Source organism: Pungitius pungitius, chromosome 18, assembly GCF_949316345.1.
Source record: "Pungitius pungitius chromosome 18, fPunPun2.1, whole genome shotgun sequence".
Classification (NCBI taxonomy): domain Eukaryota; kingdom Metazoa; phylum Chordata; class Actinopteri; order Perciformes; family Gasterosteidae; genus Pungitius; species Pungitius pungitius.
Window position 1 is genome coordinate 12,201,837 of NC_084917.1, and position 110,752 is coordinate 12,312,588.

Genomic DNA, 110,752 nt, shown 5'->3' on the forward strand with positions numbered 1-110,752 from the left:
TGCTTTTCAAACCAAAGAAACCCAAATGGAGGAAGGAGGGGGTGCGATTGTTGCAAAGAAAAGATGGATTTACAGAGGATCGAGCAGTCGAAACGACAGGACTCAAACACAGATATATGTTGTACGCTTGAGTACGGTACACACAGCACCACGCCACCAACAACAGCACACCATCACGAGAGTCCACGTCCAGACCAGAGGCAGGGAGGAAGAGCAGCCCAAGACAAAACACCATTGGCAGACGGCCTGCTTTTGTCCCCTCCCCAAAAAAAAAAAAAAAAATCCCCCCGGGACGCCCCCTCGCCAAATCCAGAGGCGAGCTGCTGGCCTGACCTGAGTCCCTGCACTGATGATGCCCTTTCGGCCTGAAGAGGAGCTACAGATGCTAAATGGTGATGGCTGATCGATGGTGAACGGACAGACACGTGGCAGAGGCAGCGGAGCCGCGTGGAAATGGGTGGGTCGGTGGAACATGGGACTCCCTCGCGGATCGGATATGGAGATGTAGGCAGAGAGGACAGAGGAGGAGAAAGGAGAGGGGTGAAAGTAGAGACAGAGGAGGAGGAGGAGGAGGAGGAGGAGGAGAGCAGAGAGAGGAGAGGATAAACAGGGGAAGATGTCGCTTCTCCGTCTCCTTACCGTGTCTTTGGAGGACCTACGTCTCTTGATGCTGGAGGCCAGGGTGGTACTGATGGACCTAAAAGAGGCTTTCTTTTGGGGGTCGGGGTCTGCTCTACCACTTTTCCTATCCTAAAATGAATATATGTAGAAACATTATTCATGTCCTTTTGGCTGGGGTGATAACCGTGGTTTCAGTCTGACCCTTCCTCTCTTGCCACCACCACCTTCCGCCCCAGTGTATCACCTTATATGACAACGTCTAAATAGAGGGAGGGTCCTTGTGAGAAAGACTACAGCTTTTTTTCCAGGTTTTGGAAGTGTGAAAATACGCCAAGAGGGAGAAAGAAAGGGATACGGCCTGTTTGGTGTGAGAGTGGAGGCAGTGTGTTCAGTCTGACATGAGGGCTTTCGTCTACATTTTTATGGGAAAGTTTCACCCTGGGACTGCACAACATGGCACGGTAGTCCTCTCAGAATGTGCTGACACATTCACCCGGACCCTAGAAATGCATTGGAATGAGGGATGACTAGTAAAGATGTCAGTGGTGTGATACCTACTTTGCACTACCGAATATTCTGCCTGCATGGTCACTATGGCCTGAACACACAGTTGCAACTTCATCTTAACACACAAGTGGTCTTAAATTGTAATTTAAACAAAAAAAAAGGTCTTACAAAACTATCTGTAAACTAGTCTGTACTCAGTTGGGACCGAGGTCAGAGCTCTGGAAGATGTTTAGAAATGTTTATGATTAAAATAAAATGGCCGTACCATTTGATTTTAACCGTACCCTCACAAGATGGCAATGTGTTGCCCTCCCTCCATCATACCATCAATAACTGGGTGTTTGTGTGCAACAAAGAAATAATAAAAAACTCATATTAAGGTATTCTTACATCCTGAGTCTCTAGAGAGGAAGAGGGCTGCATAGGGGGAGAAAAGGAAAATAAAATAAATTTCCATCCTTGATCATTATTACTTTAAAGATGATCCTTAAGCAAAAGCCAAGGGAACCAAAAAGGGCGCATAGTTTAAAAAAGACTAGCAAAGCAAACGTCCACATCCAAAGCCAAGCAGGTATAAAAAGTCAAGAAGCTGCAGTATAGGAGGCCACTAAAATGCATATCAGAGGGAAAACAACAGCGACAAAAGTCAATAACTGAAGCCCATTAAAGACATTATACCTGAAAGTGGTATAATGGAAATTCACCCCACACACAAGGGAATGGGATGGAGAATGAGGAAAAAGTGCATTAGAAAAAAAAGTGCTTTCTAAGGAATGTCGACCTGTAGCTGCAAAATATATTCCTTAATCAGTCAAAGTGCAGGCGTTATTCTGTGTGCTTGATTTCAAGATGATTTGTGCAGATGGAGGCTAAAGGGTGACATTTCTAAAAAACAAACAAAATGAAAGCACTTTAAGGTGGATGTTGGTAAAGTATAAGTGAAGGGTGAGCGAGTAGTTGCAGGGAGGGAGGCCCTTTAGCCGGGCGGGGCAGTGTGGTGTGAATTTCAACATGCCAAAACGTTTCATGGATGAGAGAAGTTTTTTGAAGTTCAAAAAAGAGAGGGAGGGGGGAAACACAAAACAAATAACATGACAAATCAATCCTGGCCAGCAGGGGCCCCCCGCAGGACATCCTTTTTCATCAGGTCACATGACTAGGCACATTTTGAGCACATTTCTCTCTCAGACCCCTAATGACTCGAAATCAGGTGTGGAGCAGTCGTTAGCTGGCGTGGAGGACAGATGAGAGGTGGCAGAGGAATTATTGGTGCGCGGCATCACTCGATTTTATTGCAGGTGATGGCAAGTAAAATGCATTTCCTGTTGGAAGATGACATCTCATGTTAGTAAATGGAGGAAGTTAGACTGTGCGCCTCTGGCTGCAAGCGCCTCGCTTCAGCAGAACAAAATCAATGCCTCAGTGATGTCCCTTATGTTCTTTTAATCGTTACTTTACCCCCTATTTATCACACGTGGGCGGCTGCAGGAGTGGAGTCCGGCGCGCTCTGAGCCCTGATGAGGTGCTGCACGCGCACAGTCCCCGCAACACGCGCGGCATGCCGAACGTGGCGTGGCCCACGCACAGTGCACAGCTGCCACCGCAGTACATTGTCGGGATACATCATATTCGTCACCACGCAACGGAGGGTATCTGACAGTCGGATTTCTCCCCAAAACGACACAAACGCTGCACTCCTGAGTAACGCCTGATGAGGGAAAGCCGAAAGCCGGACGTGCGTAGCCTCTCAGTGATGCAGTGGTTATTAAAATGATCAACGTATAGCAACATACTGTAAGATGTCAATTTAGTATCAGTATTAAGAGCAAAGTTTGAAACATTAAATGTTTTATTGGAACATTACTGATCAGCAGCAATGTTGCAGTGAGTAAAAAATTCATTTTTTTTCAAGGAGACATGAGAATGTACTTTTATTTTAATTTTCAAGTTCTGTGTCAGTGATTTGTGAATTTATATGAACGGTTTGATTGTTTGTTTTTTATTGTATCATGCACGTTTCTTTTTCTTATTGGTATAGTCTCTGAAGTCGCTGTAGCGCGTTCATCCTTGTCATCCAACGTAGATAACTCCCACGGCTGAAAAAACGATGCCGTGAGAGCTATGCGAGTGGACATGAACAGTAACGTGACTGACATTCTTTTATCATCATTATTATTCATTATGCATCTGTCACAAAAGACAAAAACGGTATGTTCCGTTTGTGTGAAATTGGTTTAAGTGATCTTACCAAACAAATAATTAAGTAGGTCCACCACTACATCTCAGAATTTAGTTAGTAGCACATGTGGCGTTAGTCAGAAGTGCACGTTCTGTGCTCTGCATTGTGCATGAACCCAAGGCAGTGTAAGCACACAATTACACACACACACACGCACAATCAGTCAAAATGATGTTGACCACAGGTCTCAGTGCTTGCTGTACTAAGGAAGGAGGAGGCCACATAAACCGTCGAAGATCTTAGATCTTCCATGGTGATGAGCTCGTGTTGCACAGAGCTAAGCTGTCCTTTGCAATTTGGGAAAAAAATGAGATCACGCTGCGTAATCCGATCAGTGCACCCAAAAAGTATGAATAATATTCACGCCGAACAGAACAGATTGTTATGGCTCGACTGGATTTTGCCTGTGCACTCCTTTGCATTAGACCCCATTTCAGTGGTTCTATTTAGGGCAGCGAGGGGCCGCGTGCGTCCGTTGATTTAGCTGGAGGGGTCCACCGGGACGGTCCACGTAGCAAACATGAGCAAACATGAGCATGCATGAGCCGTCTTTGTTCAGTGCTGCAGAGAAATCAACGTGATCCTCGCTGACACGGAGCTGCCACGTGCCGCTCCACGGGCCGTTTAGTATGTCCGTCTCCTTTCTCAATAATGATAGCGAAGAGAGAACGCACTTCCATATGAGCACACTCACGAAGGTTACATACATCGGTCAGGTCAATGGCAGATGTTCTCGGTAGGACATTGATTGGCTGACAGGCCTGTGATTTCATACTCTGCCTTCCTCCCACCCTGCTTCTCTCTATTCAGCGCGGCCCAGCACTGAGCCTTGGTGCTTTACAGAGAGGCCGCAGCACATACTTCACACAGTGTGACATGGTCGTTAAACGGGCTGCAGCCTGCCAGCTATCCAATCAGGGAGTGAAACCTTCAAGAATGAAGGAAGGGAGGGGAGTGTGGCCGGTGGAGGTCGTCCCAGCCACGTTTGATTTGATTTTCCCCACATTCGAAAATGTGGGGAAAATCGTGTTGTTTGTCTGCGCAGTGGAGGAATTTACTGCCATATTGCAGTTTAAAATGGGTTGGTTCATTCTAACGAAAAAAGGTAAATAAACTCTGATGCATAAAATGATATTTGCCTTTAATTGTATTGGTTTTGAAGCAGGAGTGAGGCACATTAAATCAAGTGGGTCTGCATGGCTATACCACTTTGGCAAGTTAAATTAAACTAATTGACACCTGATTCCGCTTGCATCCGATTGCAGGAAGCCTCCCCGCCCCCAACAAAAAACATAGGTTTGACTCCATATGTTGTTTCTGCCTCATGGACACTCCAGTGGAGACAAAATGTGGACAGGAGCATTTACGGTTTTACTGACACACTCGGAGAGTCGCTGTGGTGTGATTGGGCCAGGGCATTGATTTGCATCTATTATGCTCTATTTGCATTGTTAGCTTCTGGCTACTGTTAGTATGTCATTCATGATGAAGCAATTATAGTGCATCAGCCGGACCGCAAATCACTGTTTTTATTTTTTTACACAAGGGCATTTGCTCCTCTTTGTAGTCTGGCTTCCATGTCCACGTCATCTGACCGTATGAAGTGTATAAGCACCACAGCAGCAGCTTAGAGAATACTAGGTCATGCATGGACGTGGGAGGTGAAGTTTTGATTTGCTGTCCGCCATGTCGGAGGGGCTAGTTGTCCTACTGTTAATCTAACAGCGAAAGCTGGCATGGGGGGGTGGATATGGCTCTGCTACATTGTTACATACTAATGAGGGGGTCCCAGCCACAGCTTGACTTCCAGAGGCCTCCGTAGTGTCCTGCAGGCACACACAAGAGACACGGGCACCGTTGGCCTCTGGGAACTGTGAGCATCTACACGGTGACACTGAGGATGCCTTAAACGGCACGAAGGCATCGGAGATCATGGTTTTCCCAAAAGTGATCTGTCAGACCTCACCACCACTAACGTGCAAAAACTCGCCAAGGAGGCCGTGAGAAAAGGAATCCCCCTCCAACTCCCCACCGTGAGGAGGGAGGCTCAGGCAGCTGTCTTGCCACCCCAAGCATCAGCACTTCCACCCTGGGTGTGAGCGAGCGGAGGGGATCAATCCTACCTGCAGGTTCTTCCTCCAAACATTGACCGCCGCAAAGGCGAGCTGCATCTGCTTCCTGCGGGCGTCTTTATGCCGCTTATAGGCGATTTCAATGAAGATTAGGAAGATCCCTGCGGCTATTCCTCCTGCCACAAGCATGAATACTCCTGTTGGCGAGGGACAGACAGACAGAGAGCAGAAGTGGAGATTTGTGAGTCGCTGGTCTACAACGCCACCGCGCCCGCCGAGCATGAATGCAACGTCTGCCCCTCATGCTCGGCGGGCGGCCCTCTTTTTTTTCCTAAGCAGCTCCCACTGGCGACGGCAGCACACTATCAACCGAAAACCACAACCGCACCACGCAACAGCACAAGATACTGTACGCCACACTTCCACAGAGCACCCACGGCGACACTAAAACAACGATTTTGTAAAGGTATTGGACAAAAAAGGGCTACAGTACCTTACCACTGCAGTTTTTGTCCAATCACTTTTAACGCTTTCTCTACGCCTTAAGGACCATACCTGCCATGTTTTCAAAGGTGAGTGTGGCTGGGGCATTGCTCCGCGAGTCACACTCCTGGTATCTCACCCAGGTTTTATCTAGGTCTTCCATGAAGCCGTTCTCATGAGAACTGCAAGGGGTTGGGGTGGGTGGGGGGAGAGATAACAAAGTTAATAAATGCCGCGTATACGGCGGAAAATCCGAGCTGCTCAATCCCAGAAAGCAACACAAATGAGAAAGGGACAGGACGACAGACGCGCAGACAGACACGGACTAGACAACCACAAACGTACAAGAGAGGGGCAAGTAACAAGAAACAGTAGATGTAACATAAGGCAATGTACCGGATGGCTAAAACTGGTCAGTACGTAACCTCGAAATCATATTGACAAGATACCAAAAAACAAAAGAAGACAGTCATACGAGTAATGCAGCTTCGGCTGGGACAGACCTGAGAATGGCCAGGGACACATTCTGTTTCCAGGGGCTGTCCTTGCGCATGCCAATGCCAAAGCCCGAGCGGAAAAACAGCTCTCCCGTGGTCACCAGGTCGCACTTCTGCGAGGCTTCAAACTCCAGCACCGCAGAGTCCCAGATGAAAGCATGCAGCTTGCTGTGGGGGAGGGGGAGGGAGGAGGGAAAGGGGGGGAGGAGGGAGGAGGGGAAGGAGGGGGTTACGGAGCAACAGTACAATGATTTACATACACATTTACGGCTCCCACCCCTCTCTCTCTCTCTCGCACACCAGATCGTGTGTGTCATTCAGCGTTTACCAGCAATCTCTACCGCTGCTTACGGCCCAAATGAAATCCAATGCCAGATGGGTGAGGGCACGTCCCCCCATTGGATTCCCCCCATCTCAAAGTTGTTCTTCTGGGTACAACCTGAAAAAGGGTTCTACTCCACTCAATGTTAGCTTAACCTCACACTGGCGCCAGGGCTGGTGACACGTCCACCCTCGCTCCTGTCCCTGCCGTCTGTCCAGGCTGGGCAATGGGCCCAGATCAGTTGGAAAGCTGCATTAAGTCCTGCAGCTTCCACCTGCTCCAGGGGCCCATGACCCTGGCCCCACTGAGCTTACTGCACTGGCCCTGGTCTGTGTGTCTGACAGGTCGAGCAGCCGGCCGACACGTGCTCTGGTCGGCCCGGCCTTGCCGAGACTCACTTGTCACGAACGGCCTGGATAGCCTCAGCGGCACTCTCATAGTTGTGCTTCTCCATGTGGCGGTACATGGTGCTAAGCTCCACCTGCCGCCGGAAGTAGATGTCCACGGAGCTCTGCTTCACCGTGGCGTAGATGAACTTGTCGGATGGGTTTCTCAGCTGGATGAAGAGACGACCAGATTCAGTTGAGTAACGACTACTTAATCTTCAAGGTATTTAGTCGAAATGCATGGGAATACAAATGTTTAGTACCATGGTCTAAAATGATCTGGAACTCACCCTTGGGTCGTTGATGCCGGTGATGCGCTCCTCAGGCCGGTCCAACACCAGGAAGGCAGCCAGGTTGGCAGTATAGGAAGCCACAATGATCATGGCAAACCCGGCCCACACCATACCCAGGATTCTCGCTGAGAAGCTGCGCGGCGCACCTGTGTGGTGGGTTGAAGGTTCAGTTCAGTCATTTCTAAATCCCAATTGGATTAGTCCTGCAAGGGTTATAATGCAATGTAAGTCGCTTTGGATAAAAGCGTCAGCTAAATGACATGTAATCAACCCTCAAAGACAAACAACGTATGCAGCCACAAACCTTTTGATTCTGGTTTTTACAATAACGCAGAATTTTCTAAAAACTGTATTGGCATCACAGTGTGGCAGGAGAAAGGTAATATTTTCTTGTGAATAAGGGACAATTTGGAGATTAACCAATTATAATAAGATTAGTGCTGCTTTTTATCTCACCTTCTCCTATTCCAGAATTCAGTAACACTCCCCAGGAGAACCACATAGCAGATGATAGGGTGAGGGCATCTTCTTCTTCCTCTTCACTGTTTACTTTAAATCTTCCAAACGGGCTAGAGGGAAAAAATTGTGTGGGTTGCAGAAGATAGAAATTGAGAAACTGCAGAGAACCTGTAGAGAGGAAAACCCTGGCGACCCTGGGTCAAGGGGAAGGGTGAGGGAACATGGGCGAGAAAAGCAAGAGGGGAGACAAACTCTGAAAGAAAAGGGATAAAGGAGCGGCGGCGGCACAGGGACAGAGCGGTGGAATGGTTGGAGCCAATCTTCACCTCCGTCTGCCTTCCTGTCCACACCGAGGGAAGATCTGCAGCGCTCGGGGTGGGGGGGGGAGGTGCATGTACACACGCACACGCGCATTCACCGAATCAGTCGTGAGTCATGACACACACGTGGGCACAAGCATACACACCCAGCTCCCCCTTGTACCTGAACCGGTCTAGTAGGTAAAGCATCACCGCCACCACATGTACCGAAAGACCCACCAGCAGCCACAGCGTGCTTTGGAACGGCTGCATGAACGAGTCCAGCGTGCTGCGGGGGATTTCCTGAAAACACACAACGCGGTCAGTGTTCGATCGATGGTCAACAGCGTCAGTGACCTCACGTTTGCATGTTCTATACTCTGAGTTTCCCTTTCAACGCTCATCTGAATTGTTAAACCCATGTGCATTGTTGGAGATTTGCTTTAACTGTGTAGTCAATCCCAACCAACTTCAAGGTGGCATTCACTTGTGTTAAAAGACACACAGTGACAGCTGACTTACTTGAAAAGTCAGCACTGCCTCATAATAATGAACAAGCACAAGTGACCTGAGAGATTATCATTATTTCAATAAAATGTATAAATGAATGAAAACTAATGGATACCTGGAAATAACACAGTGGATATTTAGTGCACTCATGATGTAAACAGAATTATTTATAGGATAATGATGGAACATTTGTTTACAGTGGATGCATAAACAATGCCGTGAGGTAGAGGAGTCCTGAACTGGACGATGCATGCGACTTTGCCGTGGTCTCAGAGCACCTAACGGGCTACAAGTAGACACTTACCTTTTTAACAAGGATGGTGAGGCCTTGATATTTAAAGGGTTTGGAGAACTCGATGTACTGGGCTCGTTCGTTGTTTATAGTCAGTGGTGCTACAATCATGTCAGCCAGGCCCCCCAGGAGCTCTCCCATCATGCCATTCCACTCTTTCTTGTTACTGTTGTTCACCTGAGGCCCCAAAAGGAAGGCGTTAACATGAGAATCAGCCATTGACCTGGTGTCGTCCATACTACAGAATATGCGTCCAGGTTTTAAGGATTTGGGATAAACCCAGGGGGGGTGGGGGGGGTGGGAGAGGTTCTCGCGTGCGTCCATCATAAAGCTGTATGTGTCTTATTTTCTGGAAATCATAGGATCGTGCATTCATGCCAAGACGACAGGCCTTTTCTGTGTTAAGGGTTAAAGTTTCCACAGAAACAAATCTTTTTGTAAATAAATTTACACTGTCACTTGTCATTGACGTGTCAGTGATAACTCAATTCTGATGATTTATTCATCTGCAAGGAACCTGATTGGACAAGCCCTAACCAATGGACAAACCCAGAATGGTTTATGTTATTCATCAAGTCCAAGCACCGCTTCAAGGTCTTAAAGCACATCATTTATAATATAACATACTTAATAGCCTACCAGTGTGCGATGAGTAGTCCATGATTTTACTCAACAAATTGTAGCCTGAACCTACTTACTTCACCTACACCTTCATCTACTGGAGATGCGTTATCTTTGGGTCTCTGCTTTATGAATTCTTATTGCTTCAGTGATATTGCTACTGTTAGTGGGGTAAAAGATTCAAAGTATTAAAGTTATGTAGGGTAGGGAATGTGAGGTAGTGCGTGCAACCTGTGCCTCATGCGAAAACTTCGCCAAACTTGGCCTTTGAATGCAAAACTAACCCGCTCCTGAGTTCCAAATTTCCCATCGGCCACCAGATGCACCTCATAGGTGAAGTTCATGGTCATAGCCAGCTTGATGAGGAGATCAATACAGAATCCGTAACAACATTGGGGAACAATTGGACGTCCTGTAACAAAACCAGCAACATTTGCAAGTTACAATCACTCTTGAGGAAAAACGTAGTGTTTTTGTTGTTTTTTTTTCATCCAAAGGCGGCGCACGTAGACTGAACGAAATGCGTGACTGCAGACGACCACACACACAGTCACCTCATACAAACCAAGCACCCCAACAACCACTCACTCTGAATGGCACACTCAGCTACATGCATACATATATAGATACCTACTGCATATATATGTATGCATCTCCAGTGGGTGTTTGGCGGGTGCAGTTAAAGCACAGTGATAGTAGAAACGTCCCTGATAGGTTACCTGGGATGGTCTCATTGGGCCCAGTGCAGATAACCTTTTTAATTAAGACTCCATTTAAAGTCATTTCCTCCTTGCATGTTCCATCCAGCTGAGTGGGTTTCACATACACAAATGGCTCCTGGTGTATCGTCACTATCTACAACAGACGGGACAGAAAGCTGTTTATCACACAGAAAGAGGCGTATCCGTTTGGATCCTGCTTCCAACGAGAGGGAGAGAGGGAGAGAGAGAGAGAGAGAGAGAGAGAGAAATTGGAAGAACCCAGCCAATACATGAAAAGACAACTCCCAGATTCCCATGGACTCACAAAGATAGGTGAATGTTAAGGTAACTGACAAGGATACGGATGAGACAGTCTGTGCAGGCCTATGAAAAATTTGAAAAGATAAAAGTAGCAAATACATCCCTGCTGCCTTTATATGCCCCTGCACGCCCCCCACCCCCACCTCCCCACCCCCCCACAGGAGCAGGCGTCAGCACCAGCGTCTCAGCTCGGGTCCGTACTCGATCTGTGTGGACAAGAATGTCACATTGCAGTGAAGCGAAGGCTCCCTACCTTTAATCGAGTGGACATCTGGAAGCCCTGCGGTTTCTCGGTCTCTCCTCCGGGCCAGATGATCTTCCGCTGATTGTTCATCACCACCTGCAGTGATGCCGCACACACATAGCCGGTATCACACGTGTGAGCTGAAAGAAGGCTTGATGAGGCTCCAGCACCGTGGGAGAGAAGCACTAATGAGTCAGCTCTATTCAAGCACAGCTCAGCGGCTCTTTCATCTACTTCCTCAACCTCTGACCTCCGTATATTACCTGAGGGTTCCAGGAACGTGTTATTATCAGCAGTAAACGGATGTGCTGATACTCGCAGTCCTCGCTATTTGCCGTGTTTGCATGGCTGGACCTTTTGCACAACCAGCATGAACTACAAATGAAAACGAATTTGTAATAGTAATAGCAACTTTCATCCCACAGGCTTCATCAGCAAAGGGAGGTTTGCTCAGTTGTCAAGGAGTGATGCAAATAATCAACTTCAAAGCTCTAACCATTTAAATTTTGTACGTGCACGTCTGTTTTCAGCGTATAGCGTTTTCCTAGATCCGATAGGAATTGAAATACCTCCATGAGATAATCCAATGCAGTGTACATGATGTCCTTGTTCTTGCTTTGTCAAAATTGCATCGCAATGAAAAATATGAAAATATATGTTTTAGCTTAATCCCCATTCTTGCTTAGGCTATTAAGTACACTGTTTCCTTGTCAATCACATCTATCTCCTTTTTGCCATTGGAAGTAGAATGTAGTTAAGAGTTGAAAATCCACTCTCTTCTCAGGTATGGTTACGTGATGCTAACGCTGGCTAGCCAAGGAAAATAAGTTAGTTTGCAGTTATTCTAATTACTTTAAACTCTGTGAAAAGCCTTTTTTTCCTGAACCTTTCCCTGGGATGCATCACTACGATCTGGCACCTGCTTGCTCCGATTTTATTGAGGTCTACGCCCAGAAAAAAAACAAAGATATGAAAAGAAAAAAGGGTTCTACAATTTCAGACACCACCTTACACTGCTCCTCGGCCAAAAGAGACAAATGAGGAAGAGGAAATGTTTTCAGTCCATAGCATTTTTGGGGAAAATTGTGCCTTTAACCTTAATTTACTATATAGTAAAAATTGGAGCATGTATATTTTTTAGTAATATATATTCAGTAGAATAACACGTGAACGGTGAGGATGGATCAAGATTTACGTTCCTATGAATGGGCTTATTCAGGTAAAACGGGTCCCAGCCGCCGCTGTCCGTCACTCTACCTGCGTTCCATTGTATATGCCGACTTGAATGAGTCGACTCTTCTGGTAGTTGAGTATACTGTAATGGGCGTACTTCCTGTCTCCGTCATCATTGAACTCCACACGTCCTGTGAGGCCCTCTGGGTATTTAGACGACATCAGCACCCTGCGGCAAGGCAACGAAAACGGTTCCTTTGTGTGAATGGGTTCACACGTGTGCGTGCATAGGTGTTGTTTGTTGTTGGTAGTGTCACAGTGCGTTGTACTGAAAAACTATGCATGAGATGTAAAATGGCTGATTCACCACACATAACCACAGGGCAGAGCTGTGGTCTTTTGCTGCGATCATATCTGCTGTTTCCTTTATACCATTTGTTTGGAGGCTTTTCTTATCTGCTGAGAAACCAAGTGGGACAGCAGAAAAGCAACTGCACAGGCTAATTATCTGTGGCTTTTAACACTACAAGCGCCTCCTCTTCACATAGTGCTTGTTGGAAATGATTAATCTATATATAATTTTAGTGCTGTTTTAATGAAAATTGAAAAAAGTGCACAATTCTGAGTCAACATAAGCTTTGATTTGATAGCCAAAGATTTGTTTAGTTAAAACCAGCCGTTCTTGAACAGCCTTGCTATGATTGTTTCTGGCTCAATTAAGTGGGACCATGAATCATTTTAAAAGACTAGTGTGTCAGATTTAGTGGCATCTACAGTCGTTGTGAGGAAAACTCGTCCAATCAGCCCAGCCAAGATTTTGGAGATCTACGGTGGTCTTCAGGTAAAGTAAAAACTAAAAGACTTGTTATGGTGATTGCTTGGTCTGTTCTCGGGTGAATGTGGTGTGTGGATTAGAGAGGTGCGCTGGGGACCACAAGAATGGTGGTTCGAATCCCAGCTGCTCCATGTGCCATGTCAAAATGTCCTTGAGCAAGACACCTAATCCATAATTGTTCCCCAGGCAAAAAAATGTAGACCATGGGTTAAAATACAATGTAAGTTGCTTTGGATGGCATGTGAGGAATGTAGAGATATGGCAGTGCAACATCTATGAAGACGAACTGGCAGGTATAAAGGCCTAAAAAGCTATCAGAGACACAATGTGTGATGATTGTACACAAACATTTGTCATAAATATTGTATTCCATCTCTTCCAATAGATCTACAAACTGGAACTTTGAGATATTCATTTTTTAGCAAGTTTCCAAAGATTATTCTCTCTCTGCCCTCATTGTTGGGAAATACTAATCTAAATGTTAGAATATGACGTCAAAACAAAAAACTTGGGCTCCAGCTATATCTAGAATCGGCTGGTAATAATAATTTCACATTGTTTAATAATAACATCTACAGATTATCAAAGCTTGAGCAGCTATAACAGGAAAGAAACAGAACTCAAACTTACCGTTTAAAGAGTGGCCCTGTTTTCCAGATGTTGGTGTTGCCCACACATCCTCTCGGGGGTTCTGTGATATTCTCCTTCTCAAACAGCTCCTGGATAGACTGAGCCACCACAGCCACCGCATCATTGATATGGGCTGACTCATTCTTCCCATTGATGAGCTGGAGGCCGATCAGACCTGGGACCAGGCCGACAACAAAAGAGAATCACTGACCTGGGCCACCTGCAGCCTCTCAGGGTCCTTTTTGCAATACACAACGTGTAAAAAACTTATAGGGGCTGCCATTTTAGACATCCTGAATAAAGGTCAGACATCAGCTGCATGATCCATCTCCGTTGGCCGTTCTCGGGGAAAGATATCCGAGAACTATTCCACATTTAGAAGATGAGCAGGAGAATAAAGGGATCGTTTTATTGATGCGACTGATGACCTTTTCACAGCATGTGTAAAGTGTCCCTTGAAGTTGGATCGTTATGTTCTCTGCCCTGCCAGCTAAGCTTTAGGATTCAGCAGAGGAAAAAGCATCGTTTGTCATAAGAACAAAACCACACAAAAAATAACCATCAGACCTAAAATTAAACCAAGCGACAATCCAACTTCAGCTAAGTTTTCTGATTGCAACCAGGTCCCTCAGCCTTGCAGACTCCTGGCAGAAGCTGCAGTGGAGGTGGAGGACACTGGACATGGATGGGACAACAAACGCTCTGCAGGGGGTCGGTTGTGTTAGGGTGCCCGGGAGAGACGGGGGTGGGAGACGCTTGACGTTTGTGACCACAAAGTGATAAAATATTGTAAGACACTTGTGTGAAAAAAAGAAAAGAATCCAGGAACAGAGACAAGAAAGGCTGTTGTAGCTTACCATTCTATCAGTTATGTGTTGTTAAACTCTTCCCTTTGTAATTCATTAGGAAATAGGGCATTAACATGGCAGCATGGCACAATGAATTTATCTTTGGATCATCCACGACATACACATTTAAACTTAAAGTGTACTGCAGATACACGGCCCCATTTAAACCTTTAAACACATAATGCTTAAACGTTTAAATGCTCAACACAGAGCAAGCAGTTATACAGCTGATCATGTAGTGCATCCAACGGTTAATCCCTCTAATCCCGTGTGTGTTATGATGGTCCCCTGAGCAAAGCCGGGCATTAACTGGCATATTCCCACCGATCTCCTCCGGATGAACGTACCGTCTGGCGCCTCGCTCAGGGCTTTACCGGACATCTCGCGCTCGCCCACCAGCCACACGTAGCCCGAGCCCGTCATGTTGAGGAAGCGGGCGGCCTTGTAGACTGCGGCGGCGTCCTCCTCACTGGAGTTTCACAAAAGAGTGTTTTTTTGTTTCTTTTTTACATCACCGCACGTTGAATGACAGTGAAAGGAGTGAAATGTTTGATTTGTGATTCATTTGTTCGGTGAGCTGTGTGTTGTCCAACTGATATCTGCAAAGTGCATGACTTTACTGGGACTTTTGTAACTTGGCTTTTTGTTGATTCTCTTGATGGAGACAGGAGACAGAGAGTGACCATGATGGAATTGAACCATAGAATATGTGGAATGTGCCTTAAAGGGGACCTATCGTGCTCATATTTAGGTTCACACTTGTATTGAAGATCTAGAATTGTGGATGGACCTGTATTGTGTGTCTGAATTGCTTTGTTTGGACATCTGTCTCTTTAAGACCACCACAACAGACATGGGGGGTTAGATGCATTATTGAAGAAAACCACAAAAAAATGACTGAGACTTATTTCACATTGAAGGGACTGGTAGACAGGTACACACATGTGCAGTAAGTACACAGGTATTGAAAAGGTAACGTTTCCATAGCATGTCCCTCTTAAACACAATGGCTTTTGAGACCTGCTTATACTTTCAAATGTTCCTGTAAAAAGGAATATTTAAATCCGCCGCCAGGGTTACACTATACGACATGACCCGTATGGAAGACTAAAAGTGCCACAATTAAATAAATAAACACATCATTAAATAATTACTTAAATGTGTCATTAATTAATTAAAAAGATAATTAAATACATAAATGTGTTATTAAATGTGTCATTAATTAATTCAAATACAGATTCATGTTATGTAAAATACATATATACTTATTTCACTATTTACATTTACATTTCATGATCCTGCGTTGCAGTGCTTCATGAATTACTTAAAACTGTCAAACTGACCCATCAAAAGTTGGTAGGCGGAACCTAACGCCTGATTGGTTACCCTGTGTATCAAGTCAAGACAAATCAATTCCGGATACTGGATTGATGCAGAGCTACTAAACGACTGAATCCATTCACCCCAACGTGGACAACAAATCTCCACCTGTTGCAAACACATGAATTGTAATGAAACATCTAGAAAGATGCATTGTTTATCTGCTAATATCACTGACCTGATGACCTTATGGTGGCCATCTATATGCCACAAAGAGTTTGGGCCAGGAATAAAATACTGCCGTGGCCAGGTACTCTACCAAAGCAATGGATCAGACTGGATTCGCGTTAGCCCCGCCCACTGACTTTGATGGGTCAGTTTGACAGTTTTAAGTAATTCATGAAGCACTGCAACGCAGGATCATGAAATGTAAATGTAAATAGTGAAATAAGTATATATGTATTTTACATAACATGAATCTGTATTTTAATTAATTAATGACACATTTAATTACACATTTATGTATTTAATTCTAATTTTAATTAATTAATGACACATTTAAGTAATTATTTAATTGTGTATTTATTTACTTAATTGTGGCACTTTTAGTCCTCCATAGACCCGGGCAACGGCCTGAGCAAATACACCTGGGGCATCAGAAAAAGACGCAGCGTAGAGCCTGATAAACACGTGTCTAGTCGGATGTTGTGCCTCATGGCAAAAATCAACCGTCGCAGCATCTGGGAGGCCACAAAATATTGAAAAAGACACGATTCTACTGGATCTATCAGCCCAGTCTCCACTGGTTTCTATGACACTGATTGACTCAATCGAAGATCTGAGCGCTCTTCCGCAGACAACTATGTGATGCTGGTAATGTCAACAGGTGCAACAGCCACTCCACACCCCCTCGCTGATCACTACTTGTGATGGACAGCTGGGATTGGTTGGGGCTCCAACATGTGGTCTGCAGTGTCTCTTAGCAAGTCGAAGGCAGAATAATCGGACAATCAAAAAAAGCCACATATGTTGTGCAGCAGCACCACCAGATTGGAGAATTATTTCACATTGATCTTGTGCAACATTTCAATAACATTTAAAACAATCTATCTCAAATTTGGTGGAACATAATTTAAAAGCCAACTGTCATTGAATATAAAGCTCCAGAGGTGGATCCAGCAGAGAGTTTGATTAAGTTTAAGTTGATTACTCAAATCATTTTGATAAACCATTAATTATAGCACAAACACAAAATATCTTAACATCTTTTTTTGTTCTTTGTTTTATGTTAATGTGTGACTTTTGTAGACATTCACTTGCAACAAACATTTACCATTACTTTTTAAATAGTCAGAAAAATGATCAGTGGATTAACTAATAATGAAAAGAACCACCTTTACGATCCAGAGGATGCTGTTGGCCTGCCTGGTCTTGGAGGGCGTTTTTAAGCAGGCTTAATCAATGCTCCCTTTAGTACTGTGGGTGAACATGTGTAATTTAGGACACAAATCTCACCTGGCAGACAGGATGATGACTCGGGCCTCCAGCTCTTTGGCCTCCAGCAGCAGGGCAGTTAAGTTAGTCTCCTGGCTGAACTGGAGGACTTTCTCTGCCTGTGATCGGGGCATAAGAAAGGTCAAGCCAGCTACTTTTCCCTACCTTAGACGCCATGCTGCCTCTTTACCTGTTTGGATCGAGCTTGGCCGGTTTTGTTTGAAATCGAGAGACAGAGATAAAAAGGAAAACTATCCAGGGGAACCGGCTAAACGGAAAAAAAAAAGAAAAAAAAAGAAAAAAGCTTGGAGGGAAAAAAAAAACTTTTGCATTTGTTTGCATGCAAACTGAGGGTTATCAAGGCTCCAAAGAAGGACGTGCATGTGTTAGGTAAGGGGAAGAAGAAGGTCAATGCAACCGGTAACTAAAAACAGGTGAAGGGGGAAGGGGGGGGGGGGTGGGGGGTGAGGGGACATTTTCCCCCGACAAAGAAACTTTTGAGAACTAGGGAGGTGCTACAGAACAGGAGGAAGTAGCATCTGGGAGACGGTCTTGTTCCACACTACCGATTCTCCACAAAGGAATGGACTTGCAAACTCTTTTTGTGTGTATGTGCGTTCTGAGTTCATGCAATCCTTTATTGAAGGAGAAAATGAAAATGATAAAAGCGAGGCGCCGTTCACTGACATCTTTTTTTTTTTTTTTTCTGTAATGACCGAAAATGATAGATTTTTCATACCAAAATCATTCTTCAATTAAATCATAGGGAAATGTCTCAAAGTAAAAAACTAAAGAAAACACGTGCTACCAAGAGAGGAACATTTCTGGGTCGGCTGGTGACTGGTTTGGGCTGGTTTCTAGTTGCTACGTTTGGAAAGTTGGTGGGCGGCGTGCATTGACCATGCAAATATACCTTTGGTCCTCGCTTGTTGTCATAGGACAGTTGGTCGAGGTTTTCATAGTTCCTTTTTTTATTCTGATGAGTAATGTGCACAGAGAAAATATGCAGACACAGAAAATATTATAAACAGTTGAAAATGGGGGGCAGTAAAGCATTCCAACAAATCTCCACTTTTCTGCTTCAAATTGGGATCTTTAACCGTAGGGCTTGCAAAACATCAGAGATGGCCGCATCCGAGTGATGCTGATAGTGTGGATGAATGTTAAAGAGCTCAAATAGCATTAAGGATGAGGGAAATATATTCATTATTTTCAAAGCGAAAATCACCCGTGACGCCCAATTGGCCTTCATCGATTAGCGTCCTGGTTTCCAGCAACAATCATTGTAAAATGCTTAAAAGCTCAGCCATCTGGTCCGTTTGGTCTTCAGCACACTGGAAAATCACATCACACAACTGCAAACTCAACGCGGGCGTTAGGGAGAGTCATCTGATATTCAACGCCTCGCCACCGCACACGTGGGATCATGTTGTGCGGTTTCCAAACTGTGTATCTAGGGAACTGCAAATCCATCAGTTTCATCCTTATGTTCTGAGCCAGTGTGATCAGACACTTGGTACCAGACATCCAAAGCCGAACAAATTGCACCACAGCTGTGATTACCAATTCAATCAGGATTGGATCAGGATTTGCAGGATCCAATCAAATCAAAGCAACAGCTGAACCTACAAACACAAGCCAATAATTCACATGTAAAATGGAGGCTGTAATTAGAGCTGCTAATTCATTAAATGGATTGAAAAACCGTTTCCTCCTTTTTTGTGAAACTGAGCTTAAAGAGTCCAAAATTGCAGTTTGGTGTTCGTTTTCTATCATTTCCTGTTGTTAGATGTTGAGGGCAAAGATGAAACAGTACATACAGGGTGGGGTTAGTGGGTGGTTTGGCATTTGGTCACAGCACAACTGACTCTGAGTCACGTTGAACTGGATTCGGGCAGCCGAGGCATCACCATTTTAGATTCCAGTCCGGTTTGCTATGAGGAGACTCTCTGGAGTCCTGCCCGACACTGGCAGCCATTTTGCAGGAAAGACACATCCATCTCAGCCTCACAGGGTTTATTTCTTCCACCGCTGGCTTCAAAGCTCACACCTCAGTGCACCGGCCCGTTTGCCTCCCTGCACAAAGACCACGGTGACCAAGTCCCGAAATAAAGCGGACAAGTGAAAAGTGAAAAGAAAATGCATGTAATAGAATAATCCTTTTGTCCAAACTATATGATATAATACCAACATTGGTTCTAAAAACGCTGTTACAAATTCTCAGTGGGATTATAGATGATTCCATTTATTCCACTTCCCTGATAAGATCATTTCAAAGACATTTAAAGTCAAATGTAACACTTTAACTTCCATGCAGTTACCGCGTAACATTTTCGGAGACAAGCCTTTAGAAATCCTCTCCACACATAGCAAACAGCAGCATTGCTGACAAAAAAAAATGTCTTTGGCTCCCCCCGTTTCCAAGCGCTCTATTTTTGTATCCGCTGTAAGGCGTTAATAATGCATTCTTCATGGATTGGTCACGTTTGCACACTGGCTAAATCCACTGTGTCCAGAGCCTCGATGCTGGTGGTGACAACGATCCCCCAGTGACCGTGTGACCTCACTAACTACTTGCCTGCTTAAAAACAACATGTAAAATGCATGAATCCATTGCAGCACACCAGGGTGATTAGTGGGAATAACAGCACTCGCTTATAGATTACAGCATAATCTGACAATGCCAACAGCCACTCACATCAGCTGACACAGTCGAAGCTGTCAATGGATCCACGGCTCCAGCGCCTAGCTGATGGCTTCGTCCAAACAATGGGGACCATGAAGGAGCTGCCCACGTATGTCTCAACATCATCGCCCCCCGCTGATGTTGAGACATACGTGGGAAGTCAGAGCAGAGGGGGGGGCACGCTGCTGCGGCGACACGTGTAGGAAGCAGACAAATCATAAATCAGAACTTCTTTTATTTTAATGTGAGAAACAAGACATCTGTAAAATGCATTGTGTGGTATTATTAGATCAAATAAAAGAGTATATGTTAAGGTTATTATGTGCTCCGTTATCTCATTTTTAAAATATGAATTTGTCAAAATAAAGGAACCAAACCAAATGGATAGTGTTGTATTCAATATTTTTTCATATAGATGTATGTTACAAACGGGCCACAAATATATGGTTATGGTTTCTTTCAAACAGCTTGACACTGCAGGGTTCAGGACGGACGTAGTGCATTTGTTGGAGACCATTTTCAGCGGTAGACTAATACAAGTGAATTCCTACACCAGGACGGTTGATGTTGGCTCGATAAAACAGTGAGACTTCATTGTAATAATGGAACATGTCAGGCAGTGCAACACTGCTAAATAGTCTTTGAAGCAACAATATAGAGCTCAATGGCAAAGAGGAAGAAGAAATGTCAGGCTTCGCTCTTTCAGTAAGGTTTGTTGACAGTTAATGAGAAATACGTGACATTGGCAACCTCATTCTTGGAGGTTGAGCAGGTTTTTTTGTTCACATTTAGTAGAAGTTCTCAAACGAAACCTGCTCAGGGGCCCAGAATTGCTCAAGCTGGCCCTGCAGTCCAGACTAAATACATGGGCCATTAACGCCTCCTACTAGAGAGATCTACAGCAACTTCCCTCAGTATTATGAGTTCCTGAATGGAGCACAGATGGGCTCATTTGGAGATCCAAAGCCATTATTATGCAAACTTAAAATGAACTTCCTCAGTTTTCATCAAAGGCTTTTAATACACAGATTTCTCTTCTGCAGTGCGGGATGTGAGTCACATCTGGATTATTTTTGAGCGTGTAGTTGTTTTAAATTCACAGATGTTTCTGCACAAAACTTGATTAACCAACATGTTTGAAATGTTTTTTTATGCCGGTGGCCTTTAATCAATGCCGATCCTAGTAACTTAATTCAAGCAGCTTTCACTTAAACCGCGGCCGCCTTCTGTAAATTACCTCGGATGTGTGTCATATCCAGCGTCTCCTCTGCTTCTGATTTAATTAAATCTCTGAATCAGGCTTCGGTTCGTCTACCACACAATTACAGCAAAGTGCCCCGGAGAGGGACAAGCATCACTAAAGTATAAAGAGGAAAGAAAAAAAATCCCACAGTAATTTCATCTTCTTTACATGGATGGAATAGATGGCAGTTCTCTCTCTCTCTCTTTCTCTCTCTTTCTCTCTCTCGCCCGCTTTCTCCCTGTTCCTAAAGGGCACAACATCATCGCAGTCTCAAGTCTGTTTTGGCTTAAAGAAGATCAGCATTTCACTGACCCACATAGACGGCTCGGAGCTACAGTCAGAATGGATGCATCAGCGCTATCTGACGAGGCAAAAAAAACATCTCCCCGTATCATGCGAAGATGACCTGGGATGGGGGCGATGAACACAAGGCAGAGGTCTGTGTCGGATAATGAAGCCGGCCATTCATCGGGCACCGGGAGGAACACCTGTCGTCCGCCTCGCCCCCCCCCCCCCGAAAAAAAAACACCTCAGTCTGTGATGGTTTGCAAAGCCCCAAGTTAAAGTCCACTATTTGGCTCCCAATGTGGATAGACACAGGATAATTTGGACTATGGCAAAAAGCAACGTGAAGATGAGCAAATAAACGTACAAACTTTGGTCAGATTACACCACATTAGACGCTGTTGATGTCACTAGGAATGTTAGCCAATGTTTACACAACGGTGAGAGAGAGAGATGTGGCCACATAACAGAAAGGAAAACAGTTACATAGAAGACCACTGAGGTTTCAAAAACCTTACACAGCTCGCGCGCTCTCATGCTCACACACTGTTGGTGGCGGTGGAGGTGTTGGGGGCTAGGAGGGGGCGGGGGGGGGGGGGGGGGGGCGGAGGGGGGCGGAAGACGGAGCATCTCACCTTTGTTTCTCTCTCCTCCAAGAGGGTCTCGAGCCTCTTCTGCGCGGCACGCCCCTCGTGGTCGTCGCTCACTATCAGGATGATGTGGTTCCAGTTGAACTCGCGCATCAGGTCGAACCACACGTGCGCCTGGTGGGAGTAGGGAGGCACCGTCCGCAGGAAGGACAGGTGGATGCTCTGTGGGAGGTGTGGAGATAAACAATGTCGAGTTGTTTGTAGAAAAGAAATCTTCTTTTTCCCGTTGCTCAGCACATTTAGAATTAAGTTGACAAAATCCTTCTGCAAGGGCAGATTATTGTCATTTGAGTAAAGGGACAAAGATAAGATATAAATATTTTTGTGATATACAGATATTAATTTATTTGTTATTTGAGTTATTTGATGCTCCATAACAGTTATAATTGTGAACTTGACGACGTGGGTCAAAAACATGTTTCTAACCTTAACCCTGCATACATCACATCACATAAATCATGAGTACTTCAAACTGAATTTCCACAGTATCTTTACACTATCTATGTCCATTTAATGCATTCTTCAAGGCCTTTTTCCCAAGTTCACCCTTTAATATTTTATGGTTAATACGCTACTGCTCATCCAATGCATAGATATTGATCGTGGTTCCAGACTCCTCAGCCTCTGCCATCTCATTTGGGCTCTTCTTTGGTTCTTTTTGAGAAACATGAAAGTCTTCAAATGCAGTTCACTCAGCTATTACGTTTTTGTTCTTTAAACAAATGGTTTAAAGTTCTTGTAACCATAGACATTTCTTTAAGGCATCTAACCAGACCAAAAATAACCAATGTCGAGTCTTTGCGACGCAGCCAACAGTAGTGCAGAAATGCTGACTCATTTCCGGTTTGGGGGGCAGTTTGGCAGCAATGTGGAGAAGAATAATCCTGACTTGGCCATGTAGCCGGTTTTCAGGTAATCTTAGATTTGAGTAGTTTTGGATGTATGTGTATATGTATAATGTATGATGAACTATATCAGAAAACGCTTTGATGTTTTATTTTGCCATTTAGAGCACTGTATAAATAAAGGACATTATAAACACGCATTATGGAGAACATGACTGGTCTGCACTTTGTACTCTGACAACAATGGCCGACCTTGCTAGCGATCACAAGGCTCAATGGGTGTCGTCAGAGGAGTGGAGTTCAATAACGACCTATTGGTGTAACATTTTGCATAGAGACATATTTTTGGTAGAACACTGTATTTTTTTCCATTTACTGCCATTAAACTTGCAAGATTAGCAGATGTGTTACTCAAATAGACTTCAATTTTAGTTATTAATTAAGTCCTGGCCATTTTATTTATGTGATTGCTTTTCAAGTTTTCCTCTCATCGGCTTGCGCTTCATAAAAACATAACTCAGGTCAGAGGCATTATTAATGACGTCCTTTCAATTTCCAGCTGGAAACCCGTTTAATCACAGCTCCTCTAATGGACAGTGATGGGACGTTTAATCGAGGGAGCGTTTTGAAGCCGCCCCGGGGGAGCTGCTCACTCCATCACTCTCCGTCCTCTCTCTTCCTGTTTCCTTCTCCCTGCGCGTCCCTCTCCTCCGTCACTCACCTTGTCTGAGTAGATGGACATGCGGGTGGTGAGCCCCACCACAGGGATGCGGTAGAAGCCTGCAGTGTATGAGACGGGCGTTGGAGTGAGGTGGTCATTGGACTGTGGAGGGTGACTCACCAGGATTGCGTAGACCTGCAGAGGCACAGAAGAACACCACTCAGTCATTCTTGCACTTGCAAAAACACTGCTACTAAATCTAAAAGGTGTCCATTTTAGACATGAATTCTCATCATTTTGTGGAGACAATAATCAAAAACACACACATACGGGAAGCTGCAAAATGAGACACTTAGTGTCGGATACAGACTCACAAGGCCCCCTCTAGAGTTTGAGTCGACTTCTATGTGCCTGGAATGTGGACCCATCATGATTGTCATTATTAGACGCTGAGTGAAAAATCCCCCAGAGTGTGATTAAAAAAAAACACAAACATGGGATGTTCAATGAGGAAACCATTGTTCCTCTCTCAAAGTTACAGCAGTGATGTTTGTGACCTAACATTACTTATTCTAAACCCAGACATTAGGTTTTTTTCAACTGAAGCTAATTGAATACATTACATGTACTAAGGTAAGGATATACACAGTTATTGTTTGAAAAGTTTGGTTGGGCTTCACAGTATGAGAACAACGTGAGAGGGGTTTGAGCTCCACACATTTACCATTTCATATTAGTGAAAATACAATAGTATTCAGAAATCGAACCCTAAGGTTAGGTGATTCATTTAATTCATGGCGTTAGCTCAAATGTTAAATTCATGAATTAAATTGTAAAAAATGAACACTAATCAATTGCAACATTGAGGGCCTTTGGGACCCCTGAGTCTGCTTTGCTTGGATTGAAAAAAATTGCTTAATTTATGTGCATTTAAATCTTCACATCCAGGTGTGAAACTGCTGCAGTAACCTGAAACCTCTCTGTCTTATCTCTCCCTCACATTCCAATACATTCTATGTAGAAACATTTGGCTTTATGCCTCAATGAGTGAATATAACACAGCATACATAGTTTGTCTTAATCTTATAACTAGTACACTTCAATTACAACACAACATATAAGATCACAGTTTATCTGGTGCAATACTTTGCATCCAATTGCTTATCTAATTCCTGCCAGGAGAAAAAAAACTCCCAACAAAAACCCTCTTTTGGGGAAAGATGGGAGGAATCCATAAAGGACGGCAACTAGCTTCCGTCCCCAGGTTTTAACGTTACATCATGACAGGATGTTTATGTGTACAGTATTTATATGATTTACATGACTATAAATTGTTATTGACTATAATGCATTCACTTCATTTAACATACAAATGTATTAACTACTATGTAACATCACATAAACTACAATTCTACGCTAAACGTTACTACATGTCTCACCGCTAGGGGTGCACTTCTTCTTAAATTCCTAACAATGACAGGTTATAAATAACATTTTTAAATCTGGATATCATCATAAAGTCAGCCACAACAAAGAAACAGAAAAGCAGAGTTCCTTTTATTTGAAATGCCTCCCTGATGTTTGCTGTCAGGCCAACATTCATATTGTGGGTGTTTAGTCCAATCCATTAAGCATTAAGAAAAGCTTGCCACGCACTTCAGCAAAGGGAACATTCTGTGAGTCTTGAGAAATGCGTCGCATGGCTCTGCAGGCATGGATTGCTGGATATGAGCAGTCCGTATGGCTGGGTCAAAAATGGGGTCATCCAAGGACCGCTTCTGGGCATTTCCTCCTCCATCTGCCACAGACTTCCCTTCTCAGTAACCGTCATCGCCTGCGAGCTCGGCTCGTTCTATTGAACCTTTCCACGGACCTTCTGTCTGAATGAAGTGCGATGTTCGTCGTGTTTCTAGGAGGGAGATGTTGGTTTTTCAGAGGGTCGGACTACTGTTGGAGCTTTTTGGACGGACTGCGCTCCTGCTGCGACGGTATCATTCTACAGGCCTGCATCAACTGGAGCCATTTTCTACTGAGGACATGAAAGTAGCACTGAAGCTGTGGGGGTGTTTTTGTTCGCATGAAGCTTTGTTATGTGTATGGGAGAGAGAGGAACGAGAGAGGGACTCAACATGCTGTGTGACATGATGTTGGCTTTATCTACATAACACAAAGGCCGCATCACATACACTCTGATCGCCCATTACTGAAAGAAACGTTGTGTTGGTTTGATATGCAGCACACGCATTGTAAATCTCGCCTCTGTCATACTTCCCCCAAAAATAAAAATAAATGCTTGTTTTACCAACAGCGCAGCTGAGCGATTGATCCACCCCTGAAGACCAGCACACAGTAGCCTCCACTGTGGCAGCGCCTCTGTCCTGCTAAACGTCCTCATGCGAGTTGCGAAGTTGTGTACGACATATTGCACATTTTCACTCCTCGCTGCATCGCTCACAGTTCAGTGGACGTGCAGCTGTGTGTCCTGGAACGCGCCCTCTCATCCGAGATAGATAAATCTTATTTCTGCATGTCTGTCAAAGCAGATGGGTCGAGTTTGCTGCATCAGAAATGATACAATGTGGACCTCGTGCAAATGCAGTGCAGGGTGCCAAATTGGACAAATGACATGGCCTGTAAGTATCACTTCAGTTGCCCCTTGAGTGAGAAAACACACCTGATTATGGCATGCAGGTCATGCTCCCTTAAAGAAGCAACTTTGTAGTGCAAGGCAAGGTGGTTTCATAGTTAGACCGTTAGTTAGACCGTGGACCATATGCGTTATGCGCAAAGGTTAAAAAGACTGCTGCTTCTAGCGCCCATGCAACGAATCCTACCTGACTGGAGATGAGGTCCTCGCAGACGGAGAGAGCCATCTGGATGGCGTTGTGTTTGTGCGTTACGGAGATGGCGGTCAGCTTGAATTTATCCCTGCCGTAGACCTGGTTGGCTTGGGTCACCGCATCTTTGAAGACTTGCTCGTATCTCTTCTGGCTCAGCACGGCCCCGATGTTGACGATTTTCGGCTCGCAGCCGGCCCGCGCGCAGGAGCACGAGAGGAGCACCGCCAGCAGTAGCAGACGCATCGTGTGGGCCACCAAACGGCACGGTGCAGCCCGGCCGCTCTTCCTCTCGGTGGCGGGTCGGCTCGACCCGCTTCTGGAATGCAGCGCGGCTCCGCCAGTTGAACGCTCGACTGCAGACGCGATCCAGGTGGGCGGCTTGGGGGAGGGAGGCCGAGGGAAAAAAAAGGTGGATCTATGTGCAATGCGGAGGAATGTGCATGCTCGTATTAGGGACAGGCTGCCAAACAGGGGCGTTCAAACCGCATTGCCCCCCTCCCACCCTCCTTTTTTTGCTCTCCTCTGCAGAATTTGTTCAAACCTCCCTACGGTTTTGATGAAGGAGTAACACCATGTTCTCGCCTTCCGAGCGCCTTCCTCTGCATGGGCTTGTGTGTCGCTTCCTCCAGCCGCTGCTTCGCGCGCGTCGGGGTGACTGATCAGCCCCGATGCGTCTCTGGCTGGTCAATCCGGGCTGAGCGGATGCTGTCCTTGGTCCTGACAGCTGTGCATGCGCGCCGCGGTGGTGATGCGCGGTCCCGCCGGTTTTGCGCGTCGGCGTGCTACTGCCGCTGCCGAGTGGGAGCCGATCGTATGAAAAATAAATGTACCTACGTGTTCAGACTCCGTTCGACCACCGTGTTATTCATAACGGGAAATTACAGGCAACACCGGGCGCGCGCATATGGTACGACAGTCCACTAAATGAATTCAGATGAATATGCGCGGGCTTTGTTAATGCGGGTGATTAGTAATGACTTCCAGCCGGCTGAGAGATGCTCTCCTTAAATAGCCCGATTGCACTGGGGCAGATAGGGGGGGTTATTCCAATCTAGTGGGCTTAAGGTTAAAGTTGAGCCATGGACACGGAGTTCTGTGTGACTCATTCCCCCTTAAACGAGAGAGAGGGAGAGAGAGAGAGAGAGAGAGAGAGAGAGACTATTGCCTGCAGCTCTCTGCTCATTAGGCAAGCCGCATGTCAGTGGAGCCCATCCACCCAGCCGTCACACTTCTCTCTGTCCGCGCGCTCGCGTGCGCGCGCGCGCGCGTGTGTGTGTGTGTGTGTACAGACGTGTGATTGTAAATGTTGTGTAGTCTCTGACCCCGCGCTTTGGAGCATTTTGATTTCTGTTGGGATCAGCGAGGAGCAGAATCAACCTCCTGGTTACCTAGGAAACTAGATTTACTTATTTATTTATTTTGCAACACACAAGCACGAAACGGATCTTTCCACGAAGGGAATTTTCTGACCGGTGAACATTAAGTGTATTCCTCTCAGCAGGAAACGTCGAAACAAATCACTCGAACAAAACGAACACGCACAAAAATATGAAACGATAAAATCACGTTTGGTCAGGAGGGACTCATTGTGTGAACACATCAAATGGCCGTTTATCGTTTCATCGCGATTAGAATAGTCAAACATTCCAATATGTTGCCTCGAGGGGCTTTGTGTTGTCAGTTGTGTCTGATAACAAAAACGATTAAAGGGGGTTTGAGAAATTAGGCCAGTGTGAAAACCATGGAACAGTGCTCTGAATAATAAATTGGACAACATTGGTGTCTCTCCGTGTTGCCGTGAGCTGATAAATGAATTAAATCAGCAGTAATCAGCTGCTGGCTGCTCGCTTTAATGAGCTTCCCTTAAATTTGATTTGTTGAAAAGGTCTTTCTGTTGTTAATACGAGGATGTATGTGCAAGATCAACTTTAGCTGCTAACATTATTTCAACATCTTCCTGCAAGAAACCAATTGTGCACAATAACAACTACATTTTGATGATTCTACATTAGTGATACAAGAGATACAAAAAAATGTAGTTTTCAAGAGATATACAAGTGATGCTAAAAGTGCTAAAGCAACATGAAATATGTGTGAACTCAGACTGGCTGTTCTGACGAACACACAGCGTCCCCCTGGAGATACATCCACTTTCAGAGACTCTTGTCCTCGTCCTCACATCCTCACATTGCCTCCAGAAGGCCAAATGGGAGGAGACAAGCCCCTCCGCCCCCCAAAGCCGCTCAAAATAAATGTTAAATGAACGCCGTTAAACAGGACACCTAATGATTCCCCTCCCAGGCACCGCACGCCTGCCACCGCCTGTTTGTTAGCTCGCCACTTATCGGATGGCCCTGGCGGCGTGCTAGCCTCTCATTAAGTGAGGTTATAGGCAGCCATCCTCAGCCTCCCTCCCCGCCCACCCCTCCGCCACTCACACATCAATAAAGCCACCAATCTGCTCTGCAGTCATTATGTAAGACGCGGCGCAGGAGTCCCACAAAGACGCCGCAGCTCGGTCTGTCTCTGGCACACAGAGATGGTCGCAGGCTTTACACTTCAGTAATCCGCAAGAACACGCTGGTGCGTTTGCTCTTTGAGCTGCCGCCCACGCGTTGTGATGCAGACTCGTACACCACCCACTTTGTCCTCTGCAGGGCTAGAAGAGGGACGTTTTCAATAGTGCGGCTCATTAAATCAAGAGAAATGAAATATGGATGGAGAAGAGTGGAGTGGCGCAAGAAAGGAGACTTGTCTTAATGGGTCAACACGGTTGAAAGCAAACAGGTCAAAGATGGAGCTGAATGAGATTCTATTCATCCTGCCTGCAATCAGCATGTCGAGCAGAGCCTTGTTGACCAAGAGAGTTTATGAAATCCAGTCAGAGCTCGGATTACTTGCTGCTCAGTTCACTTCAGGTGTGAAACCTCGCTGTTTTTTTAGGTGCCAAAATTTCCCGAAACTGAATTCAACATGAAAACATCTCCTGCTTCGACATGCACTGACTCCTCCACCACGCGGCTTTGGTTTGTGGATTTCCCTCTGCTCCCTGCACATAAGTGTGTCTCATTTATCTGCTCTTCCTGCCATTAAAAATGGCCCATTGAAAAAAAAGTTTGCAAAACCCTTTGCAAAAACTACACAATAACTACCCCAGCTGGTGCATCTTTATTAGCTTTGCAGCGCAAGCATCACACTACATTCAACATCATCAGAAAAGTAAAGTGATAATGTGGCTTCTCAACAAACAAAAAACATTGATGTCAATCATATTATTACATTTTTCAGAAATCCCCAGAATGCATTGAATTGCTGCACACGGCACTGAAAATAAAAGTGTGGTTTCCGCTAAGTTTGTTCTCGGCAAGGACAAAACCTCTTGTGTGTGCACTCCTTAGGGTGTACATAAGGAGTTGCCTTATTTTTCTGCAAGATTGAAATAAAAAAAAAATTGTGAAAATTTTGATTTGATTTGATTTCAGATTATGTTTTCCCTTCATGTTAAAAATATTGTATTTGTAAGAGCCATTTTGTTATTGTTTTGTTTGATAACCTCCCACCACTTGGGGCGTAGGGCAGTGTTTCAATTCACCGCACAGCCCATCTAATCAGGAGGATTATCTGTGACAGATGTTGATGTTTGGGAAGCAAACAGTTTTTCGACCATGTGAGGACAGTTTACTGGTGTATGGTAAAAGTATTATGCTAGATTAGAGAGTATTAGATGGATGAAGACAAAGGACAGGTCTTCTGTTTATGTTTGGAGAACAAATAAATTACCATCAAAGACCAACTGGACTTCTCAGGGTTTATTTCATGCAGCAAAAGAAACTACCAACCAACGAACACCAACCAAGGTGGCTTTATTGTTGATACGCAAATGGGTCACTATAGTATTAAAACATCAATGGACACAAAAACCGTCCATATTAAGAAAATTACTTAAGTATTAACATTTAAATGAAGTTTAACTATTGATATATAAGAGAACAGTATTAGTGATTTTCATGCATTTCATGAAATTCATTTTTTGTTGCCATGGTAACACCACTGTTTTTGCAGCAGAGCAAATCTCAAATTAAAAGATTCACCTTTTAAAATGTGTTCCAATCTTCATCTTAATCAACATGATGACTTGGCCTTTTGAAGAAAGATGAAACATTTCATTTCAATCCATTTTTAACTTCCTTTATTTTAAGTGGTCCAAAGAGCCTTTCATACAAGACTCACTGTCAGAAGCACAAAGTGGGAGCAGACAGAAATGTTCCAGCTGAACTGTGACATGCTTTAGCGCTTAGCACGACGCATCTGTCTGCAAACTGCGTGTCTTCAGCTCTTTGTGCTGCTCTTTCCGTCAGATGAGAGCGTTTTGCCCAAGACATTTACTCTGCTCTGAATGTGTCCCTAGTTGCATATAAAATAACATACATACACACACACACACACACACATATGTGGACCTCCAAAGGTAACACAATATATGCTGGGCGCTTTGGAGCTGATGCACATGGAGGTTGGACGCCCACGTTATCTGATCCAAGCCAGAAGCTAAATAGGTCACGCTGTGCCAGCGCGGTGACACAAACACAGTCTTGGCAACGGACCGCCTCAATGACTCATCTGCAGACGGATGCCTGCCTATCTGATGTGTTTCTTATGTAGCCCGGCATACATTATAGATGTGTAAGCCCCCTCAGTGCTCTCTTGCTTGCTTGTCCCGAGCTGAAGTATTCATGCTGCAGAGAACACAACTAATCTTCCCGATTTCAGAGTCCCAACTAACTTGCCGCAATGCCCAGTGGGAGGAGGGGGGAGGGGGGGGGGGTCGAGGGGGAGGGGCAGGCCTGACCCATTCAGATTCATTTTAGGGTCCACATTAGAGGCCTGTCGCCTCCAAACCTCTCGATTGAGTCGTTGAGACAGTCGACAGGGTCCAGAGACGATTACACCTCAGGAAAATGTGTTGTAATAAAAACACAACCTTGATTCAGTTATACATATAACATATACAGTATAGTCTGTGAAGTTATCACTGATTCCTAACTATTCCAATGGGCATTAGACTTTGCAGATAGTGTTCCAATGTAGTTCACAACACAAAAAGTTACATTTCCTTTTGTCGGATACAAGTTTAAAATCAATAATCATGAGGTTTATTATGGACATTTTCAAAAGTGTTAACACTTTCTGTGCATTCATGTGTAAATGCTGCACAAATGAATATTTGATGTATTTTTCTGGCCACTTCAGGGCACAAGGGTAGTCTGACAACAAGCTTTGACATATTAGCACTTTTAAAGTAACGACCTTGTCACATTTAGCAAATAGAGCAAAGTGTCATTCATTTGTGTTGCTTCCCAACTCCTGAATGTAAACCCAGAAAGCATCTGTTTGTCAGAGGCTTACTTGATCTCTGATGAGAGCAGACTCTCAGGGAAGTTGCACAGAAATCTAAACAATGTTCTAAAATGGAACAAAAAAGGCATTTTCTTTTATTCGTTTTTCACGAATGACTCCCTCCATGATATACTAATTACTTTACTCTATTGTTTTTATTAAACACTTTGATATGTTTTTGGAAGGCCAAACTTTTAAAATGCTCATTTAATGAGTATCTGTAGTAACAATCTATTTAATCGCACAGATACGTAGCGACACACATTAAAGGGCATAGGCAATAAAACAAAAAAAGGACAAAGAAATAAACTGGTTCTTTGATTCCAGCTCTCATCGTGGCCCTCTTTCATTCTCTCTTTGAACAAGTAAAATGTATATAAATTATTAAATTGACAGGCCAAGTTTCCCTCATGCGCAATATGAAAGGAGATCAAGCTAGGTTTTTCTGTTGCTTAGAATATGGAGCAGTCACAGCGGAGAGCTTCCAAGCTGTTCTGATGAGAAGTAGGTCAATACGAGACCCAGAAAGATATGAAGAGTTTTGATCCAAAGTCAAAACCTCCAGTTAAACGTGGCACCAAACCCTACGGGACAAACCAGAGGCACTCTTCAAAGAACACCAAAGTCACAGGTGGACTAGCTGATAACAGACTGGCCCTCGGTTTGAGACATATTACAAAAATGTTGTTCCTTAAACTTCATGATGCCAAATATGTTTTTTGTTCAACGGGATAACAATATTAAAATGAATTCCTCATGTGAACGTTTTCCTGTCGTTTCTGCTTTTTGCCATATCCAAATTGGACCATGTCCATAATGATATCTATATAGGGTCCAAAGGTTAGTCTGGAATAACCAGGGCATGTGAAACAAGGTCAATAAAACAATGGAACCACAAATTCACTTTGATAGCAGAGTAAAACATATTTCTCAATGTTCCCACAATAACTAGACAACCATGCAGATGCCTGCCTTTCCCAAAGTGTCACTTATTCGACAGGCAGCTCATACATAAAGCAGAAGTCAAACCACTGACGATGACCTCTGACCCCTGAGCTAGCTGTTTAGGAAAAGTACAGACAGCAGTATGAAAGGAACCACCATGTACAGGAAGACGCCCAGCACCAGCAGGAAGAGCAGCAGCAGGCCAGTGATGGAGAAGCAGAGCGAGCGCGACCTCCCAAGCAGGCAGGACGGGTAACGGCAGCGTCTGTCTGTGTGCGCGAGCACAGCGAAGCAGCACAGGGGGGGTCCTGGGACGGCCTGGGTTTTGGGGCCGGGGCTCAGGACGGCCGGCGGTCCGGGGTCGCAAAAAACGCCGCCCCCGTACGACTCCTCCTGCAGCCGCTGTATCTCCCAGCGCGGGAACGGGGTGGTCTGTCGGCAGAAGGGGCACTGCAGCCGGCTCTGGTCCTTGGCCCGCCTCATGATGCCCGCCGCGCAGTGGTGGCACAGCGCGTGGTTGCAGTGGAGCAAGGTGACCCGGCGGTCGCCGCGCGACTCGAACAGCTCGCTGCAGATGGGGCACTCGAGCCCGCTGCTGTCGCTGCGCGAGCTGCTGACACTTCGGCTGCGGCCCGGCTCATCCCCGGCGGCCAATTGCAGCAGCTCTGGGGGAACAGATGTCCGCCGGTCGGGCCCATCTGTCGACGTTTGCGATCCCGTTCTGTCACCGTCACCACAGACAGGACCCTGATGTCCGCGCCTCAGCGGAGGCTTAGTGGCCGCGTCGCTCTCGTCTCCAAGCTCGCCCCTCGCAGCGTAGAGAACTCTGACACCAGACTCCTCTGGGGCCTCCAGGGGTTTTTCCTCCAGCGTAACAAGGGCCTCTTGCTCGGCCATCCTTCGTAACACGAATGCTGTTCTGTTTTCCGTCTGGTCCATATGTTTAACATGGCCCTAACAGAAAGCTCAACATGTTCCCAGGCCCACTCTCTGTTCCGGACAAACGCTCGAGTGAGACAAATGTTGATGTAATGCTCCAGCTCAACAAAGGAAGCACAGTCCTGAACCACCATAAAACCAAGATAAGATAAGCACATTCACAGATAAGGAGTGCTAAGCAACGATGTGAGCCTCAAAGAAGTGCCACCGGCCGAGCAGCACGGGGCATGTTTCATGATTCCACTCGAGTGAACGCGCATTGGGTGCCACGGAGCGCTCTCTCACGATGACGCATGTTTGAGCGAACACTTTAGTGCGAGGGAGACGTTTTTAAATAAACGATACATCTGTAGATTAGCCTGGGACAAAAAATACATTTAAATATTGAGAAGGAGGAGAGCATCTGGTATTCACGGTGCTTTTGACCACGGCTAGTTTGCTCGCTATGAGCATCTGACAATCGTATGGAAATAAAAAACTTCGTCACCCAACCCCATCAGCTCCTTTACAGCCACGTGAGGTCTAATGCACACTGCTGTTTAGTAACGCCTCGCAGCATTAGTCATCAACGATTAAGTCGGTATAACGAGTAGACAATGTGAACTGCGAGGGAACAAAGAGAAGCGTTGACACTTCATATATGGGGCCTAAAATTTAGAGATGTTTTTTATTGTTTTTTTATTAAAATGTTACTTACTATGGTAAGTAAAATGTTATCACATATTTGCAAAAGCCCAGAATCATTTATTTATCTCAGTGTCTCAAGATATTGAAATGAAGAGGAACATGTTTAAGGTTATTTGCTTTGGGGTCATCTTTTTTTGTTTATCAGCATCACATCACATCAAGAAAGGTCATCGTTTATCATCTTGCTACATGACATGATCATGCATATCAATATTTGCATAAAGTCAATGGAAGTGGAATTTAAATATAAAGAGGGTAACTCAACAGAATGAAGCCAGCCTGCAGCTTCACTGTTTGGGTTCACCCTCGTGCTGTTTGTTCAGCAGCAGGCGGCTGATAAAAATGAACAAGAATGCCCACCACCTCCTCAGCAGCAAACAGCACGCAGGTCCAGTCAAGGGAAGCAGATCTGGCGAACATAGTGGAGCAGCTAGAGAGAAGTTTGGTGGAGAGAAAAACCGAGCTATGAGGATTCAGGGTGAATGTTACTCTTCCATCAGGTGGAAAGAAACAGAGCTCCAAAGAAATGAAAATGTGATCTGTTACTGTTTAACTACAGACACCTGGGCATAAAGGTGCGTTCCGCCTCTTTTGCTCCCGCTCCAACGTGGTTGGTCAATACTACTCGCACTACAAAGTTGGAGTGAAGTTTTCCTGGTGCCAAAGTTTCATGTTTTTTTCATGCAGTCCGCTAATTTTCAATGCGCATCGTTGTGTCTGAGAAGAATCGGCCAGTGTGATGACACGTTAAAAAGACTTAAACTTATAGTTTGGAATTTGGTATTTTCTAATTCATGTCAAAGTGAGACAGCAACTGATATCCAAGCATGGTGTCAGAAATCTCACTGAACTCTAACCAGAAGAAGGTGATTGCATATCAAACACACCGAGATACAAGGTGGCTGTGGCAGGTTACTGGTTATGCACATCACAGTAAGTGGAGATCATCTTACTTTTTGCAGATTTCTGAGAATCAAACGGTCTTGACAGGGATACAGCGAGGAGACAGTGGGGTTTGTACATTAGCACTGGCTCACCAGAATCTCACACATATGGGCTGAACCGCTCAGTCGGTTCTGTCCGTCCAACCAGGCGACGTGGCGGCTGTTGGCACTTGCGTGCATAAAGCTGCAGTCAGGTTCAGGCTTTCAAGTGGGCCTCACAAAGAGGCCATCAGGCCCACTTCCTTCCTTTCATGTATAATATCTGACCCATAAAAAAAATTCCAGCCTCCGTATTCGGGGTCCTCTGATTAATGTCAACCCTGACCTGACATCATCGCTTCAGTTGGGAGAGGTCAGAAGTCCAAAGTGTGACGCTGGTGCTGCAGCTGCGGGCTGTTCTCGCTGTAGAACTGACTGAACCAGCGCCTGTGTTTCTGGATGGCTGAGTCCTCCTTCACCAGAAGAGGCTTGGAGATGTACTTCTTGTTGTTCCAGATCATCACGTCGCGCTCAAACTGGACACAAAGAAGTAAACGGGAGAAGGTGACCACATAGAGATTTTAATTAAGATTTCAAATAGGCTAAACATGAGCATTAATTAACAAACGTTATTCACGTTTGACTTGTTTTAATACCATAAGTTACCACACTGACTAAAAGCAATCTGTATTTCTACTTGCCTGATGCATTTATATATTATAATTTATGTATGAGGTGTTGGTGAAATGTCACTGCACACTGTTAGAGAATCCGCTGCTGAGATTTGGCATTTCAATACTACACCTCTTCACATGTCCTGTGAAGTGGTAGCGATTTGTGTTGATACCACATGGAGACACAAAAGGACTAGATGATCAAACTATCTTCTGACTATGTGTTATTAATTACGGGTTATTCACAAAGCATCTAAGCACATAATAAAGCTTGAGATGTGTAAAACCGTTACGAGATTACTCTCTTTACTCCTGACTCAAAATGTTGCCTGTTTAAAATTTCGTGTCCAGTTGAAGTTCTGCTTTTGGTTTTTAGACAGAATTAAACATTTGAGAAATGCAGCTTCTTTTGTTAAATGAAAAAAAAAGAGAATGATTAGATGAAGTACTAAATAAACTCTTAATTTAGGCATTTTCTTACTTACTTATGTTCACGTACTACAATTATCATTAAGACATCTTTTTCTGTCTATTTCAAGCCAACTCATTAGTTTCGGTAAATGTTTTTTGCTTTGCCACTCAGCTAATTATCAAGTTTAATGAGGGCTATTCACACCTTCTTTGTGACTGTGTGGTGTGACTTCTGGAGGCAATGAGGAGGCAGAATTCATCCAAAGGCAGAGTGAGCTACAAACACACACAGTGATGCCCTCAGAGCAACGCGTCATCTTAAACTTACTGTTAATAAATAACCGTGAGCTACGAGTGACCACGTGGCAGTAGGAGGTGAGAGTGTACTGCACCTGAATGCACTCCGCTCTGAGGATGAACTTGGGCACCAGAGGTGGGATGTTTGACTGGTAGAAGATGGTGTGAGAGACACACTGCAGCAGAGGCTCCACCGGAGTCACACACTGCAAGATGACGCCTCGGCCCAAGAAGCTGTGGTCAAAGAGCAGAAACACCACTCCCGGACCCACCTGAAACAAATGTTTGGGGTTTTCATCATTTACAAACCCGTCATTCAGAATGTGTAACGATCAATAATCAGTTCAGTCCAGCAATGTCCTCCACAACCGCTTTGGGGACAACCCACCATTCCCGCCCTTTGGGCTGTGTACTCCCTCCAAAGACCCAGAGGCCATGGGGGTGCTCTTCACCGTACCTGTCTGGCCACGACGCGGACATCCAGCAGAGGCCAGTGGCACCCAAACACAGTCAGCGCGTGTTTCACCGTCATCTGGGAGCAATGCTTGTTGGGCTCCGGCTCTGGTTCCCAGTGAACCTCGAATAGGAAACACACACACACATGCGCGCGCACACGTCATAGAGCATTCAGTGGCATCCCACACACAGATGCTTTGTTCAAAAGGAATACATTTTGTACCATTCACAATTTACCTTCCAGTCATGGCGCAGGAATTCCCAGGCTTTGCTGTTGGTGTAACGCAGATCTACACCGCTGGCAATAGCCGGCGTGTGCAGGTGAGTCAGGTGAGCGATGTCCGCCGCATTTTCAGGAATCTCCTGCATGAGGCCAGAGGTCACCATCACAGGTTAGTCAATTGGGTTAAAGGTTTGGTAATAAATGATTTGATGTGAGTCATCTATAGTTTTCGAGATATCAGCCACTTAGATTTATTGTGAACACAATGGGACTAAATGGCGCTCGGCTTGTGTTGAGATATCGTTTGTCATCTTGAAACAAACGTCTTGATGCAGTGACATACACACTTACCTCTATGTGAGCGTTGATGAAATGTTCCGTTCTCCCCCGATAGACCCACTCGCCCTTTGTGATTTCCTGCTGCTCCGGGATGGTCCACTGAGGATCGTCTCCGTCACAGTGAAACCAAACCAGGATCTGGCCGTTGACCTCACAGCTGGGCCAGCAGCGCACTTTGGCAAACTCCGGCACTGAATGACAGATGAGACCACGCGGTGTCTTTAGGAAACACACTTTGGAGAATCCACTTCCTACAGTGGTAGATATCAGGATGCACCACTGTGTATCCATACATGTGGCAACTTTAGCTTTAGTTAAAAAATGAATCCAAATAACGGTTCGGAACTGTGAAATTTACAATTAAAATACATCCCATAACATCTAATACAGCTGCCAGTATTTCACCAAATTGTCAACAGATTTATTTTACATCTTCAATGCAGTGCGAGACATCAGATATCTGTCACAGGAGAACTTGTAGCACCACCCTGAGGACAGTTTGTGTTTGACTGACTCTATCTACATCTTGTTTGTTCCTCAAGCCATTAGCAAAGCTTTGGACTTTTAGTCTTTTTTAGAAACAGTAGCTATAAAACTCTGCAACCTTAGCCTTCTGCCTGAGGTTCTTAAATTAAATAAACATTGACCAGTATTGTCTATCCAGAAATAATAACGAATAAATAATGAAATTAATAAATGAAAATCATGGGAAAACACCCCCAGTTCATACCTTTTTCTGCATAAGGGATCTTCACGCATTTTCCATCGTTTCCCCGAAACTGCCATCCATGAAACGGACATTCTATGCAGCCACCCACGACTTGTCCTCCCACAGCCAAGTTGGCCCCGAGGTGGGGGCAGTAGGCATCCACCACGTAGGCCGGCCCATCCTGGCCCCGAAACACTGCCACCTGTTCACCTGTAGGACCATTAATCACAGCAGGGACGAAGAAGACTTTCATCAATGAGCTGATGTCTCCACGGACAAATCTATATGCAAAAAAAAACAAAAACATGTGAAGATAAGCGTGCAGCAACCCTGCATGCAGAATAGATTCCTCCAATTCTTTTTATGTGAGCACCACGAGCAGATAGTGTACACTTTGCAGCTGTAAGGAGGTTGACTTGCAAACAACTTGGAACTGCTGGTGTTAAATGATAAAGAAGACTGTCACAAAGAAGCTGGCGCTCATAAACATTAATTTTCAAAACATTTCATTCAGGGAACATCCCGACTCTGAATGAATTGCTGCTGCTGATGTTAGTCTCCTCCACATGTTGCCAATAAAACCCACGTAGGTAGGAATTGAATTTTGTTTTAATCACTGCTATCCACTGCTCTTTTGTTCCACTGCCTTTTGCAAAGGATGAGCAGCATTAAGTCAAGAAGTCCCCACCGGAACCCACTTTGTGTGGTACCTCCCAGGGCTAACCTGCAGTGTTCAGATTACTCCCAGATTAGAATAGCCTCGGTGACCTGCAGTAACCACTGAGCCATCTGATCTAACGAGGGGTGCACAGCACTGCACAGCACAGCTGCGTGCAGGGAAAAGGACAAACTCGGGGGAATTCAATATGTGGTGGAAATGGATGACAGCACAGAAAGGTTTGGAGTGAGACGTTGCAGTCGTCTGCAGCAGGATGCAGAGCCTGGGGGGAGTTTTTGTGATGGCTTCGACAGAATGTGGCGCTGCAAAAACCACTTGTGCTGAAAGGGACATGGTGGGTGTGTGGGTGGGTGGCTGTGTGTGTGTGTGTGGGTGGGTGGGTGGGGGGGGGGGGGGTGCTGCCTGTATATTAAGTGTCAGTGAGTGAATAGCATTCACGTCCTCTGTCAAATCTGATAATGAGAACAAGATGACTAACATTCCATCATTTCTTTGTTGCTCATCTGTATTTTTCTAATTCTTTTTTTTATAGATTCAAAACGGTCAAAACAAGCTGGGAATATCATCTAACTTGTATTTGCGGATTTTCTCTTAAGAGTCGGTTTCTCTTTTAACGTGTGGATGTCCTTTTCAGGTGGAAAACCTTTTATTCGTTTATGTCCGGTGATGGTGTGCCCTTAAAACATGAAAGCGCCACGCGCTCTTTGAAACCTTTTTGAACTCCAACTCAAAGAACTTCTCTGAGGAGATGAAACAGTCCTCTGCGTAACAACACAAGAATAAAAGATCTAAAACGGGACGCACGAATCTGTTTTAAATCACACGGAAATAAACAGCCATATAAAATGAATAGGAACCCTCCAACAGTGCTGCTACAAATCACAGTCCAGTGAAGCAGATACGTGAATGATGAGACCTCGTTCATGAGAGGTTGGATGAGAGTCCAATAGAGCAGCAGATTTTATGAAATGTATAATCAATAATAGGAGAATTCTATACACCTAAATGTATGTACGTTATATTTTTGCCTGCACAAGACATTTGAAAGCATCTAGAGCATTAGCTCCAGAAATGACTAATTTCATTATTTTACTAAATCTAATAGACATTTCATGAAAAATACTTATCAGGCGATTACATTATAATGCCAATAACCGTTAGCTGCAAGTTAAGAGAAATTATTTGCTAATTCACTTCTATCTCTATGATCAAGAGCAAAGTACTAAACACCCTGGTTGCTGATCTGCTCAAGTCAACATGCTGTTTTGTATCTGAAGTATACTTTAAAATGCTGAAACATTTGATATCAGCTCGTCCCTCCAGGCAACTCAGCTTCGTAACACTGTTACCCTGAGAGGTTTGTTAAATAGGTTGTAGTGGCAAGTCAAAAACTACAACACTTAAAAAGTGCTTTGTTTAAATAAATAATTTAAGAAGAATTACCAATTGTGCCTCCCACAGTTTAGGCACTGGATCACAATTCATCCATATCTAAGAAATAACAGCATGGATCCTCAGTGCATCTAAGAGCTACACTATGTGTTCTCTGGAAGCTTATTTGTGTGACATTTGAATTTCAGTTTACATGATATTTCATTAGTAAACTCATATTGCTTATTGTTATCCAGAGCAGTTATTACTGGGTAACTCTCGTGATTCTTCCTGTGCTGAAACATGCATGAAATCTCGGTGTGATCCTCCACTCTGAGCTTTTACAGCCAATTCAAATCCATCCGAAGGGTTACGTAGATGATGGGATGCCCCTCTCGGTATGATTTGGATTTCTGACTTTGTCTAGTGAGGTCACCTGGTTGTTACGGCAGTAAAGGAATGGAAACACAACAATAAAATGTAATATTGCACAATCCTTATGGTGACTGAACCACAGTAAAGAGAGGGGGCATTAGGAACAAAACCTCGAGGCTCTTTCTCTCCCTGTCTTCCTGGTGGTTCACTGAACTCACCTGTCTGCCTTTTTCATAGCTCACCTCCACTTCAGCTCAGGTAAACACTGATGCAGGGTGGACATCTTTTCGCAGGCCCACTAGAATATTGAGGCCTAAACAATATAACTATGATAGAATGGGTCCTTGTTTTCAAAACAAAATACAACTTGTCATTGCTACCTTGGTGTCTACTTTTAATACCATTTTAAAACACCCTATAATGCTGTGGCAGCTGGTACTACTCAAGTAGCGCCGTTAATGCATCCACCTGTAATTAAACATACCGAGAACAGAGACACTTTTGACCTCGCCAATCTGGAGCCTGCGCGAGTCCAGAACCCGGTACCAGCCGTTCGGAAAGACCGGAGGCAGCTCTCCGGTTTTCCTCCTTCGGCGCACCTCGTTGGCCGCCCGCGCTCTGGAGCGACCGTCCTCGGCGATGTACCCCACGTCGTCGGGCCCCCTCAGCACCTCCAGGGGACCGAAGAGCAGCCCGTGCAGCCAGCCCAAGGCGAGCAGGGAACATCCGGCGATGACGCAGACCACAGCCCGCTCAAGTAACCCCAAGTCGCTCCAAACCGAGCACCCGTTGCGCACGGAGTCCAGCGGGTCTCCGCTGCGCACCAGAAGCATCACAGCTACTCCCAGTCCAATAACGACGGCCACTTTCCTATTGGACATGCTCTTAGTGCCTAGCGAGTCTTTGCGCGGTCCCTTCCTCCTGCGGTCAGTTTATCGTGAGCAATCGGCATGACATTCAAATGTCGCCAGGAGACGAGAGGGGCCACTTTGTATTTTTGGATTGAGCAGCAACGGGCAGAAGTTTTATTTTGAGTGCCCCCCTCTGTTGTCTCTGATGGTATCAGTCAAGTTACCTGGATTTAGTTCACCTAATGAGATTACACTGGGATCGGATCAGATCATTTGAGCTGCACATATTTCAAAATAAAAGCACCAAGATGATATTTGATTCTAGTTTGTTCAATCATGCACAAGAGGTTATTTCAGACAGCGTAAGCATAGCACAGCGTAGACCACCACTGTCCGAGTCACTGAGCATCTGCCACACCACGTGACTGAAGGCTGGGGAGGGTGCTGGTCCAAAGATCAAACAAGTTCCATGTCCCGTCCGGTGGGGTTCGCGTTCATGTCCACAAACTGCGGCTCAGTGCTGGTGAATGCAGGCCAGGTCACAGCACCTCCAGGTTCCGTTTGTTGGGGTTTCTGTGAAAATAGAAAAGGAGAAAAACACGCAAAGGGGTCCATGAGTTGAAGACACGAATGTAATGTTTTGCACTGGTGAATTTTTTATTTAAAACAAAAACCAAAGAACGTGCACCAACGACGAGAGACATCAAACAATGACGCAACAAAGAACAACTGGCACACAGGGCTTAAATACACAAGGAAGGTGCAGGTGATTGGACACAGGTGGAAACACTCAAGCAATCACAAGACAAGGCAGGAAGTGAAGTTAACCCAGGACCATAAGGAACATGAAACTTCAAACTAAAACAGGAAGAGAGACCAAACCGTGACAGCTTCATATTTAAACATACACATTTGGAAAAGGTTGTATTACAGAAAAGAATTTTCTTATTGCAAGTTATCAACCAATAATTATCCATGGAGGTAATTATTAATTAAATGTGATTCAAATGTGGTATCTTCAAAATTAAATGTATATATATATATACACATAGGGCTGTCAACATTAATCTATGGCAGCAGCTCCCAAACTTTTATGGTCATGCACCCCCGTCTACATTAGTTTTCTAAATGTTGCTGAAAAAGCACAAACTAGGCTAATGTTAGCTAGTGTGTAAGTAAAACTTTTTTACTAAATTGTACATTTTGAATTTTAATCTTGTGAAGGGTAGTATAATTAATGTCTATTTTGTGTAAAAACCCTATTGATTTTTTACAAATTACATTTAATATGAATTGTTACTCCATTAGACCATCATTACAAGTATCCTATCCCTAACGATATATCGGAACTGATCGCATGCTTATGTTCACGCAGTAATGTTGAATAAATAATGTGTCTAGCAGACAATTAGATAAAACATATAGAAACATATACACTCACCGGCCACTTTATTAGGTACACCTGTCCAACTGCTCGTTAACACTTAATTTCTAAGCAGCCAATCACATGGCGGCAACTCAGTGCATTTAGGCATGTAGACATTGTCAAGACAATCTCTTGCAGTTCAAACCGAGCATCAGTCTGGGGAAGAAAGGTGATTTGAGTGACTTTGAACGTGGCATGATTGTTGGTGCCAGAAGGGCTGGTCTGAGTATTTCAGAAACTGCTAATCTACTGGGATTTTCACGCACAACCATCTCTAGGGTTTACAGAGAATGGTCCGAAAAAGAAAAAACATCCAGTGAGCGGCAGTTCTGTGGGCGGAAATGCCTTGTTGGTGCCAGAGGTCAGAGGAGAATGGCCAGACTGGTTCGAGCTGATAGAAGGGCAACAGTGACTCAAATAACCACCCGTTACAACCAAGGTGGGCATAAGAGCATCTCTGAACGCACAGTACGTCGAACTTTGAGGCAGATGGGCTACAGCAGCAGAAGACCACACCGGGTGCCACTCCTTTCAGCTAAGAACAGGAAACTGAGGCTACAATTTGCACAAGCTCATCGAAATTGTACAATAGAAGATTGGAAAAACGTTGCCTGGTCTGATGAGTCTCGATTTCTGCTGCGACATTCGGATGGTAGGGTCAGAATTTGGCGTCTACAACATGAAAGCATGGATCCATCCTGCCTTGTATCAACGGTTCAGGCTGGTGGTGGTGGTGTCATGGTGTGGGGAATATTTTCTTGGCACTCTTTGGGCCCCTTGGTACCAATTGAGCATCGTTGCAACGCCACAGCCTACCTGAGTATTGTTGCTGACCATGTCCATCCCTTTATGACCACAATGTACCCAACTTCTGATGGCTACTTTCAGCAGGATAATGCGCCATGTCATAAAGCTGGAATCATCTCAGACTGGTTTCTTGAACATGACAATGAGTTCGCTGTACTCAAATGGCCTCCACAATCACCAGATCTCAATCCAATAGAGCATCTTTGGGATGTGGTGGAACGGGAGATTCGCATCATGGATGTGCAGCCGACAAATCTGCGGCTGTGATGCCATCATGTCAATATGGACCAAACTCCCTGAGGAATGCTTCCAGCACCTTGTTGAATCTATGCCACGAAGAATTGAGGCAGTTCTGAAGGCAAAAGGGGGTCCAACCCGTTACTAGCACGGGGTACCTAATAAAGTGGCCGGTGAGTGTATGATTGGTCTGTACCTCTACAGTCTACTGAAAACCATTGAAAGAATGTTTCCATGTTGCCAATCCTGGCAACCCATAACATATTCAGGTGCAACATCCTCATATATTATTGGAAGAATACCAATGCTTCTCACCTGGAAGCTGACACTAGCTCCGCCTGCAGACTCTCCAGGCAATGGCGGCACGCTGGTACCACAGAGCATAGTTTCCTGTCGAGTGTCACATTTTGTGGGATGAGAAACACAGGGTCACTGAGGGTCACTGCTTCACAGAGATGCAAGGCGGATTTTGCAGTTGAAGTGAGATTTCCGAGCGGTTAACTATGCCCGCAACGGTTGAATTAAGCTGTTAAATGTTAAGCTCTGTTTGGTCAAAATGGGTTTGAACGCACACCTCCAGCCAGGGTAAGGTTTGGTTTTCGAGTGGGATATTTTGTCCCCCAACACTGTCTCCTTCTGTTTTCACCACGCCCAGCTAAAGAGAAACAACGGCTTTCACCTTCAATGACAGAGTGAAAAAGCTTGCATACTGTAAAATTAGACAGAAAAAGAAAAAGTGAGGCTATCATTCCCTTCGATGCACATCCAGTGGAATCAACTCTAAGGTTGATGTCCACAGAATGAGTTAAAGGTGATAGTTATCAGCGATCATGAGAAGCTGATGGGTGTGAACTCATTATAGGTGAACTAATTTTATTTTATTAGGCAATTAATTTCAAGAGCAGAAAGCTACTTCCCGCTAATCCTCTAAAAACTTGATTTGATGTCTAACAGACTTACGGAGGCTACAGAGGCCGTTCCCAAAGAAAGGACAACAGCAAACAGGATCTTCAGTTCCTCTATTTCACAATACCCCCCTCCCCGCTGCAAGATAATGAATACAGCTGTTCACACAACCTTTACACAGAACTATCATCTGGTGATTTGATCTCCAAACCTCCAACCTTGGATGAGCATAAAGCCGGATGTAAACCCTAAATCAAGGGATTGAACAATCAACATTGAACACGTGTTTTATTTTTGTATTCACAATAATTGACATAGAGCGGTCAAGTCTGATTCTGCACTGTTTTGAATCAAAAGGTGGTGGAAACTAAACTAAACTAGTCTCCACTTTGTTCAACCTTCTTTTTATAATGAGTACTGATATTGTAAAAATGAAAGTAATAGATTAAACTCAAAGACCACTCACAGAAGTACACATAATGAAGACACATTAATGAGAGTTCTTGGAAGTTGGTGATGAAGGAAACGTTGACTGTTACTGTTGGTTGATGGAAACCAGGTGGACAGAATTCTCAGATAACACGCAGCTTAGATTAGATAAAATCGCACAAATAGCCCCACACGTGTAAATTACATTTTTTGTTGGAAAAACGTATTTGATTTAACTATTTTTTAGTATCATGAGAGGCGAAAGTATCAGTTATTTTTTAAATCAATAATGTTTTGCACATTAATACTCACATAATCACATAAACGTGGACCTACACGTTTATGTTTTGCTGTGAAATCCAGAAAACCCATTAATTACCAATTTACAAGACCATGTAGGAGAGGAGATATTTTAAAATTACAGCTGAAATAGATTTGTCTGAAAGACTGTTTTCGCAAGTCAAATTCTCTCTTTTTTAACGGTAACAACCAGATGGAAAACAATTCCCCGCTTGTCTTTGTAAGCAGACTGTGGTGATGTGTCTTCATGTTGTGACACTCTGAAGCATTTTATGAAGACGATTTGCCTCAGAATTGCTCCGCTCAGCCTCGTCTTATTACAGCTCCTCACCTCAAACTGCCATATAATAGGCACAATGCCTTAAACAACAACTCTCATTATATATAAACTCACTTAATTAGGCTGCCCGTATGCCAGCCCTGTGATTCTATTAAGTTGGTGAAGGGCACTTTATCAAAATAATTTGCTATAAATATTAAAACTGTGCTGTATCGTTGATAACCTTGCATATCTATAATGGAGCCGCAATAAGATAAGAAAATCACTGGAGATCGACTGTTGTTGACAGTTTTTTAACATCAATTATTTAAAATTAAGTCTAAAAATATTCAGGTTGGGTTGAGTTTAAATGCAATTTTAATAACTCCTCTCACTCTTTGTGTTTCTGTTAATCACTGTAAAAAATGTCAGAAGAAATAAGATGGAAAGGTTTTTGGGTGCAAATAATTGCAATGAAATCCAAGTCCATGAATGTTAAACAGCGAAAGCATAAATGGTGTTATGATTAAGAACTTATTCCTACCCCTAAAAAGTTTGAAATCTCCTGCTCTGGCTGACGTAGATCAGCTGGTAATAAATCATCAGTACAGCCTGAATATTAATTAGACACGATTTTATTAGTCCCTGTTTATTGTCTATTTTGTTTATTTCCATTAGGAAGTAATAGAATGCCTGTGTACAAATAATAATTTGTACATTCAGATCAACACCAACATTATATTTCATTGAGCTAAAAGCATCTGTTGTGTTCCAGGACCCTTCAGATAAAAGAGCAAGAAAGCTTCCATACATGCAAAGTGCATAAGCAAAGTAAACACATAATAAAATAGGAAATAGAAATCGCATTTACCATCCATTTATTTTTTCATGCAGGTTTATCTGATACTTTATTCTGGGATGGCGTTGGCCAGGTTGGGCAGGACGCTTGTCCAGAAATGCACAAAGCGCAGTCTCATCCTCTGTCCCACATAGTTGCGGTCCATCTTAGAATTGATCTCCAGGTACTCATGTCCGTAGCTGGTGAATTTAGGCCATGCAACGGGCACTCCAGACTCTCCTATGTTGGGATCACTGCGGACATAACCAGAGGAAACACTTACTGAAATTAGACGGTTTCAGTTTCTTTATCCCAGTTTCTGGTTTGTTGGAAATCATGAAATCCCCATGTCACGTGTCTGCAGAACTGTACCCAGTGTGGGCAAAGTTGGTCCAGTAGGCGATCATATAGCCGGAGACGTCACGGTGGCGAGGCCAGTACCCCAGTGGGGAGCTGAAGGGCTTCCCGAACATGTACTGGAGGTCATCGGCGTGGTCGGCTCCCATCCAGCTGGGGTAAGGCTTGGCGATGCCTCCCATGCGGTTGGGCTCAGAGAATAGGTAAGAGTAGGTACGACCGGTTCTTTGGCGAGACAAGAAAGAAATAGGTATCTAAACGTGACTACGCCAAGAAGAGGGCATCAAATACAAAGACAACTTTTAGAACGTTTAGCTGAATTCGGCTGCAGGTTATCAGAAGTCTGCTTTTGATGACAGATGTCTAAAAAGGCAAAATATTCCATGCCTTGAACCTTCCCTATGCTTGATGCTACTTTGTGCAAAGGTATGAAATACTGCAGGGCGTGTATTCATCTATTTAATGGCTTGAGTGTGCATTAAGAACAACCATGGACCTTTCCCGTGGTAAGTGTATTAATTACTACTATTAGTATTTAACTTCATTTTTATTTAAATCGTGCAAAATGTAATAACTAAAATAAAATCATGACGTCCAGTGAGTAGGATTCAGTGGCGTCTAGGGTGGAAGCTATTGTAAACCTATGTATTGATATTGTAACCAGGTGAATATCGCTCTACTCGGCCCTACGCTTCAAAATATGATGCTCCTGGTATCTCTCTAGCAACAGTTTGCCGTATTTTCAGAATAAAATCATTTTAGTTTCAGGGGATTATTCACTTGTAAAAACATAGCTCTGAACACTGTATTTCATTTTGGATAATTAATTGTGCCAAATCCTACACACTGGACATTTAGTTATCGTATCAAACTGTCAAGTCTCTTTTACTTTTGGTTTCATATCATCAACGCTTAAAACATATTTCACCTTTTGATGAATCTTTTGTTCAAAGCCTCTTCAAATGGTTTTCCCTAGATTACAACACCCACAAGTTATTAAACAAACTCTGGATTGAACTAAAGGGCTTACAATGTGACAGTGACGTATGGGTTAGGGTTAGGGTATGTGTGACAAGATCCTTACGTGGCATTGGAAGCGTGCAGGTAGAGGGCGACCTGAGTTGGAACCAAGAAGATGTAGTCCGTTCCAATCGCAACAATCGTTTTCTTGATAGTTTCCCTGGTGGGGTTTGAGCCCCACTCTGAGGTGTATGTGGAGTAAGCAAAGTCCAAAGCAGCCTTGCCCTCCTTAGTGTACGCGGCCAGGAGCCTCTTCACGTCCTCACTGAGATCCGGAAGATTAGACCACGAAAATTACACCACGACACCCCAGCTTTAATAAAAGTATGGACCCGTTGTAGAGTTGTTTCACAATGTGAACAAATGTTTTGAACTCACACAGGGGTGTCCAACAGGGGGGAGTTGATTGAAGGTACGTCTAAACCGGTGAAGACGTGTCCGTCCATGTCGTTGACTCCAGCGATGTAGTCGATCTCAGCCGCGTTGTGGAACAAGTTGGAAGGCTCATCCGGCAAAAAGTCGCCGTCGATCACAGGAGACAGGAGCAGGTTGTCAAGAAGGGGATCTGACAGATGCAACGAGAACCAAGATGGTTCAGACCCAGAACAACAAGAAACTGATTTCTTCAAGAAAACCAAACTACAAAGTGTCACGTTAGAGGCCAATACAATTTCTGCTGTTGACTTAAATACTACTAGCATCAAACAACATCTCATCAATGCTTGGATGGGATCTAAGATATTAGTGGCGTTAGCCATTGGATGTGGTCTTTGCTGTGAGTGCACATTTTAGAAGAAAAAAAGATTATAGGATAAATATGTAGTGCGCAGTTTCTCCAGTGGAGTGCCATACAACTAAAGCAGAGGCTGACTTTTTAATCCCACTGTAGTAGCAGTCTCTGAAAGGTAAATGTGCAGTAGGCCGCATGGAGAGCAGTCCTTACGATCGGGTGAACTGGTCATATCGAGAGCGCCTGCCAATGTAAGCCGCGCAGGATCAGACATCTTCAGACAGGCAGCCATTTCGTGATTGGTGGGGCAGCCGACCTTCAGAGCAATCTGGGGGGAGGGTTTCAATTTGCTTGAATTGCCTGAAGTTTTACCGAGCAAACGATTGCACAAAAGTGTCGGAGCAGCTGCTTGTGTACCTCCTCGGCGAACCTGCGGGGGTTCTTGTTGATGGCCCAAGGGGTGGTGGCGACGCCACTCTGGGAGATGGCTCTCCTGATCATCCCTTTGTTGTGGGGAGTGAGAGTCTGTGGGCACATGTAATACATTATTATGCATTAGTACATTCAGGGACATTTACTGAAACAATTCTAGATTCTAGACATTTAGAAATAGTGGATTTTATTAGAATTTTTAAAAGCTTCCCACCTGGAAGCTGACACTAGCTCCACCTGCAGACTCTCCAAAGAGGGTGATGTTGTCGGGGTCTCCTCCAAACGAGCGGATGTTCCTGTGCACCCAGGCGATGGCGGCTTGCTGGTCCCACAGACCGTAGTTTCCTGTCGAGTGTCACATTTTTCACTCAATCAAGGGACTTGGATTATAAATGGTACAATTTATCAAATTGGCTTCTGAAGTTATATAATTCCATCACAGTGAAAAGAAAGAAAGTGGCTCCTACCAGGTAAGTCAGCATCTCCGGTGCTCAGGAAACCCAGCGTGCCGACACGGTATGCCAGCGTCACCACAACAACGTTTCCTCTGTCCGCCAACTCCTGCCCGCTGTACAGATAGTTGTCCAGGAAGTTAGCACCCATCGACCCTCCGGCCAGGAAGCCTCCCCCAAAGATCCAGATCATTGTGGGCAGCCCAGAGGACACTAGGAGAGAAAGGAAAAGGAGGCCGGTAGTGGTGTGGATCTTGTAGGGATGACACTCTGTGGACTTTGTGACAGACCTTTACCTTGTTTGCCATGAGGAACCCAGATGTTCAGGTAAAGACAGTCCTCACTGCCTCTGGTGTCGCTCATCATCATGTTCACCTGGGTGCATCTCTGCTTGTACTCCTTGGCCTTCATGACACCTGATAAGAAAAGCATGGTGTTTAAGACCAGACACACATCATAAAGTTTAGGCTTATTAACTCCGACAGTGAGGAGACAAAACCTTTTCTAGTTAGATTACATTTGTGCTAAGATAGGGGAAGCGGGCCCCATGGACTCTCAGGAGTTATGGCTATCATTGATACAGAAGCAGACATATCTTCACGGTGTGAGGTTGTCAGGTGGGTGATTGGTGTAAAATTAGTCTACCCACCGTCCCAGCCGGGGTGAGGTTTTGGCTTCTCGAACCGTCCGGGGACGTCAGCGAAGGGAATCCCCCTGAAGACGTCCATGCGACGGTTAAACCCCAGACGAATGTTCTCGCCCTCCACCATCCCTGCCTCGGTGTACACCACCCCGAGCTACAGGAGTGGAGCACAAGCATGAGCATTTACTTTCTCTCCATTAAGATTGGAATGATCCTTTTCCTTTTGACATTGGTAAAAAATGAAGAGATAATCCATCACGTAACACGGCTGCTATTACAAATAACAGGTCAGAAATTTTCTTCACCAGTGTCATATATCTATCAATGATAATGGAATGAAATATATACAAATATTCATACTTTCGTAAGGATCAAATCTGTATTTCAGGAACTACCTTGCAGACACCAACACTTATAATTTTGTCTTACTCACGGAGGCCGCAGAGACTGACTCGAGAAGCACAGCAAAGGCTACCAAGATCCCCAGCTTCTCCATCATGATCTGACTGTCACAACCAGGTTGATGGACTTATATTGAAGGAGAGACCCCCCCCCCCTCCCTGAACAACATCTGACCAGGGAGGAGTCGATGGGGCTGCTTTCCCCACTGTTACATAACATCACTTTATATCAATTCTTATCAATTCTTGGCAGTGGACCTCAAAGGGGGGGAAGAAAGGGGGCATCCTCTCCTAGTGCTTTGATCGAGCCTTTCGGCTTGGTTGAAAGTTTCCTCATGTAGAGAAGTAGGTCAGATTGTTGGACACAAGTTTTGAGTCAACATCTAGGGGACAGTCCTAGCGCACACGCTGTACATTTGGGTACAACACCGTGTGAAATGAGATTGCCCTGTGAACTGTGCTATTAGAAGATTTGGCTCATGATTGCGAATGATTTTTACTACGTACTTATTGTGCCTAAATTACAAAAATCTCCACTTTCGGCAGCCTGAGAAGGATGACCTTTTTAAAGTTTTTTTTAATAAACGTCTCAAAATAATGTAGTAGAATCCTCAAATAGGAGTACTATCCTGAATATCGGCGTGATACGTCCCCTATGAAACATGGTAATCGAGATTTCACTTTGAGGATTATGGCGAAATTTTAACAGAAGGGAAATGATGGCTTCTCCTGATCCCAAGTACTAGTGTTGGACTTTGTTTTTGCTTAAGATCGGACGCATTTTGTGGGGAACATTTCAGTGTAAAAAAACAAACCCTTTTCAAACATTGGATGGTGTGTATCAGGAAGGTAACCTCTGCTGAGTTGACACAGCTGTCCAGCTGGACTCAAAGTTCCACAGGTGGAGCCAACAGAAAGAGTAGTTGAAGTTGTTCCCAGATCAATGCCGGAGCCTTTTTCTCACGCAGCACTTCACATCTTCATCGTGTTCATTAAAGCAACCAGGAAGCTGAGCGGTTAGGAGTGTGTAGCACTATATAACTATATAACCATCCTGTATGGATTAACACACTTGTCAAGGCTACCGTAGTCCATCTAGAATAATCATTTCTTCTTGTGTGGAATAAATGATACAGTGTGCGCAGGATACGACTGCCAAATGACATTTCCAAGGTATTTCATTTAACAACGTTGTGCCTCTATTGCCATGATTTGAAGTGCTTTTGCTGGTTAGAAAATACAACCACATCTTGACTGGTATTCAAGATACCAAGTGTAGTGTATCTATCAAAATATTCTTACAAAGAATACACAGGTCTTACAAAAAATGATTTCAAAATATTTATTTACATTTAAAAACAATGTCATCAAAATGGCCGTGATTGTTTACAAGTAATCCAGAATTTCTGTCTCCATCTCGTTTTCACTGCCCTCCGACGGCTGGAACTCATCCCCCTCATATTCGTCTTCCTCATTGTCCTCGTCGTCCTGCTCCTCCTCCTCCTCTCTCCCTGAATTTAGGCAGAGGCGTCTATGTTTCTTGGGGAAGTCTGGCAAGGCTGGGGGAAGATGGACCGAAAACACCGGTGTGTTAAACATGCTGTAAGGTACGTGTACTGGTCTGGCGCCTATTGTAAGAGGAGACTGCTTCATCGGTGCAGTCGATTCTCCTCACGTGGCTTCTGGGCTCGGATGACCGTCTTGATCATGGATGAGATGATGTCCCTCAGCTTGTCCGTAGTGCCGAGAACGCACCAGCCGTCCCTCTCGTCGCACACTTGCTGTTCACCGTTGCCCGCCACCACCTGTTGGATGCTGGAGACACAGTGTTAAGTCAAACTTCATTGTACAATTTTTTACTTCAACATCATTATTTTCTTTTTTTTTAAACTTTAGTTTCTTGTTAGTCTCCAATGTATTGACCAAACAAATAATATTCTATTTCACCAGCTGCAGATTTTTGGTTATATGTTTAATTTCTCAAAACACTAATTAAATCAAAGGCGCTGACAAAGAACAGAATACAAAATCAGACATGTGCGGGTGTCATAATCCCGGTGGCCTGCCTGAACGTAAGCACAACTCTGAATGTAGGAGCTTCACCTGTGACAGGGTACTTCTACACTGTAGTATTACTCTTTGTATTCAAGGCGAAGACGTGAGAATTGACTTCCACCACTGAACCCCCAAACACAGCACGAGGACAAATGACTATTTTCTTCAAAGTTCTCTCAAATTACTTGATTCCCTTCACTTCCTGCTTCTTACAGTCAATAATGAGACACATAATAATTTGTAACTTATTTCCAAATTCTCAGGAGTTGTTTTCAGCATGTCCAGACTGACAAGTTTCATATCCCTCAAGTATCTAGTATAAAATGATCATAATTAAACAAAGAACCGTAACAAACCTTTCCACATCCAAATCACACAGCTGGTAAAACATCTGTCTGTGAGGAGGCAGCATGCCCTCTCTGAAAATGTAGGAGGACTCCTGCGGAGGGGAAACTAAGGTCAGTTGGGGACCGCGATTTTGAACGTTCACACAACCGCTTATGGCTAAAAACACAAGAGATGGCATTTTTGTTATTCAAATCATTCAGGCAAAACTTCAAATCTAAGCGTGAAATAAGATCCAGTAGTTGATCCTGAACCATCACCGACCTTCAGCTGGTGAGGTTTTGAAACTGGATCTCGACTGGAGCCTGCGCCCTCCTGACCAGGAAGGTCCATCACACTTGCTACATGGGGAACTGGAGAAAAAAAGACAATAAACATTTTCTAACAAGCATTCAGTTTACTTTGGCAACAGTGAAGACAAACTCGTTTCTAGTTTTAATCAGTTATTGCAGCAGGTTTGTAGTTTGCATGATTGATAAAGAAAATCATAACTAAACTATATGCGGTTGGGGCGGAGGGGGTAAACCTATTTCTGTAACCAGTGAACTAAAGATGGGGAATGCTGCTTCACCAGGAAACTGTTCATCCCGAAGCAACCAGGCCCGTAAGCATTTTTGAGGTCCTCTGTTCAGAATACACCATCATTTACTAAGTAAACATCATACTATATTGGAGACGAATTGATACTAGAGAATGAGACTATAAACAACATCAAGTCAGATGTTAAATATTTTGAATGACTTTCCTATCAGTGAGAGACCAGTGGGGGACATGCATGACTGGATTGTGCGTGGATCATGTGACCGTGAAAATGGTCGAATCTCTTGTGTTTGATGTGAATAAACGCACAGACTCACCCATTTTGTTGACTGTGATAGGCAGATTGTAGGTCAGGGCACTCCTCTTGGCTTTCACTGGTATGTCAGATAATGAATAGCCTAAAAAGACCAACAGTCAGTTTCACGCGAACAGGTCCTGAACTTTCATTAAGAAAAAAAGCAAACCACTGAAATAGCAGTTTTCTTTGATGCAAAACAATGAAAAAGGTAAATGATACATTCGAATAGTAGGTGAAGGCTCACCGTGCTTGGTGCTACAGCGGATCCTGAAGTCCAGCATTTGGTATTTCTTGGAGTCTGGGTTCTTGCGTGGGTCGAAGCCCATCCTCACCCACAGACTCCTCCAGGGCCCAGTCACCTTCAAGAGCAAATCTCAGGCTGAACTTACATTTCGGCAGAAAGGACGATGTTGATTCTACAAAGTGTGCGAACCAAGCCAAAACCAACTTCCAACAGGAATATATATGTATACTTATGGTTGAAATGCACTTATTGTAAGTCACTTTGGAAAAAAGCCTCAGCTGAATGACAAGTAATGTAATAAATATGTATTGAACATTATGTACTCCTCACCAACAAATACATGAATGCCTCACACCATTTTAAACATTAGTCTGGGCTACAATCTCCACTTACTCAAGTTAGAAAATATGTCATGAAAATTAGTCCTGAAAAGTTGCATATAGCTATGCTTATTCACATTTTTCTCAGCGAAGCAAGAAGCTAACAAGGAAAACGAGCAGTGACATCTGTGTCATGTCTCAGACAAACCTTGCTAAAGGCAGAGCAAAAATAACCACAAAGCATCCAGCATATGAATCATAAATGGCCCTTAACGTTGACATTTTGAGCAAAATATGTGCACAAGAATCCTTCCGTGCAAGTTTTAGCTTCCAACTATAGATTTGTGCTCCGAAGATGAAAACCTTTGAGTAGGCTTGGCGCATGACTTTTACGTATGTCAACACGGTTTCCTGTTAGCGAACATTAAATATCCCGTTTGATGATTTTACACCGGTGTCGAGTGAAAACGTCCATTCTGCCTAATTAATGTGTTTTTTTTTTTTTTGTAGGTGCAACCCTATGATATAATGCTCTTTACAACTTATTTGTGATCGTATTTTTTCTAATTTTGTGTGTGATGCTCTGTGTGTGTTGGTTGTTTTCTCTGTCCCACTACTGCAAAGCCACCGCACTCCGAGGCTTGTTGTTACAGCTTTAGAAGAGATGTGCCAGACATGGTCCGGTCCCCCCCACCCAGCCTTCACCGGTTACCCTGCGTGCCCTTAGCTTACCATGTAGTAGGCGAAGGTAGGCAGCAGCAGTTTCAGTTTATCAGGGTGGATGTTGAGGTTGGCCTTGACTGCATTCCGTGACCAGATGGGTCGGCTCTCAAACATCTAGGCACAAAAAAAGAATTTCAGATAAGATAAAAGTCAAAATCATAAAACAAACATGTCTTCAACCAGATGCCATTCTGTTAATGAGAGCGGTTATTCAGGATTTTTTGGCTCCTTTACTTTATGTTAACCGGAGTGAAGGGAAACATTTCTGCCGGTACCTGAGCGGCAGGGAGGGAGAAGACCGCACGGTGGCAAACGTGGATGTAAACAATGCAGGTTGCAGCAGTTGGAAATGATTTGTGAGGAGGAAACATGTGTGTTTTCAACATTAACTTTTCATCTGCCCCATTTCCCTTCAGAAAATGCTAAAACAACAGTAAACTACTACGCACACTGAGGGACACAGAAAAATAAACAACTACTACTAAGAACAAAACAGGCGGATAGAAATATTAGGGCTTCACTTTTCTCATTTAATACAACAAATGAATTAGGGGAGAATGGGGGTCGTTTGTCACACTTTCTACTCTAGCATGAACTGCTCATCATCAAAACATCTTTCAATAGTCATTCCTATGTTAAATTGAAGCTTAAGGTGTTGGCTTGAAATGTGCTTCCCTCTCATTTTTGGAATGCATTGATGCATTCCGAGTTTTGTTCTTCGAATCTTTATCGTTGGAAAGCATTTATTTTATATATACTTTATTCAACTTATTATTATTTTTATTATTAAATTTCTTCAGGGCCGCTTTATTTTACGCAACAAAGCGTCAACTTAATATACTATTAATAACCTTTTTCGCGGACCGCAAGAAGGTCCGTCGGATAATAAGCACGTAGTATTTGTGTCTTTCCACTGACATTTAATTATCCGAATGGCGCAATCTACCCTGTTTTTTATGTGTGTTTTTGAACGCCGACAAGCCGGAAAACAAGCCAAAATGAAATGAGTAACGAGGCTATTTGTAACATGTAAGGAGTAGAAAGTACAGATATCTGCGTGAAAAATGTAAGGAGTAGAAGTAAAATGTTGTCTGAAAAATAAATACTCCAGTCAAGTATAGAAATTATAGATAAAGTAAGGTAACAAAGTATTTGTACAGGTTCTGTTTCTAATTCTGGAGAATTCCATACCAAGATTTGAGAAGAAGCACCTTCTGGTGGCGAGATATAATACACGTGACCACCAATCGCGTTCTCCCCCACTAAAGGTATCACAGAGCATTTTTATTACTGTTCCATAGAGACCAACATGTCATTAAAACCTAGTCCAAACCAACGTCATTTAAAAACCAATCCTAAACATCTATTTTGTTTCAAATGTTCTGTTCTAAAGGATGCTATGGTCATCCTAGTAACCCTGGTAACATAGGGCATGATGTGCTTCCATTAACCAGCGACCAAACGCACCTTTTTCATTTGTTCCTCAGTCTTTTTGTCACTGTCCTTCACGCACACTCGTATCCAGTTGAGCCTGGCGGCCTCGAGGCACTCGGTGGGCACAGTGGCATCCGTGAAGCTGACAAAAATGGCATTGTGGCGCCGGACGGCTCGATGTCGATTCGCAACAATAAAGTCGCTGCTGATGCTACTGGGGGTGCTGGTGGTGGGGGGCCCCTTGCTGTAAAGGAAATAGGAGTTGAAATATTATAAAGTAATAGATTCCTGATGAGCTGCATCACGGTGACATCATCAAGATAAGTTCCCCTTACAATAAAGATTTAAGGACGTTGGGCCGGTAGTGAAAATCCACAGGACAGTCGAGGCGGGAGAAGCTTGCCGGGGGGAGGAAGAGGGGCATGGGCTGCTCAAAGAACGCCTGATTCTCTAATTTGCGGAGGATGATTTTGTCGTACAAAGAGACGTCTTTTCCACCTTCTGAATGCACAGCGAAGCACTGAAAGTCGGCCATCCCTGCAGAAATGAAACTGGTGATGACAACAAACCTAACATTTTTGTTTCTTTCGTAGTAGTAGTAAAAATGACACAAACCTCAAAGACTATAAGGCATCAAAATCTAACCTTGGAATTTGTAAGTTGTTCCTATGATTCCGAGTATCTCCATGTGGACCTCGGCGTCCTTCGGGTTCCTTTTCCGCACGCGGCGCCGCACTCTGAGGACCAGGTTGCTTGATGGGAAGCGGTTTCCGTACAGAGAGTGACAGAAAGGGTCCTGAGGTCGGAAACGCAGCTCGAGACGCCTGTTTGGATGAGCGAAGGTCTTTGGGATTCACAGGGAGAGCAGACAGGAGTCAGATTAGTGACGTTCAGCTACAGCGGGACGACGAAGATGTGACCCCAGTAAAGATGTCCAAAATTATTAACTCCAGAAAACAGACACTTGATGTCTTAATAAAATACCAGTATTTATACTGGATAAAATATGTGGAAATTTGTGAAATAGTATGTGTAACTCAATTTATTTTCAGAGTTATTGAATTTGATGTGATGTATTTGTTTACACTGTCACGCTGTTTTTAAGCTTGTTAATCATTTCACAAAACATTTCATAAATATTGTAATCCCGTGCAAAGGAGATTGTAAACCTCGGACGAAATACACTTTATTGTAAAAGGGAATGTAAAAAAAAGCTCAAATAAAGACTAAACTTACACATAAAGTGCAATTAGCAAACAACTTGATCAAACAACATACAATTAGATGAAGCTGTAAGAATGCATGGCTTCACAAGGAAGCAATAAAACCAATCAATATGAGAAAAAAAATCGGTTGCCATATTTGCGTTTCAGAAATGTAGCATTTTGGCTAACTATCAAGATCACAATCGTCATAACTATTGCACAATGTAGATATTTTGACACACGTCAAAGTGAGACACGGCCTGCTTACTTTGGACACTCCCTTTTCCCCCTTGATGGTTTCCAGCATGTTGTCCACGCTCTTCACGACCCCCGGATACTCCACGCACACCAGTCTGTGGTCCTCCAGCACCACGCTGGACGAGCTGCCGGGCGCGTCGGCGTCGTCGCTCTGACGGGAAAGAGTCAGTTCTTTCAGAGTAAAATCCAGGTTCTGCGCCGTGGAGTCCGCCATGTCGGCTCTGTCAATTCTAATATTCACTCTCTGTAATACTGTGTTTATCACAGTTAAGTAACAGGGAGGAGGACACGTTACTGCTGCACTCACAGTGGAGAGGATTTGAGTGTCCACGTGCAAAATAATTCCGGCTGGAAACAAATGCGACTCGTGTGGTTCCGCAGGAATATCTTCTTTCTTTCTTTTTTTGGTGGGTTACAGCGATAGCAGCGTATACCACCACCTACTATACAGTTTGTAAAGGGATTTATGGCAAGGCTAGACTTGTTTTAAAAAATCTCTCTCTATATGTATATGAATAAATACTTTAGAAAAAAGCTTTGCATCTTTGCATCCGTTGTTCCTCTAGAATATAATTTATAAGCCTCATCATATTCAGCTTCAACCCCTTGCCATTTCATTCTGGATGAATTATTTGTCTTATTATTAAGATAACATCTTCCTTAACATTACATTCAGTACATAAACCATTACATTTTCCTATCATTTTGAGTGGGGTGAAGACCTGTATGACCTATCCTTAGTCTGGTATTCACCACTTCCTCTCTTCTGTTGAGACCCATTGCAGAGTCTCTTTTCCCTCCTACCTGACTTTGTACTTTATGGTGTTGTCTAGCTTTAGGGTCAGATTCCAACTCATCTGGCCACCTTTGCATGGTCTTGATCTTTATTAAAGTTTTGACTTCCCCTTTTCCTAATAGAACCTTAATATCAATTTGTTCTTTTTCCAAAGCTTTTTTTGCTATTTTATCAGCCATTTCATTACCTTTTAATCCAATATGTGCTGGGACCCAGCAAAATTGTACTCTGATCCCTAGGTTTCAAATATTTGCTAACAGGTATTTTATTTCTAATATAAGGTAATCTTGTGAGGATGTCCCCTCAAAACTTTGCATGCCTGACATGGAGTTGGTACATATAACTGATTTAAGGTGATTTATTTCTTCGATCCATCTCAATGCAGCTATAATTGTATTAATGAGATCCTCAGTCAAGTAGAACAATACATGAATTAAATAGTGCACCTACCTCTCTTTGCGCCTACCCTTTCTCTATGTTCCCTTCCCTTTCCATCATCCAATATTCTACTGATTTAAAATTGAAATCAAAATGAAATCAATGTACATGTTTGGCCATTAGATGGCGACCTACAACCAAACAAAATATGTTCGATGAGGAAGGTTTTCTGGCTGTGGGAAAAGCCTCATGGGTCCATTAGAGTTCAACACCTTAATCAAGTGAGTGTTACACTGAGTCCATTTAAATCATCTGTGGGTTTATTATTATTTCACATTGAGGATTGGGCATTTCTACAGCCACTGATAGTTGGCTGTATTAGTATTGGCAGAAGAAGACATCCACTGTTTTCAGATGGCCCTTGGTAAAGAGGATTTGTGTGCTGTCCCTCCCAGCTGAAATCCCTCCCAGAAACTGTCAACAGACCGTCATCCCCTCGGAGAAGAAAGAGAAAAATGTGTGTTTACCAAGTTCTTTAAGATGGTGGTATATAGGCGATTATAGCGTGATGTGACACTGTGTTTACTTAGATTCTAGTTTGTCTTCCTCTCTCTCAAATGCAGTATATGCAAAAAACAAACAAAAAAAGAATATCAAATTAGTGACACATAGTTGAACAAACTTTGCAGCAACGTGCCTTAACGTCTGTTAGCGTACGCGTTGGGCTCAGCCCTCTGACTGGTCAGATCAGCAGAGATAGGGCCCTGATGTAATCTATAATACTGCTGAAAAGCACACAATGCTCACAGTGATGGCTGAATACAACGTTGCTAACGTCATTGGCAACACCAGCGCTTAGCCTGTTTTGATAACTTTGAATAAGGAATAAACCTGAGGGCTTTGGGAACCATCGGACTGCCTTTGGTGGAGAAGTCTGTATAAATAAAGCTTCATACAGTACGTTAGTACGTTACTGCTTTTTCTTGTAGTTTATCATGTCCATAGCACCTGCAGCCATTAATGTAAAACTGAAGCAGCTCTGTGAACACTATCAGGGCTTCAATAAAAACGTACATGGCGAACTCCAGCCTGGACCATCACCCTGTGAGTCGTGTGCTGTGGCGAAGTGAGGATTTTCACCATGGTCCTCTTTGTTTATTTTTTGTCTCGAGGGCCCTCGTCTGTCAAGCGCTGGTCCAGCTCTTGGTTGCTATCTTGGTGGAGGGCCTGCCCGCTCCTCCCCGCGGCTCTGCTGGCGTGTTCCTGCCGTTGCAGTGTGTAGAGGCCGTGATAAGGTTATCAGACGGTTTCTTACTCTGAGAGAACCTGCTGCCCTCAGATTTCCCCCCGTTGCTCCCACTCCCTCTGACCCCTCACTCAGCATGTTTCCTCCTGTTATCCCTTCTCTCTGAGTCTGCACTGGAAATGCAGCTGGCAGTTCTGTGGTTAGACACGTTTGGATATGACGTGGACCGTATGCGCCACCACGAAGCCTTGTCGCGCTCTGTAGGCAAAACTAAAGATTCATGTCAGTGATTGCTTACGCTGAACTCTGGTAATTTGTTCAAGCGGCTCGGATGTGAATATATCCGCCCACAACTCTCGCAAGCTGTTTTATTTAGATATAAGTCCCAAAAGGGGGCATTTTGAGCGACTGGTTGAACAAGTTTGTGTGCTGACCAAAATCATCAAACAGTAGTTTCTGAGTGAAATTGCTCAGGATTAGCTTTGAGGTCATGTTTGCTCTAGACAAAAACATTCTTTGGGGTTCATCCATGTATTATAGTTGAAGAATTCAAGACAATCCATCCATTGGTTGGACCAATGTAATGTTCCTGGGACTTGAGGAGTGTTTGTAAAAAAAACAATACGTTATTCATCAAGTCCACCATTTACATGGTTTGCCATATGAAGGGAATTTTTGAAAGGGACACACAGGGATGGTGTGAAGTGGACATGTGGTTTCTGGGACTAACGCTCACCCCGTGGCTCAGATCCAAGTCCGCTCGGTACCCAGGACGCCCCGTCCAGTATCAGCACTCGCCACTCTTAACACATTTCATGCGACAGGCGTGGCGATAAATTAATCTTTTGCGATAAATGCAAATATATTATTTCGCTCAGAGATCATGAAGCGTCACACATTAAGAATCCAAATCACACCTAGCGTGGTTTCTGTAGCTCTCACTTGTAGCCAAGTCATCATTCACGAGCAGCTTCACAGTTTGTTGCTTCCTGTATTGCAGTGCTATCCGGTGAAGATAAGCGGCCGGGTGTAACTTGAAGGCAACGCTTTGAGTCGCCAACTTGTGAAATGGACGATTAAGTCCCAAGAAAGGCCACCGCAAGAAAAGTTGTTATTTTTATGACACTTTTTGAGCGTGGCCTTTTGTGCACGCAGTCGCCGCACTTATCTGTGAGGTGGCAGGACGCGCCGGGCCACAACACACTGTCACTGGCAATCAAATATTATCTCACCCCGACACTGTGCGACAGCACCAGTCATTCAGAGGGAATCTGCTGACACATTATCTTTCGGTTTGAGTTATTCTGTTGGCGTAAAAGAACGACGTGATGGATCACTGGCATGTCACTCAACACTAACTCTACAAAGGCGCAGCTTCCCTGTGGATGTGAGTTCAGGGCCTCTGGCTGTTACTGACATTTCAAACGTGAGGTGGATCTTCAGCAACAACATTTTCCAGCTTGTCCCTGTTGAACAATACTGTGTTGAGTCCTTACACAATCATCTTTTTGCAAAACCCTTTCACATTGCAGAACTTTTAATTACATCTCATAGACTTTCAGACATTCATTTGAAAATGGTGGTGTTTTTGCAAAGAAATCAATATATAACACAAGCAAGAGGTGTGACATTATATATATATATATATATATATATACTGTACATACATATACAGACATATTTACATATATATATATATATAATTTAGGATAATAAATGGAGTGGAGGTGGACATTTTAAAGGCAGACAAACAGGTCTTTGAGGGTCAGAATTCTAGCTGATAGACAGGTGTTCAAATACTTATTCGCAGCTGTATCATAGAAATAAATAGTTAAAAAATCATATATTGTGATTTCTGGAATATTTTTTTTAGATTATGTCTCTCACAGTGGACATGCACCTACGATGACAATTTCAGACCCCCTCCATAATTTCCAAGTGGGAGAAAATAGCAGGGTGTTAAAATACTTTTCCTCACTGTATATAGGGTTAGGGCTATATAAAAGTATTTTTGCAAGTCAAACGATTTGTGTGTATCTTCCAAGTGAAAATGACGACTTAGACTCCATTGATGTTCCTTGTTTCTCCCAATTGATGTGCCTCCGGGGCCCCGGGCCCTCCTTCTCCCCTGCAGCCTTTCCAAGGTACTGGCCGAGGTTCATTTGCATGCAGCCAATTTGCAAGACAAATTTCTGCTGTGTTTGTCAGGTTGTGTTTGTGTGAGACGGAGCACCATCTGGTTTGGGGTGCGTTGGTTTTGAGGCATTGAAAACTTTTGAAAACTTTGCTGGATGCAACAAATTTGATGGCCCAGTGGTGCTGTTAGTGCTGTGACTCAGCTTCTGCCTGTTTAAGAAGCTACGAGTATTTATATTTGATGCAACTTTTCATGCAGCTTAGAAAAAATTAAATGAATATGTCCATGGACTGGTTTCCCAGGTGGAGCAGTTGGGGAAAAAAGGGAAAATTTGTACCCTTCAGGAAACTCCAATGCCTCAGGCAACATCAATGCAAATGAACATAAGCAGGATAACCACCACGGCTCCTACACAGTATTCCATTTATTATCATTTCAGTATTCAGTTTAAAAAAATAATAATAATAACAATCAAAATGACTGTATAAACTCCCGCCACCCGTGCACACACACCACCCCTTTCAGGACCCACGTCCTGTTTGTCGAGTCTCGCCCTTCTTTCTGTTGGTTACCTGTGCAGGATTGTGATTTGCTCCGTCTCCTCTTACCAGGATGCAGCGGCGGCTGCAGCAGGTCTTAACTGTGGTGGATAACAAAGGACCCTGTTACCCTGTTATTGCCAACACATTTTGCATAAAGACCTCGGATTTGTTTGCCAGACCGTAAGCCCTCACTTCTCCTCTGTTCCCTGTGCAGACACTGATTTCTGTACATGTGGCTCCACGTGGCAAAGCAAAGGTGAACTATAGTCTCGATCCCGTGTTTAATTTCTATATAAATTGATTTGTGGATGGCACATTTTAATATAGGCAAACTAAACGTGCTTTAAATATTTTTAACAACTTGCCTCACTACAACCACACATGGACACACACACACGCACACACACAGCCGTGTTTTCTTGACTTTTCGGACATTTCATTGACCTTCATTCATTTCTCAGAGCATAACACTTTCCCTCACTGTAAACTTTACCAGCCTAATATTCTACTTACTGTTAACATAAACCATCCCTAACTTTTACCAATAACCCTTGAACTAATCTTAAATCCTAAAAAAGCCTAAACCTAAAAGCCTAAATCTAACCTAAACCTAAAGTCTTCACCTTTAAAGACAAGCATTTTGTCCCTATGAAAGATGCCTGTTTAATCAGATTATTGTCCCCACAATTCAGGTCAAACAAGCCCCTGATTACCTGGCCTTTAGACTGAAATGTGTCCCAGTAGGTAACGTCAGTCAGGGGCACAAACTGTAACTAGATAGATAGTTCATTGATCACCAAGGGGAAATTTGTGTTCAGTAGAAGCAATACAATACAGTAAATACAATTAGAAATAAAAAAGGACAATATATAATAGACATACATATACATAGGTATATATACACAATACATACAGTTCAATAAAATAAAAGAGCAGAATATGTTAAATTAAATGGGGGTATGTACAAAATGTAAGGTTCTGTTGTTCTGTTGACAAAATGCACCTGGTTTAGTCAGGATTCATGTTTGAGGACCTGATTGTGCTTCAGGTGAGCAGTGCGTAAATGCGTTTCGGATCGTTTAGGGCCTCGTGGAGCAGCTGCCGGTGGAGCATTTTGAGTCCAGGCCTTCTGTTTTCCACCGGTCAGCTGTCTCCGTATCCAAGCCGCAAATTTATCTGAATAAGATCAGAGCACTCGGTTTAAACTGTGACACCCGCTCATCCAGTTGGTGTCAGATTTAAAGGGCCCGGTAGATGATGTGATTTGCCTCGAGCAGCTTAACGTCCTTAACAGGTTCAGTGTTTGAGGAAGGTGGTAAGCCTGAGTTAGAGCCGCCGCTTGTTTGTCAAAGTAATTCCCGCAGGTTAGCTGGGTGTGGTAACGGCCCAATCCCAGGCCTCCTATTAATCCCTGTACTCCATTGGCCTCAGGGCACTGTGAAGGCCGAACAGTTACTCTCCCTGTATGCAAAGGGGATTTCTCAGCTGAGATTATAGAGTGTTTTTCTCTCTCTCTCTCTCTCTCTCTCTCTCTCTCTCTCTCTCTCTCCTGAATAAAAGTGATGATTAGCGTGCCGTACCTTTGCACGTCATTTTAATGCAGCGTTACTCTGTTCATGGTCCTGTCAGAGACCCCCCCCCACCCCCCACCCCCCACCCCCAGCCTGCGGCCTCAGTTGCTAGTCACTCTACATCCTGCTCCAACGTGAGAGAACACATGTAAAAGAGGCAAACGTTAAAGTTAAAGTGTGTTTGCATTGCTCATCTTAGACAAACGCTGCTCGTGTGTTTTGCCTGGAAGGCGCCATGGATTTTTTCACTCAGCACGTTCAAGAAGTCCCAAAAGACCCAAGATTGTCTTGCTTTTCGCTCTTTATTTCAACTGAAAGCATTTAGCAACTCACACACATACTCCAGGCAATATAATACACAAGGCTTTGCATCAGGCATACTTTAAATAAATTAGAGGAAACCAAAAGGAAAAGTATCCGTTTCAGTAGTCCCTTTTCCGTCATCCATCATGTAAACACTTCCAATATATTAACTCATATGGATTTCATTCAACTACTGAATGCCTTCACTGTCTTCCATCATAACGTAACATCAGTTTTTCTTTGAGTGGACATGTAGCGTGGACGTGGACACGCCCTCCTCCTCACTTCATGCCGTGCTGGCTCTCGTGGTGCCGCCGGAGATCCACCTTCCGCTGGAAGCCCTTGGAGCAGATGTCACAGCCGAACGGTTTGAAGCCAGTGTGTTTCCTGCTGTGGGTGATCAGGTTGGAGCTCTGACTGAACGCTTTGCCACACACTTGGCATTTGTGGGGCTTTTCGCCTGCGAAAAAAAAAAAAAAACATTAATAAACCAGGGAGAAATCTTTTCCAAATAATTTGTGTAGAGACGTTCAGGTTTGCTTTGAGCTCCATAAAAGGTAAGCTTTTTTCCCCCCAGCGCGCATAAGAATCGTGCCTTTGTTCAGATTGACGTGGACTTCCTTTTACAGAGCTCTGCATGAAGCAGGAAAGCCAGGTATGCAAATCCACAGGACATTTGGTTAATTTTCTTTTTCTGATTTATCAGCAGTTATATTACACCTGGAAACAGTTCCTGCACGCTGCACCTGGAAAGCGGAAGATTACAGAGGAGAGGAGCCCAGGACAGTTTTATATATGGCCCCTCTGCAGGAAGAGACAATGTCTCACCGGTGTGAATGTAGGTGTGTTTCTTCATGTCCGACTTCTGGTGGAACCTCTTGCCGCAGTACTGGCAGGGGTAGGGCCTCGTGTCCGAGTGGATGAGCAGGTGCGTGGACAGCGTGGAGGAGCGCTTGAAGGATTTGCCACACATCTTGCACTCAAAGCTCTTTTCCTGATTAAAAGGGGAAAGCACACACAGAAGGGTTGTTGAAAGGGATGGTGAAATGTGGAGTTAAAATATCCTTGCCCGATAAGTAAAAACAGATTGGCAAGCTGATTTTTCATTGAACTTATTTTTGGGGGATTATTTGTTGGATTGGACAGCTACACATTCCATCTTGTGGATAAGCCATCACCATTTAGTCAAGATGATTGAATGACCTTTAACGAACCTCATATCTCCACATCGGACCAATGCGTTTTGTCTCCACAATTAATGAACAGACTTTGATCTTCCCAGCGGCAGGGAAACTTTAATACAAAAGGGCCAAACTTCCTTGTTAGACACCAACATGGGATCTCTACGATATACACAAGGCTCCCGGTGAGGCCGAAGGTCATCTCCAATCGGACATGGGGGAGAGCAGCTGTTATCGCAGAGCCTGTGGCCCAAACCGGAAGGTCTCGGGATCGAACGATGCGGCCGCTCACCGGGCATTATGGGAGGTGCACGGCGCCCTCTGAGAGCAGGCCGCCAAACTCGGCGCCATACCTGAGAGTGGACGTTCATGTGCTGCTCCAGGCTCACGGCGTGGCCGAAGGTTTTCCTGCAGATGCTGCAGCCGAACGGCCTGGTCCCGCTGTGCGACCTGCGGACGTGCACCTCCAGGCCGTGGGGCGTTGAGAACACCTAAACCAGGGGCCGTCTATTAGAGGGGGCAATGGGGGGGGGGGGCGCTGACGACCAATTTGAAATGCGTGTGTCACCTTTTCGCAGGCGATACAGTGGTAGGTGTCTGAGGTGGGGGAGTAGTGCGTGCTGCAGTCCAGGGGCTGCTGCGGCTGCGGGCTGCGGCTCACGTGGGCGCCGTACAGGCTGCTGGTGTGCTGCAGCACCGTGGGGGTGAAGCTCATCTGGTGCAGCTTGTAGGAGGACGCTACCGGTTCCCAGCCGTACGACGGCTTGAAGTAAGGAGCGAATCCAGCCATGTGGGGCTCTGAGAGGGAACACACACACACATACACACAAAGAGGAAATCAGACATCTGATGGAAAGCTTATGGAGGTGGCAGGAGAAGATGGGAGATAAATGGACTGGCAGCTCACCGTTCAGGTAGTACGGCTGCGTGGGGGCCACCGGGGCTCCGGGGGGCTCTCGGTGAGCAGGTGAAGGGGGGGGGCCTTCTACCTCTGCCTCCTCCTTCTCAAAGGAGCAGCGGTGCGCAGGTGAAGACCGAGGCTTGTCGCCACGGTCGCTGCTGCTGACCTCAGGGGTTTCTTCTGCAAATCACAAATAGTGTGTTATTGAGATCAGAGAGAATGACGAGGCTCCGTGTGTGAAGTAGATCCACTAAAACAACTTCAATACCCATATTGTGTTGGATTAATCAAGTCAGTTCTTTCGACCCACTTTGTTAATAGATGAATACATGTGTATCCAACTCAGCAGAAGTGGGATAGGGCTACAGAAGATAGACAGAGATACAGAAATAAAATTAAAATTAAAATTCTTATCCAGGTCTTACCTTTACACGTTAGGGCCCTGGGCTCGTCATCGTGAGACCGGTGGATATTGTAGGACGAACACCGCTTGTTTTTCACCAGGAACGATCGGGGCATGTTGATCCTAAATGCGCACACAGCCACCCCCCAAAAAAATAAAAATAAATCGTGAGCGGCACAGTAGAGGTTGAGAGGCATTTTTGATCGGCAGCATTTTGGTCACTAAAATATGGCTCATGTCATTTTTATGTTTTGGTTTCTACAAGCATTTAAATCGAAGATTGTCCGTCCAAGTTTTTTCAGTCAATTTTCAGTCATTCCGTATAAGGTCGTTACCGTTTTCAATGTACAGCTTGCTCAGTTATTATTGCATATTTATTATATTAAACTCTCCGTCTTATAGAATTATATGTTATTTATTTATATTTGGTCGATAGACCCACAGAAATTAAGTTAAAATATTTCAGTTATATAAATTACTCTATTATTTGTGGAAGGAAAAAGCCGTCAAAAGTTTCACCAGCAAGGTGCAAAAGTTACTTGGAGTCAGCGCAACTCGACTCACCGTTAACCGAGCAGGACCCCGTCGTAATGAAAAAAAAGTACTGTAGTTATTACAATAATATTCCTGGTTCTTCTTTTGCTCAGCGGAGGACACCTGTCGCACAAATCCTTTTCTAAAAGTCGGCAAAAGCAAAGCAGTGTAAAAAGAAGCCATCACATTTGTTGCTCTCTCTTTTTCTCCCCGCCCTGATTTACAATCAGATAATTCCGCATGGGAATCTGACTGTGGTTTCAGCCAATGAGAAGGCCGAGATGCAGGTGGGAATTTGCGTAGCAAAGCGCGCGGCGGCCTTAGCTGTCCCCGGGACAGTTAGTCCGCACAAAGTGACCATTTTAAACGGCAGTGTGAACATTGCAGCTCATGAAAAGTGTTTAGAGCTGTTCGGCGAGTTAAATAAAATACAGTTCGTTTTCATGTTGGGGCTAATTGCGGTGTCAGAAATACATTTACATTTAAAGCAACCATTCATCAATTTAACTTATCTTTTTCTTGATTAAAAAAAGTCACAAAAGCACAAGTAATGTTTGATTTAAAGGATTTACTCAGAGTAATGCAGCGTATTGTGCGTGTGCAAGATTTAAACTAGCAAAGGATCACATGAGACATAGCTCCTCCAAAGATCCACACACCAAACCAGTCTTAGAGAGCGACACTATTTACTCTTCTCTTTATTTATTAAAGCATGCCAATATTCAGGCAAGATATTTACAAACTGAGGATGGTCGTGTCACGCAAGTGCACGATGATAAGACGAGTGATACGACACAATTAGCAAGATTTTATTCATGGTTTTTATTAAAAACGTTTACATTTTTTATCAAATGAATATCAAGAATGTTAAAAATAGCATCGAGTCGAAGAGTCGAGGAACATCTTGAGGAGAGGATTCATTTGAGGAAAGAAGTACAAGGACGACACCTTGTGGAGAAGGATTGTCTTGAATTGAAGTTTGGATAATTCCTGAACCGTGATAAAAGATGTATTTATTATATTTATATGGATTTATTTGTCCATTAAAGATATCTAAATAAATAAGATTCAGTTCTGACTACCTCACAAAATTTTAAACAGATATTTGTAATAATAATTTTGTTTGAAATTGTAAAAGCTTATTTTCTACACTTGTACTTTATGTCCATTTTGTGTTTGTATTGTATATCTGTGATATAAGGTCAGAGCATCGCAATTGAAAGGGAATTTTATTCGAATAATACAAGCCACTGCTATAATACAACAAGTGATAATCACTAATACAAAGTATACAAATGTTTTAAAGCATCTGCTTACTGGCTAAATAATTCAATTAAATAATTGTTGGAATGGATTGATGCATTCCAAGTATTGTTCTTCGAATCTTTATTCAACTTCTTCTATTTCTTCCGTGGCACGTTTCAACTCCTTCACACTTTCAGCTATTAAAACCGTTTAAATATTAAAATGTTCAGCTCATTCAGGAGAGGGGTGCTATGATTTTTCAGCTTCTAGCTCTTACAATTTAATTTATATTAATTAAAATCATCAACTTTTTAAAGATGGTTTTCAATTGGAGTTTGTTTTCGAATCCTCTGAAAACTTCTTCAACTTTCAACTTTTTCAGCTTCGCCAATTTTTCAGCACACCATTTCAACGTTAAAAATGTTGACAAAAGTCCAAACTATTTTATTTAAGAAACAGCTTGTTGATATCTATTCTACTTTTTTGACTAATTATGTCTCATTGGTTTTGGGGTCCGTTTCTGAGTTTTACATTATTGTGTATTGCGTTTCCTAGAGTGGAGACAGAGTGAGGGACGAGTCAGAATCCGGTAAAAAACAAATGGCACTTTAGCTCTTAGGGCCACAATATTCACTTTTCAGGTTTCATTTTAGGATCAAAACGTGCTGGTTGGACTCATATGGGTATGGAATCCCACAGTTATTTACTTTTCTCCTGAGGAGCCCAAGTGTGAGACCAAGTCTGTCCCAAGCCCCATCGGTTCAACAACACGGTTCGGTAGAGTCTTGGGTCTCAAAATGAAATTATTTTTTGGATAACCTTTATAGTTTTGCTCCAGGGGACATTTGTTTGAGGTGTGGATTTTGTGTAAATGACTGTCTCACTCTGAGCTCAATAGTGACCGCAGCTTCTCCGTTGTCACGGTTACTCACAGACACGCGCTGCTCTGTCTGTGACTCACAGCTGATCCGTATTAGCTGATTAGTGCAGTCTGACAGGACCTGAATGGATTCAGGTCTTACAGAGGACATTTCAGAACCTCTTTTCGTTCTCTCTACCCCCTGAACTCTTTTCTCTTTTTTTTGAGGTGTAAATTCTGTATCTGTTATGCTCTCTTTGATCTTTTGATCAGCTCATTAATGAACCCAGTTGCTCCGTTGCCGTGGATACTTAGACACGCGCGCGTTGCACTCTGTCTCACGCAGCTGAACCATAACAGCTGATTAGTGGAGTCACATGATGCAGCTATGCTTTCTCTAAACAGACCAACATCATGAACTTAACCCCAGCATTGCTCCTCTAACTGTGACTACAGTGTGTGAATATTAGTTACTGGTTAGGGAGGTGCCACTGTGTATGGTAGGTAATTTTAGCTTTTATTAGTTCTGTATTTTTTCAAATTCATAGAAGCTTCTCCCATTTCTGTTTTTTTGCAGTTCTTTCAAGTTCATTTCAGCTTTTCTCATTTCTGTATTTTCAGCTATTTATACATTTATTTCAGCTTCTCCTATTTCTATTCTTTCAGCATGTTTATAATAATTTCAGCTTTTTCATTTGTGTACTTTAAGCAACTTTCTGAACGCTTTATGCATTCCAATGCCTTTTCAGCAAGAATTGCATTTTCTAGTTGTTTATGTTGACCTAGAAAGATTAAGTGATGCAGAGACACGCGTGCACACAGACACACCCGCATAACAACACGCATGCACTTACACACACACACTTTCTGGTTTGACTGCATCTAGCTTTATTTTATTATGTAATGAAAAATCTATTTAATTTTAATCTAATCTATTAATCATCCCATTTAATATGACAAAATGTAAAATATTCAAATAAAACCGTGAATATTAATAAGGATGTTGTTGGGATTTTCAATCCCCCCGAGTTGGTTGATGAGAAGAATCCGGCACATCAAGTTAAAGAGTTACCATTTATTTAGAAGAGAAATAGATACATTGAGCAATTCCCCGCAGGTGCACCTGGAGAAGTGATCAATTCAAGAGTCTGCCTGTTGTCCGACTCTGGCCCTTTTTATAATCTTCTCACGTCCTTGAAGACTAGTTTGAGCTGGTTCTTGTCTCAAACGGCTGTTGTCCAAAATGCCCAGGTGTCTCTCCCCCCCCCCCCCCCCCCCCCTCTGTACCATCCTGTGCAAAGGAGTACTGTGTCAGGGATTTATCTTCAAGCTTTCTGTACTCCTTCATCCCTCATTTCCCTCGTGTGCCTTATATGGTCATAGCGTTATTTACTGCATTGTCACAACATCTGCTCTATAGAAAAAACATGTAAAAAGCACACGAACAGGAACATAGGCTAAATCTCACAATTTATATAAAACATTTTGAATCATGATCCCATAACTAACTAATAGTTCTAATGCTTACTTCATTTTATCTTTAATAAACTCGTAATTTTTGTCCTCCGTATATTAGATAAAAATACACGCATGACACCCTAACTGCATTCATTTTGTCACTTAATAGACGTCCTTATTGATTTCCACACTTATTACATTGAAAAACATCTAATATGCGCTTGCGCTCTTCGCATATGGGTCACGCGAAGCCGCATCACACACATTACATCCTTCCACCAATAGAGAGATGGGAAAAACAATCTTAGGTCTGCTGCAGAGCAAAACTAATGTACCGGGTGACAGGTGGAATACTACGCCTGAGCCACTACTTGTAATTATCCGGGTTAATTGTAGATGTTGTTTGGATATAAAACTTTCAAAAGTTGCGGTTGCGACACGCGAGGCAATAACTTCTGGGACTAGTTTCCGTGTAGCCTGACGGCGGAGGCTGACTGCGGTGCGATTGGCTGTGAGGTGTTCAAGATGGCGGCGCCCTGTGGAGTGCAGCAACTCTAACAGGTAAACAGGTCCGTTTATTCATGTCTTCTTTGGGTTTTCCTACAGCGAATCTCAACGCATGCGACTTGATTTTCTATCCGGGAGGCGTTCGGCTTGCTTCTCCGCCGAAACACCGCCGCTGACAGGCAAGATGAATCCCCGATCCCCGAGTGAGAGTCGCTGCTCCCAGCTAGCGCTAGCTCCCTGCGTTGGGACTGACTTGTTTTTGGAGAGAGACCCGGTGATGGCTGATCTAGACCTTGATGCCTTGGACGTTTCGTAGTGGCAGTTTCTGCAGTTTTCTGTTGGGTTTGAAGAGGTGGTCGCTATACCAGAGGAAAGACCCCTGCGTGTATTCAGATAAAGTAAACCCAGCCCTGCCCATTGTTCTCGGCGAGTTGTTTACGACAGGCAGCAGTGGTCAGTCCTCATCCAGCAGCCTGTCGGCCCCGGACCTGCGCCTCCCCGCCCGGCTGCTCTCCCATCACGCATGTCGGCATAACAGGTTGTCTGTCTGGCCTTTGTGCATTCTTTAATAGCTTATTCCTTTGCCTCATGATGCAGGACAGTTGCACGTGCCTTGCAGCTTTCTGCATTGTAATAATGTATTTCACGTCATTCGCCTAGAATCTCTCTAATTACGCCGGGTTGTCAATCATTGATATCCTGTGTTTGGCATGTGCTCATTCATTCAAAATGGGTCACTAGTTTCACAGTTTGACCTCCTCGACCCATCTTTCACATCAAGCTGGATTCATTCTCCTCACGGTTTGATGTCTGTTGGCTGGCTGAAGTCATGTGATCGATGCCTGAACAGATACCCCCCCACCCCCCCATTTTCATATTTTGTATTTCATTTATTCAGCTGTATTTTCTCTGCGTGTCAAGTCCTTTAGTCAGTCAGCAGATTAGCACCAATGTTTAGGACTACATTTTGGCTTCCCAGGTAAAGATAACTGATCCTCTTCAGCATTTGTGATGGTCATATGAGTTTTGGTGTGCTATGTAGATATAGTATAGATTATTTCTCTTAAGGCAAGTAAGCGTTTGGCTGCTGCCAGTTACTGAGTAATGCTCAACTTAATTTTGTGCTGATTTGCTTGATTAGATGACCAGCAGAAGAAATTGGCAACATTTTTGATAATTAATAATTAATTTAAAAAAGCAAACCGTTTTCTGGCTCCTGCTTCTCCGGCATAAGGATTTCCAGCTTTGTATACGGCACAATGTGACATGAATGTTGGGTTTCTTTCAGGGGAAGGTGCTCCTTTTTTGACATTTGATTGACCAGAAAGTTGTCATGAATCCAAATATTTCTTGACATGACATAATCCATGCTGGAAATAATTGTCAATTGTTGCCCTAAGCCCTGTTTGATCGAGGACTGCATCATTTCCTTTTCAGATAAGTAGGCAATGTGCATTTTGCTCAATAAGCAGACTCATCATTGGGATGGTTGCTTCTAATAGACGGACCGGCTGTTTGCGTCTTTTGTGAAACTGCTTTAAAACGTCCAAAGAAAGTGTGTGTGTGTGTGTGTGTGTGCAGCATAAAGGTTCTCTGTGTCCTCCGAGCGTTCACACTGAGCGAGGCTCCAGGTTGTGCAAACGAAGACGCTCGCTCCACCCCCCCCCCCCACACACACACACCCCCCTAGGTCATTTGATTCCACTTTCCACACCCAGACGCCCAAATCTTGTGACAGAGCAGTTTATTGTTTACAGGGATCGGACAGCGCCCTGAACTCCTCTGTGAACAAACAAGATCAAATTTCTCCTCAATGAGAAAAAAAAGAACGCACTTCCTTTTTCATTTGCAAAGTATTTCATTCATATCAGATTGTTATTGTTATTGCATCCAGACCACTTATTTGTTGATTTGACTAAAGAAAAAGGTATTTTATATATTGAGAATCCATATTGTGGTAGAAGCTCCTTTCTGACTTCATTGGAGATCCAATTTGAAACTTATTGATTGGCTTCTCGTCCCCTGGCGCCTTTTCTTTGACCGATGGGACGGTCCGCTGCTCGGCGTCGATGACCCGGTTGGTGGGACTCGTCTTGCACGTTGAGTGTTTTTGTCCCGTGTGTTGAAAGGATATTATAAAGGCTGGCGAGGTTGTCTGCCGGCGACTCATTACTCCCTTTAGAGAATAAGCCGCCGGGTGCAGACACCCGGGCGATAATGACCTGCCCATCAGGATTATTTATTCCCTGTTTTTTCTTCTCTGGCATCCTTTCACTTTGAATGTCTGACTCTGCGTCTGGCTCTCAATGCACCACAGACGACACAAACAAATAATCTGAGACCGGAAAAACGCATCAGGCCTGGCTTTGTTTTTCACATGACCTTCTGTCGGAGTATGAGAGATGGTGAATGCAGCTCTTGAATCAATCTTCCCAAGTGGTGGCGATGATCAAATAAGGAATTTTTGGCTTGGTCATTACTGAGTTTTCCATCAGAACCTTTCAAGAAATCTCGAGGTGTAGGTTTATTCTTTTTTGGTGTAAAAGTTTAGTATGATTTGTGGATAATGTGTTATATGGTGATCACATATGTGTCGATGTCATTAGACTTGCAGGATTGTACTTTCCAAAGATTTATTTTATTCCAGTGAAAATAATGGCGCCATGATTAATTACACCCCTCCGGGACATGTCACAATCACATTTTTGAAAAGGGCTTCTCGGCTGGCACGATCATCTCACCAATTCTGCTCACCTGGTGTGTCCATGGCGCTAGGAAAGGCTACACAAACCAACATGGGTGGGGTCCTGTTTACAATTGTCCAGTATCACCAATGAATCCCTATAAATGCATAACCTTTTTTTGGGCCACTTGGGGGCAGTGGGCAATGGTGACATCATCACCTTGTGATGTCAAAGGGGTTTTTGTGCTGGGAAACGACTCGCTTCTTCACACATGCAGAAGACACAGAGCAGCGTTAACCGTTGTCACCAGTAACTACACCACCCCACAAGTCCATCATATCAACCAAAGTGTCTGTTCATTCCTCCATGTAAAACCATTGTAGTCGATTTTTACAAGTTTCAATTTGGAAGAAATCCCATTTGCACAAACCCTGCTGCCCAGTACTGTCGTTATGGCCATGTGACCACTAAGCCCAGATCACAGCTCTTACTAATTCTGTGAATCTTTGCGAATTGGCTCTCGGTGCGGCGTAGCGGTGCCTGGAGACCGTGTTGGAGGGCGGCCCCAGGAGTCCTCCAGGCAGGCAGAGACGGACACACCGCGAGCACCAAGCTGCCTCCACCTCCAGCACTGCGGACGCCATGGCCAGGGAGCAGCCAAACGTGGGGGAGCTCCTCCCACTCCTCGAGACCTCCGAGCTCCCCCAGCTAGATGAGATCAGGGGCCTCATCAACGAGCAGCTCAACACTGGTACGACGGCTTTGCATGATCGGTCCTTGTTCAGATATCTGGGGGAGCTTTGAGAAATTTAGTTTGTGTCTTCACTGGTTTGAATTATCGTTCTTCTTTATTCTTTTAACATAGCTCCTCTGTCGGTGGGTTTCCTTCCTTTTGTTTAATAAGCTAACTATTAATTCTTACAATATACTAAGTCATCCCTTTTCTTATTATTTTCATTTTTTATTATTATTAATAATAATATTATGCTCCCCATTTTCCTTTTAAAGAGCGAGGGTCCATGCTGCTGAATGGACTGGTGGACTACTTCTTGGAAACAAACTCCGTGCCGGCCGTGCATATCCTCTCCTCCGTCAGAGAGCCCCACGATAAGGTTAGACACACACACACACACGGTTGAAAACGACAACATTCAAATCCATTATTTCCATGTGAATTGCCAGATTGAGAAGAGCTGCTGTTTTCGTCTCGCTGCGACTATTGATTCATGCTTTCTTTAGTCTGAGAAGGACAGACTCTGCAAGCTCATTCTAATTTTCTACACATAGTTCTAACCCATCTACTAAATAAAATTGAACCATTTGAAGGTTAACGTTGTAATCTCACATATTCTATCAGTATTTAATGTATATTTTGTTCTGTAGCAACATAAGGGATATATTTTTTTCCATCAATTGTGGTAAATGACCAGTGTTGACTGGAATCCCATTTTCTACTTATTTTAGACGGCACTAGAATTGTATTTAATGAGGAGGAAAGGGAAGCTCTACGAGCTAGTTAGCTTAGTCACGGAGCAGAGGAATAAATTCATGCAGATCATTCAGATTACATGTTTTTACCATTGACTCTTTAAATGTATGAAAATGTCTCCGGTTTGGTGGCACTTGGACAAGAGTTTAAATAACTTTGAATGGTTTAACATAGTTTAAAAGCTGCAATGACATTATTAATTTGGGATTCTCGTTTTTAAAACTCAAGCACTCAACTGAAGGGAAGATAAGTGAAATAAAAACACTATTAAGGACAGGACGCTCCAAAACTTGGAGGCTGTAAGAACATGGGCATTAATTGAGTTGGTGGCCTCAGCTCTTGGTGATGTCATACACTGCTGCACTGTGTACGTATAACCCTCTTGCTCGCCTCTCCCGCAGCACCTTCTGGACAAGATGAATGAGTGCATGACCAAACAGGCCTGCCGTCTGCCCACCCTCACCCTGCTCGGCCATGTCATCCGCAAGCAGCCGTCCTGGATCCACAAGATGGCTCGGTACCCTCTGCTGCTGTCGCTCCTCAAATGCCTCAAGGTAGCCATCCAGATGTTCCTCAGGCCGCCCAGGCGCCTCCTCGTCGTGTCACTGGGGGCTGCGTGGACGATGGCGGAATTACTCTTGCGATTGTACATTTCTTTTGATTTAGTTAGCGAACAAAATGTGGAGAGGTGAAAAGAACGACACGTGTTTCTTGGACCGTAAATTTAAAAAGTGCTTCATTTAAACTTTGTTTTGCTTGGTCTTTGTTGTAAACTGACTTCTGTCTCATGTCCCGGCAGACGGACACGGACGTAGTGGTGCTGATAACCGGCGTGCTGGTGCTCATCGCTCTGCTACCCATGATACCTCAAGCCGGGAAGCAGCACCTGTGGGAGTACTTTGACATCTTCGGCCGGCTGGCGTCTTGGAACCTTAAGAATCCGGGTAGGAGCTTCCGGTCGTATCTCGCAGAACATGCAACATGTGTGCATGACTGGGTCGCGTCCCAGCTAGTCTTTGGGGTTTCAACTAATCACATACTAACTTCCAGTGCAGCAAAGGAAAATATGTGGTGTACTGTGTAGTGGAAAATATGCATTAAAAAAGGGGTAACTTTTATCCATTTCAATATTGTATTCACTGTTTAATCTACCAAAGAGTAAAATCCCCTTGCTGGCCTCTTAGATGATGTTTAAACTCCCAGCCATGAAGGCAGTTAACCAGAGCGTGTGAATTCCATTGTGGTGAAAGGGGAGGAAGTGTGGGACGATAAAATGGACCAAAACAAACCACTGTAGAAAACTGTCTTTATTTTCTCATTGAATTTCTGAGACTGTTTCAAGTTGCATTCTTGGCTATTTCTGACACGCTCAGGGCACGTTTCGGAGGTTTACCTAATCCACCTGCACGCCAGCGTCTACTCACTCTTCCACCGTCTCTACGGCATGTACCCTTGCAACTTTGTGTCCTACCTGCGCTCCCATTACAGCATGAAGGAGAACATGGAAACTTTTGAGGAGGTAGTGAAGGTGAGAACATCACCCCTGCTGCTGTGCTTTGTTACTCTGCATCATCACAAATGACTTATGTCCTTTTCTGTGTCCGTCCGGCTCCATTCAGCCGATGCTTGAACACGTCCGTATTCACCCAGAACTGGTGACGGGAACCAAGGACCACGAGCTCGACCCCACCAGGTGAGTCTCTCACGCCTCGGCCTGGTTAAGGACCAGTTTGGGGTCGAGTCTTTTCCAGGTCCACCGCGTCTCCTTGACGAACGACGCTCTGCTTCCGCTGCAGGTGGAAAAAGTACGAAATCCACGATATCGTCATCGAATGTGCCAAAGTGTCTCTTGACCCCAAGGAGGCCTCCTGCGAGGAAGGCTACGCCAACATGCCTGAGAACTTCTACCCCCAAGTCCACCTGCGACCACTAGACTGCACTTCCAGTCCCTACGCAGACCTCCACAGCAGCTTCGGTCAGTATACCCGCATACGTATGACTGCTAGTGGAGCCCCATCCATACTGGAAGCTCGTAGCTATAAACTTCCTTTTTTTTTTTTTTATTATAAAAAAAAAAAACCTAGCCAATAAATCCACACACGTATACATTTCTCATTCAAGTTCTAAAATTTCAACAACCTTTAAAACCAGTACAGCGAGTACAAAATGAATTGGTGATTAACACAAGATACAACCGTAGCAAACACAAATTATTGTGGTGTTATGGCTTTTGGCTCCTTCGATATTGTTATTGTGTCATGGTAGAAATTAAATCCAACATGCTTTAAAACACATACCCTCAGCTTGTAATGGAATTGGCAGCATCTAAGAGCACCATAAGGTTTATATAGCCACCTTTTATTTTATTTAGTATTAAAATCTTCATTGAAAGACTTCATGGATCATTCCAATGTAAAAAAACAAATAAACCTTTAGTGAGAGTTTCGGGCCACATTTGACCCGTGTGTTTTGGCATAAACAATCCAAATGTATTGATAAAATATGGGTAGTAAAGCTATGACAATGCAAAGAAGACTTAAATATCAGCTTCCACATCAAATATATTGGCAAAACATCAGCTTATTTGAACGTGTACAGGTGTCTGTGAAGGCATGAATATGTAAATGTAGTACTAGTTAATGTTCATGTTAGATCCGGTGCATTGAGTATATGCTTCACCTGTACAGCTTGTGTTTGAAATTAAACATTATACTTTATAGCTGGATAAAAGGACGAACCCTAAAGAGAAGTAATGTCCATCCATTTGTAGACTGATCTGACTCTTTGTCATCTTGACAACAGGAAGCTCTTCTTCGACCCCGTTCTCGACTCCACGGCAGCCGCTGCCCCCCCCTCTGTCCTTGCCCCCCTTCTCAGGGACGCACTCCTCCCCCCGCAGCCCACCCATCTCCAGACGGCAGGTAAGATCATCCAGAACTCTGTCCAAATACTGGCCGACGAGGGGGTCGAAAGCCGCACACGCGGTTGTGTTTACACACAACGCGCCGGGCGTAGTGAGTTCAGGGCGACAACCACGCGGTGTCCTCAGCAGGGCTACGTTTGTTAGCTTTTTGTTTATTTACCATGGTGAGAGGAAGCGAGTGTCACAGGAGTCACCCTCCACCCACCGCGCCCCATCCTCATCCTGCCACCTCTCTGTAGACTTTCCTCCGGGCTAGTTGCCATGGAGATGCCATCTCTTCCTCTGTAGGTTGGACAACCACACACGGGTTGGGTCTGTGTTTCTCAGCTCCCCGTTGGGGTCAGTCTGTTTTTCTGTCACTTCCTCAGTCCTATTGGGTGGCTTAATATGGAAAGTTACGTTTTTGAATTAAGGTTCATCAAAAAAGTGGCGGTATCGGGACCCCGTTAACATTACATTCTTATCCATAGTGTTAGAAGTAGGAGACTGTCCTTCCTCAGCTACAATCATTATAGCAATAACGCTTACAACTATGTCATTGGGTCCTGATGGCAACACTATGGCCTTCTCTAAAGGTCAGAGGTCAATCTGCCAAAGGCCCTGAAATCTGGCTATTAAATTGACGCCTACCTACCGACATGGTTTTCTCCCCAAGCAATAGTTGCGCTGCAATAGTGAGACAACCAGATGTCGACTGTTGCGTCCCGTTTTACACGAAGCAAAACTGCAGCAAACCTCGTAGTCAGTAAATTACTTGCTGTGTGAAATGACTACTAGATTCTCCTTTTTTAAAGCATCAATCATTTGGTCTCTTTTGCCACAGAACTCCACCTGTGAACTCGACTCCTCTTGCGGGGTGAAGGACCCTCTGTGGAGCCCCTCCTCCTTGTGTGGCATGGCCACGCCCCCTTCCTCCAGAGGCATGTCGCCCAACGTGGAGCTCTCCCATAGTGCCTCTCACCTTCCCGGCCGCTTCCACTGCACATCAGGTCAGCCCTGGTTTACAGGAGAGCTGCCGGTACACTGAGCTGGAATATTCTGGTTCCCCTGATCGCTGATTCTGTTTTTGACCCGAGCAGGAGGAAAAGGAACGCCCGCCTCCAGCACTCCGGCCACCTCCTCCCCACCTCCCACCCTATCGGATGACTTCCCCATAATCTCCTTACCAGCCAACACAGTCCAGTCCAGTCCACCAAGAAAGGCACGCTCTATTTATACATTTGAGTCTAACGCTTGATGTAAATGTTTTTCCCAGTAGTGAATTTAATTTGTACGGTTTAATTTTTCACTTACTATTTCAGCATAAAAGCTGAAAATGAACAATGCGCAGTTCCTGATTATCACAACAGAACATCCATTTTGCTTCATTAGGAACGTTCAAGAAAATTTAAACTCTAATTATTGCAACAACAAATAAAACAAATAAATCGTTTTCTGATCTAACAATACGTCGTATTTTCCAAAACCAAAAACCCTCCAAACAGACACAGCTCCTCTCTTGGGCACCCGTTGGTCCTCCTGTATCGCTCTTTCCTGTCTTTTCATGTAGCAACAGAGTTACTTCTTGTTGTGAGCTGTACCCAGCATGCAGTTTGGCAGGGTAATTTTTTATAAATGTACAGTTAATAGTATTACAAAATGTTTATGTGTCACAAGCTGTTGTTTTGTGGTGGTTGACCCTGTTAGAGAGTTTGTTGTTGGTTATTCATTGTTGTTATAACCATGACAATCTCAACACACTTAAAAATAAAGCCTGCCGAAGAGCAACGCGAGTTGTTATGGCGTAACACCGGTATGAACAGTATGTGAGAATGTCATACCTTAACGAGCTCTTATACCGTTTGAGCCGGTACATCGTGCAGCCCCACTTCAAAGTATATTATTGGTTCACAGGGGGAGTCTAGATATATATATATATATTTTTGGGTGATTTTTGTCTCCATAAATTATTCTCTCATTAGGCTCTTAAACCATCTCTCCAATGTAGCGACGTGTAAATGGTCACTGGTTTGTAATCTAAAATGAACATTATATAAACTGACCTTGCAGGATCGGCGACATGGAGAAAGTAAGCCGGCTCTGGTCAGACAGGAACCAGTGAGAGATATAGACAAGAGTGCGGACGTGTCCACAAACAGAGGTAAGTGTCTCATCACTAATGTTATTGTCTCAACAGGTCCTCAGTTTTAAATCGCATCCCAATCACACCAAAAAAAAGCATGTTTAATAATTCAACCCAAGTAGGAAGTTCACTCAGTCGTGGTCAAATGGTTCAGTAATACTTATTTTCAACTTCCTTGTGACGATTATTATATGTCCAACACAGGCGGATTCTCCATCTGTGATAACCAAGATGATATAATTAATCTTAGTGAAATTCAAGTCTTCTTTAGAAAAACAAAGAACTATCAGATGTGTGTCTTCAGCTGAGATGTTTCTGGCATTGTTGGAGACAACGTTTTGCTGACCCGCACATTCGTCCTTCTCTCAGCAGGAGCAGGAGCTGCGGAGAACCTCTCCATGACTTTGCCGGAGCTGTCGGCCTTCATGAAGAAACAAGAGCTGGAGCTTCAGCTGAGAACGGAGAAGGAGAGGGAAGAGGGTGAGTGTTGATGGGGAGCAGACACTGCAGGGAATACACTGGGTGCATTGTGGGTCTCACACACACGCAGAAGTGGAATGCAGTGTTTACCACCGGACCCGGGTTCGCTCATTCTAGTATCAATAGACTGATGTACAGGCATGTGCCCGAATTCTTTCTTTAGCACACTCCATACCATGTGATATTTGCCTCTGTATTAAACAGAGGCAATCAAAGACGTCCATTTTCTTGCGATAAAGATAAAAGATCAGATAAAGAGCTCAATGTTTCATAGCGGAGTCATTTAGTGCATTCTCATGTTTACCAAAGGTTCAGAATCTGATCCCATGCTCATGACATCTGTACAGTGATAACACTTTCACACTTTCAATCCCACTTGAATCACTCGTACTAAAAATAAAGGCACCTACAGGGGTGTGAAGCCCTTTTTCAAGGGAAGCATCTGCCAAATGGCACAAGCTCTTGCTGCAAAAGCTAGCTGCTTGGACTTAAACACGTCCATTCCCTTTGGAAGGGAGGGGGAAATAAAACCCCAGGACTTCAGTGGTCTTTGTCCGTGCGGAATAGAAGGTGCTTTGCACTTGAAATTCTAAAGCGCACGCATCGTCATTGAGAACATCCACGCCAGGTTGGTGCTTCAATCTCCCGTTTGCTGTTTGTGCCGCAGCGGCCATCACGGAGGAGCTGCAGAAGATCACCGAGGACACGCAGGAGCCGCCGGGTCGCAGGAGTTTGGACTCCCCGTTCCATCTCACCACGGAGACTCTGACCGGCTGTCAGGCACAAGACAAAACCTCCTCCTCCTCCTCCTCCCAGCCCGGAGGCGCCGCCGTGCACACCCGCCATGTGGCATCGTCGCCGGACAAAGGGGAGACCACCGCGAGTACCAGTGGCGGCGGGAGTGAAAGAGGAGGAGGAGGAGGTGAAGGGGGCGGAGCAGGGGACAGCAGGAGCTCAGCCATCGGCCTCGAGCAGTCCTGGTCCTCCCAGTCGGGGTTCACGCCCATCGAGCACCACCTGCACCGGAGCCCCTCCGCCCCGGAAGACGACCTGGCCAAGTTTGGGATGTTCTCCCCGAGCCCGTGCGGGAAGATGCCGGCGCCCTACGAGTCGTTCTTCGACCTGGCCCTGCCTCGGGCGGCCTCGCTCTTCGTGGGCCAGAGGACGTCGGAGGCGGTGCACAAGGCGGCGCAGGAGAGGCTGTTGCAGCGGGAGGAGGGACTGGAGGACGGCGAGGAGGAAGGGGTAGCGACCGCTTCGCCGCTGGAGGTGCTGGATCGCCTTGTTCAGCAGGGGAGCGACACCCATAATAAAGTTCTAGAGAGGTAAGGGGTTTGCTTCTCATCCACACAGTTACATTTTGATTTGAGGGTTTCTTTATTAGCCATTTACACCTAAACAGGTTTTCTTTTCCCCACCATTTGGCACCTTGCACATTTTTTAATGATTCCTCCAGCATTGATCCCTTGGTGTCCAGCTCCAGCAGAGTTTCCTGTTGATAAAGGAAATCATTTATAGGATTCTGCAGCAGTGGAGAAGCTCTTTTCTTTCTGTGAGCTGGTCACTGTGCAGATCCTTCCTCTGTTGTTTCCAGTCTGTTTCTGCTGCCCAAAGGCAACACCCAGTTCAGAACAAGAACAACATTGTTCACAATATGGCGCCCCTTTTTCTCTCACTCACAGACACACACTGACAAATACACACACTTCAGGGCCAGTAATGATCCCTGTAAAAGGTCAACGTTGGGCTCTGGATGGACAGTCTGGCTTTGTTTTTTTTGGTGGTCCATCACTACTGTCTTCATTGAAGACTAACATAAAATCACCAGTAATTAGTGCCGGATTCAAGGCTGAGACAAATGAGCAATGGGGCAAATTGTATATGATCTTTTTTTTTTTTTTTCAAGAGCAAAATGTTTCAAAGGCAACAATGCTTATTTGGTTATTTAATAATATGTCATCAGTTTCTTGCTGGTGCCTGAATGTAGCTGCATATCTATCTAAAGTAAGATAGTTGCCTAGCAACCTCACTCTGGTGACAGAACTCTTGATATTCTTGACCAAGTAATACTCATAACGTGTTAACACTTCTTAAACAAAAGAGAAATAAAGTGTTATATGCTTTATTCTAAGCTGAGATGATCCAGGAGTCTCCTGGCTGTGTGTGTGTGGATGTCTTTATGTGTACCGTACGGACATGAGATCATAACATAGGCGTTCTCTCCGTACTATTGTGTTTTTATCTTCCTGTTACAGAGCATTCTGTGGCTTCTAAAGCTGCTCACAGCCGCTGCAGCGTCTTCCTCATGAACTCTCTGTAAAACCTGAATTTGGTATCAGAATAACACCGGAAATTCTTGCTTTTCTCAGATTAAAATAGCTTTTGGCAGGGCTTTCGTTGGCTGAAATAATTGCATCATTACACATACCGACTGCCAGGAAGAGAAACATCCCAGAGAGATCCTCCTTCTAAAATGTTTTTCTTCATCCTCTCCCTTTTCCAGATTACCTTTGCCAAGTAAGTCAGCTGACTGGACGCACTTTGGAGGTAAAACACTCGCAGCACAAGGCTGCCGTACACTGATATAAGAAGCCGTTATGAAGACTGCGGATGGGGCATTATTCAGGCATGACGAGCGATCCGCCACGAGCTCCGAGACATGAGCTGCATGTTGAGATGTTACCAGGCCAGACAGGGAGTTGGTTCAGTGGGACTTAATCGGAAACACAGCAAGTTCCCACAGTCACATAGAGCCCGCTTTCTGTTCAAGTTGAGTCATCTGCCCCGTTTGGCTGATGGGAGTCTGGTCATTTTGATTGCTTCACAAACCAGACACAACTCCGGCACGCTGTTAAGGTCTCCCCCGAAGTGGTATTTAAATGTTCTTTTAAGTAAACATCTGTGCTCCTAAAATAATTTTGTATGGCTTCTAGCTTCCCGTCATTGATCGACTGGTCCACACACGCTGACCCCCTTTATGTACGATGTGTAACTGGACATTTACACCGGAATCCCTTCGGTGTCTCCAGCTTGGCAAAACCCCTGATCACATGAGCTATTCCACGCCTGAATAACGATTAAGCGATTTCCTCTGCCGTGTACGTGTCAGCCGTTAATTACGTCATTATTTTCCGCGGCCTCCCCCAGGCTCGGCTCCGCTGGACGAGCTCCACACGCTGCGCAGCCAGCTGCTCCTGACGCACAACCAGCTGCTGTACGAGCGCTACAAGAGGGAGCAGCACGCCGTCCGCAACCGCCGCCTCCTCCGACGCATCATCAACGCCACCGCGCTGGAGGAGCAGAACAACGCCATGGCAAGTTCACGGATTAGCCCCGTCGTAGACGCGGATGCTATCGCCGCATCTATCCCACTGTGTCCCCGCTACGTGCTAGCGAGATGTAGCGCCGCTGCGCAGTCAAAGGTCTCCCACGCAACATGGGTTCGATGTCAGCGGGTCCTGTTCTTCAGAACTTCACCGGTCAAATCGGACGAGATTTGGTCCTTCAAACGTTTGTTGTTTCTCAGGGAGGTTAAGAAAGTCGATGTGTACTTAACCTGTGCATCTGTGTGCGTGTGCAGAAGGACCAGCTGAACCTGCAGAGCGTGGACATCGTGTCTCTGAGGGAGAGTCTGCAGGTGGAGCAGCAGCGGTACAGGCAGTTGTGGGATGACCGGGAGACTGTGGTGACCAGGCTGCACAGTCAGATCAGACAGCTGCAGCAGGGCCGGGACGACTACTACACCAAGAACCAGGAGCTCCAGGTGCGCACACACACAAAGGTTTAAATAACAGAACATTGGTTTGATATAATGCATCCTTGTAATGCTTTCTTATCTGTGTGGGGTCTTCAGAGCAAGTTGCAGGAATGTCAGAAGAGGATAGACGAGCTGGAGGCGGAGCTTCAGAGGGCCAACAACAAAGTGTGCCACACAGGTCACCTCCTCAGCCAGATGACAATCAAGGTAAAGGAAGAGCTGATTAATAGTTTGAGTGAACTAGTTTCAGGTTATAGATTTTAAAAGGCTTTTGCACGAGTACCTAAAACCCAGCTTTAAAAAAATCCTAACTATCCTTTTGAATTAGCAGGACTCTTTGGTCCCGTCTGTCTCATCCAGTGTAAAATGTATATCCACATAAAGCCCTTTGTGCTTCCTTCTGCCTTCCTAAAAACACTTGGTGTCACACTTGCGGGACTTACAACAGCTCATGTCCTCGTCCGTAGACTGTCCAAGGACTCTGTTGCCCTGGAGATGCTGCCTCTCTCTCTCTCTATTTTTAGGGCGGCAGCACCGGGGGGGTCCGGTTTTGTTCTTGCCTCCTGGGGTTTGTCTGAAGTCTGACCCAGACTGAACCTGTAACCCTGACAAACAGAGCAGGTGATTCAGGGAACAGGCTGCTGGATGATTAAATGCGAGTGGATTAATATCCTTGCATCATTTCCATGTCAGTACAGTGTGATAAAGAAGCTCCTGAGAGCCCTGTAATGTTTAGACGGATCCTCTGCTGCAGATTCGGCGGGTTTCCTGTGAGCGATCACAGCGGAATGCCTTCTCGCTCGCTGTTGATGCGTTCCCAAATACTCCTGGACAGGTGTGGTTTGTTGCCTAATTGCTGGTTTGCCCTCCGGCGTCATTGTTTGTCTCGTCTGTCCTTCAGCTGAGCAACAGCGAGAGCACCCAGCAGCAGATGAGCTTCCTAAACAAGCAGCTGCTGCTCCTCGGGGAGTCGCATAAGCTGTCCATGCAGGGGCTACCACACGCAGCCACCGACACTACCAAGGTACGCTGGGAACAAGTGTGTGTGTGTCGGAGAACTGCGGAGAAGACGTACCGAGGGGGCGATTCTTGGGCGCCTAGTTCAATCGTAAAAGTTGAGCTTTGTTAAATCGCGTTCCAACCTTTTTACTGTAATTTAGTTATTGACACACAGAAGATGTCCATCATCCAAAGATTAGGTTTTGTAGAAAGTCACTGATTCAGTTTTGGGATCTGGACCTGATGTATCTCAGGTAATGGAGCCAGACAGTAACCTTGGCTAATACTATTATATTATACTATTAACATCAGAGTGGCAGAAAGTTCTATCTGGTATAGTTGAGACAGATTGTCCAATCCCTATCTGACTCCTACAGCTGCACAACATGGGTATTGTTTATCTCACTGATTTATAATTAGCATATCTTAAACTACAGTCGCCTTGTAGATTCTCAGTTGAACCCCACTTTTCAAATGACAAGCCTGTGCTTCCTGTTTGTATCCTCAAAGGCTGCAATTTGAAGGCTCCTCACACAACTACCATGATAACAACAAGCTGCTGTTCACACTCTTTGACTCTGTTTTTTTTTAGCCTCTCATTCATTTGTTTCTTGTCGCTCTCTGCTCTTTGTGCCCGTGTGGACGGCGGCGGCCCCGCCGCGCAGGAGGCCCTGATGCTGAAGGCGTCTTACGGGAAAGAAGTGGAGGCGCTGAGGCAGAGTCTGCTGTTTCAGGGTCAGAAGCTGGAGGCAGCCCAGCAGAGAGTCGGCGAGCTGGAGACGCACCAGTCCAAGAAGGAGCACCTCATCGCCGAGCAGAAGAAGTTCCTCGAGGACGTCAAGTGTCAGGCTAAGTGAGTGCCGAGCTTGTGACCCGTCAACGCCAGTTTGACGTCTCCTCTCGCTCCACCACTTCAGCTCGAGGCCTCGCTGCTTTCTCTTTGCAGGTCGGAGCTGCAGTCCTCAGACGTCAGGTATCAGGCTCAGAGGAGAATCACCCAGCTGCTGCAGACTGAACTCCTGCAGCTCTACAGCAGAGTGGAGACGGAGGCTCCGGCTGGCACCGCCAGCGGTTCGCCAACAGGGGGCAGAACTGGCTCACATCTTTGTGCTGAAACCAGGTCAGTCTCTGCAAAGTTTTTTTTTTTTTTTGGCAGCTGTTGAGGTTGCCTAGAAGTTACTGAAAAACTGTCAAATTTACTAAATAGAAATCCCATCACACAGAAATTGTAGCCCGTTTTAAGGTGAAAGTTATTTCTTCCTTATTTTAAATCAGATATTCCCCTAACAATGCAACTGGTTCCAGGCTCGATTGTCTAATAAGCAAAAGACCAAAGCTGTCATGCTTTAATACCAAAGCTGTCATGACATAAATACTCATTATCTGATCTGTTGATTGATTTCTCCCTTCTAAACTGTTTTTCTTGTCCTGCCCAGTGTCATGGCACCCGACGGACAGCTTCACACCAACGAAGAAGTGGGCAGTAGACCATTGCGCAATTCCCCTCGGGGCAACAGCAGCAGCACTTTATCGCCACAGCAACCAAAGGCGAGCAACTCTTCCAAGACGACAGGCACCTCCCTCAACGGCAGCCAGGACTTGATTGAACCCTCCCTGTCGGGTCTGTACGCCAACCCGCTCGCGCCCTTGCCTCCCTCGGATGCGCCGCTCACCGTGGGCTCCTACCCCAGCGCCAAGAGCTTCCTGGGCATGAGGGCCCGCGAGCTGTTCCGCAACAAGAGCGAGAGCCAGTGTTGTGATGATGATGATGAGGAGGAGCAGAAACATCAGCAGCAGCAGCAGCCACCGCCCCCCCCTGCTCTCCCACCTGGCCTCGCCCAAGGCCTCAAGACTGAGTTGTGCGTAGAGCCCCCTACTCCAGGTTGCGTCGGCCCGGCAACCCCTCCCGTCCCGGTCCCTGCCCTCGCCGCTCCTCTCACAGTGCCCACCAAGGAGCCTCCCGTCGAGACCGAGCAGCGGGCCTCTAGCCAGGAAAGCCCCCGCCGGAAGGCGGGGTCAGGGGGTGGGCGGGGTCAGACGGGCTCAGGGCGCCCCCGTCAGCAGCAGCTAAACATCATGGACTACAACGAAACACATCACGAGCACAGTTAGACGTCGGACTGAGGCGCAGAGACAGGTTTACCGACCGAGAAGAGCTACAAATCAGCAAAAAGAGTAATATGACAGCAACTCTTTGGATTTCAGTGTTATTTGTTCCATTCGTCTGAGTGGACAACAGGATTTCCCACGATATTTTTCTACTTTTTCTTTTTTTCATTCGGAGTCATTCCCCCATTTGAATTTTGAGAAGGTGACAAGGAAACAAAGTGGATGTGGTGATACCAGTGAAGATGCTAGAATTTGATTATGAGACCAAGATGCTCACTTATCAAAGTGATCAATAACTTGCATGTTACTTATACGTTTTTTGATAGTCCGTTAATCCAAACCACAAAACATCCCCACTTGGCTCCAGTTGTATCGGCCATGTGGATAATGCTGCTTTAATTTGTCCAAATTGGGAGACATTTGGTTCCTTAGATTTGTTCTTGCACAGCTGGAAGTTAATCGAAGTTATTTTGCTGTGCTCAAAGAAAATAAAGATCGCCTAAAAAATAATTCTGCAATGGTGTCTTTGTTGTGGAGACGAGAATCTCTGAGACAAATTTTGACAAATAAAACTTCAGGGCGTACCAGTGAAACTAGGTGAGGAATAGTTATTGGAGTTTTTCTTAGAGTTGGTGCACCCACCCGTTAAACCAATTTGTTTATAAGCACCAGAAGAGCACAGGTTTTAATTTGACGTCTATTCGGAGCAGACTTAAATATGTTTTTGATGGGGAAGATTTCATGTTGACTGTTGCATCGGAGCGTTTGAGGGGATGGACACGTGGAGGGGTTTGTTTTGGATTTTTCATTTGATCTATTTATTTATTATTTTTCTTCCAAAAGAGGTCTGCGGGGAGGATGGTGTTCTGGCTGACTTTAAATACCTCTGAACAGAAGTCTTGTTTCGCATTCTGCGTGTACACTCGGCTGGTACAGCGCGGGGAAGAAAACATCTTGTCCAATCGGGTTCCTTTGTGCAGGGCTGACAAACGGAGTTTTGGAAGTAAACTGCGGCATTGAAGGCCGCTTAAATCCTGTTGTCCACTGGGAACTCCTGCTGTCACTTCCTTTTTGCCTCGCTATCTAAAGCATGTTCAACAATCCACCTTTAACGCCAACCGCAGTAACTACCGCAAACCAAGACAAGGTACAATCAGCACAAACTGAAGGAACCAGGACTCTGAATCTGGGATCAAATGTCAAAAAAGGAAGTTCTTAAAGCAGTGGCTTGTGTTTAACTGTGAACAATAAAGATCGTCTTCAATGTTTTGCACTACAATTCTGAGTTTTGTTTTCATTCTGGTGCTGATTGTAAGAAGCCCATTACTACCTACATGCAAAATGTAGTACGGGTGTTTTGTTACTGTACAGTGAAGTAAAGCTTGTTTTAGATACTTTCAGATATTTGTGGTTAGAAAAGTCAGTCCAACTTCCTAAGCTGTGTGGTTGGATATGAATTCAAGGAAAAGAATGTGGACAATAGTCTAATTTTATGCAGGATTCATTTTTTGCTGGTCCCTCGTATATACAGAAATCCCCAAAAGCGAGGCAATGAGCCCACGATTGAAAATTATTTAAAAGGGATTAATTGCTTTAGCCTTTTAAATCCCCATCTTTCCATTTTCTTAAAAGTGAGGATTTCCTTCTTCAAATTACATGTGATACTGTAGGTTTGGGCCTGGGGAAACTGGTTGTTTTTTATTTCACTTTTTTCTAAATTTTTTTGAATGCTTAGCCCGATTCCTCAATTTGTTTTTAGATTGGAGGTTTCCCAATCTCTGAAGACATTCTATAATTAATTCAGCGGAAGTTTGTTCACTTGCATTTAAAACTGGGTACAGGTCAGCTGGCTTCAAGGAGGAATGTTTCTGCCGGTTTCTGTTCAATGGATAAGCCACATCAAAGGTGTACCTTTTATAATACACTAACATTCAAATGTCATGCAGCAATGATTCTCAAAGTTTTACTGAGTCACAGCGGTTCTACAATTGCTACAGCAAATGGTAAAACTGGTCTGTAGATGCATTTGTACTCGATATAATTTGACATTTCTGAGAAATTACATTCAATGACCCTCAATCAAAAAGACGTTGCACTAAGCATTTAATAGATATAAATACACACTTGTAAGATACTTAAATCGGTTAACGATACAGTGAAATTTGTATTCAAATACTAAAAGCAGTTTCTGAAAAACTCGAAGAAATTGTTCAACATATAAAAACATTGCTCCCACACCTTAAATAACCCAGTGGCTTAGCATAGCTTAGCATCAGCTCCGGCTAGCTAAACTAGCCCCATTAGAGAAGCCAACCAGCTGCGTCACACTCGGTCATTAACGGTTAGTTTCTCGCGCGCAGCTGAGCCAGCAGACACGGGGCAGCCTCGGTGGTCATAGCCTCATATTTAAAATATATGACGGTAGGTGACTTTTCTGCTATCTCATAGGAAATCTGATAAATGCATTTATTTACCAAAGCGTAAAGTTCTTCCTTCAGTTAAAAACAGGACAGTGCCAGTTAACGGGTACATTTCGGTTTAGCGTTAATTAGATAAACTAATGATAGCCTTTGAGTTCTTTATAAAAGAAAGTTGTGCATGAAGCGTTGTGTCGTTTCCACCAGAGGGCACTGTTGCTCCAGAAACGCCTCGCGGCCTCGACGGGATCAACAGGTGCGGCGAGTCCCGGATGAAGGTGATTCAGCTGCTCAATGCAAGACGACACAATCGATGATATTGGCCACGCTGTTATGGTTTGTATTTTCTCTTCAATATTTAAAGCTCCTACTGTTTAGGAAATACTATGACAACTGTTAAATACCCCCCCCCCCCCCATGCCCCCTCTCCCCCTGTAAGGACCGCAGACAAAAACTATAACCAGCAATACTGATGTAAAAGTAAATTTACTTTATTAGTTCAAGATTTATCATGCGTTTTGTATAAGAATTATACACACACACACACACACCAATGTCTGTGGAATAGGAAAACTTTGTTGTGAGACATTGTTCACTAACGCATTCTGCCTCTCTGTGTTTATATTGTCTGTGTGTGTGTGTGTGTGTGTGTGTGTGTGCGCGCGTGCGTTATCAGCTCCCAATTCCCTGGGCCTTGATGTGAACTCCGGTCCGGCTTCCAGGACTGAATCATTTTCTGTGAGTACAACCGACCAAGTATGATTAGTTTATCAAACGTGTGCATATGTATTTCACGAGAGAGAGTCCAAAAAAACCCTGGTATGATTAATTTACCAGCATTCCGCAGGGTCAAGGAAATTGATGCAGGATAATTGGGCACATAGGGAATCGTTGGCAATTTGTGCTTTCAGACTCTACTTGAGAAATTAGATGTCAGTGCAAATGTGAAATTGCTCCTCAATGTTCTCAAAGATTCCATGAAAATTTAAACATAAATCTTAAGTATTTCTAGCAAAGGGATCCTTCCCCTTTTTTTGTGCCAACTTGAAATGAAGCCCTGTGAAAATGATCTGAATGAAGTGAAAGTGTAAGAGTGTGGGGGTTGGGGGGGGGGGGGGGAGACATGCGAGCTTGTGTAAAGTTGAGGCTGCACTCCGAGGATGATGCCGGGGCTCTTGCTTTTGGTAAAATCCTCATGCAAGAATTCATTAGATTCTTTTTGACAGGAAGTAAAGTTTGAATTCATCTGAAGTCTTGTAATTATAATATTCAAAATATCTACACCTATAGCGCAAAATATAACTCAGACTGTGCTGTATAGCCTACTTTCTTTTTTTACTCTGGTTCAAGTGTCGACGTTAGAAGGTACAATCGTACAACACATGTGTTCATATGAATGAAAATAAATTACACATCTGTGAATAATTGATTTAAAGGAGCAAACATTTGTCTAGTTCGGGAGGTCATTAATAAAGTTGCTGTGTATGTTTTAGTTTAAAAGAAGTTTGAGCCATTTGATGTAGAAAAGGATCCAGACTCTGCTCCCTTTTTCAAAAACACACTGGTCATTAATTACATTTTTCCCATAAAGCTTCAATTACATGCATTACTGAAAATTAATAAATCATCTTGACCGGCACAGAGTCTGATCAAAACTTGTGGTGAATTTTATATTCATGCAAAATCAAGATAAACTGAGCACTTAAAAAGTCTTGCTCCGAACTCGTAGTTATATTTAAATGTTAGTGTTTATTCCTCACGGAGTGCAAAAGAAAATGCTAAACAAGAATATTTTTGGTAAGCATACTACATACTGACACTCTGAAAAACGGCTTCATTTGTCCTCATTAAAAGCTTAAAAGTCCATGAATAAATAATCATTAAAGAGGATACTTCCCCCCCCCCCCCTGGTTTTTCTTCTCTTTTTTTCCTCTTCGGCCTTATGCAAAATACACTCGCTGCCTAAATAAATATGCTCCATAAAGGCTGTTTAGAAACGTGTCCTCCCCCTCCTACATTCCACATTTAGATAGCTGACATGCACCTAAAGATCACATCCTACATTGGCTGTTGGTTTCAGAGGGAAAAATTGGACCTCCGAGAGCAAACTTATTGCAATTAAGTGAGGATGATGAGTCTTTCTCTCCGTGTGTTGCTTGAATCACCAAGCAAGGCGGAATCGAAACTTAAAGGCAAGAAGAAAAGAAAAGAGCGGGAGATGAGCATGCACAGGCAGGTCCCTGCGGTTTAATTATTTTAATTATCTCTCGTCTTTCAGCTTTCCTAAAAAAAAAAAAAGAGGCCATTAAAGGATGCCCGTTTGGGTTAATCTGATTAAAAAAACAAGATGGAGAAAGAGATGAAAGGCTGCAGATGTCTGCGCTAATCAGGGGAGTTAAAGCTGCTATTTGTGAACTGGGACGGTTGTTAAAGTGGGTAGAAAGTGTGAGTGTTTTTCTTTCTTTTATTTATTTTTATACGTTTTTCCTCACTTCAAAACACCTCCTTCCTGCAGCCTCCGTTGATCAGCTCTCTTGCATCTCCTCAAACTAACGCCGTGTCTGATTCTCTCTGCAACGGTGCTGGCAGCAGGTCAGGAAAACACGGTGCGGAGAAAAATATTAAGTTTAAGTTGAGTCTCCTGTGGTACGTTTCGATTTTCTATGAAGGAGAAAGCGATGAAAGCAGCATTAGCAATTAACAGCATCAGAGTGAATATCTTTTTTTTTTTACAGAAAGTCTGCCAATAACGCACATCATTATCAATTTACCAATCTGTGCTCTTTTAGCTAAATATAATCTTTAGTAGCTTCAAATCAATTTATCTCAGTCAATAACTTATTGTGGGATATTCTTGAAAAAAGTGAAGGAAGTCTGGTAGTGTCCTCTGCAGACTATCTCGCATGCATTTTCTAAAACCAGATTTTATTTTTCTTGACTCGCACGAAGCAAACTTTTTTATTCTCTCTTGTTGCAACATTCATGAAGGTAGAGGGAAATATTTGATGCGGGTGAAAATCAAAGTCCAACGAGTGCAATGTATCTCATATCAGGTTAGGATGCCATTTTCAACATATAGATGGTCATCATATATCGTTCAATTACAGACATATACCTGAGCAGATAAGAAAAGACACCAGATTTAGCTCTATCATTATTTAATGTGATGTAAAAGAAGCCGTATGCATCAACCTCGCGTCACTCAGCGCCGGCCAAAATGCAACACTGTCGACTTTTATTACGCAGCGAGTCGTCAAAGTTCCTCAGACTGCAGAGCGTGACATTTGTTCAGGCAAGAATGAGTACAAAACCAGACACAGGTGTGGAGCCACAGCATGGCGAGGGAGGAGGGAAAGGAGAGAAGAACATCCCCCCCCCAATAAACAAAGATCTACTTTCAAACTAAATCAAGCAGAAGGAATGTCCTGAGTGTGTAAAGAGATGGACGGGAGCCCATGCAATATTTAAGCGCCATGTCTGGCAGCGCCGACCGTGCCACTCCTCTCCGTGGCCCCCGCCCTCCCGGCTTCCCGGCCATCGGCTCTTCCCTCAAGGTGACACTTCAAAGCGGGCACGCAGACATGGCATGCCTCGCTGTCGGCATGAAGCCAGCCCCCCTCCACCCCTCCTCCTCCTCCTCCCCCTCAATCTCTCCCGCCCACCACCCATTCTACCCAGTCAAACCCCTACTCCACCCCACCACCACCACCACCACCACCACCTCAAAGACACTGCTCCTACCCCTGCTGGGCCAGGTCAGCGCCAAGATCCACGCCGCTCGCTGCCTCAGGAGCCGCTGTCAAAAAACTCTTCCCCACAAGCTTAATTAATAACGGGCCATTCCTAATGCAAACCCTCTGAATCTGCAGCCTGTTTCCCTCCCATCCTATTGGTGAGTTCTGAGGCCGCGACAGAAGGCAGACAAGGAGAGGAGGGCTGGTTGGAGGTGCATCCAAATCATTTGAATTTCGATGGTTGAGGTTCACATGCATTATTCCCCGTTTTCTGTGTTGTACGGTGTACTTGTCCGTCTGGGGGCTTTTTCACTTTTCTAAAGATGTCTCTCTTCTGCAGATGATTGGAGACACTCGAATGAAAGAATACTGGGTTGCTGTCTTCGGCCTGTCTGACAGGTATAGGAAAAACCTAAATGCAAACACACACACACACACACGCACACACACGCTGTCTGCATCAGCTGGGTCCAGGCCCTGTAATCACCTCTCAATCCTGGAGGGAGAATTTTACAGAGCACTCCGTGATCGATATTTGCCGATTCGTCTGCCCGCATCAACCTCAAATAAAAGCAGAGAGCAGGAGACAAGGCAGCACAGGCAGGTCGTCGGGAGGTCTGCTGCACCACCCTCCCCCGTTTGAAGTCTGCGAAAGCACTCATCAGTGTGTAGAACCGGCCTCAACTTGGCACGTCGGGTCACCGCCGGCTCACCCTGAGCAGCGCACGGTTGATTGTCTCGCTGTCGGGGCGTGCAGGCTTGTTGTTTTCAGAGGTGAGAGGACAGGTCTTTTCTGGCAAGCTGGGCTAGGGTTTTTTAATAGGGCCCCTCGCCGGCCTGCCCAGGCCGACACACCGATGATGATGGTGGGGGTGGGGGGGGCGGACCTGTCGGACACTCACTGCTCCTCCTTCACCTCCTCTTGCCAGTCCTCAGCTCATGTTACTGTATTTTTATTCATTTTGTGTGCTCCTCTGCGTTCCATTCTCGATGAACTGATTGGGGGGGGTGCAGGCTAAACAACCCTGTGTGCCTTAAGAAGCCGTGGTTAAATGGTACAAGCCTTGGAAAACACAGGGTCTGCAAGAACTAACTTGGGCACAGGAGCCTTGTGGCATTTAGGGCAAGGAGCTGCTTACGTTAGCTGACACGCTGATATAATTAGGTCGTAATAAATAAGAGAGGTAACGGGAGCTGGTGGGGTGTCTCAACAGTGGCCATTAGAGAACCACATAGGTTGCATTTCTAGAAAAAAAGTCACCTGTCTGCCGGGAAATACAGACTCTTTCTCCAGCACACATTTAGTCAGTGTCCTACTTGCAGAGTCCTGAGGCGTGTTGTTCTAAACCCCAGATGCCCGGCCCTTTAAGTAAGCTAACTGGGGTGGTTGTAGGCTGAAACCAAACCGTAATTAGTGCACTTGCTGCACAGCAAGAGCAGGTACCCTTTCCCTGAGATTGAGCCTTGTTGAGAAGAGGCTGTAACCTCCTACAATGAAGCGGTAATTAGCTTTATTAGCTTTCACTTTTGGCAAAGTGGGTAAGGCTTAGTTTTGGCCTCCGTCGAGATGAATCGCAGAAATCGGTTAATCTCGTCTGTCTGTGTTTTATCTCCACCGATGTTGCTGTATTTCACGCCGGCTACCTGCTGTTTCTCTTGGCGACATGCATGTGCACGAGCGGGTTGTAATGAGAGGCATCGGGTTTTAATAAGCAGAGCTTTACCCACAGATCCTTCTGTGATTTGCATCCGTGTTGGACACGAGGCATAACGCGGCGTGATTGATTCATGGCTCGTCCCACATTAAGAGCGAGCGAGAGAGGGAGGAGGGAGACTGAAAGAGAGGAAGGCTGCAGATTTACCATCAAGCTCAGCGACAAAGGGAGGAAGAGCGCGTGCATATGTTAATCCGCTGGCTGAACGATGATCAAAGACTGGGACAAGCTCAGCCCTGCTGATCGCCTCGGGGCAAACGATGCTCTCCAAGCAGCTGGGATGGTGTGCAGACGAGAAGTAAACAGATAGTTAGTTAGAAAAATCAATGGGCGAGGTTCGGGCCGGGGGTTGGTCCGAAGGTCAAAGGAGGACGGTGTCAGCGCCGCATGGAGGGAAGTCTGGTAACAAGGGGCGCTTTTAGGCCAATTTGAGAGAAGTGTTTTACAGCAGAGTTGTGTCCAGGCATGAAGGGAGTTCAAAATGAGGTTAGGGCGGCTCTGGTCAGCGAGGTGGTTTGAGGAAACAAAACAGTTCTGGCTCAGACTTGCACATCTAAGGATTTAAATCATGGGCATGCGGCCGGGCCGTGTGCTTGGATCGAGGACCCCGCATCCGCTCATTTGGGTTTCAAAGGAAGAAGAATTTTCTTTTTAAGTGTCAAAACGCCCAGTGTGGGGCTCGTTTGTTTGTTATCCGTTGCCCCCCCCCCCTCCCACCCTTCCTCTTTAGACTGACCCAAAGTATTCCCACAAGGCCTCTGCTTCAGGTACCCGCGCTCGCTGGCTGCTTTGGGAATTTATGCCATCTCTGTGAACCCCCCTCAAGCCTCAATTTGGGTTTGAAATTTGCAATTGTTCCCTCGTCAAAAACATTCTCCTATATGTCCTTATGTAAATTATTGTAGAAAGCCGAGTACTTTCTCCTTCATCAAAGCAGTCACCTCTCTGCCTCTTAATCTCTAATAGCTGTTGGAAAATAAAAATACTATCTGTCACTGCTCCATTCATTATGAATTCATATCTTTGTTTGTCTATAGCTGAATAATTACGATGACTTAGCTTTTTACCCCTAAGCTTTTGGTGTCTTTTGACTTCCTCCACTTCTGAGGCGGATTGTTTTTGTGATTAGTCACTTTGTTTAATCTGGTAATGATGGCGTCCCCTCAGGCTAAATGCCTGATTTGTGCTCACCAGTTTATTTATTCATTTGTACTTTTGACGTGTTAATCTGCATAAACGGCGCCGAGCTCCACCAGGACCCCGGGACGTCTCCCTGCACCTGTCAATTACCACAAATCCGAGACACCTGGAAGCAGCCACCCTGGTCTCGCCGCTGCGATCGGGTTAGAAGTCTGTCTGTCAATCAGCCCTGTCCTATCGCAGACATATTGATATTCAGCCCTTCATCTCTAGCTCGAGACTGTAGCAGTGATTGATCAGAGCTGCTGCTAATTAGGATTGATTGTGGAGTGGCACAGAAACGCACAATACAGTACTACACAATGCAATCTTTTTTTACTCTTTTTTTACTGCAGTGTGCTGGGAGTTGCAAGAATCCCGGCCGCTCAATGTGCCATGTCGAAGTGTCCTTGAGCAAGACACCTAACCCCTAGTTGCTCCCCAGGCAAAAAAAAATGGAACGCATGGGTTATAATGCAATGTAAGTCGCTTTGTATAGAAGCGTCAGATAAATGACATGTAATGTCATGTACTTTTATTTAGTGTCACACAAAGTCTACTTTGTTGATAACAACCATTTTAAAGAGACTTTATAAGTCAAGTGAATGATTGCGGATAAGCTGGGGTGTACTGAGGCTGCACAAGTGTGTCATTCTTAATATGAGTCTGGACAAAAGAGCACCAAGCTATTAGCCAACCAGTCATATCAGACTCATGTCAAGTGATTTATGGCCACTGTATTCATAATGTCTCCATTGAGTAACTATAGCAGATGGGCATATGCCACTTAAATTATGAAGCCGTTTTGAATAAGTAAAAGATACACAACATTGTCATACCAGTAGAGCAAATTCTGCCAGTTATTTGATTAATCGACCAAATGTAATGCAATTGTAAAATACTTTTTACTCGGGATGAAATTAAGGTAGGGGGTAGAGCAGGTAGTCCATTAGATTTGGGGTCGGCTCCTCCAGTCCACATGTCAGATGTGTTTTGAACAATATTTCAACAGGATGATTCCTCTAGAACCAAGGAACTGAGGGGAGAAATGTCTTCTCTTTCTCACCATTAGCCCAAATAAAATCAGTCCTAAACTTTAAACCAAATGTATATATATCCCGAGTAGTTTTTGAGATGCTGTCAAACAAACAGACCCAGAGGACCGCAAAGAGAACCTCCCGTGTGGTGTTACTAATTTGTGGCATTTCACAAACTTGAAATGGACAGCCTACTTGGGGAGTTGAAAACAGGCCGACCGTCAAAAAGGACCCCGCTGACCTCTCCGGTCATTAGCTATTGCTCTGGTTTGTTGTTGGACATCCGGAACCGTGTAATTTACTCCGGCGTGGGCCGGTTAGCCCTACAGCGGGCCTCTGGTTATCTCATGCAAATCTTTCCAAATTAAACCAATGGGAAATATCAACAAGCTCTGAGAACTAAAAAATGCATTGGGGCTTCGGTGCCAGGCTCGCTTCCCGCAGACACCGGGAAGTTATCGCTCATTAACAGGGCACAAGCGCGGCCGTCAAGCAAAAGCAATGCATTCCGCTGCATCTAATAAAGGTTTCTGCCGACCACGCGCCTGCTCCTCAAATCCATTTGCAGCGGTTTGCTACGGAGGAGAAATATTACTACTGGCTGCAGCGATTAATTTTTCCTTCGACGCATGTCTCCTTGGCTAAAATTCCATGCATATGAAGTGCAGATGTTTTATTTATTGTAAACCATAATTTATATACAGGTGTGGATGTACACGAATGTGAGGATTTTCCCACTAACAACCCCCCACAGTACGTTTAAAAAGTGGAGTCGGCTGTCTTCATTGCTGTGTCGGGGGACTTTGACGCCAGCTTTCAAAAGCAACTGTGAACTCGTGCCTTCTATCTGCCTCCTGAATGTCAGGAGTCACGACGGCCTCTAGTTCAATCTGCCATGCAAACCAGCTGTTTGGCAGGGAAGAAGTGTGAATATTAAAGAGGGCGACGCGAGGCATCCGAAGCCCACAAGCATAGAAACACGAGACCGGATCATGAGTGGGTGAGCAGAGATGAGCAGCGCTTATGTGCGGACAGGGGAGTCCGCGGTGGTTTGTTGAATATTTGAAAGTTGTGGTTAGGGCCTAGCGTTAGAAATCAGGGAAAGGTCAGATGAAACACGGGCCGATGTTTCACCTTCCATGTTCTGTTTGATATATCTTGGTTTTCACATTTATTCACAAATTTATTCTAGTCCTGTGGACTGTTAATTGTTTACTTAAAATTGTATTTGTTGTATTGCATGTTTCTGATAAACGAATGCTTTGGAAAACTTTGGACAAAAAAAAACTACATTTATAACGATGATTGTTCTTAACTTGATGAAAAAATCCTGTCAAAAATCCTTTTTGACGACTGATAACACTTGTGTGAACTTTGAGATGTGAACGTTGCTCATGCAGATGAAAGGATCATCAGCAATTCGGGGGGAAAAAAAAAAAACTTCACTTCTCAACTAGGGTTAATGCTTTTGGCAGTGCACTGACGTCAACAGCTGTTCTCAAACAAGCTCTTTGATGACTCATTGACAGCGAATGCTCCCGATTGCCACTTCCACTAACTGGGGAAATGTCAGCGTATGGGCTCCACAGAGGCTGATGATCACAGTCCCTCTGCTGCTGCCGCCTGCCAGAACGCAGCGGTGATGAAATAGCTGTGGTGTTAATGGATGTGAGAGCGATCTTGACCTCCTCCAAAGAGCGGGCTCTCTGTCTCCATTAAGAGAAAGGGGCCTTTGCGTTGGTCTGGATCAGAGCCTGGGCTCTCTCTGTGCCACGGGGAGCAGCCAGACAAAGTTAATTGTGCGCCTCCTCTGCACCTCCACCTCTGCGTCAGGACTCAGGGGAGCAACTGTGGAGGACACCGATTTTGAAAAAGACAGACAAGTAATAATAAGGTTATTAGCGTAGAGGTGACTAATTACCTAATTGTACTGTCGAAAAGAAAGGGTGTGTGTTTGGGCCGCACGGTGAGGAGAGGGGAGCAGGGGTTGAGTGTTTGGAGACACTCCCCAGGCTGGGCTGCAGGGGTGGCTCCCTCACTACATCTCTCCTTCCCTGCGGCGTCCCCCCAGCCGGCTGTTTGGGTACTGGTGACATCTGCTCGTAGCACGGCGTGGCCTCCCCCACCCCCCACCCTCCCCCAGAGGCCGGAGAACTCTCTCTCTCTCACATACACACACACACACACACACACACCAGACCCCTGCATGCTTCCCTGTGCAGATGTTTCAGTCCCTGCCTGCGTGCAGGGCGTCAGGCCCGTTTGATGTGTGATGAAACAGAATGAAGCGAGCCACTCGGGGGCTCAGGGAGCAAAGGGGGGTTGAGGGGCACCAGGAGAGGAGGGAGGTGGGGAAGTGTACAGGGAAGAAGGGATGTTGGGATAAATCTCATTACAATATCAATCCGAGGCCGGGCACAGAGCACACGGTTGGGATGTCCCTGCACTGGAGGTCAGAGACCCCGGGAGGAGAGAGAACATTTGTGTGGAAGAGAATGGAGGAAATGAGCCAAAAACCAATGTGAAGAAAGTAGACAAGGAAATTAGTAAAGATGAGATAAATGAAGAGGAAACAAAAGCGATGACAAGAAAGGAAACCTGAAGCGAGTAAAGAAGTATGGGAAGATGAAGTACGATATGAAATATGAGGAGAGGAAAGGCAGAAGATTATTGCACAAAAGAGGCAAAATAAGATGAGAGTATTAGAAATGAGTAGAAAGGGAACAAGATGAAAGTAGGAAGAGAAGATGAAAGTCAGTGAGAGGAGAAAGGTTGGTAAGGAAGAAGAACAGGCGCGCAAGGAGAGAAGTGGAATCAAAATGAGATAAAACAAGAGGACATAAAATGATGAATGGAAAACATAAGGACAATGAAAAAAGAAAATGATAGAAGGCCGAAATCTAAAAAGAAATGAGTCAATACAACAACAAGAAGCCAAAAGTGGATAACACAAAAATGGGTGATGAGAGGAATCAAGACTAAAAGAAGTAAACGAGGAAGGCAAGTAAAAGAAGCGCGAGAAGTGAGGGGGGAAGTAAATAAGATGAGAGTAAGGTGGACAACAGGGAAGTAGGGGAAACCAGAGGGGAAGATAGGGAAGCAATATATGAAATAAAGCGAGTAAAGAAAAGTACATGAGCTGGGACAGGGTGCAAGTAAAGGAAACCAGAAGAGAGGGAAGAAGAAACAGCGGAGAACATCTACAGTAAGCATATGAGCGTAGAGGAAGCGAGATGAATAGAAACATGAAACAATAAACCGGATTCTGTTTCTGATTCTATTCGAGCGGGAAAGGGAAGCGGTGGAAATCCTAATAAGATGAGGGGAAGCAAGCCAAGACGAGCTGGTCGCAGCTCTCCTCACATGTCTCCTTCCTCTCTTTCTTCCCCCCCCGAACATGGCTTGCTTCCCTCTTCCCTTTGCTCACGCTCCTCTGTACTCCCTCATTTATGCCCCGCTCTTGCTCCCACTGCAGTATGTTAATTATTGTTGTGGAAGAAAAGCAAAAGTTAATGACGACAACTGGGCAAAAAATGATGATGGTGATGACGATGGCGATGATGATGATGATTTGGTCGTGATTACCACTTAGTGTGGGCAGCAGTGTGCCACGCGTGGAAAAGTTGAACGGGAGGAAGTGGGTGAGGGCGCGCTAACGGGGGGATCAGGTGAAGCGGTGGAGAGGTTAGCAGTTAAAGATCAAAGTGAAAAACAAAGGCGGATTTCAAACGGGCCCAGAGAGCTTGGCAACACACCCCCGGCTCCTCTGATAATACTTAGATCTATAAATGTTTCCCTTTTTATTTTTTCTTATTTATTTTTCTTATTTATTTTTAAAATTATTCATCGCCATAATAATTTGGGCCTAACAAGCACTTGAGGGAGACGGCTTCCTTTTGCATCCCTCTCCCCCCCGTTTCTTTGGTTCCCCGCTCCGCGGTGCTGGGAGCTCGGGGATTTGGGGGCACTATTAGAGAGAATTTCTTTTATTTGCTGCTAATGAATGATATGCATGATGCTATTTTCTTTTTTCTTGTGTACATTGTGGGGGTAACTGCGAGGATCGGGGCAGGAGCTGGAGGATTGGACTCTTTTTCAAGGCTTTGTTCACTTAACCCTCTTCGCGCCATCCAAGATAGTGCACGGGGTTGTTATCGTCACTTTGCCAGATTTCCAATTCAAATATGCAATCATACTTCACTTGACACCAGTGAAATGGCATAGTTTGACTTTGTTTTTCTATTTTCAGTCGCGCAGTGTGTTTTGAAATATGGGTTAACTGGTCTGTGGAAACAGGAGAAGCACAGCAGGTCTGTAAACATCTCCGCCACCGAGAGGAATAACTGCACATTTATTGTTCTTGATTGTTAAAAGGGTACCAACTGTTTGTTGTTGTTGTTTTGTATTTATTTTTATATCCATATAGTTCAAAACAGCGATTTTCTCCTCGTCCTAACTGGAAGGCGCTGTGTCGCTTTAGAGCGGATCTTTTGAGATCCCGTCACGGAGCCGACACACACACACACACACCTGTGCTCAGATTCGGGCCAAGGTTAATGCTCCAATGACACACTGACGTTATCATGCAACGTTTAGTTTTGTTGGTTGTATACGATGCACTCTTCAGTCTAATATTCACAACCTTTCCCTAATGAACACCTGCAAAGCCAGCTGTGTAGGAGGGTGCAGTGGGGAACTCGCAGCAATCGTGTCATCAATAATTCAGGACATCTATCAATAAATAAGAGTAATGCTCACAGTTTGATCGAATTATGAAAAACACTGCTATTTAGTTGATAGCAGCTCTTCTTTATTTCATAGAAAGAAACGGGAGTAAATAGAGCAAACCAATTCTAAATCAATTTTCACATTTGAAACCAAGAACCAAAATGTCTGTTGCAAAAGAAAACTCGATAGAACTCGATAAATCTTATACTTGTGCGGTGTATTCTCTTGTTGCCTTGTGGTATAAAGTATTTATTTTGCTGTTTGTGCAAAGATGTCTACATTCTCCAGGGAAACACTGACCCTCACCTCGCTATGCAGGAAATAATGCAAATACCTTTTAAAATATCATCTCTTTTGGGACAACCGCACACACACAGGAACATGGACTACTTTGCCTGCAGTGATGGCTGCGGTGCTGCATTCCAGATGTTAAAGCAGCAGCACACATCGGCGGGCTCTGTAAACACGGCCTCACAGCGACCTCCCTTCTGACTCGGGAGAGCTGAACCTCCTCGGCCGTCTCCCTTCCCTCTCTCCGCCCCCCCCCCCCCCATCCTCTTCCCCGGAGCGGTGTGTGTGGAGCTCGGGCCGCGGCAAACAAACTCTTTGAAGTGTGCCTCTCTGCCACCTTCAGCGGCGATCGAGCCGCACTTTTCCCGTGCTGAGAGTCGCGTCCGAGGCTTCACACGCCTCGCCGGTCAGGAGGGGAGGCTCTGGGGGTCGGGCCGCCCTAAACTTTATCTCCTACATGGCTACCTGGATGGGGCTTCAGGGAGATTTGGGGCTAAAGGGTCGACGGTATGAGCACAGAGTAACTTCTCAACATAGCTGACAGATTCTAATCTTTGCTTTGTAAAAAGTACATTAATATAGTTGGACTCAGAGAGCTCATGCTAATGTTTGATTTAGTAAATTTAATAAAGTGACCTCCCTTTTCACTTTTAATCTGGCAGCATTCAGTCTGAATGTAAAACCAGGACAGATCGACTCGAGATGCAACACGGAGATGTTAAATCCACATCTTTGTTTGGTTTCCGCACAGCTTGTTGCTCCCCGAACCTTGACATCTGTGCAAAGGGAGGGTATGTTGTTGTTGGTGGGATGGGGGGGTTTGATGGCAGGCCACATGGGGGGGTCGTCCTCTCCCTCAGTCTGTTACCCCACCTGACTGCTGCTGTGGCAGCCCTGCCCAAGGCAAGACCACAGGCTAGGGCCTCCTGTGGGCCATCCAGCAGGGCTAGCCAGCCTCCCCGAGCCCATTAGAGCACCCTTGCTTCCACCCCCGCCCGGGAGGCCCCCGCCTCACCCTGCAGCCCTGTGCCCCAAGATGCCATCGCTCGCCTGCTCTCCGCTGAAATAACTCAATTGTTTTCCACTGTTTGCCATGTTGTGTCTGTAGGAGTGGTTTGGGGGCATGTTTTTTTTTAAATCTTTATTTATTTGAATGCCTTTGCTCGCCTTGTCCTCGGGCTGCAAGGTTTCATATCCGGCTCCTGAGAGGCTGCAGCTTCAGTGGTGTGAGTGTTTTTAGGGAACAAATCCCAAGAAGGACTTTTGTTTTTTGTTTTTTAAACACAGCTACTGTGGCCGCGGAAGCTTCCACCCGCGTCCGCCGTTCTCCAACACGGAGGATCGTCACTCACGGCCTCACCTGGATGCACCGGGCCTCATAGCGGAGACAATAGCGGGAATTATGTCTGTTGTATTTTTCTCTCCCTGCTTCTTACATCTCTGATTTAATGAGATTGTTTCTGGAGACACGGAGATTCTCAGAAGCAAGGTGAAGTGGAGGGGAAATGATCAGATATTCTGGATATCCTGTGATTCTGTGTCTATTTGAGTCTTTGATCTAAATGAAACTACAGGATACAGAACGGACCCTGCATGTGAATCAGACTCAGGGACTTTGCATACGAGCTTAGGAACTACCAGGAGAGCGAGTTCATGTTCAACCCCAGATGCCGATGCAATTTGTGAACGTGAGCTTCTGAAGCGTGCTGTAATGGTTCAATTTATTATTAATATTATCTGATTTGCCCGATTGCCATAAACTTGGGGAATATAAATTTGGGTATGTTGGGGTTTGATATGTTTTTTTAAAGCATTAAGTATTCATGATCCTTGATGGATATATAAACTGTGGTGAATCCATTGCCTTGAATATTGATTATCTCTAATTAAAAATGCTGTTTGATAAGAAGGTTAGCGGCTTCCTCTGGTCAGCCTCTCCCCCCGCTTTACAACTTCCATATTATTATGGTTTTCTTTTATTTCTGCCCTTCTCGTGGCGTTTCCCTGCTCGCAGTTGACTCAGCCAATTATCCGTAGACCAAGTCATTAGTTCTAATTAGGACGTGGTTAACTGCCACGCATTTAAAGGCAAACCCCAGCATGTTGAAGGATGACGGTGTCGCCGCTAAGCCCGACTGGAAACAGCTGTTGACCTTACTGAGAGGGTCACGCTATAAACAAATACCCCCCTGAGCACGGCGGCGAGAGGATGCACACTTGCACAGGCGAGCATTTGGTGCTGAAAGTGTCATGGTGGGGAAGAGATGCCACTGTCTGTCACCGTTTCATCCAGGTGCCCATTGTGGATGTACTGCACACCTCTAGTCAACACTGGTTATTTTGAACAAATGACCAATGTTGTAGTACTTCATCGAGCCACGGTGCGTTTCATTATTTATAAATTCCCCTTTTGAAATGTTTTTGATGCTTGTTTCAAATGTTGCATCCTCACTTAGGCCATCTGTACATTTTCAGGAAACTCTACCTTAACGCCAACAGACAATACAAATAGGACTTGAAGCTACTTTGAGGACACGTTTTCTTTACAAGCAGACCAGGTTTAACTGCTTCTGAAGCTGTCTTGAATTCCACAAGGCTTTTTTTGGTGACAATGTTCAACGTTCTGTCCACGCAGCGTCTTCCTGAAGTTGCTAGTTGGCAGACAACAGATTTACGCTAATGTGTGCGCGGGTACGAGGGAGGGGTGTCGGGCTGTAGTTGAAGATGTTCAGGTGCACAGCGAGCGTGACAGAGAAGGTACACAGGCGGGAAAAAAGCGAGAAGAGATAGAGAGGAAGAAGGGAGTCGCGGAGCGGGCTCGGCACGAATCGTCGTAGATTACGGAGCCTGTGGAGATCCTTTGACTTGTGTTCCTCCTCTTCCTGCCTTCTGTTTGACATGAGAGTGAATGAGGTAATCCACCGTGCTCAGGGGTACACAGGCTCTGCTCCCATCTGGGCTTTGAACCTTTTGCTCACCTCATGCTCGGTCTCTGGTGTGCGTTGTGGTGCTGCGGTGCACGTCAGACAAAGAAATTAAAGATGGCAGTTTACAGGGAAACACTCGGCTCTTTTTTTGCCAACGCGTCTCTAAGAAGAAGATGACAAATTGATTTAAAAGGCGGAAATACGTTTTCCCAACCCACAAACGTTTTCCCCCTCACCTTTTAAAACATATTTACCTCCGTGTCTGTTCCCGCTTTGTCACTTTGGGAACATGCGAGCGTGCTTTATGTCAGTTTTGCGGCGCTCGCATTTATGCACTCATTCATTTTTCATGCCAGTAATAGTGCTTCTTAGCAACTATCGCTATCAATAGGCCTTTTTTCTATTTTCTTGTTTGCATGTGAGATTATACATTGTGTGTGTGTGAGTGTGTGTATTTTTGAAAGTGCTCCGCGTGCAAGTGCGCTCTCAAAAGCAGGACCGCCACTGTTCTTTTGTTGCTCACAGCTGTCCCACATTAGGGATCAGCCGCTATTCCCCAGGCAGCAAGGGGTTTTCAGAGGCCCTGCTAATTGGCTGTAATCTCCTTTTTAAACTTAAAAGCCGGCGAGCCTCCAGCCTCGCAGTTTACAAGCAATTAATGCACGGAACACCAATACTGCTGGTCACAACGGGTGTATATCTGTCCCCTCTTTCCTGTGGTTTCAGCTCTCATCTCAGAGGCGGATTGACTCATCCTGCTGCGTGGGGGCCCCCTGCTGTAAACAGCTACTCAGTAGCGGGGCCTTCTGGGGGGAAAGGCGCGGCCGGGGGATTTGATCTGACTCTCCGAGTGTCCGTGGGGATGATGGCGCGGTTTTGGGGATCCGAGGGGCTTCCTTTTCTTAGGCTCTGATGAAATAATAATGCACGGAGTTGGCGAGGCTGAAATTTGCACATGAAAATCCTCTCCCTTCGCGCTCCTTGCGTCTAATGTGCCGCCGATGACAATCCCTGCCTCTCACAGTTTATATGCAAATGAGTTGCCTCAGCTCGCCGCGTCCTCCGAGAGTCGCCCAGCCGAGCCAGAGAAAGTGAGAGAGACAGGGAGATATAAAGTGGAAGGGACAGAGTGGGGCTTTTTTGTTGTGTTTTGTTTGTGTTTGTCTTGTTTATTTTTAAAGGGATTTTTTAAAAGATGATAATATATTTTAATTTTTCCCTTTGTTTTGTTTTTTTCCTGAAAGGCAATATGTAGATTCTCTGAACAGTTTGAAAAGCCTGACTTTTTCCTTTTGTGTTTAATTGGAACATAATGCCGGTAGTCTAAATGGAGTGTTTGTGTGAAGTGAGAAACGGTTGTATAATGACAAATTCTTTTCTCTCGCACAAATAAGACTTATCGGCCCCTCTGGAACTTCCGATCGCTCTCTGTCAATATAAATACTGTTTCCTCTCTGCGCGCTCCTCTCTTTTCTTTATGTCCACTAGTCTCAGACGCCATTCACATCAACCACGCACTCCGTGCGACTAGCTGGGGGGGGGGTAGAAGAGCAGCAGAAGAAATTGCTTCCATGCTCAGGAACAGCATGTGGATAACTCAACAGGAATTTGAAGATAAAGGCTGTGAAACCTCACGACAACCCAATGAGAGGACCACAAGTCAAAGGTATTCACTATCTGCTCACGCCGGACATCTTCGCACAAACTTGGCCAAAAGTGCTTCTTTGTGTTTTACTGGCCACTTGTCAAGCTGTTTGCCCGGAGCCCGTCCAATCACATTCCTCTCCCGGTTGGCAAATTGATCCAATTCACTAGATGAAGTCAACGGTAATAAGAAAACAAGACACGGCTGTAGGTCTCACTGAGCTCCTGTACACCCCACGCCCCCTCAAAGCAAACAGGGCTCAAGCAGGCAGACAGATAGAGGAGGGGGGGGGGGGGGGGGGGGGGCTTCATGTCAGCCTTCTCTCCTCAGTCACGGTCAGTTAGTTAAAGCAAACGCGTGCGGACCCTGGAGAGAGAGCGCAGGGCAGCGGAGAGTGCCAATCACGGCCGAGCCGCGGGCTTTCCCCGCTACTGCTCGCCTTGAGCAACTTTTTATTAATTTAATAAACATCCCACAGAGACCGACTGATGTTCCCTCGCAGACAACGCTGCCGCCCGGGCCTTAATGAGACGTGCCACTCACACTTGCACGTGCTCACGCTCTGAAAACACGGGAGCGCAGCCCCAGGAGGACTGAGGTTTAAAGAGTGGGTTCCTCTAAAACACTGAAAAATACATTTTCCTCATGTGGTCTCAAGTCATGAGGATTGTTGGGGTTTTATTTGATGTTATGAGAGATCCACGTCTGAGGTTTCTAGGTGCACCCCGATACCGTGAAAGGGCCTGAAGTCGTGTGTGTGGTGCTCACAGCGTTGAGTTCAAGAAAACATTGTTGTATATAGCAAGAGCGTGTTTAGCGTTAAAAAAAACATTTTTCTGAATTAATTCATAGTGTGAATTTCTTTCTTTATTTGTTATTTTATTTATTTAATAAAAACACAACCTTCAGGCACCAAGTTAAAATTAGAAATAAATAAAACAATGAAATATAAAACAGGACGGCTTTAAAGTCGTTGGTTTCCCCTTCAAATATGCATTCCCTGTAGATTGACTTCCTCATATATATACTGTATATAGTCACCACACCACCATTTATCCTGTCCGTGCCTTTTACCTCTTTAAATGTGCTTGTGGCACTTAATGTAGGCAACATGAATTCAGTGAGATTTATAAACCCATGGAAATTAGTAGTATGGCTTTTAGCCATTTTAGCAGATATTCAGATATCACATATTCAGAACATGTGTGTTCTCTGTCGAGGATACCATTTTTTTTTTAGAAAAATAACAAGAATAGAGACACAATTCCAATGAGTTTCCTTTTAATCCTAAACATTCAAACCCGTTGGAGTGGAGCTGGGAGGATCCGACGTCACTAGAGGACCATTGGTTGTACAAATCCGACCTAACATCACATAATATTACATGATGCAATCAATAGTTTCCAATGATATCGATAAATGGTTTTATCGTCATATCAAACTTTTACTCTTTTTTTTGTTGAAATCACTGACCTCGTAGCCGGCTACAAACATACATTTCTCTACACCGTCAACAAGCGATTCTGCTCTGTTTATGCGTGTGTGTGTGCACGACTGTGGTAAATGAGAATGCAAATGAACTCAAATTTGGGTTCGCCCACATCCTTCGAATCCATATAAATATTTACAGTATATTTTTTACTTTCAACTACCCCGAGCAAGATCACAAAAGCGTTTGCATTTCATTTAGTACCCAGCCTCTATGATCATTTCATAATGCATTCTACATTCCATTGACCTTAAGTAGATTGGGGTCGAGGCAGAAATCTTAAAGGCAGATATCATAAAACTGAAGCTTAAACAAGCTTAAAAATACTTTTGAAACTCGTCACTTTTTAATACTTGATACTCAGGTCGTTTTTCAACACTTCCATTCACCTCCATTGTATTGGAATGGAGGCAGAAATCCAGAGGTGGATGTTCTTGCCAGTGAAACCTAATCTGCATTGTTACATACAACCAGATGTGAAGTTTTTCTGTGCCGATGTGAGTGTCCCGGGACGGATGAGGTTGCATGTGTACAGATTCTAAAGCCTTTTGAGGCTAATTTGTGATTTTAGGCTATACAAAATAAGTGAGCCAACAGATTTTTGTCATTCGGCTGCACTGACCCTTTAAAACCTGCGCGCCATCTTTGAAAATT

General features: G+C 44.6%; 7 protein-coding genes across 12 annotated transcripts in view; 1 reads left to right on the forward strand and 6 right to left on the reverse strand.

The window, feature by feature from the left end:
- The window catches only part of grin1a (glutamate receptor, ionotropic, N-methyl D-aspartate 1a), a 31,428-nt gene extending 3,954 nt beyond the window's left edge, over positions 1 to 27,474 (reverse strand). Inside the window, exons 1-22 of one of the 4 annotated variants that reach the window (XM_037483937.2) lie at positions 26,372 to 27,474; positions 23,598 to 23,732; positions 22,017 to 22,193; positions 18,081 to 18,143; positions 17,189 to 17,286; positions 14,701 to 14,822; positions 13,506 to 13,680; positions 12,125 to 12,269; positions 10,877 to 10,963; positions 10,321 to 10,456; positions 9,886 to 10,013; positions 8,993 to 9,157; positions 8,363 to 8,481; positions 7,877 to 7,989; positions 7,418 to 7,566; positions 7,140 to 7,297; positions 6,426 to 6,587; positions 5,995 to 6,104; positions 5,491 to 5,636; positions 5,143 to 5,193; positions 1,519 to 1,545; positions 640 to 750 (exon numbers count right to left, since the gene is read on the reverse strand). In XM_037483937.2, the coding sequence (XP_037339834.1) occupies positions 640 to 750; positions 1,519 to 1,545; positions 5,143 to 5,193; positions 5,491 to 5,636; positions 5,995 to 6,104; positions 6,426 to 6,587; positions 7,140 to 7,297; positions 7,418 to 7,566; positions 7,877 to 7,989; positions 8,363 to 8,481; positions 8,993 to 9,157; positions 9,886 to 10,013; positions 10,321 to 10,456; positions 10,877 to 10,963; positions 12,125 to 12,269; positions 13,506 to 13,680; positions 14,701 to 14,822; positions 17,189 to 17,286; positions 18,081 to 18,143; positions 22,017 to 22,193; positions 23,598 to 23,732; positions 26,372 to 26,620 (2,826 nt within the window). In that variant the 5' untranslated portion in view covers positions 26,621 to 27,474. The remainder of the gene's footprint in view (positions 1 to 639; positions 751 to 1,518; positions 1,546 to 5,142; positions 5,194 to 5,490; positions 5,637 to 5,994; positions 6,105 to 6,425; positions 6,588 to 7,139; positions 7,298 to 7,417; positions 7,567 to 7,876; positions 7,990 to 8,362; positions 8,482 to 8,992; positions 9,158 to 9,885; positions 10,014 to 10,320; positions 10,457 to 10,876; positions 10,964 to 12,124; positions 12,270 to 13,505; positions 13,681 to 14,700; positions 14,823 to 17,188; positions 17,287 to 18,080; positions 18,144 to 22,016; positions 22,194 to 23,597; positions 23,733 to 26,371) is intronic. The other 3 variants (XM_037483940.2, XM_037483942.2, XM_037483943.2) reach the window with 3 other exon arrangements.
- A 3,077-nt stretch (positions 27,475 to 30,551) lies between these two features.
- On the reverse strand, positions 30,552 to 33,658 carry LOC134107217 (uncharacterized). The gene has a single exon (XM_062558864.1). The coding sequence runs from the start codon at positions 33,656 to 33,658 to the stop codon at positions 32,831 to 32,833; it is 828 nt and encodes a 275-aa protein (XP_062414848.1). The 3' UTR covers positions 30,552 to 32,830.
- A 1,966-nt stretch (positions 33,659 to 35,624) lies between these two features.
- Positions 35,625 to 41,943, reverse strand: zgc:92275 (cholesterol 7-desaturase nvd). Its single transcript, XM_037483948.2, has 7 exons — positions 41,287 to 41,943; positions 38,399 to 38,587; positions 37,681 to 37,859; positions 37,344 to 37,469; positions 37,108 to 37,227; positions 36,746 to 36,922; positions 35,625 to 35,804 (listed from the first exon to the last, which is right to left on the reverse strand). Exons 1-7 carry the CDS (start codon positions 41,681 to 41,683, stop codon positions 35,643 to 35,645), a joined length of 1,350 nt encoding a protein of 449 aa, XP_037339845.2. The 5' UTR covers positions 41,684 to 41,943; the 3' UTR covers positions 35,625 to 35,642.
- Positions 41,944 to 46,878: 4,935 nt separating this feature from the next.
- On the reverse strand, positions 46,879 to 51,017 carry cel.2 (carboxyl ester lipase, tandem duplicate 2). Its single transcript, XM_037483944.2, has 11 exons — positions 50,923 to 51,017; positions 50,496 to 50,643; positions 50,143 to 50,262; positions 49,862 to 50,059; positions 49,609 to 49,739; positions 49,380 to 49,487; positions 49,176 to 49,290; positions 48,611 to 48,797; positions 48,297 to 48,497; positions 47,228 to 47,437; positions 46,879 to 47,109 (listed from the first exon to the last, which is right to left on the reverse strand). Exons 1-11 carry the CDS (start codon positions 50,986 to 50,988, stop codon positions 46,926 to 46,928), a joined length of 1,668 nt encoding a protein of 555 aa, XP_037339841.2. The 5' UTR covers positions 50,989 to 51,017; the 3' UTR covers positions 46,879 to 46,925.
- A 1,216-nt stretch (positions 51,018 to 52,233) lies between these two features.
- On the reverse strand, positions 52,234 to 58,675 carry gtf3c5 (general transcription factor IIIC, polypeptide 5). Its single transcript, XM_037483946.2, has 11 exons — positions 58,323 to 58,675; positions 57,495 to 57,693; positions 57,185 to 57,386; positions 56,883 to 57,093; positions 55,425 to 55,529; positions 54,373 to 54,487; positions 54,148 to 54,228; positions 53,555 to 53,643; positions 53,302 to 53,384; positions 52,566 to 52,705; positions 52,234 to 52,449 (listed from the first exon to the last, which is right to left on the reverse strand). The coding sequence occupies exons 1-11, from the start codon at positions 58,524 to 58,526 to the stop codon at positions 52,277 to 52,279; spliced, it is 1,602 nt and encodes a 533-aa protein (XP_037339843.2). The 5' UTR covers positions 58,527 to 58,675; the 3' UTR covers positions 52,234 to 52,276.
- Positions 58,676 to 65,279: 6,604 nt separating this feature from the next.
- On the reverse strand, positions 65,280 to 68,651 carry gfi1b (growth factor independent 1B transcription repressor). Its single transcript, XM_037484995.2, has 7 exons — positions 68,335 to 68,651; positions 67,793 to 67,893; positions 67,374 to 67,547; positions 67,035 to 67,264; positions 66,820 to 66,957; positions 66,114 to 66,279; positions 65,280 to 65,745 (listed from the first exon to the last, which is right to left on the reverse strand). The coding sequence occupies exons 2-7, from the start codon at positions 67,884 to 67,886 to the stop codon at positions 65,567 to 65,569; spliced, it is 981 nt and encodes a 326-aa protein (XP_037340892.1). The 5' UTR covers positions 67,887 to 67,893; positions 68,335 to 68,651; the 3' UTR covers positions 65,280 to 65,566.
- A 3,558-nt stretch (positions 68,652 to 72,209) lies between these two features.
- tsc1b (TSC complex subunit 1b) lies at positions 72,210 to 90,215 on the forward strand. 3 transcript variants are annotated; one of them, XM_037484716.2, is made up of 22 exons: positions 72,210 to 72,435; positions 75,592 to 75,808; positions 76,066 to 76,169; positions 76,948 to 77,100; positions 77,346 to 77,490; positions 77,920 to 78,074; positions 78,166 to 78,239; positions 78,343 to 78,521; positions 79,349 to 79,467; positions 80,293 to 80,458; positions 80,549 to 80,670; positions 81,519 to 81,609; positions 81,961 to 82,071; positions 82,739 to 83,396; positions 84,575 to 84,618; positions 85,219 to 85,385; positions 85,652 to 85,834; positions 85,925 to 86,035; positions 86,730 to 86,852; positions 87,493 to 87,680; positions 87,774 to 87,947; positions 88,264 to 90,215. In XM_037484716.2, the coding sequence occupies exons 2-22, from the start codon at positions 75,700 to 75,702 to the stop codon at positions 88,937 to 88,939; spliced, it is 3,852 nt and encodes a 1,283-aa protein (XP_037340613.2). In that variant the 5' UTR covers positions 72,210 to 72,435; positions 75,592 to 75,699; the 3' UTR covers positions 88,940 to 90,215. The 3 variants fall into 3 exon arrangements, with proteins under 3 accessions (XP_037340613.2, XP_037340612.2, XP_037340614.2); XM_037484715.2 differs by having other exon boundaries at positions 72,210 to 72,427; XM_037484717.2 differs by having other exon boundaries at positions 72,211 to 72,427; positions 84,575 to 84,588.
- The last annotated feature ends 20,537 nt before the right edge of the window (positions 90,216 to 110,752 follow it).

What these genes read in the sequence shown, in the direction of transcription:
- gtf3c5 (XM_037483946.2), bottom strand. Translation starts at nt 58,526, where the DNA reads ATGGCGGACTCCACGGCGCAGAACCTGGATTTTACTCTGAAAGAACTG. An exon ending in AACAACTTACAAATTCCAAG is followed by an intron (nt 57,387 to 57,494) that starts GTTAGATTTTGA and finishes TCATTTCTGCAG; the next exon opens with GGATGGCCGACTTTCAGTGC. An exon ending in CCGCTGTAGCACCAAGCACG is followed by an intron (nt 54,229 to 54,372) that starts GTGAGCCTTCAC and finishes TGGTCTTTTTAG; the next exon opens with GCTATTCATTATCTGACATA.
- zgc:92275 (XM_037483948.2), bottom strand. Translation starts at nt 41,683, where the DNA reads ATGTCCAATAGGAAAGTGGCCGTCGTTATTGGACTGGGAGTAGCTGTG. An exon ending in CAAAAGTGTCTCTGTTCTCG is followed by an intron (nt 38,588 to 41,286) that starts GTATGTTTAATT and finishes ATGGTCCTACAG; the next exon opens with GTGAACAGGTGGCAGTGTTT. An exon ending in TCATCAACGCTCACATAGAG is followed by an intron (nt 37,470 to 37,680) that starts GTAAGTGTGTAT and finishes GGCCTCATGCAG; the next exon opens with GAGATTCCTGAAAATGCGGC.
- cel.2 (XM_037483944.2), bottom strand. Translation starts at nt 50,988, where the DNA reads ATGATGGAGAAGCTGGGGATCTTGGTAGCCTTTGCTGTGCTTCTCGAG. An exon ending in GGTTCCTCATGGCAAACAAG is followed by an intron (nt 50,060 to 50,142) that starts GTAAAGGTCTGT and finishes TTTCTCTCCTAG; the next exon opens with TGTCCTCTGGGCTGCCCACA. An exon ending in ACCAACTTTGCCCACACTGG is followed by an intron (nt 47,110 to 47,227) that starts GTACAGTTCTGC and finishes TTATGTCCGCAG; the next exon opens with TGATCCCAACATAGGAGAGT.
- gfi1b (XM_037484995.2), bottom strand. Translation starts at nt 67,886, where the DNA reads ATGCCCCGATCGTTCCTGGTGAAAAACAAGCGGTGTTCGTCCTACAAT. An exon ending in GCAGCCGTACTACCTGAACG is followed by an intron (nt 67,265 to 67,373) that starts GTGAGCTGCCAG and finishes GTTCCCTCTCAG; the next exon opens with AGCCCCACATGGCTGGATTC. An exon ending in ACATGAACGTCCACTCTCAG is followed by an intron (nt 66,280 to 66,819) that starts GTATGGCGCCGA and finishes CCTTTTAATCAG; the next exon opens with GAAAAGAGCTTTGAGTGCAA.
- tsc1b (XM_037484716.2), top strand. Translation starts at nt 75,700, where the DNA reads ATGGCCAGGGAGCAGCCAAACGTGGGGGAGCTCCTCCCACTCCTCGAG. An exon ending in CGCTCCTCAAATGCCTCAAG is followed by an intron (nt 77,101 to 77,345) that starts GTAGCCATCCAG and finishes ATGTCCCGGCAG; the next exon opens with ACGGACACGGACGTAGTGGT. An exon ending in CAGCCACCGACACTACCAAG is followed by an intron (nt 86,853 to 87,492) that starts GTACGCTGGGAA and finishes CCCGCCGCGCAG; the next exon opens with GAGGCCCTGATGCTGAAGGC.
- LOC134107217 (XM_062558864.1), bottom strand. Translation starts at nt 33,658, where the DNA reads ATGGACCAGACGGAAAACAGAACAGCATTCGTGTTACGAAGGATGGCC.